We start from the raw sequence: 144,179 nt of genomic DNA, 5'->3' as shown, positions 1-144,179 counted from the left end.
AATGTTTTTAAGGATACAATATGGAATATACCGCTAGAGAAGGTCCCTTATGTAAAAATTTGGGAACTAACCTTGGAGATAAGTTGGTTTGAAAGTCTTATTCCTACCCTCATGAGAATGGGATGTATATTGTATGGCTTAGCTATCTCAATCAGACCCTGGTAGCATATCCTCCTAGTGAGAATGCATTGAAGGTGTGACCTAACATGTACTCTATGGCGTGATTGTTAGCGACTATACACAAGTGTGATATGTTATATTTTTACTGATGTCACATGTATGATAACATGTAGTTTGTGTCCATTACATAATGCATCTTAATGTTATGTGTTATTTAGTTATTACACTGTAAATGAATGAAATATGTTATATGTGGCGAAAATTAGTATTTCGACCTGTTAGGGTATGCTATGTTGTTTGCCTTTTAAATTATAAATAAAAAATAGATAAATGAATAGATAGTATAATTGTTCTCTTATCAATTATGCATTTCACCTATTCCCTATGTTCTCTATTATAAGAAAAAAAATTGATTTCACACATATTAAAGAAATTAGTTATATGCATTAAATTTTATTAATTTCATAAAATTATTCCTAAACTGACCTTATTATATGTGCAAAAACACGGTCATGCAATTGAAAAATTATGCATTAAAAGCGAGATATTTTAGGGAGAATATCATTAAATGAGGCAAAAGTTACTGAAATTTACTTATATTTAAAAACAAAAAAATGTATTTTTTTTTCTTATAATAGAGAACAAAGGGAGTGACTTTTAATTAATTTACACACGATAAATAATATGCATTTATTATGAAACAAAAATAAAAAAGAGAATAATAAGAAATATTAAAATCATTCTATAAAAAATAAATTTTAATTTTTTTTAGTTCTTATAGTCTCATTTAATTTATCTTTTAGTCTATATATTTTAAAATAGACTTTTTAATTTATATATTTACATTATTTTTAGAGTTAATCACCTATACACTGTCAGTGTAAAGTTTTTTTTACACTGACAACTAATTATATCTTTTAATAATACCATGTCAGTTGCTTATTTATAAAATAATTATAAAATAAACAACTTTAAAACATATCATTAGTTGCCAGTGTAAAAAACTTTACACTAGTAGTGTATAAATGATTAACTCTTATTTTTATTTCTCTTTAGTCCTTGTTAGTTTATTTCTAACACTATTAAGTATAAGTAAAATGAACTTATTAAATTTATATATCAAATGATATATTTAAATTTGTCGAACATAATATATAAGAAAAATCCACATTCCAAATTCAACCGGCTTGATTTTGACAAATCTTGGACGTCATTATGTACCAAAAACTTGGTTAGTAGACCTGCTGTCATTAATTATCCCCTGATTTATTTAGAACACTGTTTGTAGTGAGATAATTAATTAAAGCAGTGATGGCTAAATTTGAAATTATGATGGCCATTTACATGCCTTGAGGCCTATGATTTTAATAGAAATAGAAACACAGAATAGGATTGTTGTTGAATTTAATGTGAAAGGTTAAAAAGAAGTAGAATGCAATAAATTCCAGAGCTGTTAGATTTATAATGAAATTTGATGTCAAAATAGTAAGAATTAGTTGAGTAAGGAAAGTGTGTTATGGCACTTATAAAGTTGTACAGAATTCAAATTTCGGTGTTAAGTTCCACACTTCATCTTTTGAAGTCATACTTAATTGCAACTATTTTCAAATATATAATTTATTCATTTAATAATTTTATTAAAATTATAGAGGTTTCATATAACTTTTTTTATTATTTATTTCTCTTTTTTTCCTCTGGTTTGTTTTTCTTATCACTTTTTTCTCTTTAGCTCTCTCTCATCTTTTATTTTCTCACTCTTTTTTCTCTCTATCTCATCCTTGTATCATCTTTTCTCTCTCTCTCTCTTTCATGATGTTTTTTTTTTATTTTTTTTTCATCTCATTTCTCTTTTTATTCATCTCTCTCATTTATTTCTTTTTCTACTTATTCTTTTCTCTATTTTCCTCTTGTCCTTATTTTACTTATCACTATTTTTTGTTACATTTTTATCTATCAATATTGATATATAATTTATCAATATTTTTTAATTACTAATATCTAAAATTATTTTTAATTATTAAATATTATATATTAATTTTTTAAAAAATTATTAAAGTTTAACAAATGCTTATTTTTAATAAAATTTAATATTAAAATATCAAAAATTTAAACATATACTAAAAATATATTTTGACAATTCTACCAATTAATAAATATTATAAATTTAAATATATTGTTCAAATTTAATATTATAAATGCGAAAACATTAGAAGAAAATATGTAAAGAAATGTTATTTAAGAGAACATGAAACTAAAATCAATTGTTTATCAAAAGATTAAAAAAAATACTGATTTTATTTTCTTTATTTAAACCTTGTCATTTATGTAAATGTTTTTTTTTTAAATCTATATTGTCCTTTGAAATATAATAAAATACTTTTAAATCTTATAAATTCTTAAGATACAAATCCATTAAAATCCATGTTACAAAATGTTAGATTAAAAAAATATTTTTAAAAATCTTAAAAGTCAATAATTCCTACAAAATCTTTTAAAAATTCACAATATTTCTTTATACTAAATAAGTCTTATGAAATTTCAATTCATATACCTCTCCAAGGCATATTCCTGACATGTGATTCCTTATTAATACATAACTCAAAACATAGTGGTTGAGAGAAGGTATTAGAGTAGAAGCAGGAGGAACTAGGTTCGATTCTTATCATGTCTATGTAATTCGTATGAATTAAAAAGAGTTGGAAATTAGAGAGTGTAAATAAAGGTAATATGATATTTTACTACATCAAAACATTATTTTTACCATGGAAAAACTTGTTTCTCACCTCCCTATGAGAATGATTCCATTGAAACTTATGAGTACAATGTGAAGAATTAGAAACGCACAAATTTTGAGTTTCATATTTTATATTTTATTAGTATTTTAACATGTGAAATAGATGGATTAAATTTTTATTATATATAACTAAAATTTAAAATAAATTACATATATAAATAAATATTATGATTAAATATATAAATTATATTTAATATTTGAATATTAATACATAAATGTTTTAAAATATATAAATATTATTATTCAATTATGATAAAAATATTATATTATAACACAAAATTATTTTTACTTATTGATAATTTATTTTAAGAATATTAAAAATTTGAATTCATAAATAATTATGATAAACAAAAATTGAATTAGATATAAAGTTGAAAGAATTTTTAAAAATTCTCTTGTCGTAGAAAAAGTTTTAAAAATATTTTCATGCAAGATAATCGTTCATATTTTATATATAAAAGTTGATTATTGGTTTATACATAAGACTATTCACCGCTCATAGGCAGTGACTAATCTTCTCGTTATGTTGGAGGCACCTCAAAGGGTGGGATAGCTTGTCCCAAGATTTAACGCGGCTGCATATACAACGCAGGATTCAAACCCCTCACCTTGCTTAAGCGTGGATCAACCCCTACTGCTAAACCATACGCTTGACCTTGCTTAATATTTAATTCATAAATAATTTTGATAAATAAAAATAGAATTAGATAAGAAGTTAAATTTTTTTTACAAATCCTCTCAATAAGAAAAAAACTCTCACGCAACATAGTGATTTGTGTTTAATATATAAGAGTTGATTTATATTGCATCACAAGATTATTTTTGTTCATTAAAAAATATTTTAAAAATATTAAATTTGATTTCTAAATAATTATAATAAATAAAAATTAAATTAAATATGAAGTTAAAAAAGTTCCTAAAAATTCTTTCATCGAAGAAAAGTTTATAAATATATTTTTGTTTAAAATAATGATGATAAAAATTTATTTTAAACCTTTATTATCAAAATTTAAATGTTAACATGTAAAATAAAGATTTTGAATAAGTTTCAAAATGGATAGGGGTGCTCAAAATTTATTTAAACTTCTAAAGTTCCCAAATATATTAATAATTTATAAATGTTGAAAATTTCTTTTATGTGATATTGAGAGTCCTAAAATGAGAAAGATATTATTAAAAAGATTGTTCATCTCTCCTAGAAAATGTAATTTTTATTTAGAAAAGGAATAAAGTGTATATCCTTCTAACTCTTAAAATGAAGATATATTGTATTTTTCTTGAAGAATGAATATAATTTGACCGTTTCAATGTTCAGGAAAAAAACAAGTTACCCTCAAAATGGGAATGGGATATACACGACGTGTGTTAACAGCGGTCTCAATTACAAACATGGACAAATTTGTAACCGTGCACGATAAGTTTCAAGAGAAAATAAAAAATAACATTCCTTAATACATTTTTTAATCATAATATTAACATGAAGTTGATTAATTTTTATGAGAAAGTTGACTGTCAATTTTAATGATATTCTTTTTTTTTTTTCGATTACCTTTTTTTAATTCGTAAAATCTTATTTAAAAAAAACCAAATCTAATTATACTCAAAACAACTTCTCATAATAAAATACACTTTTATTAACGGATTCTTTATTATTAATTAATATTTGTTAAAATTTTAAAAAAAATGATCTCACTTTTTATTTAACAAAGATCATTAATAATTTTCTAATTTTAAATAAATTTAAACTAATTAAAGAGTGTAAAGTATCAGGGTTCGAACAACATTAGGTCTAAAACTAGCATGATTTGTTGAACCATCCCAATCACTTTCTTCAGCAAATCGTATCCTCGTTGTACTAACTAACATGAGTTTTCTATTATCATAATAAACCATTAGCACTGAGGTCAAAATCATATTTAATGACAAAGTTATTTTCCTATAAAAATCTCTTTCTCAATGCTGAATGTTGATATAAATTTCCCCCCAAAGCAGAGACAATTGGAAGTAGAATTATAGCAAAGTGAACATTTTCTCTTGTGAAAATGTGGATTGGCAACAAAATAATCATCCTTCTAACTCTGCTGTGTTTCTACGTAATTGGAATCAATTCACTACAAAATGAATACAATTTTGTTGTGAGTTCTGTTACATCTTAAATCATTTTCTTCCTGCATCATCATCTTGACAATTCTTGATTGATTTGTTTGTTAGTTTTTCTACCAACTTTTGTTGCATGAGATTGCATGCTGAGTAGTTCCTATTGAAGTACATGCAGTGTTACTGTTATCTATATTATATATTAGTTCATGGTTCACTTTTTATAGTATAGTAAATAGTTAATTTGATAACTGTTGTAGGTCAGAGAAGCTCGTTATACAAGACTCTGCAGCACAAAACCCATATTGACAGTGAATGGACAATTTCCAGGGCCAATTATTAGAGCCTACCATGGTGAAACGGTATATGTGAATGTTCACAATAAGGCAAAGTTCAACATCACCTTGCACTGGTATTGATTTCCTAACCATAAGTGCTTTGATGTTATTTGTAAGAAATAAAATAAGGGCCTCAATTTTGAGTAAAAATCGATATTTATTCCGAGTGATGATTTTAGTCCTTTATAAAACTCATATACTAAAGGGACAAAATTCATGACTTATAAAAATATCATAACCAAAATCATTGTTTTTAAAATATAGAGATTCAAATGCTGTAAAATTAAAATAAAAACACAGGATTTATCAATTTAAACCAAAATTGAAAAGAATAAAATTTACACATAATAACATAAGTTTTATATTCTTCTCTTCAATCAAAATTAGAGTTTCACGTAATATATATAATGAAGTATTTCACAAAACATTAACGTGCATTATTGAAATAGAACTTTAATTCTAATATCTCAGAAATTACATATATGTTTTGTTTGACATAAATACATTTTTCTCATAAAAAATGGGAAAGACATTAACTTTACAACATTGTACCTGAATAACTGATATGAGGAAAGGCATGGAGTGAAACAACCAAGGAATCCATGGTCAGATGGCCCTGAATTCATCACTCAGTGCCCCATAAAACCTGGAGGGAAGTTCAGGCAAAAGTTGATTTTTTCTATTGAGGAAGGGACCATTTGGTGGCATGCTCATAGTGATTGGGCAAGAGCCACTGTCCATGGACCTATCATTATTTATCCCCAACCGGGTACATCCTACCCTTTTCCCAAACCGGATGCAGAAGTACCTATTGTATTAGGTATGAAAATCCTTTATACTATTCCTTTACCCTTTTAAGTATTTACTTTTACTTATTTATTATTATTGGTGTACACAGGAGAATGGTGGAAGAGTGAAGTCAAGGATGTCTATGATGAATTTCTCAGAACTGGAGGAACCCCAAATAACTCTGATGCTATAACTATAAATGGTCAACCTGGTGACCGTTTTCCCTGCTCAAAATCAGGTAAATGTCAAGATTTTATTTTACATTCATCAACACTAGCATATCATGACATAGCATATCTAGGTGTCTTATTGTCTATACTCAAGGAAAGAAAAATTATGAGCAAATATACAATTTAGTCCTAACAAGGGGCAACCTGTATTAATTTAGTCCATGAAAGTTTGTGTTTATGCAACCTGGTGTCTCAATGTTACATCATAACAAACAAAAATGATTGGTGAACACCTAACCACGTATTTGACACTTGGTGAGAGAAAGATATAAAAAGAGAGAAAAGTATAAATATCACGTGATATGATGTAATAAGAAGAGATAAAGAAAAATGATAGATATTAACAGGTGTTTAGACTTTAGAATAGTGAGGTGTCCATTGATCGTTACTTCGTAACAAATTAGTCCTGCCTCAATGAAATTGACCAAATTTGAGGAACAAGTTCAATGAAATGGAGTAATTAGTCAAGTAGTTAACACGTTTAGGGATTAAGTTATATACTGAATTTCAAGGAGAAAATCAATACATATAACCACTTTCAAGAATGAAGCTATAAATTTACTCAATCTAATTATTTGTTTTTTATAGACACAAGTATTTTCATTCCTCAATCACTAACTCCACTTTTGAACTTCAGATACATTCAAGTTAAATGTACACCGCGGCAAGACTTATCTTCTGCGCATTGTCAATGCTGCACTCAATCTCAACCTCTTTCTCTCTGTTTCAAAGCACAATCTCACAGTTGTTGGTGCTGATAGCAGCTACAGCAAGCCAGTGACAAGAGATTACATATGCATATCTCCAGGACAAACTGTTGATGCATTGTTGCATGCCAACCAAGAGCCTAATGACTACTACATGGCTGCAAGGGCATATTCAAGTGCAGTTGGAGTTACCTTCAATAATGCCACAGCCACAGCTAGGATCCACTACAAAGAGAACCATACTCCAACTAAATCTCCTTCATTACCTTATCTCCCTCCCTATAATGACACACAAGCAGCATTTGACTACTATCGTAGCATCAAGGGCTTACCTGAAACATACCCTTATAAAGTCCCTACAAATATCACCACCCATTTGATGAACACCCTTTCAGTTAATACAGTTCCATGCTCTGAAGGCCAAACCTGTGCTGGACCAAATGGAACAAGTTTTGCTTCTAGTATGAACAACATAAGCTTTGAATCCCCCAACATTGACATCCTCCAAGCCTATTACTACCACATCACTGGGGTGTATGACAAGGGATTCCCTAGGTCTCCTCCATTGGTATTTAACTTTACTGCAGAGTATTTGCCTCTAGTACTTGAGATACCAAAGAAACGAACCAAGGTTGCAATTATTAAATATGGTTCAACAGTGGAAATTGTTTTCCAAGGGACAAACTTGGTCGCTGGGATAGACCACCCTATTCATCTTCATGGCACTAGTTTCTACGTTGTTGGATATGGGTTTGGGAATTTTGACAAACACAAGGACCCCATGACTTACAATCTCGTTAATCCTGCTCTTGCAAATACAGTACTAGTGCCTAAGAATGGTTGGGCCGCCATAAGGTACAGGGCTGCTAATCCAGGTATGTGTCATGAAAAAAGTTGCTCTTTTTAATTATTATTTTAGAATAAATGCATACTTTGATCCCTGAATTTAGAAGGTAGTTTCACATTAATTCCTAAAATGAAAAAAAATTATCAAATCACCTCTTAAAAGTTTAAATAAATCTTTAAATTTAATTATTTATTATCATTTTAGTTCTTAAATAAATAAATTAATATTATCATTCTAGTCACATATATTTTGAATTTTAAGTTAAATCACTTATAAGTTTGTACTTTCAAAAACTTATTTAATAGTTTCTTAATTTCAATAACTAATTTGATGGTCTCCCAAATTTAGGGATCAATTTAAATATTTACTCGCTATTTTCATTTTCATTTTCTATGTTCATATATATATATATATATAAAGAAGAATGTCATTGATACCATAGTTTTAAAAACCGGACCGGTCATCGAACCGGTTAAGGTACTGGGTCAGTGGGTCAAAGGTTGAACCGGTGGGTCACTAGTTGAACCGCATGACTCGATTTTTATTTATTTTTATTAAAAAAATATTCATATTAAATATATTTTATACTTATAAATTTTAATAAATTCATATCTTATTTTAAATTTCAATTTTTCTATCTTATTTAAAATTATTTTTATTTTTATTTTGTAAAAAAATACATAAAAAAATTACATGTTAAACGGTATATTAATACAAATTAAAAATATAAATAATATGTACATATATAATATACTTGCAATTAATATCACAAAATAATATATGTAATATTTACATAGATATTGCATTATTAAATATATAATTTAAAATTAATAATATACTATAAAAGTTATTTAAGTTGTATATATTGCAAACAAATATATTAGAACAAGTAGTCATTGTTATATTTAATAAGACTCCTTGCTTTTTCATTAAGAGATTCAATTTTCATTATTATTTTTGTGATTTATGGTCCCTTAAAAAAAGTTTTAAAAAAAAAAAGAAAAAAAAGTGGTTGAACCGGTTTGACCCACCGGTTCACCGGTTGAACCGGAAAATTGACCGGTTCAATCCGGTTTGAAACGGGTCGACTGCATAACCGATCCAACTTCATATTCGGACCGGCTGGACCACCGATTCCCGGTCCAACCGGTCCGACCGGCCGGGTCGGTCCGGGTTTTAAAACACTGATTGATACATTATAATACTTTCTTTATTATCGACCGAAATTTATTGAAATCAAGAGTGTGTGGGATTTCTCTTATTGCTATTTTCATTTTTTATTTCTATGCTTATATAGATAATTAATTAATGTTGCATGAATTCTGAACTCTATTTTAGGAGTGTGGTTTGTGCATTGCCATCTAGAACGTCACCTCTCTTGGGGCATGGAAACACTGTTTATTGTGACGAATGGAAAACGAAGTGATGAAAAATTACTACCTCCACCTCCAGATATGCCCCGTTGTTGAAGAATATTTTGTAGTTCCTTGCGGAGAATATGTTAATGTAATAAACATATATATTGCCACATGAAACTATTGGTAGCTATATAAATTAACCTAGTTAGGCATAATTAGTTTTACTTATAAGATGGTTGTTTTTATTTTTATTTTGTTTAGGTATAAAAAGTTGGTCGAATGGATAATGACATGTTGGAACGACTGAATGTTTTATCTCAGGCATTGGGGAGTGTAATTGAAAATTTAATAAAATAAATTTTTTTACCTATTTTCAGATTTTATTATAATTTCAATGCCTATTTTATTTTTATTTTTTAATTTTCAGTGGTTTATGTTTTTCTTTTTCATTAACATATCACCGATATCTATTTTGAGTACCCAATGCTCATTTAAGATTGAAAAATATTGTAGTACTCTCTATCCCACATGCTATAATACAATATAAAATTAAATAATCTCAATATAATAAATAAATTTAAAGTTTACACAAGTAGAGAGAATAATCTTTTAACATAAACTAGACTTAGTAGAAATAATAATTACAACAAAAATAAAAATTAAACTATTCAAAGTAAATAATAAGAATCAAATCCTAACTAGTTTTAACTAATTCTTTGGTGTCACGAGTTTTATCAAAGCAAAATTCAATGTTGAGGACTAAGTCTCATCACCGCATCCTCAATATCATACCGATGATTATTTGTAAAAACTACAAGAAGACAACACGAAAGAAAAGGGAGTGAGAAACATCACACTCTAGTTCACGGTGCAAGAATGCAAACCGATTAGCCAAACACAAACACATACAGTATAATATAGCATAGACAGTTACACATCATCATATTTAACTCATTCATAGCATAGTAAACAATTACAAATAAGATTATAATACATATGTAATGGACATGGACTACATGTTATCATGCATGTGGCCTTAGTAAATTACACTTGTGCATTGCCGCTAGCAATACACGTAGAGTAGTATATGAGTCCATGTTGGGTCACACCCTTTACGTACTCTCACCAAAAGGACATACTACCAGGGTTTGGTCAAAATAGTTAAGCCGCGCAAGATACATCCCATGCTCACGAGGGTAGGACTAAGACTTCTAAACCAAGATATCCTCAAGGTTGGTTCCCAAGCTTTTACACAAAGGACCTTCCTTGGTAGTGTATTCCATATCATACCCTTTAAAAAAAATTTATGCATATTGTGCATGTCAAACAAACTCTATACGTTACATTCACATGGTTTTACACCATAACACGTCACACATCTTATCACAACATATCATGGCTAAGTCTCGCTTAGGCATCTCATCATATGACCTTCACAAGATCCATATATATCATATGCATCAATGTCAAAGCACATCAATCAATTCATACATAGCTCATAGTATGTCATAACAATTACATACTCACACACTATAACTAGATATTAAGTAATACAATGATTATACAACATCATCCAATACACCTCAAGTAAGAATCATTATGAGATAGTTTAATTATATGTTAGCACCTTAACCATAGCCACTGAGATCAATGTCGCTAAGAATTTCTAAAAACTTTATCATTGTCACACATGAAGTCCTTAGATATCGCTATTATTATAACACCTTAAGTCATTAACAATTAACTTATATCATAACCTATTAACAATTATTTTCTATCATAATTCACCATTCCTAAACATTTATATAAGTACCTCAAACCATTCATAAGATCAAACACTTAAAGGGTAAAGTTATTCATCATTCTCATTACAAACTACATTTTCACAACTTAACTTTATAAGACATCGTGTGATCCAAATGTCATATCTATAGCTATATATGATATCAAGTTGATTTAAATTTTATTACAAAGCTAATATAATTATCTTTGAATTCTATGCTGACCTCAAGAGCTAAATATGTCATCTATTATTTTAAATAAATACAAAATCGCAATGTTTCAGCCTAAATTTGACACCTTGACCTTTCTCATTAATTTGATCATAACATGAGTTCTAGACCTCCTTTTTAGGTGATTCCAACGAAATTTGAAAGCTAACATCCAAGGATACAACTTGAAAAAAGATCACAAAACCTAATTTTGCCATTTAAGTCTATTAGAAAAGCTTACAATGTACGCAAGTTATATTTCATGCACAGAATATGAGGTTCATCTTTTAATTCACATAACTTAGTCATTCCTTAACATTTTATGTAATTCTTGAGTTTAAAATGTATGTATACTTTCTAATCCAATAATAAGAACTCAATTTCATTCATCACACATAGAGAAATTAGATAAATACTTAGGTATGTCCATACCAGAATATTTAGAATCTGACATAACTCACACCTAATTTTTTTTTTCTTTCTAAATCATATTCATAAAAACTCTCTATAGGTTATGTTAAACTTCTAAAAGACACAATTTATACATATAACTACAATCAACTATGCATTCCCTTAGGTTTCCCAAGAAACCCATAAAGATCTTAAATCATACAATTACAATCTCAAAACATGGAATCAATTATCCATTCAAGCAATTCATACAATTAATTACATACAAGAAGAATAAAAAGTGAAACAGACACAATTGGAGAAAACTCCTCAGACATGAGAATACAACAAACACAAGGTTGGGGCCTAATCCACTACCTAACATACAAACCCACACCTAGAATGAGGTTTCTCACTCTTTCCTTACTTAGATAAGCTCTAGATGATGGACGCATGCCTCCAGAGTAATTTCCTTCTTTCTCCTATTCTCTAAGCTCTTAAGTGTATACGTGAAAATAGAGGCAGAAAAAGGGTTTGATAAAAAAACTCATCTTTAAAGAAAAAACCTAACCTTCCTTTAACCCTCTAGTTAAAACATATTAACTATAGTTATCCCGAAGATCCATTTCCTTTTTAATAAAATATTATATTATTCTTTAATAAAATCATATAATATATTCTAAAATATATTTACATAATTAAAACAAATATTTAACAACTCTTATTAATAAATAAAAATATCAAAGTTATTAATAAAATATTTATATTATATTTTATGAAAAATGAGGTGTTACAACTTTCCCCTCCTTTTAGAAATTTCATCCCCGAAATTACCTAAAGAAAAGAAAAATGGATACACTTCCTACATCTAACTTTCTAACTCTCACATAGCACTTTCTTTAACATTTCTTCCCTAAGCATCCTTAAGCAAAGGAATTTTCTCACCTCTCAACTATTTCACCCTTTTATCCTTAGTTCTCAAAGGAACAGTTTCATAGGTGAGTTTATTCTTCAACTGAATGTTGTCAGACTCAACAACATGGGATGAATCATGAATGTATTTTCGAAGTTGGGAAACATGAAATACATCATGAAAATTATAAAGGAGTTGTTGGTCAAATAGCCTCGTATAACTTAAGAGGGGGGTGAATTAAGTTTTTCAAATTTTCCTCTTACAAAACTTTTCCGAATTACTTTCTTACAAATTCAATTCCTTAGATAAATTTATATGTAAAGAATGAGTGATGATGCAAACTACTCAATCACATTTAATAACAAGTAATTAAAAAGTGTAGGGAATGAAGAATTGCAAACTCAATTTATACTGGTTTGGCCAATCCTGCCTACATCCAGTCCTCAAGTCTCCCACTTGAGATTTCCACTATTCTTGTAACTCTTACAAGACTTGAATCCTCCAACACCTTGGAATTTCCTTTCCTTGTGTTGAGATTCAAAAACCAACAAGGAGAAAAACCCTTTCTCCTTTATAGATCAAATGATCAATTGAGTATAATGTAGTAACTCTCTTTGAAGAGTAGATTTTACACTTTGATGATCTTAAAGAACTCTTCAGAGATTTTTGAAAATGACTTTGGGCAAGTAGTTTTTTTTAATATATTTACATTTGAGTTCGTAACCTTCTTCTGAAAAATTATAGGTATTTATAGACAATAATTTCTTGGGTTGTGTCTTTTCATGAAGAGTTGTAACTCTTTATAATTTTTCAGAAAAGATACTCTAGTAATCAATTACAAGACTTGGTAATCGATTACAATGATTTATAAGTTCAAAATGTTTGAAACGTTGTATCATTTAAATTCAAATTTTGAAGTTTCATCTTCTGGTAATCGATTACAAGGTTTGGTAATCGATTACCAGAACACATTTTGTATTCAGAATATGAACTTTGAAGTTTCCTTTTGTTTTGGTAATGGATTACAAGGTCTGGTAATGGATTACTAGAACATATTTTTTCATTGTTTCAAAAAAATTTATGTAGAAAACTTCATATGAATAATTTCTTTCACAAATCTCTTTTAAGAAATGATTTGAATTATTCTTTAAAGCTTTTGTTAAGTCTTTCAAAAACATTTTTACTTACTTTAAAAAGATTTAAAACTTGCTTAAATTTAAAGAGATTAATTTGAGGTTTTTGAAAACTTATTCTTAAGGCCAAGCATACTTGCAATTCTAAAGGATTCTTTTACATTCTTAGCTAAGTTGACAAGACTTATCTATGTAACACTTGAGATCTTGTTCTTGCATCAACTTGCTTTAGCTCAACCTTGATTCTTCTTCAATGCTTTATAATCACTTTGGCATCATCAAAACATTTGTGCATATTTTCTTCCACAGAAACGAAGGCAAAACAGTTTGGTAAACAACATTACCAATCTTTTTAAGGATTTTGCAAGGACCAATGAATGATGGAGTAAGCTTACGAGATTTAAGTACTCTACCAATTCCAGTCTAAGGAGTTACCTTAAGAAATACATGGTCTCCTTCTTTAAACTCAAGGTTTTTCCTTGTCTTATCATGGTAGCTTTTCTGCCTACTTTGGGTTGCTTTCATTTGATCCTAGATTAGTCCCACCTTCTTAGTAGTTTGTTGAACTATCTCAAGTCCTAACATGAAATTCTCTCCCGGTACTACCCAACATGAGGGTGTTCTACATCTCCTACCATAGAGTGCCTCATAGGATTCCATCCCAATACTGGAATGGTGAGTATTATTATAGGAAAAATCTATCAAAGGTAGTTAACTATCTTGACTACCCGTATATTCTAAAACATATGCTTTTAACAAGTCTCCTAAATAATGTATGGTTCTCTTAGTCTGACCATCTATTTGAGGGTGATATGTTGAACTCAACCTAAGTTTGGTACTTAAAGCCTTACATAAGCTATCGCAAAATCTAGAGGTAAACCTCAAGTCTTTATCAGAAACTATACTAGCAGGAACCCTATGCAACCTCACAATATCACATACGTACAACTTGGTCAACCTCTCTAAAAGATATCTACTATTGATAGGGATAAAATAGGCAGACTTTGTTAGTCTATCCACTATAACCCAGATAGAATCTAAATTCTTTGCGGTTCTAGGTAACCCACCATAAAGTCTATAGAGATGCTATCTCACTTTCACACGTATATCTAAAGGTTGCAACTTTCCCAAAGGTTTTTGATGCTCCACCTTAGAATTTTGACAAACTAAATAGGCATAGACAAATTCTTCTATCTCTCTCTTTATCCTAGGCTACTAAAACATTTTCTTAAGGTCTTGGTACATCTTAGCGGCTCTTGGGTGGATACTAAGGCCACTCTTATGACCTTCCTCAAGGATCATCTTCTTAAGCTCTAACACACAAGGAACACACAACCTATCATTAAGCCTTAAACTCCATCCACACCAACTTTAAACTCACTCTTTTTCCCTTGGTTCAACTTCCTTACCAAACTTAACAAGAAAGGATCTACCTTCTAACTTTCTCTAATCTCATCTATTAGGCTATTGGTCACTCTCAAGATTCCCAATCCAATACGTCCAGGGGTCAACTCAAGGCTAAACTGAAGTCTCTAAACTCTTTTAACAAGCTTAGTTCTCTAACCATCAAGCCAAACACTTGGGGGGGGTTTTTCTACTCAAGGAATCAACCACTACATTGGCCTTACCAAGGTGATAGCTAAGCTCAAAGTCATAGTCCATAAGAAACTATAATCATCTCATTTGTCTTATGTTAAGTTTTTTTTTAGTCAAACAGATACTTAAGGATTTTATGGTCATTAAACACCTTAAGTCTAGATCCAAACAGGTAATGCCTCCATAAGTTTACAAACTACTACAACTAACTCTATGTCATGGGAAGGATAATTTTGTTCATGGATTTTCAACTACCTAGATGCATAAGTCATTACCTTCCTTTTCTATATAAGCACTCCTCCTAAACCAATCTTAGAGGCATTATAATACATTACAAACATTTCACTAGGGTCAAGTAATACTAAAACATGTGCACTAGTTAACCTCCTCTTAAGCTCCTGAAAGTTCTCCTCACACTTAGAGTCTCATACAAATGGTTGGTTCTTCCTACTCAACGTAGTCAAAGGTAAGGATAACTTAGAAAAATCTTCTATAAACCTCCTATAATACCCAACTAGTCCTAGGAAACTCCTAATCTCAAAAACTAACTTAGGTGTTTTCTACTCAAGTACAACTTCTACCTTAGAAGGGTCTAGAGTTGTTCCTCCCTCGAAAACCATATGTCCTAAGAAACTGACACTGTCTAGCCAAAATTCCCACTTAGACAACTTAGACAAAGTCTTTTATTAATGGAGGACCATCCACAGAGAGCTTTCACTTGAAGAGCATTGGACCTTTAACTAGGTCCATGGTTAGGAGGCTAGAGGAAGCTTCTATAAAGGAGGTGCTTGTTAGACCTATGCTCTATATGAGCATTGAGTATGATTCCTTTTATTAGTCTCGCAGTCACTATTGTACATACCTTATATAGTACCTTGTATATAGTATATACTTATATATAGGCACCTTTATCTTTCTTTGTAGGTCATACCCTTAGGATTTTAGGATATGTTGTTTGGAGACTTTTACTTTACCTGACCTTGTATTAAGGGTCATAAATTTTCATATTTTTGGTTTTAGTAGTGGGGTAGCAAATAACAAGTGTGTAGGTGAAGCTACTATTGGGCCCTTAGTAGGTCTAGGCCAAATTTTAAATATTAGGCTTGTTTCTCTCTATTTAATCCAAGGAATTGATTTAACTAGGTGTGACCATCATTTGGTGAACCTAACTAAACCAATTCCAAGATTTTTTTGGATTGGATTAGATGAAAGAAATCAAGTAAGGCCGCCTAACTCTTCCTTTGGCTGAATTTTTGGTAGCTTCTCCAACACACTTACCTCTTGGCTGGCCAAGGAGACAAGGTGACACTTGGCACCCTATGATTGAATCTTCTAGATCTAAGTTTCCCTTCCTTGTCTCTTAGGATACAAGGTGACACTTAGCACTCTATGATTGGCTAATCTGGATCTAAGTGCCCCTACCTTGTCTAGCTTGCACTACAAGCTTCTCCACCACTATATATAGGTTGTTTCTCTTGTAAAACTCAATTTTGATGCATTTATGAGATTTGGTTGAGTGATTCTCTCTGAATTCTCTCTCTCAAAAGTATAAATTCTCTCTTTGATTTGTTTCCAATTCTCTTATCTTCTTCCTAAGAGTGTGGTGAGAATTGAAGTAATTTATCTTCTACCTTGAAGTGACACAAATTGAAAAGTGTTCTTCACCTTCTAAGGTGAAACTAGAGGTCTCTACCTCCATTAGAGACCTTGAAGAAGCTTGAGGAGTGTCAAGAAGCCAAAGATTTAGGGAGGAACTTGAAGGGGAAGCCATATCAATCTGGTTGCTCCATAAGGTTTCCATCACTTATCCTTAAGAGTTTATAAAACTATCCTAAAATGCTTGATATACTCTTCCCTAGTGTTAGAATATACAAGGATTTCATCTATGAAGACCATTAGAGACCTACCAAGGTATGGATGAAAGGTCCTATTCATGTAATCCATGAATACTCCAGGTGTACGAGTCACGCCAAAAGGCATAACTAAATACTCATAGTGCCCATAGCGGGTCCTAAAAGAAATCTTTGGAATATCCTCAAAATTCATTCGAATCTGGTGGTAACTTGATTTCAAATCAATCTTGCTAAAGACACAAGCCCCAACTAGTTGGTCCATAAGGTCATCTATCCTAGGCAAATGATATTTATTCTTAATGGTAACCTCATTAAGTTGATGGTAGTTTACACACAATCTCATGCTCCCATCTTTTTTTCTTCACTAACAACATAGGTGTTCCCCAAGGTGACACAGTCGGCCTAATAAATTATTTTTCTTGAAGCTCTTCTATTTATTTCTTGAGTTTAGCTAACTCCTTAGGGGACATCCTATAGAGTGCTATAGAAATGGGTGTAGTACCCGATACTAAGCCTACGAATAATTCAGTCTTTCTCAGGTGATACGCTAGACATATCATTAGGGAAAAGCTAAGGAGACTCACTCACCAAGGAGATCTTACTAAGCTCATTGTCTCTCTCAAGTTTCAAACAAGATAGAATCATGTACATTTTATCATTTTGTTTTAACCAAGTTTTATCTTATTAGCACTTAAAAACTCTACACTTTTAATCTCACCAAAGGATATGGATTTTTTAAAGTAATTTAAAAGGACATGATTAAAAGATAACCTATACATTCCAAGAATGATATCTAGTTGACTAAAAGGCAAACAAATGAGGTCAACTAGAATTTCAACAAGAACTTGTAAAAGACATTATAAACAAGCAATAGGAATATAAACAAGACTACTAGTTGGAATTTCATGAAGATTATAAATTAGAAAAAGTCATGTAATTGAGTTTTGACAAACAAATGGACAAAACAAAGAAATAAGTTGCACAAAAATCAAGAGCATAACTAAAGGCTTGACATCACATGAAGAAAGTTCTCTAGCAATTTATAGTTAATTAGCATAAAGTGTCATCCACCACTACTCGCACCTATGCTAGCGACACGAGCAATATCACCCATAACCACTACTACTTAAATAAGTAAGAAGTATCAAAACAAATAAGCAATCACGAGAATCAAGAAAAATAATCATACTATAACACAACTAATCAAAAATTAGAGTACACACGAAAACACAGTTCAGACACATAACACAGATGTCTAGTTTGAATCAACCAGGCTCTGATACTACTAAATGTGACACCTTCTACCCTGTATACCATAATACAATATAAAACTGAATAACCTCAATATAATAAATAAACTCAAAGTTCACACAGGTAGAGAGAATCATATTTTAACATAAATTAGACTTAGTGAAAATAACAATTACAATGGAAATAAAAATTAAACTACTCAAAATAAATAGCAAGAATCAAATTCTCAGTAGTCCTAACTAATTCCTCGATGTCACGTGTTCTATCAATGCAAAATCTAATGATGAGGACTAAGCCTCATCACTACATCCTCAACATCATGCTTCTGATTACCTGTAAAAGCCACAAGAAGACAACACAAAAGAAAAAGGGAGTGAGAAACATCTCACTTTAGCTCACGGTGCAAGAATGCAAACTAATTAGCCAAACACGAACAACAAATACAACATGATATAACATACACATTTGCATATCATCATATTTAACTCATTCATACCATAGTAAGATACAATAGTTATGATTATAATGCATACGCAATGAACGTGAACTACATGTTATCATGCATGTGGTGCTAGTAAAAACATCACATATCATACTAGTGCATCACGACTAGCAATACACGTAGAGTAGTCTAGGATTACATGCTAGGTCACACCCTCTGCACACTCTCACTAGAAGAACATACTATTAGGTTCTGGTCGAGATAGCTAAATTGCGCAAGATGCATCCCATGCTCACGGGGGTAGGATTGAGACTTCCAAACCAAGCTACCCACAAGGTTGGTTCCCAAGCTTTTACACAAGGGACCTTCCTTGACAATGTATTCCATATCGTACACCTTAAAAACATTTTATGCATGTAGACACCAGATTTCGTCTGAGTCACCTCCCTAAGGAAGAAAGGCCACTGAGACTTGAAAAACAACCCTCAAGGGCCCGATAAAACATCGAAATGGACCAGGACAACACAAGGGAAGCTTAAAGAGGGTCAAACTCATTTAATGACGAATTTAACATAATAAAAATAATAATTAAGTTTTTATCCCTTTTACCTTGTTCGTAAATGTTCGTTTGTTTAATATGGCTTTAATATCTACATGTTTGTTTAAAATTTTCAAACTTGATTGAAATAAACTGAACACAAACCTTTGACACTACAAGTTCCCTCTATACCCAGGGGCAAGAGAGATGACCATAGGAAGTGGTTGATGTATGGTCGACCCAAGGAAAGGCCTTGGAGCCTGTAAGTCATTGTCTGAAATCACACTCAAGGTGATAACCGATTACAATAGCCTGAATACTTTGGACGGACCATGGAGTCTTCTAGTTGACAACAATAGAGATACGAGGTCCCTATAATGGGGGCACCTTGGAGGCCTTTTAAAGACCGGTGAGAACAGTTAGAACCACCTTATAGCACACACCTTTCTTTCAGGGACTTTAACCCTTGGGTTTTAATGTGACTGTTCGTGGGTATACGTTGTTTAAGCATATGTGTGTGTATTTGCTTGTTTACATTGTTTATTTTCAATAGGAGTGGATTGAAATTTTAAAACAAGCAAACAAATAATAATATAAATAATAAAATAATAAAAAATAATAAAGAAAGAAATGAATACCCCTTTGTGTATTCTTAGGTCATCATTCCATCAATATCATATGATTAGTTTTTACTTTTTTTATATAAAAAAAATGAATAAAAAAGAGCCTTATCTTACCATGCATCATCTTTCTTTAGATGACAAAAATATGATAAAATGTAGGCAGAAAAAAATGCCATACATTTTTAGGCTAGCTCATTACTCCACCATGCATTTATTTTCTTTAGGTTATGAAAGGATTAGGTAGCATCATGCATAGACAGTTAAGAAGGATGAATATCTTAAAATACATCATGCCTAAGATGGGCAATATCTGTGCTCTAAAGAAAGGCCTAAATCAATTTTGAAAAAATACTATGGTTGGGCCCTCATTTTGATTAAAAAAATATCTATTGAAACAAGCCTTCTTGGAACCTAATCTGCACTGCTTGCAAAAGCCCATTAGAATGAAAATGAAAAAAAAAAGTTCTAAGAAAAAGTGGGGGCAAATTATGAGCTCACCTAGAAAAATCTTAAACAAAAAATAAACAATACAGACTTAGACACTAATAAGGCATGTTTCGCATAGACATCGGCCACCTTAAGGTTTCTTTAGATTCTTTTGTGATATTGTCAAAATCTATTAAAAACATTAAGCATTCATTGATAAACAAATCAATAAGGTTAATATTTATCAGTTCTTAATTATCTTTGCATTCTGCGTTGCATTCATTTAGAACATATCCTTCCTTATAAATGAGTAAATAAGAATGAAAAGAGATTTAATTTATGCATATTAATCAATTGTAAATGATGAAACATAAGCCGCTGGTAATCAAGACTGCACTTTAGAGCGGGACATGCTTAAAGATTAAACTAGTTACAATCCAAGTGGATAAAGGGAAAAGAACACCAAAATGATTAATGATCGAGACGACGAGTCCTTCCCTATACGACCAAGATAAATTCGTGTCGTGGGTCCTCGAGATCCGAGCACCATCCAACATCACCGGGGTTGGAGGAATAACTAGGAGTGGCCAAGTCTACAGTTCTAGCGAATTGTAAGCTAATATCTCAAGAAAAGAAAAAAAAAGTTCAAAGAAGAAAGGAAAAAAACCTAAGGAGGAGGATGAATTTCTCAAATGTACAAGGCAGAGTGAATAAAGCTTTCTTACCAAGATAATTTCAAAATGAAAAAGAAGGCATTGCTTATTAAAGGCCTGTTAGGACGAAAACTCACAAAAGGCGTTCTAGGCAAAAATTAGGGTAAGAAAAATTGCCAAGACAAGGGTCTTATGCAAAAAAAAAAAAGGACTAAAGATCCCAATAGGATACATCCTATGCAAAAGTTAAGGATAAAAGAATAAGAAAAAAAAAAGGTAATGTCTACTCGAGCTAAAAATCGAAAGGCAACTCGAGTATTCCTTCTAAAAAGCAAGACTCCATGAAAATTTCGCTCCAAGCTTTGTTATCACTCATGCCTTCAGTTGTCTCCAAGGAAAAGGGCATCAAGTGTGAGATGTACCCTCCACGCTCCACCAGAAAGTCAAGTTCGTGGTGGATGATAAGTTGATAGTGTGTAAGCGGAGGAAGATCCACTCATCAACAAACCAGTCACCATTTCATACATGGATATGGCAAAGGAAATTTTTTTCAAGCGTTAGAGATTGCCCATGTTGAAAGAGCCTCGAACAAGAAAGCTTAGTAGCACAGAGGCTGCTCAAGAAGGGTTACCAGCTAGGACAAAAGGCTTGGTAAGGACGTTCAAGGGATAATTGAGCTACCCAATTTTGAGAGAATCCAAGGCAATAAGGTTTAGGATATGAGCCAGCTACACCCTCAAGGGAGAAAAAGTCAAGGAATCTCCCCCTACACGAGATATTCCGAAGCCCTGACATCTAAACAAGTGGAGGACTAGCTTTGGTGATTAGACAAACTAGACCTCTCTAATGGGCATTCTCCTTCTACTTCTCTATGTGTGAATCACGAACTCGAGGAATGTCCAGACCCTTGAGCTACGTTAAATGGGCACTCGTAAATAAAAATATTATTTTAATACCATACACTTTCTCTATTTTATTTATTTTCTCTCTCTAAAGCACTCTATCTAAGCCTTATTAAATAACCCATAATAAATAAGTTTATTCAAAATAGGGACAATACCAAGATGATAGCCTAATACGCGATGAAACTAGAGAACATAATAATGCAAGAAGGAACAATCAGACGGATATTAGACGTGACTTGCAATAATAAAATCAAATGTAAGGGACACCTCCCTTTCAAATAGTAACCATTTCACAAATGCTACAAAAAGTAAAAGCTCGATAGGAAACTAATAAAGGGGGTTACACAAAAATTAGGGTATGGTCCGCTAAGAAACCCACAGAAAAAGGTGACCTAGGCAAATGTTAGAATCAAAAGAAATGTCTGCTAGGAAGCCACTAAAAAGATAACCTAGGCAAAAGTTAAAACACGAAGGCAATAGTCTGAGCTAAAAACCTAAAGGCGACTCAGGAGGAAATAGAAAATAATTTCTTTATTGAGAATATGTTTATTTATCAATCTAAACACTAGCTTACCTTGGCCAACCCTGCTTCTAAAAAAACATTTTCAAAGACCTTTCTAAATGAGCCATTTGATAAATCAAAGTGTCTCCTTTCTTTCTTTTCTCTTGACCCCTATGGAATTAAAATGCTATCAAGAAATACACGGAGAATGCATAGTGAATACTCAAAGAGAGGAGACGAAGACATCCCTGAATAGAGTCTAATGAGCTAGTAAATCATATCCTGTAAAGACGAGGAACGACCAATCTATGCAAACCTCAGTATAAAGAGGAACACCCGACAAAAGATGAGTTCGGAACAGTTTAAGACTAGCAATCCATGTCAATAATTAATGCACATAGATTAATTTCTTGAAAGTAAAACTAATATGCACTTTAAGCTTAACATAGAAACATCATTGCATTACATGCATGTGGCACAAGTGGGCACATAAAGGTAAGAATTTCAATAATAAAAAAAACTCCAATCCATTCCTGCTTTACATTCTCTTTACATCTTTGCATTATTTGTTTGAGTTTGCTACGGATTACGGAGAGCTCTCGAGTCAAAGCACCCACGAACGTTGTAATACCTATTTATATAGTTCTTCAATTAATACTAAATATATATTTCTTATAAACTATTAACAAAATTATAACATTAATAATATTTTACATGAAGACAAAGAAAATTTTGTGAACTTATATACATGTAGTAGTTCATATTTATACCACACCATTCTACAATATTTACAATAACATACTTAATTACATACTATATATATTCTCTACTTTTACTATAATATTTACATATTAGGTTGATATAGGTTTGCTATTGGGTTAGCGTGATTGGCTAGAGGTAGATAAAAAGTAATCATTATTTGGCCATCTATAATAATAAGAGTTTGTTGGGTTGGTGAAAATATAAATGATGATACTCATATGCCCTGAAAGATAACAACATATGTAGTTGTGTCCATACCCTAACTTGTATCTGAAAAAAAAGACCGTGATAATAGAAGTGAAAGGGTGTGGTATGATTGACAGATTCATCTATTTTACATTATAATTAATTAAATTTTTAAACAAAGAAAAATAAGGAGTGAGAACAATTATCCAATAGATATCAATAATTAAAAAAAATGCATAGAAATATTTTTAACCAATATTAAGTGAATATATTAATCCTTCTTGATATAATAAAAAAAATTGAATTATGCTTGTAGTGATTAATCAAGATAAATGAGTATTATAATAACAAATAACAAAAAGTTATTTTACCTTAAGTTATTTACTCATTTAAATCTCCAAGGTCAAACCTCCAACTACAAATTAATTCAAACTTTCTTTCTTATGACCATAGAACAATATTTATCTTTATAATGTATGAATAAATAACAATAAGATGAGTTTAGGAAAAATTAAAACAAAACTAGATTATATTTAGAACTATTATAAAAATAATTAAACTAGATAAATTTTAATATTAAAAAAAATAATTTATAGGAATGGGATGTATTAAAGAATTTTAATCTAGTAAATAACAGTTATAAACATCATAAAATAATTAAATAACATAAACTAGCAACGCCTCATTAATTATTTAGAGTAAAAAATATCATAGATTAAGCAAGTAAATTATGTTAGGGACACCTCACTAAGTAAATACACATAAATATAACATATAAAATAAACAAATATAATAGTATAGAAAATTTAAAAGGATAAGTCTCCTCCCCCTTACCTTAGTAGAAAAATGAAGTGACTTGGAGGTATCCTAAGATTGTATATTTCTTTCCCTTTCTCTCTTTTCTTTGTTTTTCTCTCTTCCTTCTCAATGTTCTTTCTCTCTTTACTAAGTTCTCTCCTTCTTTCTTTTAAAATTTTTCTCTTGAATAATCCCCACCTTATGGCCTATTAATTTATAGCAAAATTTGTAATGATTACCTAGTTAGTTTCTAATGAAAATTTTCTTCCTATTTCTTTTTATCTCAACCCTCCTATTGCGTATGGATAAACTTTGTGCAAGTGAATGTTGATTTTTACACAAACCTTATTCGTGCATTGAATGCATGAGAATTTTTTATTAAAAAAACCTCTTTCTTTTAACCATTCATAATATATATTAAAAATTTTAATATAATTATTTATATTAAACATTTAAAATTTAACAATTCTAAATATTGATATTTCATAATAATTAAAATATTATTATGAAAAAAAAATTATAATGAAAATTGAATAGTAAATATTTCTATTTTAATCTACTGGAAATATAAAAATCTTAAGGAATCAAAAATAAAACATTATACTTAATTTGTATTTATTTATTTATTTTAAATATTGTAACTAAAAATTTAAATTATTATTTTAAGAATAAGATAATGATAAGAAAACTTATAATATTTGTATCAAAAGTTCAGAATATTACAAATGCCAGAAAGCTCGACCATCGAGCAAGGCTACCTTAGAATAAAAGGGTGTCAGATGCCTGGCCCAATAAGGGCATTCCTTGGAAGAGGTTCCATATGGGCACAAGAAAAATCATAGAAAGACACAACAACAACGAGATAGAACAGAACTTGCCAAGGAGGATTAAGTGAGCTCACAGTCAGCATAAGGCATGGAAAGGCAACCTAGCTGAAGGGTTAAGAGATCAAACGAAAAGCAAATGAATCTGAAGCGTTTACTTTCCCAAAAAGAGGTGTCATGATGACATAAGTCAAGCTTCGGACCTAGGAGGTTCTGTCTTCAGTTGAATTAATGATGATCGAGAGGATGCTAAGACCAGGGATGGATTACAAAAAGATGAAGCCAGGAGTGGCATAGGAAGAATACTCATCAAAGCCAAGAGTGGTTTCAAAATAATACTTACCAATAAAGCTTTGACAAGAACCATCATCGTGCAGAAGGGATCTCTTCACTACTAGCGACTGCAAAATAAAGCTAGAAATAAAACAAAAAATAGAAAAAGGCCAATAGCTCAAAAAAAGGCAAGCTTCGTACATCTTGAAAAGGCCAAAGCAATTAGGAAAAGACATAATAGCAAGAAAAAGTCTAAGCTCCAAACATGTTGAAAAAGTCAAAGTTAAGAAAATGAAAATCAACGGAAAAAAAAAAACTCAACCAAGTCGCATAATATCAGAGATCCAAATAAGGTGTAGAGTCGTTATACCACCCCTATCTAAAAAAAAGCCATTGTTTCCTTCCCGAGAGGAGCCAGTTGAGAGCCAAGTAAAGACCAATAGACATGTGAGCTACCGGATACCCGAGATCCAAACAAGGGGCAAAACTACTCATATAAAAAATCCTCAGTCAAGACAGACTAGTCACCAAGTAGCCAAAGACCCACAAAAGCAAAAATCTGGCTAAAGAGTAGCCTATCCGCCAACAATGCATATCAAGCCTGGAAAGGCTTCAACTCAAATAATACACAAACTCTAAAGAGTCCCCAGTAAAAGGGACCAAGCCTAGAGAGTTTTAGCAAAGGAATACTCATATGAAAAAATTGCACAATCCCTAGCAGATAACCATCTAGACAGAGGCAAAACAATCAAAGCTAGAGGCATTAAAATCATCCCCTCATCACATCAGTATGCATCATTTTCTTTTTGTCCACTAGCAATCTTGCCTAGTAGCAAGCCAATAGTAGAGCTTGTTAAGGTGTCCTCAACATCTTCTCCCAAATCCCTAACGAAAAAAAATAGTTTTGAGCATCCTACCAAGAGGATGATCCTCTGCCTACCAACACAAGGGCACTACCAACAACTTGTCGACACTCCAAGAGAGCTTAGATCAAGCTTGAAGAAACTTTATCAAACACTATTCGATGAGAATCCCCAACAACAAGGATCAAGCCTGAAGAGGCTTTAGCAAAATAATACTCACACGACAAGAATAACACAAGTTTCAGCAAAGACAACACAAGCCAAGGGAACCAAAAGATCATTAAGCACACCATCAACATGCACCATTTTCCATCACTTCCCAAGCAAAGAAATATAGGATCCCAAGTCACAATCCTCCCCAATCAAAGACAAACAAATTTACTCCTACAAACTTACTCAAATAGAGAAAGACAGGATTCCCAAGTCATGATCCCTTTAACAACCTTCCTACCCGCCATCTCAAGGGCATTCTTCATCAATTCACCATTAATCTAAAGAGGACACCACCAAACTCCTCAAATGGAGAAAAAGATAGGATCACAAGTTACGATCCTTTTATAAGGAAACACTCCTTCGCCCGCCAACACAAGGGTATGTCCAACAAATCACATACAAGAAATCAAGTTCAAGCAACAACCATCAATATGGAGAGGCACAACTAAAAATACTCAACCATCATTCTAGAGAGGTGCAGCTAAAAATACTCAACCATCAGTTTGGAGAGGTACAGTAAAAAATACTCAACCATTAGTTTGGAGAGATGCAACTAAAAATACTTAATCCACCAGTTTGGAGAGGTGTAATTGAAAATACTTGATCATCAGTCTGGAGAGGCACAAGAAAAAATACTCAACCATCAATCTGGAGAGGCACAACTAAAAATACTCAACTAACGGTCTAGAGATGCGTAAATAAAAATACCCACCCCATGGATGGTTGGATTCTCAAATAATGTTAGTCCAACCTGGAGAGACTAGGCTTAAAACATACTTACTCCGTAGTAGACTTAAAGAATTTTCAGCATAAACTCACCACACGATCCTATAGAGAAACAACAGAGGAGATGAAGTCGAAGGTTCAAACAAAGCACCTTGCTATCCTTGCTCACCACTAGAAAACACAGACTCAACGTCCTACTATCCAAGGGATCGACAAGGGTGCAAACAAACTTAGATGACTAAAGGGAACAAAATTGAGTGTCCACATGAAGATAGGGAGACAAAGGTCAAAGCCATAACATCTTTCCATCCTTACCTATCTCTAGAAAATGTAGTCTATACGCTCTACTATCCAAGGAACAAACAAGGATGCAAACAAATCCATTTGATAAACGAATCAACAGGGAGCATTCGCATCTTGATCGCCCTTACAAAGACAAGAAGAGAAAACTTGAACAAAATGTCTACGTCTTTACTTGCCTATGGAAAAAGCAACATCTTATTATCCAAAGGACAAGTAAAAAAGGGCAGTTGTAAACACCAAATTTCATCCAGGTCACCTCGCTAAAGACGAAAGGCCACTAGGACTTGAAGAGCAGCTATCAAGGGCCCGATAAAACATTGAAACGGACTACGATTATACTACGAGGCCTAGAATGCTAAAAGCTAGGGATTAAGGCGTGGAACGACTGTTCCCACACTTGGAACGATCGTTCCCAATTCAAAATTTGCATAGGAAACCATAGTTGGGAACAACCTTACCCAAACTTGGAACGATCGTTCCCAATAGAAATTTTTTACTATAACCCTAATTGGGAGTGACCTGTTCCCAAAGCCCAACTTAGTGCAATTTTAAGGGCCAGAACGACCATTCCAAGGTTAGGAACGGCCATTCCAGGCCTTTGGGAGCCTATATAAGTGTGCCCAAGGCTCAAACTCCAAAAACTACTCACATAGATGAGGATTTCTTGTTATTCATTCTCTCTCCCTTTTCCTTATATTCTAGAGCGACTGTGAGGTCTTTGTAGAGCGAAAGACTGCCAAAACATGCCCTTACATCACCATTTGAGATTTCTTCTATAAAGCTTGTTTTAGAGGTTTTTATTAATTTCTTCTCTCTCTTTATTTATTTAATCATTTTATTCATAACCCTATTAGCATGTGACAATTAGCAACCCTGTAGATAATAAGCATTTAAATGGCTAATAAAAAGGGCAAAAGTTTAATCGTTGTTCATTATTATGTTAAATTCACCATGGGGTACCAAGTTAGGAAACTATGGGGTGCTTAATACCTTTCCCACACGTAATCGACCCTGGAACCAAATTCTAACTATAAAGGCCATTATTAATTTACGAAAACCCTTTTCTTTTTTTGATGTTTTGAGTAAAATATCTGTTGCGACTCCTTAGAACCCTTTTTAAAAACCATCGGTGAAGGATTAGTCCGATTTAAGGGCATTCCTAAACTGATGAGATTTTCAAAACGAAGTCTAAATCATCTGTGGGCAAGATCAAAATTCTTTGGGTTTTGACAATGCATAAGATGCATGTCAATAGACTCTATGCATTACATTCACATGGTCTTATACCATAACATATCACACATCTTATCATATCATATCATGGCTAAGCCTCACTTAGACTTCTCATTAGATGACCCTCACAAGATTCATACACATCAAATGCATAAATGTCAAAGCACATCAATTAATTCATACATAACTCACAATATGTCATATCAATGGCATACTCACACACTATAACCAGATATTAAGTAATACAATGATTACACAACATCATTGAATACACCTAAAGTAAGAATCATTATGAGATAGTTTAATCATATGTTAAAACCTTAACCATAGCCATTGAGATCAATGTAACTAAGAATTTTTAACAATTTAATCACTATCACACATGAAGTCCTCAAATATCATTATCATTATAACACCTCAAGTCATTAACAATCAATTTACATCATAACCTATTAACAATTGCTTTCTACCATAATTCATCCTTCCTAAACATTGATATAAGTACCTCAAACTGTGACACCCATCTACCTCTAAGAGAGATTTCAATTAAATATATATATATATACACGTAGTTCGTAAATCTAAAATCATCCTCATTAAAAGTTATAAAGATAGTAACTAGATCATCTAAAGATTAAATAACAATTACAACTTAAATGTACTTGAACTAAAACCAAAACACTTAATATAATTTCCTAACTACTCCAAATCCCTGGTGTCACATTGACATCAGAGTTTTTTGCACACACCTAGACTTCTCCCTACTCCTCCCAAGACTAAGGATCTTTGTCTATAAAATATACAAAACATACCAACAAACAAACAAGGAGTGAGAACAATCTCACTCTATAAGGAATGGGTCGCAACCCTCAGTATCCCATCCTTTTACGACAAACAAATATAATAACAACTTTTAATACTTCTACTTCCACTATAACATCATCAATGCCATTAACAAAACACATACACATAAATGCAATGCAATGTGCACTTATGTCTAAATGCATGGGGTACCTGGCCATCATCATCGAGAATATACAATTGGTACCTAAGTCCCGAGTTAACCTTAGGCTACAACATAGAAGTGTTCCCACCAAAAAACCTATAGGTTCCCACCAAAACCACATAAACAAGTTCCCACCAGAACCACAGAATTAGGCAAATATGATGGCATGTCACAACCATGCAAATGCTTCTATATCAATACATCATGATCACCTTATAATCATCGTTTCTCTAACATCTATATTCATCCTCATTAATTGTCACCCATTTCGATAATATTTATCATTCATAGAGTATTTATATACATTCATCATCATACAATTCACCATTCATCAACATCTATATTTATCCACTTCGAATGTCATCCACCAAGATAAAAATCATCATTCATCAAGCATAAATGCATATATACATATGCATCACTACATAATCAATCATCATTTAAAACATCATAAAAGAGTCTCCTAACAATGTACGGCGGGCTTGGGAACCCACGTCTGACTTTAAGCCGAGATAGAGAGCATTTTGGCCAACTCACGCTCGGCTTAATTCAAGCCCAGCTTAAAAAAAAAACAAGCCTGACTTAAAAAAAGTTGTGCTCGGCTTTAAGGCGAGACAGAGAGCACATATCCATCTTGCGCCCGACTTAATAAAGTTGTGCCCAACTTTAAGCTGAGATAGAGATCACTTTGGGCACTTCACGCTCGGCATGGGTATTTCCACATCCGACACCAACACATCTAGACAAAGCCTTCATACATATGAAGGTACGCTCGACTTTTGGGCACTGGAGCCTGGGGTCGTGTGAGATCCAACACCCAAATACATCAACATTTGAGCAATAATATTGAATACACATCACCATAATCAATCATACAAGTTATAATCATCCAGAACTCATTTTACATCTAGAAAATTACTAACTTCAGCGTCTACAACTTTTATCCCTAAGATTAATCAATTATTTTCCTTAGGATTTAACCCCTTTCCTCAAAGCACTCAATTAATTACTTTAGAAACATCTAATCATCAAATAGACTTCATATTAGAAATCTACTCTAAATCACATCAAACATACATAAAAATTCATCAAACAAAATACTTATGGGATTGAGGTCAATCTCTCAACCTTTCATGCATACACCCAATTCCCATAGATGAGTGTTCTCACTCCCCCTTACCTAGAGTGATGCAAGGTATCATATCAACGCCTTTGGCTTATCTTTGATGATTCTTTGTCCTTGTTCTCCATATGCGTTCTCTTCAAAGCACACAGCGTCAAAGAACGTGAAAAAAAATGAATAATAACCCCCATGTCTCCCTTCTCTTATAATCTATAAATTTTATTTCTCTAAACCCTCTCTTATCTTAATTATTTCTAACACTCCCCTACCTAATTAAATCTATTAAAATGTATAAAATAAAAACTATTAATCACAAAATAAAATAAAATCATTATCATCTCCCTAATTAATTATTATTATTATTAGAAAAATCTCAGGGTGTTACACAAATTATTCATAAGATCAAACACTAAAAGGGTAAAGTTATTCATCATCCTCATTACAAACTACATTTCCACAACTTAACTTTCTAAGACCTTGTGTGATCCAAACGTCTTATCTAGAGCTATATATATGATATTAAATTAATCTTAATTTTATTAGAAATATAATACAATTATCTTCAACTTCTATGTTGACCTCAAGAGTTGAATATGCCATCTACTATTTTAAATAAATACAAAACCGCAATGTTTCAGCCTAAATTTGACACTTTGACCTTTGCTCACTAATTTGATCATAACATGAGTTCTACACCTCTTTTTTAGGTGATTCTAACAGAATTTAAAAGCTAACATCCAAGGCTACAACTTTCATGAAGATTACAAAACCTAATGCTTCCATTTAAGTCTACTCAAAAAGCTTATAATGTACACAAGTTATATTTCATGCACAAAATATGAGGTTCATTTTTTAACTCACATAACTTGATCATTCCTTAACATTTTTATGTGATTCTTGAGTCTAAACTATAGCTCTAAATGTATACTTTATAATCCAACAATAAGAACTCTATTTCATTAATCACACTGAGAAATCAGATAAATACCTAGATATATTTATACTAGAATTTTCAGAATCTGACACAACTCACACCTAATTTTTTTTTTCTAAATCCAATTGATAAAAACTCTCTATATGATATGTTACACTTCTAAAAAATACAATTTATACATATAACTACATACCTAATAATCTCTTCGTACAATCACCAATACATTCCCTTGGGGATTCCAAGAAACGTACAGAGATCTCAAATCATACAATTAATATCTCAAAACATGAAATCAATCATTCATTAAGGCAATTCATACAAGTAATTACATACAAGAAGAAAACAAAGTGAAACAAACACAATTGGGAAAAACTTCTCATACATAAGCATACAACAAACACAAGATTGAGGCCAATCCCACTACGCAGCATACAAACCAATACCTAGAGCAAAGTTTCTCACTCCCCCCTTACTTGGTTAAGCTCTAGATGATACGTGCATGGCTTCAGAGTGATTTCCTTGTTGCTCCTATTCTTCGAACTCTGAAGTGTGTACATGAAAATGGAAACGTAAAAAAAGGTTTGATCAGAAAGCTCATCTTTTTTTAAAAAAAAAAAAAAAAGAAGTCTAACCTCCCTTTAATCCTCTAGTTAAAACATACTAACTACAGTTATCTCGAAGATCCCTTCCTTTTTAATAAAATATTATTTTATTCTTTAATAAAATATCATATAATATATTCTAAAATATATTACATAATTAAAACAAATATTTAACCGTCATTATTAATAAAATAAAAATATTAAATTATAAATAAAATATTTATATTATATTTTATTAAAAAATGGGGTGTTAAAAATACTATATCTACCCATTTTAAGGTGAATTAGAAGAGAAAGATAAAAAGAAAGAAAAAAAAGGAAGGAAAAACAGTGATGAATGATGTGACAAAAAAGAAAAATATGAAGAAAATGAGATGAAAGAAAAGGAAACGGTATTATACTAATATTTAAAATGAATATCTTCTTTATTAATCATTTTTATCTTCATATTAATAAATTATTATATTTTTTTATTATTAAAAATAATTTAAAAGATTAATAATTTTTTTAATAACTATAATTCTTTTTTAATAACTACTCACTCTATTTTATCTTATAAAATAAATATTAAGAGACATGCGGTGTCTTTTTTTTTTTTCTCTAGTATTTATAATAAGAAAAAAGGTGAGATTTATAGAAGTTTTTACCTTCAAAATTTATAATAATTTATCATGTAAATTTTTATTACACAAATTAGGGAAATGAAATTCTATTTTTGATCGTAAAACAACAAAAAATAAACATAAGAAATTACATCGAAGTATTGTCCTTACAATAATCCTTTAAGAGTTTATTCTAATAGTTGGACAATTCATTTTTGTTTAAGAAAATAAGTTTCGTTCCTTTTTAATAGTTATTTAAGTTTGTTATATTTAGACCTAGAAATGTAATAATTTTTTTTATTTCTATAAAATTATATTGATATTTTTATTATATCATATTTCATTTTTACTTCATAATAAACATATATTTTCTGGTAATGTATAAACTAGTTTCAATTATATGATTAGTGAGAGTATAATTGAAAAAAAAAAATTTAATATTCTCTTTGACTTTAAAAATGATAAATAAATAAAACCAAATTTTGCTTTAAAACAGACAATTTTTAAAAAGATAGAAAGGAAGTAATAATTAAAAATAAGCTAAGAGTGATCCAATTTAAACTCACACAGATTTAGTGAGAAAAAAAAAACCTCATGAGTTTTAATCTCGATCATCATGCTAAAATACAATTGTCAACATTCACTTTTATCGTTCTTATATAAAAATAGCCCTCTCATGTACAAACACACATCTTGGTATCTATATATAGTGAAAGAACAATTTTTGTGAGAATGAAAGTATATATGGACACAAGCATGGTAAATGAACCATTTTTTACATTACTTTACTCAAATGTATTTTACTTATAGCATTTGAAAATAATATATCAAGTAAATAACTTGCATTACATAAATTGAAGAAGGGTCTTCTCGAAGAAAAAATAATTAAAGAAGGATGTATAAAAATGAGTCAGAGCCTACATGCTAACACATACAAAAACAAGAGAAACATAATAAATTATATTTATTTGTTATGAAAATGAATTAAATTTAATATCATATTTGACTTTTACAAATATAAAGAAACTACATTTATGCAGAAACTATTATATATTATTATTATTATTATATATTAAAGGTTTAGGGTAGTAGTATAATATTTAAGGTCATAATTTATGCGAAAAACTATTATAATTAGCTATTATGAATATAAATAAATAAATAAAAACTGATACAGATAAAAAAAAACACTAATTATTAATATTTAAAATACGTAACAAATTAATTTGACATTTAATAAGTCCAGGTTACTGGAGAAAAAGAGGTCAAAGTAGAGACCTACTCCTACCAGTGACAGACAGAAACAACAATTTAAGAGTGTAAAGCATGACTTTTATCTCTGTTTACCTCTATAATTATCAAGAAAAAAAGTCACTTCCTTTCAAATTAAAGAGAAAACTAAGAATATAAAGTGTATGCTATATACATAAAGAATTGAATAAATATGAAATTAAGAAACTTGCAACTACAAAGATTCTTGAATCTCAGTCAAATATCTCTCTGCCAACAGATCTTCTAAGCAACGGCACGTATACAAAAGCCAAGCATTGGTCACCCTCGGTTTGCCATATATGTTAAATATATGGTCCATACATATGCACAGGAACTATTAAGCAGTGGCTGCAGCATGTAAAAGAGATTCAAACAATAGCTATAAAGCTAATACAATCACAAAAAAGATAAAAACTGCTGATTAAATAAAAATAAGGACAAAACTTTATCCGGAACCAATAGGTATTGTGGTCACTGTTTTCCTATTAGAATTGGTGTTTTACATCCACATTATACATTAGCATTTAATGAATTATTTATTATACATATTATAAGATGAAACTTTAATTTTGATAGGCGAACAGTACTAAAAAAATACTTTATGCAAGTTTTATCTTTAAAAATAAAACATGAAATTGTTCTTAACAAAGAAATTTTATCCACAATCACAAACCTGTAAATGGACTGGAAGGAATCTGAAGGTAACAAAATCACAAACGGGCCAAAAGAGTGCACCACCTAACAATGTAGGAAGTAGATCTCGCTTCAACCTGGTAATGATTTCAGGTCCACTTTCACCTGATATCAGTATCAAAATCGTAATTCAGAATCACCAATAACTTTGTAAAAACTATATGCTTGTTCCCCAATATAGCAGATTTTAACAAGCACAATGCCAAAAAAATTGAGTGGAAATAAATAAAATAAGAGAAAATAGACTATGCACGAAAATTGTAAAGTAGTTTTCCCAACAATGTTTTTTAATTGATCGACTGTGTAAACTTGTTTTACACTCTCGGTGCAAAACCATTAAACTTGTAAAATAATAATGCTTATGTTAAATCTGTATAGGGTGAAATATGCAGGCAGAGTATATAAAACAGCCCAAGTTCCCTACACCCGAATCTGTAAGTAGCCAAAGAATATTAGAAAAAGGTATTGGGGTATAAATGAAGCCCATAAACAAATCATTTAGAGTTAAAAACTATCTAAATCAACTAACAATCCATTTCAGTTTAGTATCATATGAGCTTATAGAATTGAAGATTTAAGACAAGGTCAGTATTCAGAAGCTAAAGATCACCTTGAAGAGCACCATTATAGGTGAAGAAGACAGTATTGATCACAGGACCAAATATAACTTGCCCCATTAAGATTTTCTTCAACGTTGATGTCACATCTGTGTTGGGTAAAATTTTGGATAGATAATTAAACCAATTGTGCTGTGATGGCCCCAAAATTAGCAACCCATATGCTGCCATTCGGAATGTCCTCAGTATATTGTAGGAAGCAGAAAAAGAGGGCAATGTTATAATCTAACAAATGAGTAAATCAGAATGTTAGTGAAAAAGACCCAATAAAAGCCAAAAGTAGTAATAATAAAAATAATGAGAGCATTTTTACCCAATTCAGTAAACAGAGTATGCTCCTGGACCTTGATTCAAAATATACAAGTAGTTCGATATAATAAAAATTCATTAAAGAATATATCAAATAGAAAGTAATTCAGTCATCCTATGCCATACTCATACAATTTCACACAAACTGTTACAACATACCAGCTCAAAAATGAGTAATCATTACACCAAAAGCAAATTGAATTAGGAGAAGGGGAATGTAGAGTGTTGCTATCTTACTTAGTACTCAACTCATTCATTCACCAAGCAGACTTAAAAATACGATAGATAAAAGTGAACAAGTCTCGGTGTCAAATGTTTGAATAAGGCTTACGAAAACAAAGTTTAGTCTGAAATAACCTTTATAGAAGCTCAAGTTATGCAAACAATTTGAAGTTAGAATATCTTACAATCTAGAAAAAAAAAACCCTTTTCTAGATTTCAATCTATTCCAAATTTGTCTAAACATTTTGTTCGCAAATCATTCAAACAAGTGGCTTTATTTGTCTTAGTTGTGTTTCCTTACATCATTTCATTCCTTTTTTCCTCTGTTTCCTTTCTTAGTTGATTTGAATAAATTTTGTATTTTTAATTTCTTATTTTGCAAGTTCTGCAAACTAGGAAATTAAAAAATAGTCTTTAAATATAACTTTTCTTCGTGTAATTTATGACTTTTTTATTTTTAGTTTCTATAACTTTTTTATTACTATGAGTAAAAATGAGTAAATTTAAAAAATGAATATATAGACTACCCATCAACCACGTAAAACAGTTATATCCTTTCATTCAGCAAGGAACAAATGTACGACAAATTTATTAATTTATCTCAAAAGTCATGGTAACAATATTTTTCATTGATTGAAAGTGTAAAATTGTGAAGACCATTAAACCCTTAAAATTAACATATAACGATATTGTATACATCTTATAAGAATCGCAAAAGAAGGTTCATCACCTGGGAGGTGACGTCAGCAGCGGCGAAGATAATGGAGGAGGTGACGCTCTTGGTGGCGAGGGGGTGAGATTGGAGCATGCGCAGATACCAAGCCACGAAGCCGGACTTGCGAGAGGGAGAGGGAGAGGAAGAGGAAGAGGAGGAGAACGAAACGACGGGCATTGGCGGCGTCGGAGGACGGTGCGTTTTCGTCAGGCGGCGGAAGTGCGGCGGCGGCGGCCTCGCCATGAAGCGGTTGGGAATGCGACGCGAGATGGCGGCGGCGGTGGCGCTCATGGCGGCGGCGGCGCGCGGGATGCGACGAACGTGGATGGTCATGGCGTGGATGGCATTGGCAGCAGCATTTGGTTTGTAGAGAGCGTTGGTTTTGTTGGATTTGTTTGGAGATCCGAAGAGGATGGCAAATGCAGTTAGTCAAACACACCCTTAGTCATACTACGTGTACTTACGTGTTCTTTCCTTCATTTTGTTTCATTCAAATTTAAATATCCTTTTTCTTAATATCTTCAAAATTGTTTTGTTACAATCAATACAAATACTATATTTTAGTCACTAACATAGTCTTTCCAATTTTAGTATTAACTTAAAAAATGTTGCAAATAATTGATTGTACAAGCTTAGTAATATTTAATATTGCTTTTTATAATAACAAACAACAAGAACTATTATCAACTAGCACATGAATTAATTGATGAGGAGTGTTGTTTTAGTTTAATCAATAGTCTTGAATTCGAGTCATTAATATATTAAATACTTGAAAAAAGAATTTTATTGGTTGTCAGTGTAAAAAAACTTTATACCGACAATGTATAAGTGATTAACTCATAATTTTATCCTGTTTGAAGTATATTAAATATTCAAGAACTTTCCTTTCCATGATAATTTTATTTGGTTTGAATAGAATTGTCTTTCATAAAAGATATATGTGGTATAGATAAAACAATACATCGAGAACTATTACATTATCGAAAGGAACAATAAGAACTATCACATCAATAATGTATGTTATTTTGGTTATCAAAATAATAAATTAAAATAAATAATATTAAAAGTTTAAGTTATTATTTATTTAGTTTTATAATATTATTATATTATAATAAATGTTTATTTTTATTTTTTCACATATTTAAGTAATATATAATGTATAATATATTTATACAAATATAAAGCTCTTGAATCTTCTAGTTGTATTGTGATTGCCATTAATGCATGAGGTAGTGGATTTGAATCATTTAATCTATATTTATAGGACATGGAAACTTTGTATTCCAAATTGCAAGAGCTGGTGTGGAAAACAAAACATAAATCTATTATAAAAACCCCAATACCAACTTTTGGAATAAGATGTGTTGTAAGTTGTAACATGTAGAAGCATTTACTTAAAAGATAAAACAAACTCCTATCCATTAGAAAGCTCAAACACTACACCCTTTTTCCATCAAGCGGCTCTAAGCTCCAACTTAGAGAGTGTCCATCTGCTTATGAAAAATATCAAACATAAAGAAATTAATGAGACATAAGTATAGTATGAATGAGTGTTGTCTATAAAAACAAAATTTAATTAAAATATAATTTGGACTCATTAATCGTTCTTTATTCCAAAACAATATACATATGAGAGAGGATCAAGTTACTTTAAATTAATTTTAAAAGATTTACTCTTTATTTTTGTCCTTTATTTTCTTTTAATTTAATGACAATTATATGTTAAATTGAAGAAAATGAAGGATGAATGAGAAGTAACTCTTTTAGAGTTAGTCTTAGAGGAATGTAGTCCTTTTACTCTTTGTCTCCCTCTCTCTCTCTCTTTATATATATATGTGTGTGTGTGTGTTTGTCAAAGAGAGAGAGAGTTAGAATTCATTGATATTATAGTGTCAAATTAGAAAAATTACACATTCAATAATTTTTTTATAGAATGTAAATTCAATCGATCCGATCGTTATACTTGATGATATTACTAATTAGATCAAGTATACAAAATTGGATTCAATTATAAAATTATTTGGTAGTTCATCATATTAATTTATTTTAATGAATAAAGTGATATACAAAATACATGTAAATATATATTGGTAGATAACATATTTAGAAGAGTTTAAATCATTTTAAATTTTATATACATAAATATCATCAAATACAACATTTGGGATGATTGAATTACATTTTATAAAAATAATTTAAAGTATCATTTCATTAATTTGACACCATGGTGTCAATGGATCTTGATAGACACAAGGAGTGTATCAACATATCTTATTATGAGAGAGGGAGCTAGGAACACACTCTTTTGAACACACTATTTTTAATTAGTTAAAATTTATTCAAAAATATAAAAGTTGATGGATCTCATATCCTATTTAATGACCCTTTCTCCTGATTTTGTGACTTTCAATAAATTCTAACCAATAAAAGGAAATGTATCTAGAAGAGTGTGTTAGAGATCAGTGTGTTGATGACACTCCACACACACACACATATACATATATGAAAAGAGATTCACTTATTAAGTGTAGACTTACTTTACTTCATTCAATAACTCATATTTTACACCAAGTTTTAATGATCCAACTATTAAATTAAAAAAAATTAATATATAAATCATGTCTACAAATTTTTTAAAAATTTTGGAAATCATGTGTTTTTTTTTTACTTCATATATGCGTTTTATATGCTCAACCAATTCCCTCTACTCCATGCGAATTAAACTCCCATCACTCTCAAAAAACTCAAATTCCCAATATGAATCACCCATTCCTAAACAAGTGAGAGGAACCTCCTCCATCAACCAAAGCAACTCAATCATCTTAGAGAACACTTTCCTAGTACCAAGGGCTTCCACATCCACCCATGAAAACTTGGTATCATTAAGCCGCGGAAGAGACTTTAAGTCAAGTAGGTTAAGAGTCTGACTCAATCTTACAAAATTGACTTATAAGGTGAGCATTACTATGCACTTATATATATTATGGTCTTATTTCTAGTCGATGTGTTACGTTGAGAACTGAGCATCTCGAGTATAAAGTTTATAATACTAGACATTTGTGGGTGGCCCAATAACGAGCCAATAGTGGGTGGCTTGATAACCCCACTAATAAATCGCTAGGATATAAACTTTGATATGTTCTTATACCATCTTAAGAAAGTGGTTAAGAATTTTCAATCTTACAAATCAACTTTCTAAGGTGAAGATTATTCCCCACTTATATACACTATTGTGACCTTATTCTTAGTCGATATCAAATATCCAACATACCTTGGAGATCCCACATTGACTAGGAATAAGGCCATAATACTATATATAAATGGGGAGCCATCCTCACCTTACAAGCCATTTTTGTAAGGTTGAATTAGGCTTTTAACTCACTTTCTTAATATGTTATCAAAGCATATCATAGCCTATCCTAGCAAGTGTTGAAGGGTTTATTAAGCCACTCATTATCAGGCCATTATCAGACTATTCGCAAATGTCCAATCTTAAAACCTTCACATTTGAAATGTCCAGTCCTCGGCATGATGGGGGTGTGTTGGAGATCTCACATTAAATATGGATAAGACCATAATAGTGTATATAAGTGGGGAGCAATCTTCACTTACAAATTAATTTTGTAAGGATGAATTAAACTCTTAACCCACTTTCTTAAGACCTATTGGCCTCCATGAAATTTCTTCTTCTTTTTTTTTTTTTTTTCCATGGCTCCTAGTTCCTAAAAGAACAACTTAATATTAAAAAAGAAAAAATGTCACTACTAGTGTCACTACAACTCATAATGGGCATCTAAACCATGACAGGCAAGGAAGGTTGCATTGTCTCTAACATACTAGGCAAAGGATCTCTAATAAGGGCTCACCCAAAATTCCACCCTAATGGGCATTAGGGAGAAAATGCAAATTGATATGTGAGAAACCTCATGAAGCAAAAACAATGTTTTCCACCAAAGCCTTCCTTTTAGAGGTGAAGAATTGTCATCATTATGCACAACAACCTTACCTTGGCCTAACCAATATGATGTGAGCAACACCATGCCCATCTCAAGAAATCCCACACAACCAAAGCAAAGAGGAAAAAGTAAACTAATAATCAAGGAAAGGGAGAATGCTTGAGATAATTTACTAGAAAAATTGGAAGATGAGGCCCTAAGAAACTTTCAAATGCAAATCCATCATACATTTGTACGCAAGATTGAAAACTCGTTAATAGAAATTTGTCTTCTATAAGGAAATCAAGGGACAAACACATAAAACACTTCATTTCTTGCACACATATATACAAGCACGAGAAAACCCCTAATATCAAAATAGTTACTCACATGCCCAATGATGAACACATGACACCCTTTCATTAAAAATCCTCCAACTAAAAACCTAGAGGGTCACAACTAAAAGTTTGAAAAGGCAACGAATGAAAATAAAACATGTGGACCAATGTGATGGTCAAAATAACCATATAAGCCAACTCCTCTCAAATGCTCAAGCATATTGGCTTATGGGAAATTGTTCTTGAGTAATAATGTGCCCCTAATACAAAGATTTACCTATAATTGGTAAAGTCCATTGACCTCTTTTCATCGACTGCCTATTTAAACTCATCACAAGGACTATTGCCATTCAACAATACATTTCCACCATCACATCAAGTGATTGATTGCAGTCACAAAACTTTGCATATGATATGAGACATTAAACTTCAAAACTCCTAGCTCTTGTTGAAGGAGCAAACTCATCTTCACCTAAGGACCACAACCCAAAGGTGATTGTCGATAAATAAAGCTTTCTAACCAATTGAACCAAATACATAATCTAACTCACAAGTATCATTACTCTATCAAACTCTAACTTGATCATATTCATACAAATGCACACACCTCTCTTAGATTAAAGGATAATTCGAAATGGTTAAAAAAAATGTTTTAATGTTTAATAAATTCAGACATTTTTATAAAAGATATGTATGTATATGACAGTAATTTTAATTGTATTGACTTGACTAAGATCGATGACTTACTTCAGCATTGGAGTGACTTTTGTAAGTACATTCTTTTTCTCCCATTCAGACAGGTAGGACCGAAGACAGCTACCCTGACATAGGTAGATAAAATCGAAGGCATTTAATCCTTCAGATAAGTAGAGCTAAAGATAGTCACTTGACCGATGAAGGATTAAAGACTTGTTGAACAAAGACTAGGAGTATTGAAGAGTTAAAGAACGAAAATTAGCAGCTTTAGATTGAAGGATGAAATTACTCTTGTACCCTTGTGTAGGTGCGTTTTGGCGCCCACTATGGGCTTAAATTAAAGGTTCTTGTCTATGTTTTTTTTGCAGGAAGGAGAGCTTGGAAAAGAATGGTGGTTACAAGGAAAAACATAAGTGCTACACAACCTGAACAAATGTTTAGATTAGTTGCAATGGAGGATCAAATTGATCTTTCTGATGTTGTGAGAATACAAAGAGAAGAAATGATTGCCAATTAATCTTTATGTTCGAGAGCGTGATGCCTTAGAGCTATCAACTCTCAGAAAGATGAATGTTAAATTATGGGAATAAATAGAATATGGATACCTACTTATTAGAATAATAATGAATCCTTTACATATCATGTGTTGACAAGTCTCTCATGTGCAATTCTCGACAGCACCTGAGTAAGGCCCTCTTCGGTCGAGAACTATGACTATGACATACAAGCATTCATTTTGCTAGAGGATCATGGAGACTATGCTATTAAATAATTGTAGAAGTCTTTTTTAGAGAAGAATGACAAATCAGCTGACTCGAATGAGCATATAAATGCATACTTGACATTGGTAACATTACTTACATAGGATGATGCAACTTTGTGCCATATTTTTTTTATGTTTTTGAATCCTAGAAAACTCAACTTGTTTATTAAGCTACCACTAGGATCGATAAATCCTACCACAATTAACTACAATTTTATAATAATAAAAAATACATCCCCTACCAAGACATAATTTGTAACTTGTTATACTCTTGCCTAACAAGTAAAGATTTACCTCTATGGAAATGATTATTCATTCAGATTGACATGAAATTCCAACCACATTGCATTTCCAGAACCTATGTTTTATATTTGAAAAAGGTTGACCTTCTCACTTCCCTCATGTTACAATCCTTTTGTTGCTGAGCTCCCTTTCGTCTCGGTCCACAAAAACAAAATGTAAGACTAAAGCTAATAGTTCATCACGAAATTAAGAAAGGACTAGTTGAGTCAAGATCACTAACTAAAATGTATATAATACTAATAGAAAAATATAAATAGAATTTGAGGAGTTGGTAACCTTGTTCACTATTGAATTTGTCACTAGTAAATCTTATCAATTGACATCTCTAGCGTTGGAAAATTTAAGACAAGATAAGAAGGAATCCCTTCAAGCCTTCATGTGTTGGTTCAACAAATTTGTTATGGAAATCAAAAATCTAAACCCAATAGATGCAATGGGCAGATTGATTACAACTCTGAAATCGAAACCCTTTGTAAATAGTTTATGCAAAAACCAATTATGGTAGACAAATTTCATCCATCTTCTATGAGGAGCAAGTTTTTATCATTTTGGGATGATTGTTTTTGCACACTTGTAGCATGATCGTGCATTAATTTAGAGTTTAAACATGTTTCATTAAGCACTACCTCGTTGAGGTCATGCTTAGAAGTATGAGTGTGCTTCCTTATAACACGTGTGTGCTTCCTTATAACACATGCATGCTTCCTTGACACATAAGGCATGCTTATTGTAAAATTCCCAACAAAAAGAAAAGAAACAAAAGCACGATTTTGCTCCCTAATAGCACAGTCATGCGACATTCATAATCATTTGGAATTTGGATGAATCATGGTTGTGCAACAAGCCATGCAGTCTGTGCTTTATAGCACAAAACTTTTAATTTAAGAAGAGCAATAAGGGTGCATCTAAAGCACCCCCAAACCCTATACATATTTTTCTTTTCTTGCAACTCCTCTATTATATATACTACCACTCTCTCCTTCTTCACTCTATGTAAGGTAACTGCACAGTCACGTGCTAGTGTAAGATTTCATAGTTATTACTTTGTTGTTTGATTTCTTTTGTTGGATAAATAATTGTTTCACTATTATGCACTATTTTTTTGTGAGTGTATAGTGTCACCAATAGGAAAGCACGACCATGCTTATGGACAAGCATGGCCATGCTTATAAACACATGGTAAGCATGATTATGCATAATGAAACACAACCATGCATAACCTCCGATACTTAACCATATCTGTGCATCTTGAAGCACGACTGTGCGACCCATATATTATTGTTGTGCTTATTATAGCACGACTGTGTATACTTACAATCTTCTTTTATGCTAATAATTTACTCTTTGTTTGGCTTTTTTATGTTTCCTTGATGGTGAAAGGATGAAGAAGTGGATTGATTGTCTTCCGTAGCCTTCACCAAGCACAAGATCTTCTTCCTTGAAGTTAGAACCAATTGAATGAAGCAAGGGAGAACTCGGATTGATGACTTGAAACTTCTAAACTAGATATGGAAGCATCCTAGCAAAAGAAGCAAATGAAAGCTCACTTTCAAGAGTAGGAAATTGGTAGGTTTTCCTAGATCTAAAGTTTTGCTCTCGGTGACCTTTGAGAGAGAATGTGGCTGAATGATTTTCAGAAAATTCTCATTTGATTCAAAAGTGATCTTAGAAGGCAAGAAGGACTCATATATAGGTACGGAAGTGACCTTGGTTGGCACCAATCTGTGGCCACCTAAAATGGCGCCAAGTTTGAAATTCAAATTTGAATTTGAAATTCAAACTTTGGTTAGCCATGTGCTTCAACCGGTTCACTCTTCAATTACATGTAATTTAAAGGTAATTTAGGTTAAATTTGTGACTCACATGGCCAACCATCACTATGCTAATCCATGTGACTCAAATTCAAACTAAATGACTTTTAAATAACATGTAAATGAAACCTAATGCACCTAATATTGAACTCCTTATGTAATCCTACTCTAATGGCCTAAATACAATGGTCAATTCAAATACAATGGAAGGAAAAATTACAAGAATGAAAATGAGCTCAATATTGGGTATCAAAAGCCTAAAGGTCCATGAAGCCCAAAAACTAGGCCCAATAAGCTTAAAGCCCAAAAATCCTAATCTATGGTCCATAATACTGTCGCAACCCGAAAATTTCCGATCTTGCGACCTATGGTTTAGACATCCTTTTAAAGGTCTCATTAATTAAGGAATGCCCGGACACCAGACTAATCCTTAATCAATGGTTTTGAAAATAGGTTCATGGAGTCGCCACCAATATTTTACTCAAAACATTGGAAAAAAAAGGTTTTTAAAGATCCAATAATGGCCTTGATAACCAGAATTGGGTTCGGGGGTCGGTTACGTGTAGGGAAGGTATTAAGCACCCTTACAACGCCCTCAATCGGTACCCTATGATGAAGTTAATATGATAAAAATTAATAAATTAAATATTGAATCCCCTTTATTAATATTTATTTACATATTTAAAATATAAATTAAACGATTAACCCTAAAATATCTACATTATGAAGTTTGTTATAACAAAAAAAGGAGATAAAGATGAAAAATAAAAGAAAGAGAAAAAGATTGACTGAAATACCTCTTGAACGAGCTTTATTGAATCTTCAAATATGGAGAAGGTGCTTTGTGGCGACCTTTCACACTACAATATGCCACACAGATCTCAAGAAATACAATAGGAGGGAGAGAGAAGATAGAGATGCGACACAAATCTCAAGAAATACAATAGAAGGGAGAGAGATAGAGAATTTTCGTGCTCAAAGGAGTCTTATTCGAAATTTCTCTGGTCGCCCGGAGAACTGTGCCCAAGGCTTCAATTTATAGGGATCAACAGTGGGCCAGAACGACCTGTTTCAGTTTCAGAACGGCCCGTTCTGGCCCAATTATTATGTGTAAATTTCGTACCCTGAAACGGCCCGTTCTGAAAACGGAACGGCCCGTTCCAGAGTAGAAAATAACACGAATTTCACCTTTCCAGAACGGCCCGTTCCAAATTTGCCTTGTTTGGAATGGCCCGTTCTGGTATTGGAACGACCCGTTCCACACAAACCTCTTTAGGTGTTTTTAGTTATATTGGAACGACCCGTTCTGATATTGGAACGGCCCGTTCTGACTTTGGAACGGGCCGTTCCGATTTTGGAACAGCCCGTTCCGGACTACTAAAAACACCCTATTTGGCCTTTAGGCCTTCTGATGTCCTATTTTGTTATTTGCCCGCTTCGGAAGCTCCTTTCCTTCATAACGGAGGTCCATTTCTTTGTTTGTGTGCCCCCCCCGGACGAAATTGGGTGTCTACAAATACAAGACCAAAACAATAGGTATTCCTACACTACTAATATGCAATAAAGAGGTGGTCATTCATGTAAAGCCCAAGTGAAAAGCACCCTAGGCCCACCAAGCCCATTGGGTCCACTAAGCTCTGAAGCAGTCAAATCTTCAAATAATCTTCTAGCCATTACTCTAGTGGTTGGACCCTTAGTCCATGATCTTCCATCATTCCTTTTCCAGATATGGACAATTTAGGTGTTTTTGGCAAGGAACCTCACAATAGACCATGTACTGATGAGATCGAATCTTCATCATCAAGACAAGGTCCAAAAGCCTATACAAAGACACCCCTCTCCTTCCCACTTTTGCTGACTAGCACATGATGCTCTCCCACTTCCAATGGCATGCCACCTATTGTCTCCACATGAGTTACTTACAACATTACGGGGTCGCTCCTACTAGTTCAACATTACTTAATGACTATAAACTGATTAAATGTGACAACAATTAATGCATTCATATTTAAGAAATTGCACTAGCACTACAAAAAATTAATTAATTAATGACGGTTTTTTTTTAACAATTTTAATAAACAGTTAAAAAATATTGTAATTCTAGGTGTTATCCTAACTTTTACAAAATAATTAAATTTTTTGACGGTTTTAAACCGTGATAATGCTCAAATTTTGTCAATCTTTTATGTCACATGGACAACTTAATTATAGTATATTTTTACTTTTATTAAAAGAATTAAAGAACTTAAATTCAAAATAAAAAAATCCTAACTAGGATATACCCTCTACGAAAACTTCTTCCTCTGTGAAACCGGCTTTTTGACCAAAGTGGGGTCGTTGACCAAGTTATTTACGTAAATGAGGTTGTTTTGAATTTATTTACGCCTTTGGGGCTGTTTATAACGGTGTCGCTATAGCCCATAGCGACATCGGTGACACGTGGCATTTTTTTCACTTCAGGGAAGCCATGAAAGCCATATAGATAAAGTCGCTATAGCCCATAACGCCACTAAACGGCTTAAATAAAGTCGCTATAGCCCATAGCGCCACCAAACGGCTTAAAAAAAATAAATTCAAATGTAAAAAATAAATTAAGTTAATAATTTAAAAAAAAAAATAGTGGCGCTATGGCCTATAGCGACATTGTGTCGCTATAGGCCATAGCGCCACTTTTATAAATATTTAAATAGATAAAAAAGAAAAAAAATATGTATAAAATAAAGAAATTATAGAAATAATAAATTTATAAATATATATTTATATGAAATTGATAATATAAATTAAAATTTGGAAAAAGAAATTAAATTAATAATTTATTGGAATTAAGTAAATTTTTGTAAAATAATTTACTAGAATGTTGAGTATATAATAATTTTTAACAGATATATTTTATTTAAAAATTGTATATAGTGCATAATAAAAAATGAAAATTTTTTTTTTCTAGGGACAGAATGTATTTATATAAATGGAGATAATAAAAAATACAAAAAAAATGAGTTACAAAATATTTTTTAGAAAAAAAAACTAGTACAATAAATCTGGAGAAAAAAAAAACCCAATAACCCAAAAAAATGAAAAGTTTGAAAAAAAAAAAAGAAGGCTAGTGTCGCTGTGGGCCATAGCGACATAGTATCGCTATGACCCATAGCGACACTAGCCTTCTTTTTTTTTTTAAAAAAATTCATTTTTTTTCCTACTTAAAGTCGCTATGGGCTATAGCGACAAAAAGTTGCTATGGCCCATAGCGACCAGCCTTTTTTTTTTAGTTTTTTGTTTTTTTTACCTCAATTTTTTTTTTAAAATTTTTGTTTTTTTTTTGTTATTGGGTCATTTTTTCTCCAGATTTATTCTACTAGTTTTTTTTTTAAATTTATTTTGTAATTCATTTTTTTTGTGTTTTTCTACATTTTTCCCTTCACTTATTTTTTGCCCAGTTTTTTTAAAATTTACATATAAAAAAATTATTAATACACTTAAATAATAAATTTTCTTTAAACTACACAATTAATTATTTTTAATTAAATTTATTAACAAATTACTGAAACTATATTTTTAATTATATTAAACAAAATACTTAAAATATAAATTTAATTAAATTTGTTTATTTCTATACTTATTTAATTAAAAATATAAAAATTAAGTTTTTAAAATGAAATGTTAATATTTAAAAAATAAATAATTTTCCCCAGATTTTTAAAAATTAACATATTTATAAAATAATTTTCGTTTTTATTTTTTTACTTATTTTTTCCACAATTTTTTTAAAATTTAACATATTATAATATAATTTTATTTTAATTATTTCATTTCTGTACTTTTAAATATAAATATAAAAACGTAAAATTAAAAATAACTCACTTTTATAAATAATTAAATACATATTTTTAAAATTACGTTTTTAAACAATTTATTTTTATTTTTATAAATATATAATAAATATAACTCAGTTTATTATTTTATAAATATATAATAATTTAAAATAAAAAAATATATATAAAGAAAAGAAATTAGAGAAAAATATAAGTTTATAAATACAAAATAATATTTAACTGCTAATATAAAATAAAGAAATTTTTAAACAAAATAAGTTAATAATTAAAAAAAAAATTAATTAGTGGCGCTGTGGGCCACAGCGACACTAAGAGTCGCTGTAGGCTACAGCGCCTATTTTAAATTATTTAAAGTACAAAAATATATATACAAAAACAATATAAATTACAGAAAAATAAATTTTATAATTACAAATTAATATTTAAGTGCTAAATATAAATTAAACAAATTTCCAAACAAAATAAGTTAATAACTAAAAAAAAAAAAGTTAATTAGTGGCGCTGTGGGCCACAACGACTCTTTGTCGCTATAGGCCACAACACTACTTACATAAATAATTAAATCTATTTTTTAAAATTACGTTTTTAAATAAATATTTTTTATTTTTATAAATATATAATAAGTATACTCAGTTGATTATTTTAAGGTTACATTTAAATTATTTTAGTTTTTTTCGTTTTTTTTAAATGGTGTCGCTATGGGCTACACCATCTTTGTTGGCTCACAAATTGTGTTGGTCCAGCCCATAGCGACACTGTTGTGGCTCATTCCAGCCATCCCTACGCCAAAAAAAAAAAAGCCACGTGGCATGAGTGTCACTATAGGCCATAGCGACACCGTTGTAAACAGCCCCAAAGGCGTAAATAAATTCAAAACAGCCCCATTTACATAAATAACTTATGTGACACCCTTACTACCCCAAAACATATATCGAAATAGTGTAACAAAATTAAAGAAAATAAACTTTTGAAATTGGTAAAAGGGTTCACATAACAAAAATTCAATACACCACATTAATAGAAATATCAAACCTAAAATACAAGAGTTTCTAAAATTGTTTTCAAAATAATATTACAGAATTTTCATAAATATCTTAAACTAGAAATCCTCTGCCCCGATGTCACACTATCAGAGCATTTTCCCAAATAAAACTGCTGACATACTATATACCAATTGCAGCTGGATCCTCTCCACCTAAAAATATCCACAATTTATACGGTGAGAAAAGAAAAATTATCTATATGCAAAACACATACAAACACATCACAGTATAATTTATTATAACAACTTGTTTATTTCATATAAACGTATATAGATTTAATTATCAAATATTCAACCATTTCACAAACCATTATACATGTCACTTTCACAATCATAAAATCATTTTCATGTTCATCAATATCACAATTAACACTATGCCAAGACCTCGCCACATCTGACACAAGTGATACAGGTTAATTGCCTCCCTTACTCACACCATACCAGGGGTACGCTCGTCCCTGAAGCATCACCTACCCAAGGTTCGTATCATCCCTGATTTACGAGGAGTACGCTCGTCCCTGAAGTATCCACCACACAGGGTTCGTATCATCCTTAATCCTTTAGTGTGAGTAACAACAATCACATTACAATCAATACAATCTCTTGCAATTAACCCTATGTCAGGGCTGCCATAACTGACATAAGTGGTGGTGTTAACTGTTTTTCTCATCTCACACCATGCTAGGGTCACGCCTTCCCTGTAACACCACTTATACAGAGCCGTGCCATACTAGCCATCGATGTGAGACATCACAATCACAATCATATCACAACCATACAACATCTCATCAAATTTATAACACATGTATAATTCCATATAACAAATAAACTTAACAAAGTAAGATCTACATACCCCTCAAGCATATTATATCAATATTCTTCATTCTTACAAGTAATATAGCAATTAACTTTCCTTAACATAAAAGTTAATAGAATAACAGTGAAATTCCTAATTATTCCAAATTAGAAATTAATAGGAGGCTTGGCCGTCCATTCACATAAATTCCAAATTTTAAATCAATAGGAGGCTTGGCCGTCCATTCACATAAATCAAACGTTATTCTAAGAAATTCTACCCAATACCCTCATGTATTTTACATATAAATAACCCTCTTTTCCCCCGTACCTGATTAAATAGAAATTTGAGTAGAACTTCCTCTTCTTTTTTATTAACTAGGACCGAAACTAGAGCAGAACCTCCTCTCTTTCTAGATTCTTCTCTCTCTCTCTCTTTCTTCCTCCGGAATTTCCTTATCTCAAGTTATGAATTTCCTTCAGCCCCTAGCCTCTATTTATAGAAATTCTGGAATTACTATGCAGATTAAAATAATATTATATTTACTATGCACTATTCATTAAAATAATATTAATAGTAAAATACTGTGCATTCACGAGATTACTGTTCGTCCACAGATTTACTGTTCAAAAATACATATATTACTATTCAAAAATACGTATACGTGAATAGTAAAATACGTATACATAAATAGTAAAATACATATAAAAAAAATATGATAATCCTTTTAACAATCCCAATACATAAAAATAAAATTTTAGGATGTTACATTACTCCCCTCCTTTTAGAAATTTCGTCCCCGAAATTACCTGATGCAAATAAAAATGGATATGAAGCTTTCATCTTTTCCTCTAATTCCCAAGTAGCACTTTCAGGTATAGCTCCTCCCCAAATAACCTTTACCAAAGGAATTTCTTTACCCCTAAGTTGCTTTACCATTCGATCCTCGACTCTTATCGGGGTAGCTTCCACCGTCAAGTTCTCCTTAACCTTAATATGATCCGACTCAATCACATGCGAAGGATCGTGGATATATTTTCGAAGTTGAGAAATGTGAAAGACATCATGAAGATTTGACAAATTAGGAGGCAAAGCAATTTGGTAGGCAACATTGCCGACTCTTTTAAGAATTTGAAAAGGACCAATAAATCGAGGAGTAAGTTTTCTGGATTTTAATGCCCTGCCAACCCCAGTCCACGGAGTGACTTTCAAGAAGGATCAACAACCCTACTTTGGTCAAAAAGCCCTGTGAAACCTTGTGCTTCACATAATCGTTTCGTGAGCCAATTTGTGACGAAGCAAAACGATGGCGTTCTGTCGCACGGATCGGTGTCATTGATAAGGAGCAGGAAGGAGATGGAGGACACGATGAGCGTGGAGATAGGGTTTGTGGCGAAGGAGAGAGGGAAGTGCGACGTCTTCACGGTGTACGACGGCCACGACGGGGCTCAGGTGGCGGAGGCGTGTTGGGAGCGGTTGCACCGGCTGGTGGTGGAGGAGGTGGAGAGGAGTGGGGGTCATATGGAATTGGACTGGGAGGGAGTTATGCAAAGGGTGTTTTCGTAAAATGGACAGCTAGGTCGCAGGAAATGCGGCATTTAGGACGGTGGGTTCCATGGTGGTTGTCGTTGTCGTCACGACGGCAGAGATTGCCGTCACTAATTGCGGTGATTGCAGGGCTGTGATGGGAAGAGGAGGCGAGGCCGTCTACTGATCATAAGGTATATTTGCTTCCATTTTCTTAGTTATTTAATTTCTCAAATTTCTACTTTGACAGCTCGTTTTTAGAATTCGTAGTATTAGTTTCTATGCATAAATAGTTTATTGTAGAAACTAACCCCTTGAGGGGTTTGTACTTTGTATATAAATCTCCTTCTTTCTTTCTTTTTTTCTTTTTATATTTACACTAACTTTCTTAACTCTTAATTGTTTGAAGAAAAATATTACAAATTTGAGGTAAGGGAATACGGATGTTCATTATTTGTTTTTTTAACGTTTTGACTTGAAATTACAATGTTATTTGCCTTTTGAAAGTGTTATTTGTTTTTGATGTTCTAACCAACAACTCCTACTTTCTGGAGAGCTTCTCCTCGGAAAGGTATTGTGCTTTTCTATGAATTTGTGGTGATATAATACATTGTGTAATATCTTGATGTTCAAGTGAACTTTGGTGTTTTGTATAGCTAGTTTTCTTAGGTTAGAGGAGGGAATTTCACATTTGTTTTTGCTGATGTGGTTTTTTAGGAAAACATTGGGGTTTTTATGGAATAAAATGGGAAGCTTCTTCCCGAAGGTAGGATTTGTTGGTCAGAGGCTCCTTTGGAAGTTGTAATTCAGAAGCCGTATGCTATGGTTTTGCTACCTAGATTTGTGGAGGTAACTGACTGAAATAATCTCCTGGATATTTGTTGTTGTCAAGAGGTTGTGGATTGATTGATATGCTATGTTATTTTGCAGATTCGGTCTCTTCAAGCTCCTTATCCACTGATACAGACAGTTGTTCTTCAAAATGTTCGCCATCTTTCCCATAGCAATAATTCCGTGATACTTGCTTTGGATAATTTCATTCATGGCCTTTTTCCTGTGCCCCTTAGAGTCCAGGTAATACTAATTTTGTTGAATTATTTGCTGTCTTTTTTTTTTTTTTTGACTGTGGTCGCCTGTTTCTGGATTCTAATGCAAATGGCAGGGCAATTGAATCACATCACTTCTTTTTACACTATAATGTCTGTACTTAATTTTGTGTCGCATTGTTAAACTTACTTTGGAAGTTAAGGATTTTGATATTTCATTGCAGATAGTCCAATTAACGGCTTCTGACAACTTTGAAGAGACCTTGTCATTGTGCAAGCTTCTTCCACCTGATGATTCAAGTCTCCGTGCTACAAAGGAGGGGTCAATTCATATAAGGTTATATGCTATTTTGATATTCTTCCTTTTGAAAATACAAACTAGACATTATTGCCCCTATTAAGTTGAAATCCTTTGATTTTAAGTTCATCTTAATTTTGAGCTGTGAGCACTGTTTAGCTGGCAGTTAGAGCTTGTATTTATTCTAAAGTCTCACATATTTATTGCTGAATGGCTTGAAACTTGTAGGATTCGGGGTAGTTATGATTGAAATAAATCAGCACCCAAATTTGAGGTCTGGACTAATTGATGACTTGTAATTTGTATCAAGCATGATTATTCTAGGAAATACAATCCAGATGTAGAAAGAACACCATCTACATTTTATTCAGAAGTTAAGACCCTATTTGGATACAGATTAAAAAGATTTTGAGAATTTTTCTACTAATAATAAATAATATTTTTTTGGTAGCAAAATTCTTAAAAATCCTTCTAACTTGATCCAAATCATTAACACAAACTAAGTTGTGAAACCCCCATCAGCACATATAACTTGTCCAGTGATGTATGATGCAGCTGGAAGACAAAGAAAAACAACAAGTGATGATATCTCCTTAGGTTCTCCCATGCGACCAACAAGTGTTCGAGACACTACTCCATTGATAAAATCATCCCTTCCAGAAGAATTCTGTAAGAGCAATAAATATGAGTTCTTAAGCAATTGATGGTGGCATAATAGTATAATACTGATAATGCTAAATTATAAAATTCACGTACCCTTCAGCTTTGTATGACTAGTGATTTTCATTCAAGATTAAGGGAAATAATACAGATAAGTTTTGCAACTAGTAAATTAATCTTGATATATATGCATACTCATTATTGATATATAAAAGAAATATAAATCGACAAATGCATATATCTACCATGATAGATTCTAGAAGTTTAGTCATAACAGGCCCAGGTGCTGCAACATTTGCACGAATATTGTCCTTTGCCCATTCCAATGCTAAGTTTTTGGTGAGTTGATTCATGGCTCCTGAGTAAATTAAATAATATGTGTACCGGAGAGACCGTATCGGTCACGTGGGCCAACACGTGCCATTTCGTCAGACACCCATGCATAGCCACGAACAAGCATCACTGTCAACGTCGGCTCGGCATGAGGCCGAGAACCGACATCAGTCTGGTTAATGCAAATGGACCATCACCATTCATCGAGTCGGCTCGGTCAGGTACCGTGCCGACATAGAACATACCGGAAGTATACAGGCTGCCGTATACGGACTAGACGGTTCAGTCATTTGCCGTTCCGACTAGTATTGATTAGCCGGCTCGGCCTCTTGCCGAAGGGTTAAGCAAGTCATAACAAGTAATCACAATCAAGAAAGGTAAGTACATGATTAAAGCCTAAACGACCAATTAGTACCGTATTACCTAATTTGGTAAATATCTGAGAGGGCCCATCACGCTCAGGCCCATGTCAGATGCTATAAATAGGTCACACGTAACAAGGTATGTCACTGTTCATTCATTACCCTAGAAAATCGTGCCCACACTGACTTAAGCATCGGAGTATCTTTTGCAGATACCTCCCCCTCCGAAGAATCCACCTAAAGCTCTCGTTCGGTCCTCATATTCCCCTGAAGATTACGAGTGTACCCTCAGACAGGTACATTTTGGCGCCCACCGTGGGGCCGAACCGATAGCTCTCGAGAAAGACGTATTCAACAGTTTCGACGTCATGGTGAAGACAAGGAAGACTAACGCTGAACACCAGTCCGAGGAGGAGCATCAGTCCGGGGCCGAAACGGTAGAGGAGACAAACTTGACCGATGTGGTACGACAAATGAAAGAGGAAATGATTGCCATGAAACAGCAGCGAGAGAGAGATGCCGCCGAAATGGCTGCATTGAGAGAAGAGAATGCTGCCCTGAAAAACCAATACCGAGATCCCACATGGAAACCATCCGAGACGACCCATACTCAGGGGTCGTTTCATTCACACGGACACCACACCCCTGCCAACCACACCTCTATTGCCACCCCAGCCGCTCATGCTTCAGCTAGTAGGCCGATACTGCCGATGCCGGCCGGAGCACATCGGCATCCCTTCACATCAAATATCATGCAGACCGCGCTTCTTGATCATTGGAAGTCGTTGCCTCTCGACAAGTACGATGGGACCACTGATCCCGATGAACACGTAGATGTGTTCTTGACTCAAGTCACCTTAAGCACAACCGATGATGCCGCCCTTTGTCGAATTTTCCCAACATCGCTAAAAGGACGAGCTCTGAGTTGGTTCACTCGGCTTCCGGCCAACTCAATTGATTCGTTTAGTACATTGGCCTCCCAATTCACAATTCAGTTTGCTACCAGTAGGCCTCACCAACTGACCTCGTTGGCTCTGGTAAGCATTCGTCAGGAGAAAAAGGAATCCCTTCGGACATTCATGAGCCGATTCAACAAGGCGGCATTGGAAATCCGAGACCTAAACCCGGCCGTCGCCCTGCATCATCTGACTACCGCCTTGAAGCCAGGTCCCTTCGCCAACAGTATTTGCAAGAAGCCACCATCCGACATGGATGACCTTCGGCGACGAGCCGATAAGTATATGCAAATGGAGGAGCTAGCTGAGTTCCGCAACCAAGCTAGAGCAGAAGTCGCGGCAAAGCCTGAAAGGCCAGTCGAGAATAATTTCCGAGGTCGCCCGAAAGAATTGGTACCTCGGGAGAGACCCCCTCGTGGGCCGAGGTATTCCCAATACACACCACTTAACACCAACAGAGCAGCCATACTCGAACAAGCGCTGGCCTCGGACGTGTTGGCCGTTCCAAAACGAGCTTCTACCCCCCCCAGGGCCGACACAACAAAATCTTGCCGCTACCACCGCAATCGAGGGCATTCGACAGAAGAATGTGCGGCTTTAAAAGACAAGATCGAAGACCTAATCAAACAGGGCCAGCTACAGGGTTTCATCGACCGACCGCACACAACTCGGCACGCCGACCGGTCAAGACGGCACGACCCTGAGCAAAGGAGAATGGAACCACGTCAGTATAGAGAACGGAGCCGGTCCAGAGAAAGACGAGATGTCGAACCCTCGTCACAGCCTCGGCGAGTCATCAATACCATTGCAGGTGGATTTGCTGGTGGTGGCTCATCTTCCTCATCGCAACGGAGGCATCTACGGGCCGTTCGGCATGTTCACGCCGTTGAAACAGTCCGTCGGCAATTACCTACTATCACCTTTACCGAAGCCGATTTCAAAGGCATTGATCCGGAGCAAGATGACCCAATGGTAATCAGTGTAGAAATCCATAACTGCATTGTGCGTAAAACGTTGGTAGATCAGGGAAGCTCGGCAGATATCTTGTACTGGAACACGTTCAAACAGTTGGGTATTCCAGAATCCGAATTGGTCCCCTACAACGAGCCACTGGTGGGGTTCTCTGGTGAGCGAGTGAAGACAAAGGGGTATATCAAGCTGTCCACACGGTTCGGATTTGATGAAGCTGATCACCGCGATATCCCAGTCAAGTATGTAGTGGTGCACGCCAACACATCTTATAATATTCTGCTAGGACGACCGTCCTTGAATCGGCTCGGAGCCATTGTCTCCACTCCTCATCTGGCCATGAAGTTCCCGGCTGAGTCCGGACGAATCGTCACCATACACGCTGACCAAAAAACGGCGCGCGAATGTTATTTTAGTAGCTTAAGGTTGCCGAGAATGGAGGAGCCAACCGAACCGAGAAGGGTGCACTCGGTTTCGCAGCAGTCGGCCATCGACCTCGATCCACGAATCGATCAGGAGGAGAGGGTAGAGCCCATTGAAGACAAACAACCCTTCCAAGTAGGAACGGCACAATCCCAAGTTACTTACTTGGGAACCTATTTAACCGAAGGGGAGCGCCTAGCCATTCAGCGTGTGGTCCTCGAGAATAGAGACTTGTTCGCCTGGCACCCATCTGATATGCCTGGCATTGACCCCAATTTCCTGTGCCACAAGCTCTCCGTTAGCAAAGAGGCTAGGCCGATTGCTCAACGGCGCCGAAAAACGGGGGAAGAAAGAAAAACCGCCATCGAAGCAGAGGTGACCAAGTTGCTAGACGCTCAGTTTATCCGAGAGGTGCACTACACGACTTGGCTGGCTAACGTGGTCATGGTTAGAAAGTCAAATGGGAAATGGCGTATGTGCACCGATTATACCAATTTAAATAAAGCATGCCCAAAAGACGCCTACCCACTCCCGAACATCGATCGGCTCGTCGATGGGGCATCCGGCCACAAATTCTTGTCTTTTCTGGATGCTTACTCGGGATACAACCAGATCCGGATGCACCCCCAAGACGAAGAAAAAACGGCATTCATCACCGAAACAGCCAATTACTGTTACCCGGGTGATGCCGTTCGGATTAAAAAATGCCGGGGCCACATATCAGCGTTTGATGAATAAAATCTTCCACAACCAGATCGGCCGAAGCATGGAAGTATATGTTGATGATATGGTGGTAAAATCAAGTGATGAATCGGCACATACGCATGACTTGGCCGAAGTGTTTCACGCGCTTCGCCAACATCAGATGAGACTCAACCCCGACAAGTGCGTATTCGGGGTCTCAGGCGGCAAGTTCTTAGGGTTTATGTTGTCCAGTCGCGGCATTGAAGCAAATCCTGACAAGTGCCAAGCCATTCTAAGCATGAAAAGCCCAAGTACCCTGAAAGAAGTTCAGAAGTTGGCAGGCCGGCTCACTTCGCTCTCCCGCTTTCTTCCTTGCCTAGCTGAGATAGCTAGACCCATCCTCCTCCTGCTCAAGAAGACCGAGCGATTCCAGTGGACCCAGGAGTGTGAAACATCATTCCAACATTTCAAGCAGCGCCTTAGTACACCCCCGGTCCTTTCCAAACCAGTTGCCAACGTTGACATGATTATATACTTAGCGGTTTCCGACAGCTCAATTAGCGCTGCGCTAATACAAGAAAACCGAGAAGAGCAACAACTAGTGTATTTCATCAGTCGGACTTTGCAGGAGGCCGAACGACGATACCAGTTAATTGAAAAGGTAGCCTTAGGACTCATCTACACTGCTCGTCGACTGAGACAATACTTTCATAGCCACAAGATAATTGTTCGGACCGATTGTCCAGTGGCAAAAGTATTAAGAAAACCAGAGATTGCCGGCCGAATGATGGCATGGTCGGTCGAGTTGTCAGAGTTCGATTTGTCCTTTGAGCCGAGAGGTCCAATCAAGTCGCAGCACTTGGCTGATTTTGTTAACGAGCTTACCCCTTCGGGGTGTTTTGAAGACGAATCATGGACCTTGCATGTCGATGGGTCTTCTAACGCCCAAGGCAGCGGAGCAGGAGTGATACTGGCTAGTCCCTCAGGCGTCACAATTGAGCAGTCCCTCCGGTTCGGTTTTCGTGCCTCCAATAACCAAGCGGAATACGAGGCCCTACTAGCTGGGATGCGGTTGGCAACCGAGATGGATGTGAAGCGAGTCATATGCTGGACCGACTCAAAGATAGTGGCCGAGCAGGTCAATGATAATTTCCAAGTTAAAGATGCGAACTTATTACAATACTATCATCTATTCCAAAAATTGAAGGATGAATTCAGTGAGGTTCAGGTTCGCCATGTTTTGCGTAGCAATAATGAACGAGCGGATCAGTTAGCTCGGCTCGCCAGCAGCCGGAAGCCGGGACAGCTGCGCACCACTATTCATCTTGAAGTTCCCTCCCCAAGCGTAACAACCGAGTGCATGGCAATAGATGAATCACCCTCATGGACCACACCCATTCGGAACTATATCACTAACGGCGCAGTACCAGCCGACCCGATGGAAGCTAAGAAGTTGCGAACACAGGCGGCTCGGTACTCCATGATAGCCGAGGACCTCTACAGACGGGGGTTCTCCACCCCGCTGCTCAAATGCATAGAAAGTCACCAAGCAGATTACGTGATGAGGGAAGTCCATGAGGGTATTTGTGGCTCCCATTCCGGAGGACGAACCTTAGCAGCTAAAGTCTTGCGGGCCGGTTATTATTGGCCAACTCTGAAGGGGGACTGCGCCGACTTTGTCAAAAAATGTGTTCAGTGCCAAAAATACGGGAACCTCATCCATGCTTCAGCTGCTGAACTGCATAGCATCAGCTCTCCATGGCCGTTTACTTTATGGGGCATTGATGTACTCGGCCCATTTCCGGTGGCGAAGGGACAAGTTAAGTTTCTCCTCGTAGCTGTCGATTACTTCACAAAGTGGATTGAGGCCGAGCCGCTTGCCTGCATCTCCGCCGCTAATGTCCAGAAATTTGTCTGGAAGAACATAGTTACCCGTTTCGGCATCCCATATGCCATCATCTCGGATAACGGCTTACAATTCGCGGACAAAAAGTTCAACTCTTTCCTTGAAAACCTTGGCATCCGGCATAAGTTTACATCAGTTGAACACCCCCAGTCGAACGGCCAGGCCGAAGCAGCCAATAAGGTTATCCTCACCGAATTAAAGAAACGGCTCGGTTCGGCAAAAGGGGCATGGGCCGAAGAGTTGCCAGAGGTCCTTTGGGCGTATCGATGTACACCACAATCAACAACAAAAGAGACACCCTTTCGCCTGACTTACGGCGCAGACGCCATGATCCCGGTTGAAGTCGGAGAGCCATCATTCCGAAGACAGCACTTCCATGAGGAGTCCAACAATGCTTCGCTCCGAGCCGAGCTCGATGTCCTCGATGAAGCACGGGAAAAAGCACAGATTGTGGCCGAGGCATGTAAACAACGCATGACACGCCGTTTCAATTCAAGTGTTAAGCCGAGAACATTTCACGAAGGTAATCTTGTATGGAGAGCAACCGGGTCAGCCAGACGCAACTCTTCAGAAGGAAAGCTATCAGCTAACTGGGACGGCCCTTTCCGGATACGGCATGTCCTCAACAATGGAGCGTACAAGTTAGAAGAGTTGTCCGGCAAGGTCGTTCCTCGGACATGGAACTCTACGCACTTGAAGACTTACTATAGCTAGTTGCCTATTTTCACAAACTTGTAAGCGTTGTAAGGGTGCACTCTTTTCCTTGAACCGGTCTTTTTCCCTCTTAAAAAATAGTGAAAAGAGGTTTTGGCCGGCAAGGTTTTTAACGAGACATCCATTTATCAATAACAACACGATTCAATCACTCATGCTTTAATTAAATTATTCAAGTCTTCCCTCCCGAGACGTCTCTCGGCCAAGGATGTGGCTTTAATTAATTATTCAAGTCTTCCCTCCCGAGATGTCTCTCGGCCAAGGATGTGGCTTTAATTAAATTATTCAAGTCTTCCCTCCCGAGATGTCTCTCGGCCAAGGATGTGGCTTTAATTAAATTATTCAAGTCTTCCCTCCCGAGATGTCTCTCGGCCAAGGATGTGGCTTTAATTAATTATTCAAGTCTTCCCTCCCGAGATGTCTCTCGGCCAAGGATGTGGCTTTAATTAAATTATTCAAGTCTTCCCTCCCGAGATGTCTCTCGGCCAAGGATGTGGCTTTAATTAAATTATTCAAGTCTTCCTTCCCGAGATATCTCTCGACCAAGGAGACGGCTCATGCAAATTAAGTTGTTAATCACCACAAGAGTTCACGCCAGTTATAACATAAAGGACGGAGAAATTTCATTAAAAAAAGAAAGGTACATTATCAATAGGCGCTATCGGCCCCATAATACAAAAGAAACATTTAAGACGCTACTTCTGCCTCCCCCTGAACTGGACCATCCTCAGGTGCAGCCTCCTCGTTCAGAGTCTCCTCTTCGTTTGGCCCAACTGGCCGAACCGGAGCCTCCTCGTCGGCTTCCTGATCAGGTGGAATGGAGGTCATATCCACTAACTTCCCTTGGAAAAAATCTTTTGTCATGTCCAGGTGGAAGTCAGGGGGAAAGTCACCGAAGTAGCAAGCCTGCCGAGCAGCTTGAGCAAAACCGGCCTGATGCTGACTGAGAACCTTGGCGCGCGCCTTCTCCTGATAAGCACCAAAGGCAGCCTTTTCAGCATCCAGCTCCTTGCTCAGAGCTGTCACCTTATCAGTCTCGCCCTTCAGAGCAAGTTCGAGACGCTGTACCTTTAAGGCCAAGTCATCAGCGGTTCTTCCTCGGCGATCCATCTCGGACTGATACTTGCTACTAGCCGTCTGGGCGTCGGTCAAAGCAGCCAGTGTCTCTTGAAGAGACTTCTCCTGCTCAGCTAGCTGTTTGCGCAACTCATCCGCCTCACCGTTCGGCTGCATGACAATACTCTGTGCCATGGCCACAGCGCGCACTTGGAACTCACAAAAGAAGCTCCATTTCTGCGCCGAACTCATTCGGCTCAGCAGCCCCTGCCCTACCTCGGAGGTCAGGTCTTGACTCAGGAAATCCTGAGCGTTAACATTGCCAGCCAAGAAACTTGGTGCCGACAAGCTTTCGGGAACAGGGGGGCTAACCACTCGGCGCTGTTTTGCCCGGCGACTCTCCTCCTCGGCCCTAGAGTCAGGCCTTCTTTTTTCAGGATGGGGCCGGGTGGTCTTCTTCGGCCGAGACGTGGGTCCGACCCCACTACCTTGACCAGCTGGTTGATTCACGCGCGCGGCCGGCGCAGGCCTATTCGCGGTGTTCGACGCAAGTTGGTTCCGAAGCAAGTTGCGGATATCCAAATCGTCATGACCCGCCATTATACCTGCACATCATTAGTCAAAATCAATGATAACACTTGAATTCAAACAAGTAGGAAAAGTACTATACCGATCAATTCTTCGACCACATCGGCCGAATCAAACAATCGGACAAGAGGACGGCATGGTAAGGGCCGAGGCAACTTGTTTAACAAATCAAGACTTCCTCTCTCCTCTGGGGACATGCGTGACTTGGAAACCGTGTCATACTTGCGCGGCTTCCGGGTCCAGTAGAAGGGAAATAGTGGATTTCCCTCAGCGTCAAAGAAATACTTATTCCCTGGTTCCGGCCGAATCATCACCTTCATAAATCCCACTTTAAATTTTTTGTAGGAGGTGGTGAAAGGTTGTAGTAGACAATCACTGTGGCGAATCAAAGACAGCCACTTGGCCTTCCTCGTCGGCCGAGAAGTATAGAAGTGCAGAAATAGATGTGGAGTAGGAGAAAGACCGAGACCCAGACACAAATGCCTGAACCCTTGCATAGCGGCCCAGGTGTTCGGGTGAAGTTGACTCGGCGCCACATTCAAAAGCCGAAGTATACCCATAAAGTAATCGTCAAATGGGAGAGATATCTTCAAATCCCGGAACATATAATCATACACATAGAAAAAGGGGTATTTAGAAGTCCCCTGACTCAAATAAACAAAATCAGGATTGGACACCCCGTCGCCTCGGCATGGTTGAAAGAAGATGGCCGAAGGCTCCTCATCTTCAGGAAAGTCCAAAAACTTCACGGCCGATACAAAATCCACCAGAGATTTTTTACTTGTATACCGAGAGTATACACTACCAACCTCACCGTGCACCCACGAATATCCGGGAGTTGATATTGGAGGGAACACTCTTGATGATTCTCCACCCCGACTAGGTTGCTCATCGGAATCTACAGCCGATGCCGACTCATTCCCGCTTTGCGACCGACCGGACCCCGAAACCGACTCTGTGGAATCGTCCCTATTTGAAGCTGAAGCCGACGCTACCTCCTGGTGCGGCGTCGTCCTTAACCTAGATACCTCTTCGTCCCCAGAGGAGTCAACATGAACAATGTCCGGGTTAGACATTACGTACCTGATGATTGAACTTGACCAATTGCTGTTGAGTACTCAAAACGCTCTCAGATATCTTCGGCTCGGAGCAGCTAGTAAGTTTGCGTGTGGCAATCCTTCCTCCTACACACCTATTTATAGGCGTTCTTAATAGGCAACTGAAGAGACACCCCCTCGTGCCTACCGTTGGATCATTTAGATCCAACGGTCTAGGGCGCGCAACTCTTCATATCCCACCATAACTTCCCGCGTACGCCATCAAATACCCAACGGTTACAACTCTTCATATCCCACCATCAGTTGTAACCCTTAGCTTCTTCTTCACGACACCGACTGAAAAATTCTCTTTTTATTTCATTAACCTTTCGCGTCACTTCGTTCCTCAAAGGCTGGGGGGCTTGTGTACCGGAGAGACCGTATCGGTCACGTGGGCCAACACGTGCCATTTCGTCAGACACCCATGCATAGCCACGAACAAGCATCACTGTCAACGTCGGCTCGGCATGAGGCCGAGAACCGACATCAGTCTGGTTAATGCAAATGGACCATCACCATTCATCGAGTCGGCTCGGTCAGGTACCGTGCCGACATAGAACATACCGGAAGTATACAGGCTGCCGTATACGGACTAGACGGTTCAGTCATTTGCCGTTCCGACTAGTATTGATTAGCCGGCTCGGCCTCTTGCCGAAGGGTTAAGCAAGTCATAACAAGTAATCACAATCAAGAAAGGTAAGTACATGATTAAAGCCTAAACGACCAATTAGTACCGTATTACCTAATTTGGTAAATATCTGAGAGGGCCCATCACGCTCAGGCCCATGTCAGATGCTATAAATAGGTCACACGTAACAAGGTATGTCACTGTTCATTCATTACCCTAGAAAATCGTGCCCACACTGACTTAAGCATCGGAGTATCTTTTGCAGATACCTCCCCCTCCGAAGAATCCACCTAAAGCTCTCGTTCGGTCCTCATATTCCCCTGAAGATTACGAGTGTACCCTCAGACAGGTACAATATGTATTCAGATTTATTATCTCAAATGAACCAGGCTAGATTCATGTCAGAAATCACAATTATTGGAAATGAATAAAATGAAACACACACACACACACACACATATATATATATGTATATACACCTGTAGAGGCTGCATAAACAGAAAAAACTGGAAGAGCTCTTAACCCTGCAATGGAGGAAATAAATACTATGCTTCCGTAGCTAGATTCTGATGGCATCCTTACTTGCATGAACTTGAGATGATCAACAAAGAATAGGAAGCCTTCTCCAAGGATCAAGTTCTTCAAAGGTGGCACAAGGTTTTAGGGTGGATGATGATGGAATGGACAAAAATGGAGGTTGGGTAGAAGGTGTTTGAGGAAATGCTTGAAAAGGTTACTCTAGGGTTGGCTCACTTCATGATGATGAAGGCCACTTCTAGGGTTGTTTCTCTCAAGGTGGAGATGGGAGGGAGGTGGCCGAATTAGCCAAGAGGGACTAAGGAAAGATATAAAGGCACAAAAGACTCTCTTTATATTCAATATCCAAAGTATTTACAAGGTGTGGTGCCTAGGGTATTTATAGGAGTGAGAGGCATCTAGGGTTGCATTTAGGGTTGCATGGCCAAAATTCACAATGCCAAATGCACACCAAATGAAACCCAAATTAACCCTAGATGCAACTTGGTGGCCAATGATGGAATCTTTGGGTTTAGTTAGGCTAAATCTAGGTGCATGATAAGACCATGCAACCTTTGTCCTCCACTTGGGCCTAAGCCTTTCTAACACCAAAAATAGGTCCAATAGCCACAAAAATATGTCTAGGTTTTTGTTCTCACCCTATTCAAATACCTTAGCCCAAAAATAAAATCCTATGATCTAAAACACCCCATAATACAAGGGTAAATTGGGAAATACAAAAGAAAATAAATCCTATGACTAAAATATCCCAAAATACAAGGGTAAAATTGGAAATACAAGTAAAATAGATCCTATGTCTAAGATACCCCAAAATACAAGGGTAAAAATGGAAAATCAAAGACAAGGACAAAATAGGAATAAAAATAAATGCTATGCTAATAAAAACTTAGGAGCTAGGGTTCAAAAGTGGCCTCACTCCTCCTATGATTTTTCAACACTAACCCATTCCTTTTGCTTCCTTCAATACATCACCTCTTGGACTTCTTGGCCTTAGTGTTATTCCATCATTCCCTCCCTCTTGAAAATGATTTGCCCTCAAATCAAGAGGTTCCTCATGGTGGGCATCATGACCAACAAAAACATAAAAATAAGCATTAGAGGTAATAGTATATGATAGAAATGGAAAGTGTATCCTAAGAGGAGTTCTACTAAAAATGCTAAAAAGATTGTCTAAATTAAAAGTACTAGACTCTCTAATGCAAAAGATAGGATCCTCCTCATGGTGAAGTCTAGATGTATAACCAAAACCTAAAAAGGTAAAAAGACTAAAACTATAGCACACTAATGCATTAGTCCTAAAAACTAAAATATCTTGTTGGAGGTACCTAATGTAGTGACCTAGGTATGTACTAGAAAATAAAGAAAACTTAACTAAACAATTACCTAAAAAACTTTTTATTGCATTATTTATTGGATACATATGAGAAAAAGGTGTTAAGAGGAGTCTAGAAAACTCATATAATCTAAGTTTGTCTTGTAGGGAAGTAACCAAGTTAAGTTCAAATAAGTTTGAACTTCCCTCAAGATCAAAAATAGAAAATAGGACACCGTGAGATGTATCCAACAAATCATACAAATCAAAAGTTGGGTGCTTTATGAGGACAAGTAAAGTAGAAAGAGTCTTAAAGAAAGAAGGCTTATCTTCCTTGGGCACCACCAAGAAAGTAGCACAAGAAGTGAGACTAAGTGAAGTCCACTTCTTCTTCACTAAATCTTGAAGTTGAGATTCTTTTTCTTTAAAAAGGATTTGTTTTTGAATCTCCAATTCATGACTAGTGGCAACATGAGGGAAAAAGTAAAGGTCTTGATGAATGAAGAGAGTCTTTTTTAAATCATTTTCAATGGGAAAGTGACTCTCTTCAAGCATAAGCCCTTTAGAAGAAATATTATCCTCCTTACTCTTCTCTAAGAGTGTTGGTTGTTGTTTTTCATTTTCTAACCACTCTTGAACTTTTTCTATACTTTTCTTTATTTTTTCTTTCTTTTCTATTTTCTTTTCTTCTAAGTTCTACCTCTCTTGTTGTATTTTCTTCCTCATGCATACTCCTAGGGACTCTAACTTCTTTGCCTATTTGAGATCTAGTTGGAACAATCCTAGGTTTGGATCCACTAGTTTCTCTCTCCTCAACTAATTTTGCAAGTAATTGTTTTATTTCCTCCTTATTCCTTGCATTTTCTTTTTCCCTTTTTCTAATTTCTTCCTCTCTTTTTATGTGTTCCTCTTCTTTTTTTCTTATGTACTCTTTTAACTCTCTAATCTCATCTCTAACACTAGACCTAGTACTACAAGAATTATGATCATGTACACTAGAATGAGCACTCATCTTTGATTAAGAAAAGGTTTTCACAAATTTGTTTTCAAAAGGTTGGTAAAAAGGTTTTCACAAAGAATGAGTGATAAAAAGGTTTTCACAAAAAGGTTTTCAAGATGCAAGATTGGTATGAAAAAGCCGAAGTATACAAATTGAACTATCAAGGGAGTTGGACTACTAAGAATCACTTAAAAACCAAGTCTTTTCAAGTAAAAATTACTAAGCCTTTTCACACTTTTCTCACAAAACAATTTTTTTTGCACAAAAGTTAAGTGTGTGTGTTGTGCACGCCCCCCTAGTAGGCAAATGAAACCTTCTAAACGAAACAAATAAACAAAGTAAAGTCCTAGGCAAATATACTACCAAAGCTTTAAAGCATGCAAAGGAAAGCACTTAAAGCATATGCTAGTCGGTTTCCTAAGTGAAGGTTTTCAAATCACCTTCAAACTACACGAAACTACCACCAAAAAAATGAAGAGGTTTAAAATGGCCAATTATAACCCAAAATGAAAGAAAGAAAAGGCCAAATACAAAAAGGCCAAAAATAAAACAAGAAAGAAACAATTAAGAAAAAGAAATTGTTGAATCTCCAAGTCTTCAAATCTCCACCCCTTCATAATAAACACCCAAGGTTAGCCTTTCAATGGTGTTTGCACTCTTTGATTTGGTGTGATCCTCCAAAGTTCCTTGGACTCAAATTGGACAGCCCCTCCACTCAATCCACCAAGAAAGGATGTGGTGTTTAGAAGCTTTCCTCACCTAGGTCAAGAAGAAAATCAAAACCCAAGAGTACAAGAGGCTAAGGAATAAAAACTAAAAAAGTACAATTAAAAAGGCTAAACTCAAGTGGAGATTGTGCTAACAAACTTAAGAATAGAAGAAAGACTCAAAAACTAAAATTAAGGCACATTAAAGAAAGCTAAGCACACAAGAGAATAATTTCTAGAATGGCACTAGAATAGAATTTAGCAAGTAGGCTTAAAATGGAATGATGCACTTAATATGTTTGATTTAATGTTTCATACAGCCATACACTAGTTTTTTCAAAGGTCTAAGAATAACTCCATTGCTAAGGTAGGAAAAATTTTTGTCCCAAAGTCCACAAGTCTAGCAAGGTTCCCTTTTTCTTATTTTTGTTTCTTTTGTTCTTTTTTGTGCTTGCCCAAGTCTCATTTTTGATGTTCAAGGTCCATCCACTTTTCTCTTTTTTTTTTATACTATAATCCTTCCTTTGCTTGGGTTTTACACTTGTGTCTAACAAATAGTTTAGCAATAATTTTAAGAGTATTCTTTATAATATTTTGTGATGGCTTAATGAGACAACAACTTGAGTGAATTTTAAAACTTTTAGTGTGCAAATGTCCAGCAGTAAAATATGCACATAAAATTCACTCTCATGCTCAAAACATCAAACAATATATAGGCATACAAGTGCACTAGGAGATACTTCAAATTTGGCCAAAATTTCAAGGCATAGATGTGCAAAGAATGTAATCACACATGATATTTTAGGAATGTAGAACATGCTAGAACTAATTAGCATGCATGATTGACTTCTCTAAAGCACATATAAGTCACGGCCAATTCATCAAACATATGGCATGTATGTCATATTTTTCTCATTTCAATGGTTAAACATAAAAACTTGGAATTTTTTTTTCAAGGTAGTTCAAAGAGACAAACTCATGACAAAATCGGATGGATTAAAAAAATAAAAACATTAATGTATAACATGCAGCCCAAAATTTTCAACAACTCAAAAATTTAAAGAAAAAGGCAAGAACCTAAATAAGAAAGCCTAAAATGCCAAGATGATTCCCAAGGAATATATGGTATGAATCAACAATGAGAAGAGATTTATGAATCATCAAAATATGGCAACTATGATGATTCAATTAGGCACACTTAGAAGACATGTAAGGAAGACATGACATGACCGAAAATATCTAGAGACAAAGAAAGTGTTACCCTTGAAGAACCAAGGCTCTGATACCACATGATGACATCCTTACTTGCATGAACTTGAGATGATCAACAAAGAATAGGAAGCCTTCTCCAAGGATCAAGTTCTTCAAAGGTGGCACAAGGTTTTAGGGTGGATGATGATGGAATGGACAAAAATGAAGGTTGGGTAGAAGGTGTTTGAGGAAATGCATGAGAAGGTTACTCTAGGGTTGGCTCACTTCATGATGATGAAGGCCACTTCTAGGGTTGTTTTTCTCAAGGTGGAGATGGGAGGGAGGTGGCCGAATTAGCCAAGAGGGACTAAGGAAAGATATAAAGGCACAAAAGGCTCTCTTTATATTCAATATCCAAAGTATTTACAAGGTGTGGTGCCTAGGGTATTTATAGGAGTGAGAGGCATCTAGGGTTGCATTTAGGGTTGCATGGCCAAAATTCACAATGCCAAATGCACACCAAATGAAACCCAAATTAATCCTAGATGCAACTTGGTGGCCAATGATGGAATCTTTGGGTTTAGTTAGGCTACATCTAGGTGCATGATAAGACCATGCAACCTTTGCCCTCCACTTGGGCCTAAGCCTTTCTAACACCAAAAATAGGTCCAATAGTCACAAAATATGTCTAGGTTTTTGTTCTCACCCTAATCAAATACCTTAGCCCAAAAATAAAATCCTATGATCTAAAGCACCCCATAATACAAGGGTAAAATGAGAAATACAAAAGAAAATAAATCCTATGACTAAAATACCCCAAAATACAAGGGTAAAATTGGAAATACAAGTAAAATAGATCCTATGTCTAAGATACCCCAAAATACAAGGGTAAAAATGGAAAATCAAAGACAAGGACAAAATAGGAATAAAAATAAATGCTATGCTAATAAAAACTTAGGAGCTAAGGTTCAAAAGTGGCCTCACTCCTCCTATGGTTTTTCAACACTAACCCATTCCTTTTGCTTCCTTCAATACATCACCTCTTGGACTTCTTGGTCTTAGTGTTATTCCATCAGATTCTTTAAGAAGTGACTGTGCAAGTTGACTCAAATGATAAACAGACTCAAAATTGGATCCCATTCTGGTAGATACATCTTCTGCACTGTAATCTACTATTTCCTTTGTTATATTTGTTGTTGCATTGTTCACCTATAACAAAACCGCTAATCAATTCATGTATGAAGGTATCTAAAAAATCAAATCTGAAAATGAAGAATCACATATGAAGGTTATTAAAAATAGCTAGCTAGTATTAACTATGAGTAACAATAAATATATAGAGAGAGAGATAAATGGACACATGTAACGTGTCATGAGAAGAAAAAAAATGGTAGAATATTACGAGAATATTACAAGTCAAATGAAAACACAATTTTGTGGAGGTTTAAAACCGTCAAAAAAAAAGTTGGATTAGACAAAATTAAAATACATTTTGTGGCGGTTTTAAACCGCCAGAAAATGTAAAACAAGTTAAAGCATAAAATTGAAATGAGTTTTGTGGTGATTTTAAGCCGCCACAAAGTGATTGAATTTTCTAGCATCCAAAACCAACGCTTACAAAAAAACCCGCCACAAAATGTGTTTGGCGTCCATGGATCTTACGGTTATTAATGATGCTGGTAATGCAATTTGTGACGGCTTTTAACCTCTAGAAATTGTCAAAATAATCACCACAAATTACATTTTTTTGTAGTGTAGAGTTCATATCCACTTGCAAGGAGTGAGAGTAAGAACCTTTTGAAGATGGAGACCTCCTAGAGGATACTAACCCCTTCTCTTATAGCCATGGTATCATTTTTATGGGGGTAATGGAGCAAAAGATGACTCTGTAGACTTCAACATATTGTTGGAGTTTGAAATAGTAGAGACCATGATGAGTAAGAAGTATTAGGAGGTTTTACTTATATTGTCCCTTGAGGTTTCAGATGTTGTTTCATGGCACATTTTTACTAGAGAAGTTGGGTATAAACAAGTTGATCAAAGGACACTAAGCTTTAGAACCTAGCCTTGAAAGTTCTCCACCAATGGATAGTAAGATCCATCAACAACCACTTCTAGAGTGAGGGTATCATCACTACAAAAGACTTGATTCCATTATGGTGTCCATTGGAAGACAATGTAACACAAGCATACTATTTCTCAAGCACTATCTTTCACTGGGAAAGAATAGCTACCCAAGACCTAACCAGGTCATAGTGGTAGGATCTCTGAAACTTGTTATTGCCTATAATTTGGGATTTCTTGGATTGCTATCTGCCTAGGGATTTCCAATGGAAGCCACTAGAGAGTCAACATTGTAATGGATGAAGATTATTAGCAAGGATGACATAGGGCACCTCAAAGTGATCATTAATGAGCAACCTAACTACTAGGAGGAAGAAGGAAATGACCATGTTGATCATACACTAGAAGGCTAAGAAGACCAATTTCAAGAGATCTATCCTTAGCCACCAAAATCCACTCCAACAGTTCCACACCTACTCAAGGAGGGTTTTCAACAATTAGCCTCCCAAGGTACCGTAACGAGATTCCCTACATTGGATCTTCAACTTTCAAAACAACATCTTTCCTCTAGTCCTAAGCCAATCAACATGTTTTAATGCCCACAACATTCTTAGCATCAATACTTCAATATATATAATCTATATACATTACCTTAGGTTAATACATATAGAGATCAAATCATACAATTCTAGTATAACATATCAATGCCTATCAACTCATTCAAGACTAGCATATCAATGCTTAATACCTCAATCAAGTATAACATACCAATGCTTAACAACAATTTGACCATACAAATATCTACATATATTATGCCATATCAATATATATATATATATATATATATATATATATATATATATATATATAACTATCATCATCATACAACATACAACATGTAATAGACTTAATAATTTTATCCATGTTCACCAAACAACTCACTAAGCAACAAGCATTCATAATTTAATTTGTGCCCAACGTAACATACCTTGTGCCTGACATCATCAAGGCAAGGAGTCGTCTACCTTGTCCACGTCCAACGCCACTCCACCATGCTCCACATGACTTAGGTAGGAAACCCCTAGGACCTCACACCTAGTATGGCCAAACCCAAGCTTGACCCTATTTCAAGAAAAGAGTCTCTACCTAACTCACACCCAACATCACCACACTAGCGCTTGATGTCACCTCATTATCACTCAGCGTCATCTCACTAGCACTCAACATCGTCTAGGAAAAGAGCCTCTACCTTGATCATGTTTAGTACCAGCCAACTAGGGCCAAGCGTCACCATGTTAGAGACTTTCTAGTACTTTTATATCTGACACCATTCAAACCACATTTAGTGCCATCCTAACCCGAAACGAGTCTCTTTCCTCACACTCAATGCCATTGATCTTGCGTTTGACATGAACCGAGATAAAGACCTCTAATTAGAATCGTGCTCAACACCACGAAGGTTTGCCTAACGTGACTGCAATTTCTACATTTTGTAGATCATGAATTTGTCTCCCTTGCACTTGAAACTTAGAACAGTTAAGCAATGCACCAAACAACATGTAAACTTCATTCCTAACCCATATAATACCATAAGTTCAGCATGCACCAACAATTTGATTAAATCATCAAAATTCAACTCAAGTGCTCAAAACACAAAAAACCTACCCATTACATTCAATCTTTCGAAAATGTGACACATAATTACATTATTGGTGTAAATAAACTACATGCAACAAAATAATATAACAACAAAAACTCATAGCTTACCTTACCACACTCTAAGCAAGAGATGAAGGAATAAGGATAAGATGAACTTTCGAGCTTCAAGCATACAAGCTTCACACCAACCCACCAACTTGATCTTCAGCTAGAAGCCTCTGATCAAAACACACAAGCACCAACTAAAGATATATTGCTCTCTTGAGGAGTCTAGAAAGGAAAAAGAAGAATTAAGATCTTCAAATCTCCACTCTCTAGAATTCTCTCTCTCTAGGTTTTTTTTAGAATGAGGTTATATGGCCTGAATCTCAAAAGAAACCTTAAATACCTTCTCTCACTCAAGGTTAACTGAATGTTTGGTCAAAAAGCCTCAAAAACTCACCAAACTCTTAAGAGTTCCTTAATTCTCAAAGTCACTCAACACATCTTAAGAGCCCCATACACCAATATTTCTACTACAAAACAATTAACAAACTAACAGTGTTACAATATTTTTAGTCTCTTTATTATTTTTAGGATTTAGTTTAGTCCTATTATTTTTAAAAGGTGCAATTTCATCCTTTAATTTTCAAAAAATGTTTCATGTTGCCCTTCCGTTCAAATTAACACTAATAATGTTAATGTAATTAGGTGAAAGGACAACATTGAATATTTTTTTAAAAAATTAGAGGATCAAATTGAACATTTTAAAAATAATGGGATCAAATTGATAAATTGAACATTTAATAACATAATTCATGAGAAAAAAGTTGAGAAAATATTTTGTAAAAACACAAAAATTTGGGAAGAAAGAGTTAAATAAATGATGAATAATAATTAGTGACTTAATTAGTGGATCAATATTCAATGTACATTACTACCATTTATATTTTCATTATATATTATTTCATTCTTGGTATAATTGTTCAACTACTGTATGCACTTATAAATAGAATAATCTTCTCTTAGAAATAATACATTCATCAAATTCTTTTCTCTATCTCATATTGTTTTATTTGTTCTCTCTGTTATTATTTTTCTTTATGTTATTAGTACGATAGTTTTTCCTTCATTGGTATTGCAACATACAAGACAAAGTTGTGAAGAGATTTATCAAAAAAGTCATATTTTTAAAATCATATTTCAATATTAGATATTTTATTTCTAATCACATTTTATCTCTAATCATATTTTATCTCTAATCATATTCTTCACATTATTTATTTCATATAATATTTGTATTGTTCATATGGTTGTGAAATTTATTTAAATACAATCAGTTTTAAAGACAAACTCATGAAAATAAATTATTAGATTATTTTTGCAATGGTCTAGAAGACATTTTCAAATAAAGAAAATTTAAGAATATTTTCCATCAAAAGTGGGTAAATGGTGCAACAATCAAAATAAAAGAATTTTTTTCTCACTAGCCCTTCAAATGTCACGTCCCATTAATGAAACGTCTCATGTAATTAATTTTATTAAAATTTGTGGTCTATTTAATGTTGTACACATCAAATGACTCAACGATAATGATTATCGCCGCGTTTCTTCACATTTCCCAACATTAGAACCGTTGGATCCTTAAAGATATCTTTTTGTCTTTATAACTCTTTGGGATCACAACTCTTTATCATTTTAACCTTTCTCACTCTTACATCGTTCAAAGCTTGGGGGGCTTATGTACCAATTTGACTTGTGAGACTGAGGTTATGATATGACCGAGTCTGATTAATAGGTCAATTTTTTAGAGTAAAGACAGAGGACGCCGAGATGATCTCGAAATAGGAATATCGGATTGAATTTTATGATATCGGGTATTGACCTCGACACATTGAGGACATTGGATGTATACCTCATCATGAGGATGACCAACTTAACCGCTACTAATTATCCAAAAGGAACGACTATGACGGTTACATGGAAGGGGATTGGACGATAACGGAACAAGATAGGTAATTATATAGGAAAAAATGATATACACAAGATAACTAACTTGATCGTTGGAGTCCTTTTTGCAGGTACATCGAAGATGTTGAGGAGAACGAAGAACAACTTTGGAGACCAAGATCAAAGAGATGAACAAGGGAGCCGACTTGATCCTGGTAAGAACATAAGTTATTTGTCAGCTCAATTTTTGAGAGCGAAGACAGAGGATGCCGAGATGATCTCGAAATAGGAATATCAGATTAAATTTACGATATTGGGCATTGACCTCGATACATTAGGGACATTGCTCGTCATGAGGATAACTTAATTGCTACTAATTCTCCAAAAGAAACGACTATGACGGTTACATGGAATGGGATTGGACGATAACGGAACAAGACAGGTAATTATATAGGAAAAAATGATATACACAAGATAACTAACTTGACCGTTAGAGTCCTTTTTGCAGGTACATCGAAGATGTTGAGGAGAACGAAGACCAACTTCGGAGACCAAGATCAAAAAGATGAACAAGGGAGCCAACTTGATCCTGGTAAGAACATAAGTTATTTGTCAGATCCTTATAATGGTGAATAATAAACATGATATTTATTTACAGGTGGTGGTACAACCATTTCATAGTGATCTATAAAACAAATCATAGTAGCCACTTCATCTAATTATGTAGAAATTTTACCATTGCATGAGACAAATTGTGAATGTGTTTCGCTAAGATTTGTGATTCAACATGTATAGAAAACTTGTGGTTTATCTTTCGAAAAAATGACTTCAACAATTATATATGAAGATAATGATGCATATATTGCACAATTGAAAGAATGATACATAAAGAGAGATAAAATAAAACATATTCAACCAAAATTTTTGTTTACTCACAATCTTCAAAAGAATGGTGATATAAATATTCAACAAGTTAATTCACTCATGTGATAACCTAATAGATCTTTTTATAAAGTCACTTCCAAGAAAAGATTTTAAGTAGTTGATACACAAGATTGAACTTTATTGTCTTAAAGATACTTGTATGCATGAAATGGAGAAATAAATATTTAAAAAAGATGTACTCTTTTTGTTTCACTAGGTTTTTATCCCACAAAATTTTTTCTAGAAAGGTTTTAACAAGATATTCTAAATATTGAACATTCAATGGAAAGCGTTATGAATGACAATTAGTAGTTTAATCAGTAGATGTCAATATTCAATATATATTATTATCATTTATATTTTTTTTATATATTATTTCCTTTTTTTGTGTAATTATTAAGCTATCATGTATATTTATAAATAGATCAATCCTTTCTTAGGAATATTATATCAGTCAAATTCTTTTTTCCTCATATTATTTATTTGTTTTCACTATTTATTATCTTTCTTTTTGTAGCTATAAATCATGAAATAATTGAGACAACCCGGACATTTCAAAAAATTTTATAGAAATTAAGTTTAATTTATTTATGATATAAACATATTTTTAATATATAATATAAATTTTTAGATGATAATTTATTTTAAAATATATTTTGACTTAAATATGTTTTTAGTTTTTCAAATTTACGATAAATTTATTTTTGATTCCTCAAATTTAAAATTATTATATTTAGTCTCTGTAATTTCAAAAAATCTTATTTTAATTAATAGAATATAAATCTTCCGATATTTCCTATTTTGATTTTTTTTAAACAATGTATACAATATTTTGATTATTTTTAATCAACGTATACAATAAATAGAAAATACAAAAAGTAAACATATATGTTGCAAATATTATTTTATCAAAAAATATTTTTTTTAATATATTACATTATATATGTGAACATTAATATAATATATATATATATACTATAATTAAACTTTTTTTAAAAATTAATTCATTTTTAAGGAGTATTCCTTATCACATGAAAATTGATTTCCTTCGAAAATTTGATGGACATTAAATAAATGAATATCTCATCTGAATTTATATTTTATACATAGACAATTTAAACATATACATTTATCTTATTAAAGGCAAAAATATACTTTTTGTCCTTTATATTATTTATTAGATTCAATTTAGTCTCTTTAATTAATTGAATCAATTTAGTTCCACATCTTTAAAATGTATCTTAATGTTTGATTTTCAGTCTCCTTCGTTTAAATATTTAACGGATATGACATGTGTCATGCCCCATGGCTGGATATCATGACAAGTGGCACGATGACATGACACTTGGCATGACAGTATGACACGTGTCATGACAACATGACATGCGACATGACACGTGTCAAATCTGTTAAGTATTTAAACGAATGAAACGAAATATCAAACATTCAGATACATTTTAAAGATGAGAGACTAAATTAATTCAATTAATTAAAGTAGGACTAAATTGACACTAATAAATAATATAAGGGACGAAAAATATATTTTCTTTTATTAAAATATAACTTATTTTTAAAATATATTATTTTTTGTATAAAAAAAATATGCATGTATCAGCCCCACTAAATATAACGACCCGCCGTGGTCCCTACACTTAGTGGAATCGCACTAAAAATAGTGAACTAAGATAAATAATAAAATTGGATAACTTATAAATACAAAAAAAACATGAAAAATATATACGAATCATTAAGTTTTTAAGTATTAGGTATTTATACAGTTATCCAAAACTACTATCTCCTACTATCGGTCAAGCACACCAAGGTGGTAACTCTAACACGAGGATCAAAACTTCCCGTCTTGCAGCGATCACCTCAACTCTAAGATAGCCTTGACCTGCTCTCATACCAAGTATGATCATCGCAGTTCCACTACATGGAAACAAAAGGGTAAGCTAGAGTTCAAAACCAATCATACAAGTACAGAATAAAATCTATACTACACATCATCCAACTATCAGTCATGTTCATAGAGTCACACCATACTCTATCCAATATTACTCATGCATCCATTAATCATCAAGCAAGACACCACACACTTCATCATATTAACAATCATGCAATAAATGCATAATAATCATCATCACAAACGACCATACAGTTCAACATAAAAACCCATCTCATTCATACAATTTAGAAATAACTTTAATACAACAACAACAACAACAACAATATACAACTTAATATTTAATGCGCCGTCACGCATGTACAACTGGGAGATCTCCAACAACTGAGGTTGAGCAGTCTAGGTGGCATAAACCTTACCGAATCCAATGTTTGACCTATCTCAACCAGGTTAGGTATAGTACAACGTTAGGAACACCGAAGAGAACCAGGTATAGACAACAATAGACGATTTCTCAGGTGTGCCACTTAGACTCGGAGGTCCAGTACTACTGTCAGGACAGAAGGGTTTGGGTATAAGCCTACCACGGCCTTGGCTAGCTTCACCAATCCACATGTGGAGTTAGCCCACCCACTATCCTCCAAGTACCACGCACCCTCCAGTACCTAGTCAAAGACTACATCTCTAACTAGATACCTTACTCAAATTGGTCATTCAACCATGACATGGATTGACTATTTCCATGTCGCCCACACGGTACTAAGAGATTCAACTTTAAAACAACTTTCAACTTATCACCTTAGTACTATGTATCTCAACATCTGGCCGTTTGTAATCAGTATAGCTCGGCTTGGCCCTTATATTGTGGTCGCTTTGTACACGTGTACCTCGACCTTGCCCACACACGGGATCAACTAAGTCCTAGAGGAGAACAATACAACGTCCACTCCAAGGGACAACTTCCCAAGGAGGGTTTTTCAACAAATTGGGCTCTCAGAGCACCACAACTATCTCAATTCACACAATGGGATGAGCAACTTCGAAAACATCTCCCCTAGTCCTAGTGATCAACAACTCATCATCACAACTTAATAAGCGTAACAACTTAAACAACATACAACTTTTCAATAATAGACATCTTATCAATTTTACAACAATATACATCTTAACGACAATAGACAACTTACAACATGCAAACAACTTAATTAAACAACTATAGTAATTACAATATCAACTTAATGCAACTTAACAACTTTATAAACAACTTCAACAATATACAACATATTTAAAATTCATCTTATATAAACAACATAAAAACAACTTAGTTTTTACAACGTATAACATATTATCAACACACAGCATATTAACAACTTAAGTTAGCAACTACTCAATCCACACCTAACAACTTAATCAATCTACACTCTAACTTCCCTCACCTGAAGATTGGCTCAAAATAGCCAATAACTGAGAAGAAGTAGAATTCCCTTCCGAAGCTCAACCCAAAACTTCAATCCTCCTTAAGCAAGCTTCCTAAACTGAATTTCAATAAAAGACAGAAGGCATTAGTGACCTAGAGGAGAAAAGGAATCATACAAAGAAATTTGGGAGAGAAAGGAGCTCACAGATCCAGAGTCCTTCTCTCTAAAACTTCTCTCTAAAAACTCATTCTCCTTAACTGTCCCCAACCCCTATTTATAGAAGTTCCGGAATGGCCAGAACGGCCTGTACCGAAACCGGAACGGCCCGTTCTGCACTCCCTCAACACGTATAAAAACCACATGCAGAACAGCCCGTTCTGAAATCAAAACGGCCCGTTCTGGTATTCATCCAGAACGACCAATTCTCCATCCAGAACGGCCCGTATTCCTTCCGGAACGGCCCGTTCTCCCTCTAGAAGAACGACCTGTTCTCAGCTACGTTTTATAGATCAATTCAGTAGCTTGGAACAGCCCGTTCCAGATTGGGAACGGCCCGTTCTGGGCTACTAAATCACCTATTTTTTTTTTTAAAAAACCATGTTACACTAAACTCCATCTAAATCCTTCGTTCTAGGTGACAACAGGATGTTTCATAGAAAAGAAATTTTTTCATGCACAAAGAATTATCATTCCTATGGAAATATAAATCCTAATATTATGATACATGATGTTAATTAATTATAAGAGTCCTATTTATGGCTCAATTTGTCAATTTTAATTTTTAATGTTTTCTCAATAACAGGGAGAGAAAAATAAGCAGTTGGAGAAGGATATTAGTTGAAATGAATTATTGTTATCTCATCTTGATCCTCATTCAAAATAATGTGAACTAAAAGTTCAAAAGATAATTCATTTACAAAAGTTTAACCAAATGAATGGTTAAATAATTTATATATATATATCAATTGTTAATGCTCCAACAAATTGATGTTCTTGTTGGACAATATTGTAAAAAGTCTCAAATTCGCATGAAGCGCAATAAACTTATTAGTTCCAAATATAAGAAATTAGAAAAGGAGCTAAAAACCAAGATAGTCAAATCAAGAATATAAAAAGTCCAAACTATTTCCTTGACATAATTAATAAGTTCCAAAAGGGCGTAGGTACCTGAAATTTGTGAAAACAAAGAGATTTCAAATTATGACATGAATGTAAATATGATGAAACCAAAATGAAATTGATATTGATGATATATTTACATATAATATAGCGCTAAAGATGATAAATAATAATGAGGATCAAGAACCACAACTTATTAAATATTGTTGAAAAATAAATGATTGGCAAAATAATAGAAAAACTCAATTGAGGCAAAATTAAACTTGTTCGTCAAAGCAAAAGGTTTTTGGACCTATAGTTTAGTTGAATCATTTTGGACCTATAGTCTATACACTTGAAGATGTAAAATCATTTACATATGTAATATTTTTATGCAAAAGCAAAATGAGGATGATGAAATTGTGAGATACAAAACAAGACTAGTTGTCCAAGGATTTGCACAAAGACTCGATATTGATTTTAAAAAAATATGTTCACCTGTAGTGAATGCAAGTACTTTTCAATACTTAATTAGTTTGGTTATACATGAAAAACTTAATTTACATTTAATGAATGTAGTTATAACATATTTGTAAGCCTTTCTTAACGTTGACATTTATATGAAACTCTCTAAATGATTTAATTTGCCCTATGATGCAATTTCTAGAGAAGATTACTTGATCAAGTTGAATTAATCCTTATATGGAACAATGGTCAAATTTGTCCATGTAGATTTATAAAAAGATATGAAAATGGACTTGTCATAATTTTAGTTTATGTAGATGACATAAACATTATTGGAACTCCTGAAGAACTTTCAAAAGTAATATATTGCCTAAAGAAAGAATTTAAAATGAAAGATTTAGGAAGGACAAAGTTTTGATTGCAAATTGAATATTTAGAAAATAGAATTTTTGTGCATGAAGAAGCTTACATAACAAAGATGCTTAAAAGGTTTTATATGGATAAATCACATCCATTGTGCACTATGGTTGTACGATCTTTAAATGTTAACAAAGATCCATTTATACCCCCAAGAAAAGGATGAAGAAATACTTGGTTTTGAAGTACCATATCTCAATGTTATAGGGGCACTAATGTATCTTGCTAATTATACACAACTTGATATAACATTTTTTGTTTATTTGTTAGTGTAATTTATCAATGTTAAATGTAAACTTTACTGACAATACTAATTTCAATTGAGGTTTTTTCTTAACTTTATCAATATGATATATTTTATTTCCTTCATTAGTAATGTTGGAAATACTGATGGAGATTGGCATAGTGATGTCGAGGTGGCGAAGGAAGTTATCCAATAAAACTGTCAACCTTAACATTCACAATGGTTATGGAAGAAAAGTAACGGGTCTCGGCCTGGGTAAGAGATATATAAAATGATTTTTGGTAATAGAAAAGGACTAACTTGATCGTCAGAGTCTTTTTTGTTGGTACATCCAAGACATTTAGAGTGCGAGGAACCATCTTGCAGATTAAGAAGACGACTAATGAAAATCGACTTAATCCTGGTAAGAATAGTTAGTAAGATTTAGTTCTTCACCTACACGAAGACATCAGAATGGAGTTAAACAAAACCTTTATTACCTTAGAGGTACAATGGATATGAGGTTATTCTATTAAAATGTTTCAAAACCAGAACTAAATGGTTATGCAGATGCAAGTTATTTGTCAGTTCCTTATAATAGTAAATCACAAACGTGATATTTATTTACAAGTTGTGGTACAACCATTTCATAGAGATCTGTAAAACAAACCATAGTAGCCATTTCATCTAATTATGTAAAAATTTTACCATTACATAAGGCAAATCGTGAATGTGTTTGGCTAAAATTTGTGATTCAACATGTATAGAAAACTTGTAGTTTATCTTTCAAAAAAATGACATCAACAATAATATATGAAGATAATGATGCGTATATTGCACAATTGAAAGAATGATATATAAAGAGAGATAGAACAAAACATATTTAACCAAAAAATTTGTTTACTCACAATCTTCAAAAGAATGGTGATATAAATATTCAAGAAGTTCGCTTATGTGATAACCTAATAGATCTTTTTATAAAGCCACTTCCAAGAAAAGATTTTAAGTAGTTAATACACAAGATTGGACTTTATCGTCTTAAAGACAATTATATACATGAAAGGGAGAAATAAATATTTAAGAATGATATGCTCTTTTTGTTTCACTAGGTTTTTATCTCACAAAATTTTTCTAATAAAGTTTTAACGAGACACATTCTAAATATTAAACATTTAATGAAGGATGTTATGAATGATAATTAGTGGTTTGATCAATGGATGTTAATATTCAATATATAGTAATATCATTTATATTTTCGTCATGTTTTATTTCTTTTTTTGTGTAATTATTCAGCTATCATATATATTTCTAAACAGGTCAATCCTGTTATGTAGTTAGGTAATATCATTTATATTTTCGTCATGTTTTATTTCTTTTTTTGTGTAATTATTCAGCTATCATATATATTTCTAAACAGGTCAATCCTGTTATGTAGTTAGTTGACTTACAATATTAGGTGGAAATTAGTTGTTAACTGGTTGAACAGGTTACAATAGAATTTGTAAAACTAACTCTTTAAATAGTTAGTTGTGGTTGAAAACAGGATATATGAATCATTCTGTAATTTCCCTCTTACATTCTCAATGCAATAAGACTCGAAGTTCTTTGTCTCGATTAGAATTTCCTGGGTTCTCGAGGTCTTCGAACTCCTTGAAGTTCCTGGATTCTCTGTACTGTCTGTTTCTATAGCTTTCATATCAACTGGTATCAGGAGTCTTGTTCTTGGGGCGCACTTCTTGAAGTCATGGCAGAATCAACCAGATCTCAAGCAACTTTGCGTGAAATGGAAGAAAGGTTGGAAACTTGCATTTCGGAGAAACTGGAAGCGAATATGGTGGAACTCGCAGGTGCAATGCAAAAGACATTACAAGATTCATTGAAAGGGACGTTAACTGAATTGCTACACAAAAATCATCATAATTCTAGTGTGGGTAATCATCTTTCTAGTTCGAGTAATCATCGTGCTCCTTATGCTTGTGGTACTAGGATGGCTAGAATTGATTTTCCTAAATTCAATGGTGAAAATGTAAATCAATGGATTTATCAATGTGAGATGTATTTTGCAATTGACCTAACCCCTGAAGAATTCAAAGTGCGATTAACTGTAGTGCATTTTGAAGGCAAGGCAATGAAATGGCATCATGCCTTTGCAAAGTCCCAAAAAAATGATAATTGGCCAAATTGGACTAAATACATGAAGCTATTAAGAATTAGATTTGGGAATTTGTGTGAGGATCCTATGGTGGAACTGATGAATTTGAGACAGCGTTCTACTGTTACTGCTTATCATGAAGAATTTGATGCCATCATTAATCAGTTGGAATTATCTGAAGAATATGTACTTAGTTGTTTCTTGGGAGGGTTAAGACATGATATCCAAATGTTAGTGCGGATGTTTCAACCAACTACCGTGATGAAGGCTTTTACCTTGGCAAAGCTATATGAATCTACCAACTAAGGGGGAAATTCAGTGAAATCAATTCTGTCTAAGAGCTCTACCAAACCCTTAATTGCTACAAAACCTGTCACTTTTTCAAAGAATCAGGTGGATTCATCCAAATGGAAGTTGAGGAGAAATCTAACACCTGCATATATGAATGAGAGGAGGAAAAAGGGACTTTGTTATTTCTGTGATGAACCTTTTACGTATGAACATAGCCTGACACACAAGAAACTTCAGCTACACATGGTGGAGATTGATAAAGAGGAGGATGATGAGACATTGCAATTTGAGACAATGGTGAAGGAGATTGATTTTGGGGATCCATATATTTCTGTAAATGCTTTGACTGGGGTGCAAGGGTTTAGAACTATGAGAGTCACAGGAAGCTACAAAAAGAAACCCTTACATATTTTGATTGACAGTGGTAGTACACATAATTTCTTAGATGTTGATATAGCTAAGAAATTAGGGTGTAGGATTCAAGTTATGAAGCCTTTACAAATAATTGTTGCAGATGGTAATAAAATGAAGATTGAAGCAATTGTGAAAGAATTCAGCTGGTTTTTACAACATAATAAATTCCAAGCTGATATGATGTTAATTCCTTTGGGTTGTTGTGATATGGTGCTTGGAATTGAATGGTTGGTGACATTAGGAGACATTGTTTGGAACTTTGACAAATTAAAGATGGAATTTGTGGTAGATGGTAAGCGACATGTGTTAAGAGGATCTTCTCAGAATGGGATCAAAATTATTAAGAACCAACTAATGGAAAAAACTCTCATGAATGGAGTACATCTCTCTATGATACAAGTTTATCCGGATGAAGGACCTTTTCTACAGAGTTTAACTACTCATGCTCAACAGACAACCACTCCTACAGCAATTTCTGCCTTATTAGCTAAGTTTGAGGATGTATTCGAGGAGCCTACTCAGTTACCTCCTATGAGGGAAGGATTTAATCACAAAATTCCATTGTTACAGGGTGTAAATCCAGTCAATAAGAGACCTTATAGATATGTTGGCAATCAAAAAGACATTATTGACAAACTGGTACAAGACATGCTAAATTATGGTTTTATTCAGAGTAGCTGCAGCCATTATGCAAGTCCTGTTGTGCCGGTTGGAAAAAAAGATGGGTCATGGCAGCTTTGTGTGGATTATAGAGAGTTGAATAAAGGAACAGTGAAGGACAGGTTTCCTATTCCCTTGGTAAAGGACCTCATGGATGAATTAAATGGTGTTATGTTCTTCTCTAAAATTGATCTAAGGTCAGGTTATCATCAAGTCAAAATAGATCCAACAGATGTTCATAAAACTGCATTCAAGACTCATAGTGGCCATTATGAGTATGTAGTTATGCCATTTGGACTTACAAATGCACCAGCAACCTTCCAAAGCCTAATGAATGCAATTTTCAGTAAGTTTCTTAGAAAATTCGTATTGGTTTTTTTTTTATGATATCTTAGTTTATAGCACCAATGAAGTTGAACATTTACAGCATTTAGAGAAGGTGTTGTCTGTTATGAGGGAGAATAATTTTTTGGCCAAGAAATCAAAATGCTATTTCGGGGTGGACAAGGTGGAATACTTAGGCCATTTTTTGTCTAGTGAAGAGTTTCAATTGACCCGGTAAAAGTACAAGCAGTTAGGGATTGGCCATTACCTCAAAACGTGAAACAGTTGAGAGGTTTTCTGGGGTTAACCGGGTATTATAGAAGATTTGTGAGATGGTATGGGACTATAGCACGACCCCTCATCGACATGCTAAAGAAGGATAATTTTGTTTGGACTGACAAGGCAAAAGAGTCTTTTCAACAGTTAAAGACAAGATTGATGAATGCACCTGTTTTAGCTCTCCTAGATTTCAACAAAACATTCATGGTTGAGGTGGATGCTTCAGGGTATGGCATTAGTGTTGTGTTAATGCAAGATCATCATCCTTTAGCCTTTATCAGTAGGATCCTAAGTAAACAACAACAATCTTTATCGACCTATGAGAAAGAATTGATGGCAGTAGTATTTGTTGTACAAAAATTGAGGCATTACTTGCTTAATAGACATTTTGTGATAAAAACTGATCATAGAAGCCTCAAATATATATTAGACCAAAGATTATCCATGGCATTCCAACAAAAATGGCTAGTTAAACTCATGGAGTTCGTTTTCTCTATAGAATTTAGAGAAGGAAAGGAGAATGTAGCTACTGACGCATTATCGAGAATAGAACATATTGATTGCGAAGCACTAACTGTCACAAGCTTACAATCTGATTTGTTAGCTAGAATTTTACAATCTTATCAATCAGATCCTGATGTACAGAAATTGATTTCTCAATTACAAGCTGATGCTAATAGTCACAAACATCATTCATGGAATGGTTCTGAGTTGAGAAGGAAAGGAAGGTTGGTAGTTGGAAGGGATATTCAATTAAGACGAGATCTGTTACAGTGGATGCATTCTACTGCAACAGGTGGGCATTCAAGAAGACATGCGACTCTACAAAGGATAAAAGCTATAGTTTTTTGGAAGGGAATGACAAAAGATGTACATGAATTTGTGAAAAAATGTAACATTTGTCAACAAAATAAATATGAAACCACTGCTTGTCCAGGGTTATTACAGCCATTACCAATCCCTGGACATGTATGGCAGCATATTTCCATGGATTTCATTGAAGGTTTACCTCTATCTAAGGGAAAACAATGCATTTTTGTGGTGGCCGATCGGTTGAGTAAAGCTGCCCACTTCATGACCCTTACTCATCCATATACCGCTTGCACTGTAGCTCAGGCTTTCATGGATACAGTTTTCAGATTAGATGGATTTCCCGAGTCAATTGTCAGTGATAGGGATCCTATCTTTCTCAGTAAATTTTGGCAAGAGTTAATGGCTTGTCAAGGGATTCAGTTAAAGCTTTCAAGTGCTTACCATCCATAAACAGATGGACAAACAGAAGTTGTCAACAGATGTTTGGAAACTTATCTGAGGTGTATGTGTTCAAATACTCCACAGCTCTAGCCTAAGTGGATACCATTGGCTGAATGGTGGTATAACACCACTTTTCATACAGCAATCAATGCTACACCCTACGAAATTGTCTATGGACAACCACCTCCTGCTTCATTACCCTATTTGCCAGGAGAATCTAATGTGGAACTGTTGGATAGAAGTCTTACTAAGAGGTTGAAGGTTTTAAAATTTCATTTGAAAAGAGCTCAAAATAAAATGCAACAAATGGCCAATAAACATAGGATTGATAGACAATTCCAATAATTGAAAAGGTGGGGCTAGTAGCTTACAAACTACAACTGCCAAATACATCACAGATTCATAACGTATTTCATGTATCTCAGTTGAAGAAACATATTGGGGATGTTGTCATTTCAACAGTGTTTCCAAGCCATATTACTAATGCAACCAATGCAAGGGAGCCTGAGACAATTATGGACAGAACTTTCATCAAGAAAAGGGGACAAGCAGTGACAAAAGTTTTAGTAAAATGGAAGAATCAGTGTGCGGAGGATGCTACTTGGGAGTTCTATTATGATTTACTTAGAAAATTTCCTCAATTTTTCAATTCTTGAGGACAAGAATTCTTTTAAGGGAGGGAAATTGTTATGTAGTTAGTTGACTTACAATATTAGGTGAAAATTAGTTGTTAACTAATTGAACAAGTTACAACAGAATTTGTAAAATTAACTCTAAATAGTTAGTTGTGGTTGAAAACAGGATACATGAATCATTATATAATTTTCCTCTTAGATTCTCAATGCAATAAGACTCGAAGTTCTTTCACTCGATTAGAATTTTCTGGGTTCTCAAGGTCTTCGAACTCCTTAAAGTTCCTGGATTCTCTATACTGTCTGTTTCTATAGCTTTCATATCAAATCCTTTCTTAGAAATATTATATCAATCAAATTCCTTTTTGTCTCTCCTATTATTTATTTGTTTTCACTATTATAATCTTTCTTTTTATATCTATAAATCATGAAATAATTGAGACAACCCGACATTTCGTGGTCACTAGTGGTATGCGAGTTCAAACAAAAAAAATAACAAGTAGTTCTCACCGAATTAAAAAGAATCTATGGATTTCCACCCGCTCCTTTGACCGTAATGTCGGTGCTGATCTCACTCGAATAAACAAATCTATGATGACGTAATTGCAAACGCTACTTTGAGTAACTTTAAAGATAATCTCAATAAATTGTGGATCTACGTGATATTAAATTCAATTTTTTTAGTTATAAAAAAATCTGATCAAAAGAAAAAAAATTAGAGTCGACTAATCTAGATTTTAATAAAAATTTATTATCAATAAAATCTGAAAATATTTTATACTAATAAAATATAACCATTATAATGGAAGGTTGGAGTAAGAAAAACGCGTAGTTGATTTATTAAACCTTTTCACCTTTTGGATGTGTTCTAACCTGGTCGAGATATGGCACTCGACCGAGGACATATAATGTCGAGATGTCATTTGATGATATGCTCGACGACAAACATATCGGTACAACACATTAGTTGAGAGGTTTGGTAAAAAAAGATAAGACCAGTTATACAACGTCCATAACGCGTAAATAGCAACAAATATTTTACTCATAGATAAAACAAAGTTCAATCCGGTAGGTATAATATAAATATTAAGAGATACATCAAGAAAATTTAATTATCAGAGTTTTTTTTTACAAGTATTTCCCCAACCAAAGAAAAGAAGAGGATATCACATCATCGGAAAACGAAATCAGAAAAGGAGAAATCTTGCCTGGGGACATCTGCATTCAAGTCATTTTCGACATTAAGACATTCAGAAATTTTAGAGAATAGGGATAATATTATTGATATATTTATAGTATTAAAAATTTTATATATAATTTTTAAGAGTATAATTATATATCATAATTATTTTTTACAAGTTTTTATATCTATGATTATAGTTAAAGATGAAAATAAACTAGGTTAAATTATATTATATTATAATTTAACAGGTTTGAACTTAACTTTCTTTAAAAATATATATTCTAAGTATGACTTATTTATCTATCATAAATATTTTTTAAATATTTGATTAGAACTATAATCTTAAAGACCTACTTTATAATAATTTAATATTAATAAAAATATAAAAAAAAATATGTTAAATTTTATAAAAATTAAGTTTAATTTATTTATGATATAAACATATTTTTAATATCTAATATAAATTTTTAGATGATAATTTATTTTAAAATTTATTTTTTACTTAAATATATTTTTAATTCTTTAAATTTATGATAAATTTATTTTTAGTACCTCAAATTTAAAATTATTATTTTTAGTATCTGTAATTTCAAAAAATTTATTACATAAATCTTTCGATATTTCTTATTTTGATTTTTTTAATCAATGTCATACAATCTTACTATTTTGATTTTTTTAATCAACGTATACAATAAATAGAAAATACAAAAAGTAAATATGTATGCCGCAAATCTTATTTAATCAAAAATTAATTTTTTTTTAATATATTACATATATATGAATATATATATATATATATATATATATATATTATAGTTAAACTTTTAAAAAAAAATTAATTCGTTTTTAAGGAATTTTCCTTATCACGTATAAGAATTAATTTCCTTTAAAAATATTAAATAAATGAATATCTCTTCTGAATTTATATTTTTTACATACAACAATTTAAATATATACATTTATTTTATTAAAATATTATTTTTTAGATAAAAAAAATATACATGTATCAGCCCCACTAAACTCCATCTAAATCCGTCGTTCCAGGTGACAACAGGATGTTTCATAGAAAATAAATTTTTTCATGCACAAAGAATTATTATTCCTATGAAATTATAAATCCTAATATTATGAAAAATGATGTTAATTATGTTAGAAAAATAAATTTAATAGAACACAAAAAATATATTTAGATTTATCAATAAAACCAGTATCAACAAAACACAAAGAGCAAATTAAATAATAGGTTTAGAGTAGCCTGAGTTGAAGCACGCAGAGCGCTATCCTTAGAGAAAAAAACGCCTCCACTGCACTGGTAATTTAGAATCTTATAGTGCGCTCCTCTTCCAAGATACGTCAACCTGTTACGAATGCAGCGAAAGATCCTCGAACCAAAAATACCGTTCCAAAATTATAATTTTGTAATAGAAATAATATTGAGGGAGAGAGATAAAAAAACTTGCTGTGTGTGTTTCTATTTTTTTTCATTACTTTTCTCACGTATTAAAATATATATATAGGCACACTATTAGGCACCTTTTTCAACTTCAACAGTACGTGCACCAACTTTTAAGAATTTGTTTTGCGAGCATTTTGATAACAAATGGATGTACTGTGCACGTGTAACTAATCGGAGAAAAGCCGTGAGGCTTGGTGAAAGGGGCACAATTTGAAAACTGTTTTTTGGTTTTGAAACGTTATAAAAAAATATTAATTAAATTAAATATTTAACTTAAATTTTAAATTATAAAATAATTTCTTAACATATTAATTATAAATTTATGGATCACAAAATATTTTTTATCTATAAAGTTGGTGCACCTTAAAAAAACCAAACACCGATGCAGTGTTGGGAAGGAGAAGAAAACACAAACCCAGGGATCCAAGGAATGGATAAGGGAAGGAAAAACTATGTTGCTCACTGTCTTGTCCTACCATATCCTGCACAAGGACACATCAATCCTATGCTTCAGTTCTCCAAGCGTTTGGTGCAGAGAGGAGTGAAGGTGACACTGATAACAGTTGTGTCCAATTGGAAGACAATGAGCAACAAAAACATCACTTCCATAGAAGTTGAGAGCATCTCAGATGGCTATGATGATGGAGGGCTTGCAGCAGCAGAGAGCCTTGAGGCTTACATAGACACATTTTGGAGGGTTGGATCAGAAACTCTTGCTGAGCTTGTTCACAAGCTTGCAGGGTCAAGCCACCCTCCAGATTGTGTTATCTATGATGCTTTCATGCCTTGGGCTCTTGATGTTGCAAAGAAATTTGGACTACTTGGTGCTACTTTCTTCACTCAGTCTTGCTCAACAAACAACATATACTTGCATGCTTATAAGAAACTGCTGGAGTTGCCTCTCTCACAGACAGAATATTTGTTGCCAGGGATGCCAAAGTTTGCAGCTGAGGATTTTCCATCTTTCTTGAACAAATATGGGTCATACCCTGGCTTCTTTGGTGTAGTTGTGAACCAATTTGCTAATATTTATAAAGCAGATTGGGTTCTTGCAAACACATTTTATGAACTGGAGCAAGGGGTAAGTGAGTTGACAAGCTGAAAATTCTGTTCAATCATTTGATTTGTTCTCATGACACAACTTAGATGCAATTCTGCATGTGCTTTTGGTGATGTTTTCCAATTAGAATCGAAAGTAGCTGCTTCAGCTTTAGCTACTTAAATTTTCGATATCCTTTTTTATTTCTCATCAAACAAATGACATCTTCCGGAAATCCTAGCTATTCTTAGCATCACATTGGGTAGTCTCATTGCTATTATCCAAACAAGCATGAAATTGAAATAATTGTTGGAGATTCAAATGGTGGATAAGTTTTGCAGTAACCCGCAACACAAAAAATACTTATAGAACTGCATCTAAGTTTTCTTCCTATTTTTATTAATTGGAATAAATTAGAATGTTACACAGTAGTGAAGGTTAGTGACTTTGACTAGCTGAAAATTCTGTTCATTAATTTGACTTGTTCTTAGGACAAAACTTAGATGTAGTTCCCCATGTGCTTTTGATGTTATTATTCAATCAAAATTGAAGTTTTACAGTAACCCTAAACACCACAAATACTTATAGAACTGCATCTAAGTTTTATCCCTATTCTTATTAATTGGAATAAATTAGAATATTGACAGAAGTGAAGGTTAGTGACTCTGACTAGCTGAAAATTATGTTCATTAATTTGACTTGTTCTTAGGACAAAACTTAGATGTAGTTCCGCGTGTGCTTTTGATGTTATTATCCAATCAAAATTGAAGTTTTACATAAACCCTAAACACCAAAAATACTCATAGAACTGAATCTAAGTTTTATCCCTATTCTTATTAATTGGAATAAATTATAATATTAGACAATAGTGAAGGTTAGTGACTTTGACTAGCTGAAAATTCTGTTCATTAATTTGACTTGTTCTTAAGACAAAACTGATATGTAGTTCTGCATGTGCTTTTGATGTTATTATCCGATCAAAATTGAAATTTTACAGTAGCCTTAAACACCAAAAATACTTACAAAATTGCATCTAAGTTTTGTTCTGGTTCTTATTAATTGGAGTGAGTTAGTATTAGACAGTAATAGTGATTTTGTTGGTAATATTGATGATTCAAATTTGAAATGAAATTCATTTTAGGCTGTGGATTGGCTGGTGAAGATTTGGCCATTAAAGACAATAGGACCATGCTTGCCATCTATGTATTTGGACAAAAGACTGCAAGATGACAAGGACTATGGTGTTAACATGTATAACCCAAACTCAGAAGCATGCATCAAGTGGCTTGATGATAAACCAAAAGGGTCAGTTGTGTATGTCTCTTTTGGGAGCATGGCAGAGCTTAGTGAGGAGCAAACTGAGGAACTAGCTTGGGGTTTGAGAGATGGTGGAAATTATTTCATATGGGTGATTAGAGATTCTGAGCAGGGTAAGCTTCCAAAGGACTTTGTTGGCACATCAGAGAAGGGTTTAATAGTCGCATGGTGTCCTCAACTACAAGTCTTGATACATGAGGCTTTGGGGTGTTTTCTCACACACTGTGGTTGGAACTCTACATTGGAAGCTTTGAGCTTAGGAGTTCCACTAATTGCAATGCCACTGTGGACAGACCAGATCACAAATGCAAAGCTTGTAAGGGATGTGTGGAAAATTGGAGTCAAAGCTGTTGCTGATGAGAAAGAGATAGTTAGAAGAGAAACAATCACACATTGCATAAAGGAAATATTGGAGACTGAAAAGGGAAATGAAATAAAGAAAAACTCCATCAAATGGAAGAATTTGGCCAAGAATTATGTTGACGAGGGAGGAAATTCTGATAAAAGTACAACAGAATTTGTAACTGAACTGGCTCATCGCTGTGCTGCATCAAAATGATGGCGGAGAATGCTCTGATAATATATAAAAGTTGTGTGCCGCTGCCAAATTTCGCTATGCTAATTCTGCTAAGAATAGTTATTGTTGGCATCTTTATGTAGTAACGAGAAAACAAGGTTGCCAACTTAAATTAGTGTGTTCGAATTCCGGTTAAAAACTTACAAAATTAGTGTGTTCGATTTCCGGTATGTCTTTTAGAACATCGTTTGTTCTAGCATATATTTCTGTAGTAAATTATGCATGTTGATTTGCTCAATCATAATAAGAGTTTATTTTTTTCTTGTGCTCTATCTCATTGAAACAAAAAATGGACCAATAGTCCAATACTTTGCAACATATTTAATTAAATCATCTTACATATCAGCAAAAGGCTGCCAATAAATCGGTACCTACAAGTTAAAGGATCACCAAATGCACGGCACTAGGTATATGCATTAGGGGTATAAGTAATTCCAATGTCATTTGATAGAGAAGCAAAAAATCACACTTTGGTAAATACAGTTGACTTCACTCAATTGTTTCACTGGACAAACAAACATTTCCACAAAAGCTTGAGTTCACTTTAAATGAGTTTAGAGTAAAACATCATGATCTGTTTCTCTGGTATGTATTCCAACCTCACTCACTTATGGATTTGAAACCTATCTTTTATTTTTGCATAAAGTTGAGATTTTTAACCCACCAATCTACCTTGATTTGTCAAAAAATGTTTGGAGTAGATTCACTTGTCAACCCATTTTTATTTTTATAACTTTTCTTATATTGTATTACTTTACTTTATAGTAGGGTATCACTTAAGTTTTAAATAAAATAATATTATAAATTTTGATCCTTTTGAAATTATGTTTGGTATTATAGTGTATATATGGATTTAATGAACGCAGTGTAAAATAGTTAACCAATAAAAAATTACTATTGATATAACTTTTTACACAATTATTATAAAATTAATAAATTATCATACAATATGATAGCCGTGTAAAACTCTTAGACACACAAACATTATATATAAAGTAAATAAGAAAAGAATTTTGTAATTATTAAATGAGTTGACTCATCAACTTGTTGATAAACTAGACAAGTTAAAAGTTTCATATAATTTAACCACCTTTTTAACATATCATATCATAGTGAAATGAATTGACCAATTAAAAGTTTCATATAATTTAACCACCTTTTCAACATATCATATCATGGTGAAATGAATTGACCCATTTTATTATCGTTAAGAATATCTTTAATACAAATAAAGAAAAATTATGCGAGATATTCCTCTCTTATATCTTACCTCACATAGCTACCATCGATTTATTTAATCATTAATAACAAGTAACAAGAAATATTGGTTGGTCTTGCATCATGTAATAATTTTTCCACCTATCAGACGCAATGTAACTTTCAGCCAAAGAATCTCATATATCTCGAATGATTAATTCTAACTCTCAACTAAAAATTGCATTGGTTTATAAATAAAGAAAATTAATGAAATATAACTCATGAAGGGTGTGAATGCATCAAAAATAGTAAGTCTTGAAAAGTTGAAACACTTTTACAGGCATGGTGTGAGGGAACCAAGAGACCCTTGGTCAGATGGACCTGAGAACATAACACAATGCCCAATTCCACCTGGAACAAGTTTCACCCAGAAGGTGGCCTTTACATTGGAAGAAGGAACTCTTTGGTGGCATGCACACAGCAGTTGGACTCGTGCCACTGTCCATGGTGCCATTCTCATTTTACCTGCCAATGGAACTTCATATCCTTTCCCTGAACCTTATGGACAAGAAATTCTTATCATTGGTTGGTAATTGTGTAATGAAAATTCCATTTAAATTTCCTATATATGTTCAATCACACACAACCTCTTGTGCTTTTGGTGTTCTTTTAGGAGAGTGGTATAAGGGAGATGTGATGCAGATCATCAATTCAGCCCTGGCAAATGGTGGCGAGCCCAATGCATCAGATGCTTACACCATCAATGGCCAACCTGGTGACTTGTATAATTGCTCAAGAGGTACATTAATGGTTAATGTCTTGAACATGGTTTTAAATTGCGGTTGCGGTCGCGGTTGCAGTTACTGTGGTTGCGGGTATTGCGGGTATTGCGATGCGGATTGCGTCTGTTGTGGTGTGAGATTATTAATTATTTTCACTAAATATAAAAAATTTATAATTATCAATATATATTTTATTTTTAAGGATTTATACATTTTAATTCCTTTTTTTTTAAAATATTCTATTATTTTAATGAATAATTTAATTTATTTTAAAATTATAGTATCAATTTATCGTATTGCGGATGTATTGCGGTACATTGCAGATGTGTTGCGGACGCAACACCGTTACGTTGCGAAAAAATGTGTGATTTTCAGTATCATCGCAATTGCGGTCCGATGCCGTTGCGGATAAGGCCGCAACAACAATATTGCGGCCGCAACACGTGTTGCGGTCCGCAATTTAAAACCATGGTCTTGAACATATTGAAGGGTTATGTCTTTGTACTTGTTTTTTGGGATATATTTATTAAAGCGGTGTATGATATTTTTGTTAGTGTATTTGTTTGATATATATATATATCAATTATCAAGAGGATGATTATATTTTATTATTTTATTAGAGATATTTTGTAAACTTATTTTTACAAGATATTATTCATTTTGAATTTATATCCTTTGACTTTATTTTTTGGTTATTACTTAAAAGACTTCTTACTAATAGAGTATGTATGTATTTTATAATTTTTTTTTATTTTTCTTCATATTTTAATCATGTGAAACTTTATTTGTATTGTAATATATATATATATATATATATATATATATATATATATATATATATATATATAGGAGGGTTCAAACGACACCGGTGTAACTTTTACTAAGTGTTACACCGCTCAATAACTTTATATTTAATGTGAATTTTGTAAATCCAACCGTTAGATGGAAAGTTCATATCTCTTAGATCATATATGTCAAATTTTGTTAAAATTGAACAACAACTTGAAAGTAATCAAAATGTTCATATTTTAGTATATTTTGAAATGTATATATTACGTCAATTTTGTTTTATGAGAATGAAGTATCAAATCATCTTAGATTAATATAAAATTTGATATATATGATCTAAGAGATATGAACTTTCAATCTAATGGTTGGATTTACAAAATTCACATTTAATATAAAGTTATTGAGCGGTGTAACACTTAGTTAAAGTTACACCGGTGTCGTTTGAACCCTCCTCATATATATATATATATATATATATATATATATATATATATATATATATATATATATATATATATATATATATATACACACCACAAAAGCTTAGCTATTAACTAAAGATATATGAATGATTTTTTTTATTTTTTTTTTCAGATTAAGTATCGATATAGTCTTAATAATTTCATAAATTTTACTTTTTAGTATTTATATTTAAAAATAATTTATTTTCATTTATATATATTTATACACACATAATTTTTTAATCCTATTATCTATTTATGATATAAATTAAAAAGTAAAGTTTATAAAATTATAAAAATTAAAAAAAACAAAAATAATATGCTTAGAAACTAAAATAAAATGTTTTTGACTAAATCAACTATAAAAAGTAAAGTTCTTGACAGTATATGGACTGAATGAGTATTTTTAAAGTTTTTGTTTTTTTTTTATTATAACCCTAATACTTCCCCTTTACACAAGTGCCCTTTGGTTTTGAAACACAGAATGCACAAGCCGGCATGAAAAACTAAAAAAGGCTATATTGGAAACACTACATTGTACAGTTTTTTGTCACGTAAAAAATATAGAAGGAAACCAGGAAGAAGAATAGAGAAAATTGTTAAAAGGGTCTCTAAGTAAATAATATTTATGAGGATTTGATATTTAACCATGGCCTAATGGCATCCTATGATCCATATATAGTTAACCTTACCTATATAATGAGATAAGAAAGTGTTATTGTTGTATTTCTAACAATTAATGGTGGTTGTCCTTAAAAAAAAATTGTACCGGAGAGACCGTATCGGTCACGTGGGCCAACACGTGCCATTTCGTCAGACACCCATGCATAGCCACGAACAAGCATCACTGTCAACGTCGGCTCGGCATGAGGCCGAGAACCGACATCAGTCTGGTTAATGCAAATGGACCATCACCATTCATCGAGTCGGCTCGGTCAGGTACCGTGCCGACATAGAACATACCGGAAGTATACAGGCTGCCGTATACGGACTAGACGGTTCAGTCATTTGCCGTTCCGACTAGTATTGATTAGCCGGCTCGGCCTCTTGCCGAAGGGTTAAGCAAGTCATAACAAGTAATCACAATCAAGAAAGGTAAGTACATGATTAAAGCCTAAACGACCAATTAGTACCGTATTACCTAATTTGGTAAATATCTGAGAGGGCCCATCACGCTCAGGCCCATGTCAGATGCTATAAATAGGTCACACGTAACAAGGTATGTCACTGTTCATTCATTACCCTAGAAAATCGTGCCCACACTGACTTAAGCATCGGAGTATCTTTTGCAGATACCTCCCCCTCCGAAGAATCCACCTAAAGCTCTCGTTCGGTCCTCATATTCCCCTGAAGATTACGAGTGTACCCTCAGACAGGTACATTTTGGCGCCCACCGTGGGGCCGAACCGATAGCTCTCGAGAAAGACGTATTCAACAGTTTCGACGTCATGGTGAAGACAAGGAAGACTAACGCTGAACACCAGTCCGAGGAGGAGCATCAGTCCGGGGCCGAAACGGTAGAGGAGACAAACTTGACCGATGTGGTACGACAAATGAAAGAGGAAATGATTGCCATGAAACAGCAGCGAGAGAGAGATGCCGCCGAAATGGCTGCATTGAGAGAAGAGAATGCTGCCCTGAAAAACCAATACCGAGATCCCACATGGAAACCATCCGAGACGACCCATACTCAGGGGTCGTTTCATTCACACGGACACCACACCCCTGCCAACCACACCTCTATTGCCACCCCAGCCGCTCATGCTTCAGCTAGTAGGCCGATACTGCCGATGCCGGCCGGAGCACATCGGCATCCCTTCACATCAAATATCATGCAGACCGCGCTTCTTGATCATTGGAAGTCGTTGCCTCTCGACAAGTACGATGGGACCACTGATCCCGATGAACACGTAGATGTGTTCTTGACTCAAGTCACCTTAAGCACAACCGATGATGCCGCCCTTTGTCGAATTTTCCCAACATCGCTAAAAGGACGAGCTCTGAGTTGGTTCACTCGGCTTCCGGCCAACTCAATTGATTCGTTTAGTACATTGGCCTCCCAATTCACAATTCAGTTTGCTACCAGTAGGCCTCACCAACTGACCTCGTTGGCTCTGGTAAGCATTCGTCAGGAGAAAAAGGAATCCCTTCGGACATTCATGAGCCGATTCAACAAGGCGGCATTGGAAATCCGAGACCTAAACCCGGCCGTCGCCCTGCATCATCTGACTACCGCCTTGAAGCCAGGTCCCTTCGCCAACAGTATTTGCAAGAAGCCACCATCCGACATGGATGACCTTCGGCGACGAGCCGATAAGTATATGCAAATGGAGGAGCTAGCTGAGTTCCGCAACCAAGCTAGAGCAGAAGTCGCGGCAAAGCCTGAAAGGCCAGTCGAGAATAATTTCCGAGGTCGCCCGAAAGAATTGGTACCTCGGGAGAGACCCCCTCGTGGGCCGAGGTATTCCCAATACACACCACTTAACACCAACAGAGCAGCCATACTCGAACAAGCGCTGGCCTCGGACGTGTTGGCCGTTCCAAAACGAGCTTCTACCCCCCCCAGGGCCGACACAACAAAATCTTGCCGCTACCACCGCAATCGAGGGCATTCGACAGAAGAATGTGCGGCTTTAAAAGACAAGATCGAAGACCTAATCAAACAGGGCCAGCTACAGGGTTTCATCGACCGACCGCACACAACTCGGCACGCCGACCGGTCAAGACGGCACGACCCTGAGCAAAGGAGAATGGAACCACGTCAGTATAGAGAACGGAGCCGGTCCAGAGAAAGACGAGATGTCGAACCCTCGTCACAGCCTCGGCGAGTCATCAATACCATTGCAGGTGGATTTGCTGGTGGTGGCTCATCTTCCTCATCGCAACGGAGGCATCTACGGGCCGTTCGGCATGTTCACGCCGTTGAAACAGTCCGTCGGCAATTACCTACTATCACCTTTACCGAAGCCGATTTCAAAGGCATTGATCCGGAGCAAGATGACCCAATGGTAATCAGTGTAGAAATCCATAACTGCATTGTGCGTAAAACGTTGGTAGATCAGGGAAGCTCGGCAGATATCTTGTACTGGAACACGTTCAAACAGTTGGGTATTCCAGAATCCGAATTGGTCCCCTACAACGAGCCACTGGTGGGGTTCTCTGGTGAGCGAGTGAAGACAAAGGGGTATATCAAGCTGTCCACACGGTTCGGATTTGATGAAGCTGATCACCGCGATATCCCAGTCAAGTATGTAGTGGTGCACGCCAACACATCTTATAATATTCTGCTAGGACGACCGTCCTTGAATCGGCTCGGAGCCATTGTCTCCACTCCTCATCTGGCCATGAAGTTCCCGGCTGAGTCCGGACGAATCGTCACCATACACGCTGACCAAAAAACGGCGCGCGAATGTTATTTTAGTAGCTTAAGGTTGCCGAGAATGGAGGAGCCAACCGAACCGAGAAGGGTGCACTCGGTTTCGCAGCAGTCGGCCATCGACCTCGATCCACGAATCGATCAGGAGGAGAGGGTAGAGCCCATTGAAGACAAACAACCCTTCCAAGTAGGAACGGCACAATCCCAAGTTACTTACTTGGGAACCTATTTAACCGAAGGGGAGCGCCTAGCCATTCAGCGTGTGGTCCTCGAGAATAGAGACTTGTTCGCCTGGCACCCATCTGATATGCCTGGCATTGACCCCAATTTCCTGTGCCACAAGCTCTCCGTTAGCAAAGAGGCTAGGCCGATTGCTCAACGGCGCCGAAAAACGGGGGAAGAAAGAAAAACCGCCATCGAAGCAGAGGTGACCAAGTTGCTAGACGCTCAGTTTATCCGAGAGGTGCACTACACGACTTGGCTGGCTAACGTGGTCATGGTTAGAAAGTCAAATGGGAAATGGCGTATGTGCACCGATTATACCAATTTAAATAAAGCATGCCCAAAAGACGCCTACCCACTCCCGAACATCGATCGGCTCGTCGATGGGGCATCCGGCCACAAATTCTTGTCTTTTCTGGATGCTTACTCGGGATACAACCAGATCCGGATGCACCCCCAAGACGAAGAAAAAACGGCATTCATCACCGAAACAGCCAATTACTGTTACCGGGTGATGCCGTTCGGATTAAAAAATGCCGGGGCCACATATCAGCGTTTGATGAATAAAATCTTCCACAACCAGATCGGCCGAAGCATGGAAGTATATGTTGATGATATGGTGGTAAAATCAAGTGATGAATCGGCACATACGCATGACTTGGCCGAAGTGTTTCACGCGCTTCGCCAACATCAGATGAGACTCAACCCCGACAAGTGCGTATTCGGGGTCTCAGGCGGCAAGTTCTTAGGGTTTATGTTGTCCAGTCGCGGCATTGAAGCAAATCCTGACAAGTGCCAAGCCATTCTAAGCATGAAAAGCCCAAGTACCCTGAAAGAAGTTCAGAAGTTGGCAGGCCGGCTCACTTCGCTCTCCCGCTTTCTTCCTTGCCTAGCTGAGATAGCTAGACCCATCCTCCTCCTGCTCAAGAAGACCGAGCGATTCAAGTGGACCCAGGAGTGTGAAACATCATTCCAACATTTCAAGCAGCGCCTTAGTACACCCCCGGTCCTTTCCAAACCAGTTGCCAACGTTGACATGATTATATACTTAGCGGTTTCCGACAGCTCAATTAGCGCTGCGCTAATACAAGAAAACCGAGAAGAGCAACAACTAGTGTATTTCATCAGTCGGACTTTGCAGGAGGCCGAACGACGATACCAGTTAATTGAAAAGGTAGCCTTAGGACTCATCTACACTGCTCGTCGACTGAGACAATACTTTCATAGCCACAAGATAATTGTTCGGACCGATTGTCCAGTGGCAAAAGTATTAAGAAAACCAGAGATTGCCGGCCGAATGATGGCATGGTCGGTCGAGTTGTCAGAGTTCGATTTGTCCTTTGAGCCGAGAGGTCCAATCAAGTCGCAGCACTTGGCTGATTTTGTTAACGAGCTTACCCCTTCGGGGTGTTTTGAAGACGAATCATGGACCTTGCATGTCGATGGGTCTTCTAACGCCCAAGGCAGCGGAGCAGGAGTGATACTGGCTAGTCCCTCAGGCGTCACAATTGAGCAGTCCCTCCGGTTCGGTTTTCGTGCCTCCAATAACCAAGCGGAATACGAGGCCCTACTAGCTGGGATGCGGTTGGCAACCGAGATGGATGTGAAGCGATTCATATGCTGGACCGACTCAAAGATAGTGGCCGAGCAGGTCAATGATAATTTCCAAGTTAAAGATGCGAACTTATTACAATACTATCATCTATTCCAAAAATTGAAGGATGAATTCAGTGAGGTTCAGGTTCGCCATGTTTTGCGTAGCAATAATGAACGAGCGGATCAGTTAGCTCGGCTCGCCAGCAGCCGGAAGCCGGGACAGCTGCGCACCACTATTCATCTTGAAGTTCCCTCCCCAAGCGTAACAACCGAGTGCATGGCAATAGATGAATCACCCTCATGGACCACACCCATTCGGAACTATATCACTAACGGCGCAGTACCAGCCGACCCGATGGAAGCTAAGAAGTTGCGAACACAGGCGGCTCGGTACTCCATGATAGCCGAGGACCTCTACAGACGGGGGTTCTCCACCCCGCTGCTCAAATGCATAGAAAGTCACCAAGCAGATTACGTGATGAGGGAAGTCCATGAGGGTATTTGTGGCTCCCATTCCGGAGGACGAACCTTAGCAGCTAAAGTCTTGCGGGCCGGTTATTATTGGCCAACTCTGAAGGGGGACTGCGCCGACTTTGTCAAAAAATGTGTTCAGTGCCAAAAATACGGGAACCTCATCCATGCTTCAGCTGCTGAACTGCATAGCATCAGCTCTCCATGGCCGTTTACTTTATGGGGCATTGATGTACTCGGCCCATTTCCGGTGGCGAAGGGACAAGTTAAGTTTCTCCTCGTAGCTGTCGATTACTTCACAAAGTGGATTGAGGCCGAGCCGCTTGCCTGCATCTCCGCCGCTAATGTCCAGAAATTTGTCTGGAAGAACATAGTTACCCGTTTCGGCATCCCATATGCCATCATCTCGGATAACGGCTTACAATTCGCGGACAAAAAGTTCAACTCTTTCCTTGAAAACCTTGGCATCCGGCATAAGTTTACATCAGTTGAACACCCCCAGTCGAACGGCCAGGCCGAAGCAGCCAATAAGGTTATCCTCACCGAATTAAAGAAACGGCTCGGTTCGGCAAAAGGGGCATGGGCCGAAGAGTTGCCAGAGGTCCTTTGGGCGTATCGATGTACACCACAATCAACAACAAAAGAGACACCCTTTCGCCTGACTTACGGCGCAGACGCCATGATCCCGGTTGAAGTCGGAGAGCCATCATTCCGAAGACAGCACTTCCATGAGGAGTCCAACAATGCTTCGCTCCGAGCCGAGCTCGATGTCCTCGATGAAGCACGGGAAAAAGCACAGATTGTGGCCGAGGCATGTAAACAACGCATGACACGCCGTTTCAATTCAAGTGTTAAGCCGAGAACATTTCACGAAGGTAATCTTGTATGGAGAGCAACCGGGTCAGCCAGACGCAACTCTTCAGAAGGAAAGCTATCAGCTAACTGGGACGGCCCTTTCCGGATACGGCATGTCCTCAACAATGGAGCGTACAAGTTAGAAGAGTTGTCCGGCAAGGTCGTTCCTCGGACATGGAACTCTACGCACTTGAAGACTTACTATAGCTAGTTGCCTATTTTCACAAACTTGTAAGCGTTGTAAGGGTGCACTCTTTTCCTTGAACCGGTCTTTTTCCCTCTTAAAAAATAGTGAAAAGAGGTTTTGGCCGGCAAGGTTTTTAACGAGACATCCATTTATCAATAACAACACGATTCAATCACTCATGCTTTAATTAAATTATTCAAGTCTTCCCTCCCGAGACGTCTCTCGGCCAAGGATGTGGCTTTAATTAATTATTCAAGTCTTCCCTCCCGAGATGTCTCTCGGCCAAGGATGTGGCTTTAATTAAATTATTCAAGTCTTCCCTCCCGAGATGTCTCTCGGCCAAGGATGTGGCTTTAATTAAATTATTCAAGTCTTCCCTCCCGAGATGTCTCTCGGCCAAGGATGTGGCTTTAATTAATTATTCAAGTCTTCCCTCCCGAGATGTCTCTCGGCCAAGGATGTGGCTTTAATTAAATTATTCAAGTCTTCCCTCCCGAGATGTCTCTCGGCCAAGGATGTGGCTTTAATTAAATTATTCAAGTCTTCCTTCCCGAGATATCTCTCGACCAAGGAGACGGCTCATGCAAATTAAGTTGTTAATCACCACAAGAGTTCACGCCAGTTATAACATAAAGGACGGAGAAATTTCATTAAAAAAAGAAAGGTACATTATCAATAGGCGCTATCGGCCCCATAATACAAAAGAAACATTTAAGACGCTACTTCTGCCTCCCCCTGAACTGGACCATCCTCAGGTGCAGCCTCCTCGTTCAGAGTCTCCTCTTCGTTTGGCCCAACTGGCCGAACCGGAGCCTCCTCGTCGGCTTCCTGATCAGGTGGAATGGAGGTCATATCCACTAACTTCCCTTGGAAAAAATCTTTTGTCATGTCCAGGTGGAAGTCAGGGGGAAAGTCACCGAAGTAGCAAGCCTGCCGAGCAGCTTGAGCAAAACCGGCCTGATGCTGACTGAGAACCTTGGCGCGCGCCTTCTCCTGATAAGCACCAAAGGCAGCCTTTTCAGCATCCAGCTCCTTGCTCAGAGCTGTCACCTTATCAGTCTCGCCCTTCAGAGCAAGTTCGAGACGCTGTACCTTTAAGGCCAAGTCATCAGCGGTTCTTCCTCGGCGATCCATCTCGGACTGATACTTGCTACTAGCCGTCTGGGCGTCGGTCAAAGCAGCCAGTGTCTCTTGAAGAGACTTCTCCTGCTCAGCTAGCTGTTTGCGCAACTCATCCGCCTCACCGTTCGGCTGCATGACAATACTCTGTGCCATGGCCACAGCGCGCACTTGGAACTCACAAAAGAAGCTCCATTTCTGCGCCGAACTCATTCGGCTCAGCAGCCCCTGCCCTACCTCGGAGGTCAGGTCTTGACTCAGGAAATCCTGAGCGTTAACATTGCCAGCCAAGAAACTTGGTGCCGACAAGCTTTCGGGAACAGGGGGGCTAACCACTCGGCGCTGTTTTGCCCGGCGACTCTCCTCCTCGGCCCTAGAGTCAGGCCTTCTTTTTTCAGGATGGGGCCGGGTGGTCTTCTTCGGCCGAGACGTGGGTCCGACCCCACTACCTTGACCAGCTGGTTGATTCACGCGCGCGGCCGGCGCAGGCCTATTCGCGGTGTTCGACGCAAGTTGGTTCCGAAGCAAGTTGCGGATATCCAAATCGTCATGACCCGCCATTATACCTGCACATCATTAGTCAAAATCAATGATAACACTTGAATTCAAACAAGTAGGAAAAGTACTATACCGATCAATTCTTCGACCACATCGGCCGAATCAAACAATCGGACAAGAGGACGGCATGGTAAGGGCCGAGGCAACTTGTTTAACAAATCAAGACTTCCTCTCTCCTCTGGGGACATGCGTGACTTGGAAACCGTGTCATACTTGCGCGGCTTCCGGGTCCAGTAGAAGGGAAATAGTGGATTTCCCTCAGCGTCAAAGAAATACTTATTCCCTGGTTCCGGCCGAATCATCACCTTCATAAATCCCACTTTAAATTTTTTGTAGGAGGTGGTGAAAGGTTGTAGTAGACAATCACTGTGGCGAATCAAAGACAGCCACTTGGCCTTCCTCGTCGGCCGAGAAGTATAGAAGTGCAGAAATAGATGTGGAGTAGGAGAAAGACCGAGACCCAGACACAAATGCCTGAACCCTTGCATAGCGGCCCAGGTGTTCGGGTGAAGTTGACTCGGCGCCACATTCAAAAGCCGAAGTATACCCATAAAGTAATCGTCAAATGGGAGAGATATCTTCAAATCCCGGAACATATAATCATACACATAGAAAAAGGGGTATTTAGAAGTCCCCTGACTCAAATAAACAAAATCAGGATTGGACACCCCGTCGCCTCGGCATGGTTGAAAGAAGATGGCCGAAGGCTCCTCATCTTCAGGAAAGTCCAAAAACTTCACGGCCGATACAAAATCCACCAGAGATTTTTTACTTGTATACCGAGAGTATACACTACCAACCTCACCGTGCACCCACGAATATCCGGGAGTTGATATTGGAGGGAACACTCTTGATGATTCTCCACCCCGACTAGGTTGCTCATCGGAATCTACAGCCGATGCCGACTCATTCCCGCTTTGCGACCGACCGGACCCCGAAACCGACTCTGTGGAATCGTCCCTATTTGAAGCTGAAGCCGACGCTACCTCCTGGTGCGGCGTCGTCCTTAACCTAGATACCTCTTCGTCCCCAGAGGAGTCAACATGAACAATGTCCGGGTTAGACATTACGTACCTGATGATTGAACTTGACCAATTGCTGTTGAGTACTCAAAACGCTCTCAGATATCTTCGGCTCGGAGCAGCTAGTAAGTTTGCGTGTGGCAATCCTTCCTCCTACACACTTATTTATAGGCGTTCTTAATAGGCAACTGAAGAGACACCCCCTCGTGCCTACCGTTGGATCATTTAGATCCAACGGTCTAGGGCGCGCAACTCTTCATATCCCACCATAACTTCCCGCGTACGCCATCAAATACCCAACGGTTACAACTCTTCATATCCCACCATCAGTTGTAACCCTTAGCTTCTTCTTCACGACACCGACTGAAAAATTCTCTTTTTATTTCATTAACCTTTCGCGTCACTTCGTTCCTCAAAGGCTGGGGGGCTTGTGTACCGGAGAGACCGTATCGGTCACGTGGGCCAACACGTGCCATTTCGTCAGACACCCATGCATAGCCACGAACAAGCATCACTGTCAACGTCGGCTCGGCATGAGGCCGAGAACCGACATCAGTCTGGTTAATGCAAATGGACCATCACCATTCATCGAGTCGGCTCGGTCAGGTACCGTGCCGACATAGAACATACCGGAAGTATACAGGCTGCCGTATACGGACTAGACGGTTCAGTCATTTGCCGTTCCGACTAGTATTGATTAGCCGGCTCGGCCTCTTGCCGAAGGGTTAAGCAAGTCATAACAAGTAATCACAATCAAGAAAGGTAAGTACATGATTAAAGCCTAAACGACCAATTAGTACCGTATTACCTAATTTGGTAAATATCTGAGAGGGCCCATCACGCTCAGGCCCATGTCAGATGCTATAAATAGGTCACACGTAACAAGGTATGTCACTGTTCATTCATTACCCTAGAAAATCGTGCCCACACTGACTTAAGCATCGGAGTATCTTTTGCAGATACCTCCCCCTCCGAAGAATCCACCTAAAGCTCTCGTTCGGTCCTCATATTCCCCTGAAGATTACGAGTGTACCCTCAGACAGGTACATTTTGGCGCCCACCGTGGGGCCGAACCGATAGCTCTCGAGAAAGACGTATTCAACAGTTTCGACGTCATGGTGAAGACAAGGAAGACTAACGCTGAACACCAGTCCGAGGAGGAGCATCAGTCCGGGGCCGAAACGGTAGAGGAGACAAACTTGACCGATGTGGTACGACAAATGAAAGAGGAAATGATTGCCATGAAACAGCAGCGAGAGAGAGATGCCGCCGAAATGGCTGCATTGAGAGAAGAGAATGCTGCCCTGAAAAACCAATACCGAGATCCCACATGGAAACCATCCGAGACGACCCATACTCAGGGGTCGTTTCATTCACACGGACACCACACCCCTGCCAACCACACCTCTATTGCCACCCCAGCCGCTCATGCTTCAGCTAGTAGGCCGATACTGCCGATGCCGGCCGGAGCACATCGGCATCCCTTCACATCAAATATCATGCAGACCGCGCTTCTTGATCATTGGAAGTCGTTGCCTCTCGACAAGTACGATGGGACCACTGATCCCGATGAACACGTAGATGTGTTCTTGACTCAAGTCACCTTAAGCACAACCGATGATGCCGCCCTTTGTCGAATTTTCCCAACATCGCTAAAAGGACGAGCTCTGAGTTGGTTCACTCGGCTTCCGGCCAACTCAATTGATTCGTTTAGTACATTGGCCTCCCAATTCACAATTCAGTTTGCTACCAGTAGGCCTCACCAACTGACCTCGTTGGCTCTGGTAAGCATTCGTCAGGAGAAAAAGGAATCCCTTCGGACATTCATGAGCCGATTCAACAAGGCGGCATTGGAAATCCGAGACCTAAACCCGGCCGTCGCCCTGCATCATCTGACTACCGCCTTGAAGCCAGGTCCCTTCGCCAACAGTATTTGCAAGAAGCCACCATCCGACATGGATGACCTTCGGCGACGAGCCGATAAGTATATGCAAATGGAGGAGCTAGCTGAGTTCCGCAACCAAGCTAGAGCAGAAGTCGCGGCAAAGCCTGAAAGGCCAGTCGAGAATAATTTCCGAGGTCGCCCGAAAGAATTGGTACCTCGGGAGAGACCCCCTCGTGGGCCGAGGTATTCCCAATACACACCACTTAACACCAACAGAGCAGCCATACTCGAACAAGCGCTGGCCTCGGACGTGTTGGCCGTTCCAAAACGAGCTTCTACCCCCCCCAGGGCCGACACAACAAAATCTTGCCGCTACCACCGCAATCGAGGGCATTCGACAGAAGAATGTGCGGCTTTAAAAGACAAGATCGAAGACCTAATCAAACAGGGCCAGCTACAGGGTTTCATCGACCGACCGCACACAACTCGGCACGCCGACCGGTCAAGACGGCACGACCCTGAGCAAAGGAGAATGGAACCACGTCAGTATAGAGAACGGAGCCGGTCCAGAGAAAGACGAGATGTCGAACCCTCGTCACAGCCTCGGCGAGTCATCAATACCATTGCAGGTGGATTTGCTGGTGGTGGCTCATCTTCCTCATCGCAACGGAGGCATCTACGGGCCGTTCGGCATGTTCACGCCGTTGAAACAGTCCGTCGGCAATTACCTACTATCACCTTTACCGAAGCCGATTTCAAAGGCATTGATCCGGAGCAAGATGACCCAATGGTAATCAGTGTAGAAATCCATAACTGCATTGTGCGTAAAACGTTGGTAGATCAGGGAAGCTCGGCAGATATCTTGTACTGGAACACGTTCAAACAGTTGGGTATTCCAGAATCCGAATTGGTCCCCTACAACGAGCCACTGGTGGGGTTCTCTGGTGAGCGAGTGAAGACAAAGGGGTATATCAAGCTGTCCACACGGTTCGGATTTGATGAAGCTGATCACCGCGATATCCCAGTCAAGTATGTAGTGGTGCACGCCAACACATCTTATAATATTCTGCTAGGACGACCGTCCTTGAATCGGCTCGGAGCCATTGTCTCCACTCCTCATCTGGCCATGAAGTTCCCGGCTGAGTCCGGACGAATCGTCACCATACACGCTGACCAAAAAACGGCGCGCGAATGTTATTTTAGTAGCTTAAGGTTGCCGAGAATGGAGGAGCCAACCGAACCGAGAAGGGTGCACTCGGTTTCGCAGCAGTCGGCCATCGACCTCGATCCACGAATCGATCAGGAGGAGAGGGTAGAGCCCATTGAAGACAAACAACCCTTCCAAGTAGGAACGGCACAATCCCAAGTTACTTACTTGGGAACCTATTTAACCGAAGGGGAGCGCCTAGCCATTCAGCGTGTGGTCCTCGAGAATAGAGACTTGTTCGCCTGGCACCCATCTGATATGCCTGGCATTGACCCCAATTTCCTGTGCCACAAGCTCTCCGTTAGCAAAGAGGCTAGGCCGATTGCTCAACGGCGCCGAAAAACGGGGGAAGAAAGAAAAACCGCCATCGAAGCAGAGGTGACCAAGTTGCTAGACGCTCAGTTTATCCGAGAGGTGCACTACACGACTTGGCTGGCTAACGTGGTCATGGTTAGAAAGTCAAATGGGAAATGGCGTATGTGCACCGATTATACCAATTTAAATAAAGCATGCCCAAAAGACGCCTACCCACTCCCGAACATCGATCGGCTCGTCGATGGGGCATCCGGCCACAAATTCTTGTCTTTTCTGGATGCTTACTCGGGATACAACCAGATCCGGATGCACCCCCAAGACGAAGAAAAAACGGCATTCATCACCGAAACAGCCAATTACTGTTACCGGGTGATGCCGTTCGGATTAAAAAATGCCGGGGCCACATATCAGCGTTTGATGAATAAAATCTTCCACAACCAGATCGGCCGAAGCATGGAAGTATATGTTGATGATATGGTGGTAAAATCAAGTGATGAATCGGCACATACGCATGACTTGGCCGAAGTGTTTCACGCGCTTCGCCAACATCAGATGAGACTCAACCCCGACAAGTGCGTATTCGGGGTCTCAGGCGGCAAGTTCTTAGGGTTTATGTTGTCCAGTCGCGGCATTGAAGCAAATCCTGACAAGTGCCAAGCTATTCTAAGCATGAAAAGCCCAAGTACCCTGAAAGAAGTTCAGAAGTTGGCAGGCCGGCTCACTTCGCTCTCCCGCTTTCTTCCTTGCCTAGCTGAGATAGCTAGACCCATCCTCCTCCTGCTCAAGAAGACCGAGCGATTCCAGTGGACCCAGGAGTGTGAAACATCATTCCAACATTTCAAGCAGCGCCTTAGTACACCCCCGGTCCTTTCCAAACCAGTTGCCAACGTTGACATGATTATATACTTAGCGGTTTCCGACAGCTCAATTAGCGCTGCGCTAATACAAGAAAACCGAGAAGAGCAACAACTAGTGTATTTCATCAGTCGGACTTTGCAGGAGGCCGAACGACGATACCAGTTAATTGAAAAGGTAGCCTTAGGACTCATCTACACTGCTCGTCGACTGAGACAATACTTTCATAGCCACAAGATAATTGTTCGGACCGATTGTCCAGTGGCAAAAGTATTAAGAAAACCAGAGATTGCCGGCCGAATGATGGCATGGTCGGTCGAGTTGTCAGAGTTCGATTTGTCCTTTGAGCCGAGAGGTCCAATCAAGTCGCAGCACTTGGCTGATTTTGTTAACGAGCTTACCCCTTCGGGGTGTTTTGAAGACGAATCATGGACCTTGCATGTCGATGGGTCTTCTAACGCCCAAGGCAGCGGAGCAGGAGTGATACTGGCTAGTCCCTCAGGCGTCACAATTGAGCAGTCCCTCCGGTTCGGTTTTCGTGCCTCCAATAACCAAGCGGAATACGAGGCCCTACTAGCTGGGATGCGGTTGGCAACCGAGATGGATGTGAAGCGAGTCATATGCTGGACCGACTCAAAGATAGTGGCCGAGCAGGTCAATGATAATTTCCAAGTTAAAGATGCGAACTTATTACAATACCATCATCTATTCCAAAAATTGAAGGATGAATTCAGTGAGGTTCAGGTTCGCCATGTTTTGCGTAGCAATAATGAACGAGCGGATCAGTTAGCTCGGCTCGCCAGCAGCCGGAAGCCGGGACAGCTGCGCACCACTATTCATCTTGAAGTTCCCTCCCCAAGCGTAACAACCGAGTGCATGGCAATAGATGAATCACCCTCATGGACCACACCCATTCGGAACTATATCACTAACGGCGCAGTACCAGCCGACCCGATGGAAGCTAAGAAGTTGCGAACACAGGCGGCTCGGTACTCCATGATAGCCGAGGACCTCTACAGACGGGGGTTCTCCACCCCGCTGCTCAAATGCATAGAAAGTCACCAAGCAGATTACGTGATGAGGGAAGTCCATGAGGGTATTTGTGGCTCCCATTCCGGAGGACGAACCTTAGCAGCTAAAGTCTTGCGGGCCGGTTATTATTGGCCAACTCTGAAGGGGGACTGCGCCGACTTTGTCAAAAAATGTGTTCAGTGCCAAAAATACGGGAACCTCATCCATGCTTCAGCTGCTGAACTGCATAGCATCAGCTCTCCATGGCCGTTTACTTTATGGGGCATTGATGTACTCGGCCCATTTCCGGTGGCGAAGGGACAAGTTAAGTTTCTCCTCGTAGCTGTCGATTACTTCACAAAGTGGATTGAGGCCGAGCCGCTTGCCTGCATCTCCGCCGCTAATGTCCAGAAATTTGTCTGGAAGAACATAGTTACCCGTTTCGGCATCCCATATGCCATCATCTCGGATAACGGCTTACAATTCGCGGACAAAAAGTTCAACTCTTTCCTTGAAAACCTTGGCATCCGGCATAAGTTTACATCAGTTGAACACCCCCAGTCGAACGGCCAGGCCGAAGCAGCCAATAAGGTTATCCTCACCGAATTAAAGAAACGGCTCGGTTCGGCAAAAGGGGCATGGGCCGAAGAGTTGCCAGAGGTCCTTTGGGCGTATCGATGTACACCACAATCAACAACAAAAGAGACACCCTTTCGCCTGACTTACGGCGCAGACGCCATGATCCCGGTTGAAGTCGGAGAGCCATCATTCCGAAGACAGCACTTCCATGAGGAGTCCAACAATGCTTCGCTCCGAGCCGAGCTCGATGTCCTCGATGAAGCACGGGAAAAAGCACAGATTGTGGCCGAGGCATGTAAACAACGCATGACACGCCGTTTCAATTCAAGTGTTAAGCCGAGAACATTTCACGAAGGTAATCTTGTATGGAGAGCAACCGGGTCAGCCAGACGCAACTCTTCAGAAGGAAAGCTATCAGCTAACTGGGACGGCCCTTTCCGGATACGGCATGTCCTCAACAATGGAGCGTACAAGTTAGAAGAGTTGTCCGGCAAGGTCGTTCCTCGGACATGGAACTCTACGCACTTGAAGACTTACTATAGCTAGTTGCCTATTTTCACAAACTTGTAAGCGTTGTAAGGGTGCACTCTTTTCCTTGAACCGGTCTTTTTCCCTCTTAAAAAATAGTGAAAAGAGGTTTTGGCCGGCAAGGTTTTTAACGAGACATCCATTTATCAATAACAACACGATTCAATCACTCATGCTTTAATTAAATTATTCAAGTCTTCCCTCCCGAGACGTCTCTCGGCCAAGGATGTGGCTTTAATTAATTATTCAAGTCTTCCCTCCCGAGATGTCTCTCGGCCAAGGATGTGGCTTTAATTAAATTATTCAAGTCTTCCCTCCCGAGATGTCTCTCGGCCAAGGATGTGGCTTTAATTAAATTATTCAAGTCTTCCCTCCCGAGATGTCTCTCGGCCAAGGATGTGGCTTTAATTAATTATTCAAGTCTTCCCTCCCGAGATGTCTCTCGGCCAAGGATGTGGCTTTAATTAAATTATTCAAGTCTTCCCTCCCGAGATGTCTCTCGGCCAAGGATGTGGCTTTAATTAAATTATTCAAGTCTTCCTTCCCGAGATATCTCTCGACCAAGGAGACGGCTCATGCAAATTAAGTTGTTAATCACCACAAGAGTTCACGCCAGTTATAACATAAAGGACGGAGAAATTTCATTAAAAAAAGAAAGGTACATTATCAATAGGCGCTATCGGCCCCATAATACAAAAGAAACATTTAAGACGCTACTTCTGCCTCCCCCTGAACTGGACCATCCTCAGGTGCAGCCTCCTCGTTCAGAGTCTCCTCTTCGTTTGGCCCAACTGGCCGAACCGGAGCCTCCTCGTCGGCTTCCTGATCAGGTGGAATGGAGGTCATATCCACTAACTTCCCTTGGAAAAAATCTTTTGTCATGTCCAGGTGGAAGTCAGGGGGAAAGTCACCGAAGTAGCAAGCCTGCCGAGCAGCTTGAGCAAAACCGGCCTGATGCTGACTGAGAACCTTGGCGCGCGCCTTCTCCTGATAAGCACCAAAGGCAGCCTTTTCAGCATCCAGCTCCTTGCTCAGAGCTGTCACCTTATCAGTCTCGCCCTTCAGAGCAAGTTCGAGACGCTGTACCTTTAAGGCCAAGTCATCAGCGGTTCTTCCTCGGCGATCCATCTCGGACTGATACTTGCTACTAGCCGTCTGGGCGTCGGTCAAAGCAGCCAGTGTCTCTTGAAGAGACTTCTCCTGCTCAGCTAGCTGTTTGCGCAACTCATCCGCCTCACCGTTCGGCTGCATGACAATACTCTGTGCCATGGCCACAGCGCGCACTTGGAACTCACAAAAGAAGCTCCATTTCTGCGCCGAACTCATTCGGCTCAGCAGCCCCTGCCCTACCTCGGAGGTCAGGTCTTGACTCAGGAAATCCTGAGCGTTAACATTGCCAGCCAAGAAACTTGGTGCCGACAAGCTTTCGGGAACAGGGGGGCTAACCACTCGGCGCTGTTTTGCCCGGCGACTCTCCTCCTCGGCCCTAGAGTCAGGCCTTCTTTTTTCAGGATGGGGCCGGGTGGTCTTCTTCGGCCGAGACGTGGGTCCGACCCCACTACCTTGACCAGCTGGTTGATTCACGCGCGCGGCCGGCGCAGGCCTATTCGCGGTGTTCGACGCAAGTTGGTTCCGAAGCAAGTTGCGGATATCCAAATCGTCATGACCCGCCATTATACCTGCACATCATTAGTCAAAATCAATGATAACACTTGAATTCAAACAAGTAGGAAAAGTACTATACCGATCAATTCTTCGACCACATCGGCCGAATCAAACAATCGGACAAGAGGACGGCATGGTAAGGGCCGAGGCAACTTGTTTAACAAATCAAGACTTCCTCTCTCCTCTGGGGACATGCGTGACTTGGAAACCGTGTCATACTTGCGCGGCTTCCGGGTCCAGTAGAAGGGAAATAGTGGATTTCCCTCAGCGTCAAAGAAATACTTATTCCCTGGTTCCGGCCGAATCATCACCTTCATAAATCCCACTTTAAATTTTTTGTAGGAGGTGGTGAAAGGTTGTAGTAGACAATCACTGTGGCGAATCAAAGACAGCCACTTGGCCTTCCTCGTCGGCCGAGAAGTATAGAAGTGCAGAAATAGATGTGGAGTAGGAGAAAGACCGAGACCCAGACACAAATGCCTGAACCCTTGCATAGCGGCCCAGGTGTTCGGGTGAAGTTGACTCGGCGCCACATTCAAAAGCCGAAGTATACCCATAAAGTAATCGTCAAATGGGAGAGATATCTTCAAATCCCGGAACATATAATCATACACATAGAAAAAGGGGTATTTAGAAGTCCCCTGACTCAAATAAACAAAATCAGGATTGGACACCCCGTCGCCTCGGCATGGTTGAAAGAAGATGGCCGAAGGCTCCTCATCTTCAGGAAAGTCCAAAAACTTCACGGCCGATACAAAATCCACCAGAGATTTTTTACTTGTATACCGAGAGTATACACTACCAACCTCACCGTGCACCCACGAATATCCGGGAGTTGATATTGGAGGGAACACTCTTGATGATTCTCCACCCCGACTAGGTTGCTCATCGGAATCTACAGCCGATGCCGACTCATTCCCGCTTTGCGACCGACCGGACCCCGAAACCGACTCTGTGGAATCGTCCCTATTTGAAGCTGAAGCCGACGCTACCTCCTGGTGCGGCGTCGTCCTTAACCTAGATACCTCTTCGTCCCCAGAGGAGTCAACATGAACAATGTCCGGGTTAGACATTACGTACCTGATGATTGAACTTGACCAATTGCTGTTGAGTACTCAAAACGCTCTCAGATATCTTCGGCTCGGAGCAGCTAGTAAGTTTGCGTGTGGCAATCCTTCCTCCTACACACCTATTTATAGGCGTTCTTAATAGGCAACTGAAGAGACACCCCCTCGTGCCTACCGTTGGATCATTTAGATCCAACGGTCTAGGGCGCGCAACTCTTCATATCCCACCATAACTTCCCGCGTACGCCATCAAATACCCAACGATTACAACTCTTCATATCCCACCATCAGTTGTAACCCTTAGCTTCTTCTTCACGACACCGACTGAAAAATTCTCTTTTTATTTCATTAACCTTTCGCGTCACTTCGTTCCTCAAAGGCTGGGGGGCTTGTGTACCGGAGAGACCGTATCGGTCACGTGGGCCAACACGTGCCATTTCGTCAGACACCCATGCATAGCCACGAACAAGCATCACTGTCAACGTCGGCTCGGCATGAGGCCGAGAACCGACATCAGTCTGGTTAATGCAAATGGACCATCACCATTCATCGAGTCGGCTCGGTCAGGTACCGTGCCGACATAGAACATACCGGAAGTATACAGGCTGCCGTATACGGACTAGACGGTTCAGTCATTTGCCGTTCCGACTAGTATTGATTAGCCGGCTCGGCCTCTTGCCGAAGGGTTAAGCAAGTCATAACAAGTAATCACAATCAAGAAAGGTAAGTACATGATTAAAGCCTAAACGACCAATTAGTACCGTATTACCTAATTTGGTAAATATCTGAGAGGGCCCATCACGCTCAGGCCCATGTCAGATGCTATAAATAGGTCACACGTAACAAGGTATGTCACTGTTCATTCATTACCCTAGAAAATCGTGCCCACACTGACTTAAGCATCGGAGTATCTTTTGCAGATACCTCCCCCTCCGAAGAATCCACCTAAAGCTCTCGTTCGGTCCTCATATTCCCCTGAAGATTACGAGTGTACCCTCAGACAGGTACACTTTGTCTTCATTAAGAACAAGGTGGCATGTATTCAGGAGGTGGAACCATACTAGTTTGCAAGGTACCTCCATCTCTCACAATGAGAACAGTATCCATACCCCAACTAGTGTGCCTCTCAAGATGACAATGCATGTACCATACTCCTGTAAGCAAACTTAATGAGTGATATTTGATCAAATTATTGTTTGAAAGTAAATAACAATTCCACTATATATGTGCGTGCGCATGTGAAAATATTTACCTGGATTGTTTGCAACAAATCTTATGGCAAGCCATCCACTCTTGGGAAGACCAATGGTATTAACTTCTGGTGGATCAATCAAATTGTAGGATTCTGGGTCGGTTACATTGTTGAAATTTCCTGTCCCCACTCCCACCACAAAGAAGCTAAAACCATGAAGGTGCATGGCATGATTCTCAGCAGTAAGAACAATAGTTCCTTGCCATACAAGTTCAACAACCTCATTATAGTCAAACATTAGCACCCTGGTTCCTGTGCTTGGGATTAGAGTATTGCTTCCCGTATCTCCTGTGAAGTTGAAAAAGAAAGGTGGTTGATCCGGGAAGTTCTCACTGAAAACTCCTGAAATCTTCCTGCATGTACATGCAAAGATCAATTACATACGTGTTCAACGTTTACATGCCCTAAAGGAAATTGTGGGATTCTAAATGAAAGTAGGAAGAATGCTAGTGACATTCTCTCTAACATATTCTTTATTATTAATTAAAATTTATTAAAAATCACAAACTTCATGAGTACCACATTTTATTTAATGAGTTTTTCTTCTGATTTAGTAGTAAGATCCACTAAAATATGAAAATTTCAACCAATTACAGACAATATTAGTTAAAAAGTGTTAGACACGCTAACATTTCTCATGAAAGTATATACCAGTAGTATGCTTGAAGTATATCAATCTGTGGGATCTGAAAACTTATGTTGTTTAAGCTTGAAGCCAGTCTTGTTCCATTAGGTCCTAAACAACTTGCATTTAGATTTTGACAAGGTAATTCATTCATGGATACTGTCATATAAATTTTTCTAGTCACATTTGTTGGCACATTAGCAGGGTGATCATGGCTTGCTAAACCCCTCAAACTCTTGGTAAAATCAAATACTGTTCCAGAATCATTCACTGCAGGAAGCATAGGCATGGGAATGGATGATGGTGTGTAATTCCCACTATATTGCAGAATAGCTGTTGTGGTGGAATTGTCATACATAGCAATGCCATCATAGAAAGGAGTAGCAGCAATGTAGTAGAGACTCTTTGGCTGGTTTGCTGTGACCAACACATCCATTGCTTGTCCTGGGGTTATCATTATGAAATTGGTGTTTAAGGGCTTTGTGTAGGAAGCATCAATGCCTACAACTGTGAGGTTGTGATTGGCAACCCCAAAGAAAAGTTCTTCGTTCATTGCTGCATTAATTATGCGGAAAAGATATGTCTTTCCATAGTCAACTAAAAAGCGATATGTCGTTTCTGCATAACAAAGCAATGTTAATGATCAAAGTCGTGAAACATATATAATACCAAAGACAATAATTACTTAGAACAACTTAATCTTATAAAAAATATATATATATTTCTCTAAGAAAAGACCTAACAATCTAACTGTTAATTAACTATCATTATTTTTGTACCTGTCTGAGGGTACACTCGTAATCTTCAGGGGAATATGAGGACCGAACGAGAGCTTTAGGTGGATTCTTCGGAGGGGGAGGTATCTGCAAAAGATACTCCGATGCTTAAGTCAGTGTGGGCACGATTTTCTAGGGTAATGAATGAACAGTGACATACCTTGTTACGTGTGACCTATTTATAGCATCTGACATGGGCCTGAGCGTGATGGGCCCTCTCAGATATTTACCAAATTAGGTAATACGGTACTAATTGGTCGTTTAGGCTTTAATCATGTACTTACCTTTCTTGATTGTGATTACTTGTTATGACTTGCTTAACCCTTCGGCAAGAGGCCGAGCCGGCTAATCAATACTAGTCGGAACGGCAAATGACTGAACCGTCTAGTCCGTATACAGCAGCCTGTATACTTCCGGTATGTTCTATGTCGGCACGGTACCTGACCGAGCCGACTCGATGAATGGTGATGGTCCATTTGCATTAACCAGACTGATGTCGGTTCTCGGCCTCATGCCGAGCCGACGTTGACAGTGATGCTTGTTCGTGGCTATGCATGGGTGTCTGACGAAATGGCACGTGTTGGCCCACGTGACCGATACGGTCTCTCCGGTACACAAGCCCCCCAGCCTTTGAGGAACGAAGTGACGCGAAAGGTTAATGAAATAAAAAGAGAATTTTTCAGTCGGTGTCGTGAAGAAGAAGCTAAGGGTTACAACTGATGGTGGGATATGAAGAGTTGTAACCGTTGGGTATTTGATGGCGTACGCGGGAAGTTATGGTGGGATATGAAGAGTTGCGCGCCCTAGACCGTTGGATCTAAATGATCCAACGGTAGGCACGAGGGGGTGTCTCTTCAGTTGCCTATTAAGAACGCCTATAAATAGGTGTGTAGGAGGAAGGATTGCCACACGCAAACTTACTAGCTGCTCCGAGCCGAAGATATCTGAGAGCGTTTTGAGTACTCAACAGCAATTGGTCAAGTTCAATCATCAGGTACGTAATGTCTAACCCGGACATTGTTCATGTTGACTCCTCTGGGGACGAAGAGGTATCTAGGTTAAGGACGACGCCGCACCAGGAGGTAGCGTCGGCTTCAGCTTCAAATAGGGACGATTCCACAGAGTCGGTTTCGGGGTCCGGTCGGTCGCAAAGCGGGAATGAGTCGGCATCGGCTGTAGATTCCGATGAGCAACCTAGTCGGGGTGGAGAATCATCAAGAGTGTTCCCTCCAATATCAACTCCCGGATATTCGTGGGTGCACGGTGAGGTTGGTAGTGTATACTCTCGGTATACAAGTAAAAAATCTCTGGTGGATTTTGTATCGGCCGTGAAGTTTTTGGACTTTCCTGAAGATGAGGAGCCTTCGGCCATCTTCTTTCAACCATGCCGAGGCGACGGGGTGTCCAATCCTGATTTTGTTTATTTGAGTCAGGGGACTTCTAAATACCCCTTTTTCTATGTGTATGATTATATGTTCCGGGATTTGAAGATATCTCTCCCATTTGACGATTACTTTATGGGTATACTTCGGCTTTTGAATGTGGCGCCGAGTCAACTTCACCCGAACACCTGGGCCGCTATGCAAGGGTTCAGGCATTTGTGTCTGGGTCTCGGTCTTTCTCCTACTCCACATCTATTTCTGCACTTCTATACTTCTCGGCCGACGAGGAAGGCCAAGTGGCTGTCTTTGATTCGCCACAGTGATTGTCTACTACAACCTTTCACCACCTCCTACAAAAAATTTAAAGTGGGATTTATGAAGGTGATGATTCGGCCGGAACCAGGGAATAAGTATTTCTTTGACGCTGAGGGAAATCCACTATTTCCCTTCTACTGGACCCGGAAGCCGCGCAAGTATGACACGGTTTCCAAGTCACGCATGTCCCCAGAGGAGAGAGGAAGTCTTGATTTGTTAAACAAGTTGCCTCGGCCCTTACCATGCCGTCCTCTTGTCCGATTGTTTGATTCGGCCGATGTGGTCGAAGAATTGATCGGTATAGTACTTTTCCTACTTGTTTGAATTCAAGTGTTATCATTGATTTTGACTAATGATGTGCAGGTATAATGGCGGGTCATGACGATTTGGATATCCGCAACTTGCTTCGGAACCAACTTGCGTCGAACACCGCGAATAGGCCTGCGCCGGCCGCGCGCGTGAATCAACCAGCTGGTCAAGGTAGTGGGGTCGGACCCACGTCTCGGCCGAAGAAGACCACCCGGCCCCATCCTGAAAAAAGAAGGCCTGACTCTAGGGCCGAGGAGGAGAGTCGCCGGGCAAAACAGCGCCGAGTGGTTAGCCCCCCTGTTCCCGAAAGCTTGTCGGCACCAAGTTTCTTGGCTGGCAATGTTAACGCTCAGGATTTCCTGAGTCAAGACCTGACCTCCGAGGTAGGGCAGGGGCTGCTGAGCCGAATGAGTTCGGCGCAGAAATGGAGCTTCTTTTGTGAGTTCCAAGTGCGCGCTGTGGCCATGGCACAGAGTATTGTCATGCAGCCGAACGGTGAGGCGGATGAGTTGCGCAAACAGCTAGCTGAGCAGGAGAAGTCTCTTCAAGAGACACTGGCTGCTTTGACCGACGCCCAGACGGCTAGTAGCAAGTATCAGTCCGAGATGGATCGCCGAGGAAGAACCGCTGATGACTTGGCCTTAAAGGTACAGCGTCTCGAACTTGCTCTGAAGGGCGAGACTGATAAGGTGACAGCTCTGAGCAAGGAGCTGGATGCTGAAAAGGCTGCCTTTGGTGCTTATCAGGAGAAGGCGCGCGCCAAGGTTCTCAGTCAGCATCAGGTCGGTTTTGCTCAAGCTGCTCGGCAGGCTTGCTACTTCGGTGACTTTCCCCCTGACTTCCACCTGGACATGACAAAAGATTTTTTCCAAGGGAAGTTAGTGGATATGACCTCCATTCCACCTGATCAGGAAGCCGACGAGGAGGCTCCGGTTCGGCCAGTTGGGCCAAACGAAGAGGAGACTCTGAACGAGGAGGCTGCACCTGAGGATGGTCCAGTTCAGGGGGAGGCAGAAGTAGCGTCTTAAATGTTTCTTTTGTATTATGGGGCCGATAGCGCCTATTGATAATGTACCTTTCTTTTTTTAATGAAATTTCTCCGTCCTTTATGTTATAACTGGCGTGAACTCTTGTGGTGATTAACAACTTAATTTGCATGAGCCGTCTCCTTGGTCGAGAGATATCTCGGGAAGGAAGACTTGAATAATTTAATTAAAGCCACATCCTTGGCCGAGAGACATCTCGGGAGGGAAGACTTGAATAATTTAATTAAAGCCACATCCTTGGCCGAGAGACATCTCGGGAGGGAAGACTTGAATAATTAATTAAAGCCACATCCTTGGCCGAGAGACATCTCGGGAGGGAAGACTTGAATAATTTAATTAAAGCCACATCCTTGGCCGAGAGACATCTCGGGAGGGAAGACTTGAATAATTTAATTAAAGCCACATCCTTGGCCGAGAGACATCTCGGGAGGGAAGACTTGAATAATTAATTAAAGCCACATCCTTGGCCGAGAGACGTCTCGGGAGGGAAGACTTGAATAATTTAATTAAAGCATGAGTGATTGAATCGTGTTGTTATTGATAAATGGATGTCTCGTTAAAAACCTTGCCGGCCAAAACCTCTTTTCACTATTTTTTAAGAGGGAAAAAGACCGGTTCAAGGAAAAGAGTGCACCCTTACAACGCTTACAAGTTTGTGAAAATAGGCAACTAGCTATAGTAAGTCTTCAAGTGCGTAGAGTTCCATGTCCGAGGAACGACCTTGCCGGACAACTCTTCTAACTTGTACGCTCCATTGTTGAGGACATGCCGTATCCGGAAAGGGCCGTCCCAGTTAGCTGATAGCTTTCCTTCTGAAGAGTTGCGTCTGGCTGACCCGGTTGCTCTCCATACAAGATTACCTTCGTGAAATGTTCTCGGCTTAACACTTGAATTGAAACGGCGTGTCATGCGTTGTTTACATGCCTCGGCCACAATCTGTGCTTTTTCCCGTGCTTCATCGAGGACATCGAGCTCGGCTCGGAGCGAAGCATTGTTGGACTCCTCATGGAAGTGCTGTCTTCGGAATGATGGCTCTCCGACTTCAACCGGGATCATGGCGTCTGCGCCGTAAGTCAGGCGAAAGGGTGTCTCTTTTGTTGTTGATTGTGGTGTACATCGATACGCCCAAAGGACCTCTGGCAACTCTTCGGCCCATGCCCCTTTTGCCGAACCGAGCCGTTTCTTTAATTCGGTGAGGATAACCTTATTGGCTGCTTCGGCCTGGCCGTTCGACTGGGGGTGTTCAACTGATGTAAACTTATGCCGGATGCCAAGGTTTTCAAGGAAAGAGTTGAACTTTTTGTCCGCGAATTGTAAGCCGTTATCCGAGATGATGGCATATGGGATGCCGAAACGGGTAACTATGTTCTTCCAGACAAATTTCTGGACATTAGCGGCGGAGATGCAGGCAAGCGGCTCGGCCTCAATCCACTTTGTGAAGTAATCGACAGCTACGAGGAGAAACTTAACTTGTCCCTTCGCCACCGGAAATGGGCCGAGTACATCAATGCCCCATAAAGTAAACGGCCATGGAGAGCTGATGCTATGCAGTTCAGCAGCTGAAGCATGGATGAGGTTCCCGTATTTTTGGCACTGAACACATTTTTTGACAAAGTCGGCGCAGTCCCCCTTCAGAGTTGGCCAATAATAACCGGCCCGCAAGACTTTAGCTGCTAAGGTTCGTCCTCCGGAATGGGAGCCACAAATACCCTCATGGACTTCCCTCATCACGTAATCTGCTTGGTGACTTTCTATGCATTTGAGCAGCGGGGTGGAGAACCCCCGTCTGTAGAGGTCCTCGGCTATCATGGAGTACCGAGCCGCCTGTGTTCGCAACTTCTTAGCTTCCATCGGGTCGGCTGGTACTGCGCCGTTAGTGATATAGTTCCGAATGGGTGTGGTCCATGAGGGTGATTCATCTATTGCCATGCACTCGGTTGTTACGCTTGGGGAGGGAACTTCAAGATGAATAGTGGTGCGCAGCTGTCCCGGCTTCCGGCTGCTGGCGAGCCGAGCTAACTGATCCGCTCGTTCATTATTGCTACGCAAAACATGGCGAACCTGAACCTCACTGAATTCATCCTTCAATTTTTGGAATAGATGATAGTATTGTAATAAGTTCGCATCTTTAACTTGGAAATTATCATTGACCTGCTCGGCCACTATCTTTGAGTCGGTCCAGCATATGACTCGCTTCACATCCATCTCGGTTGCCAACCGCATCCCAGCTAGTAGGGCCTCGTATTCCGCTTGGTTATTGGAGGCACGAAAACCGAACCGGAGGGACTGCTCAATTGTGACGCCTGAGGGACTAGCCAGTATCACTCCTGCTCCGCTGCCTTGGGCGTTAGAAGACCCATCGACATGCAAGGTCCATGATTCGTCTTCAAAACACCCCGAAGGGGTAAGCTCGTTAACAAAATCAGCCAAGTGCTGCGACTTGATTGGACCTCTCGGCTCAAAGGACAAATCGAACTCTGACAACTCGACCGACCATGCCATCATTCGGCCGGCAATCTCTGGTTTTCTTAATACTTTTGCCACTGGACAATCGGTCCGAACAATTATCTTGTGGCTATGAAAGTATTGTCTCAGTCGACGAGCAGTGTAGATGAGTCCTAAGGCTACCTTTTCAATTAACTGGTATCGTCGTTCGGCCTCCTGCAAAGTCTGACTGATGAAATACACTAGTTGTTGCTCTTCTCGGTTTTCTTGTATTAGCGCAGCGCTAATTGAGCTGTCGGAAACCGCTAAGTATATAATCATGTCAACGTTGGCAACTGGTTTGGAAAGGACCGGGGGTGTACTAAGGCGCTGCTTGAAATGTTGGAATGATGTTTCACACTCCTGGGTCCACTGGAATCGCTCGGTCTTCTTGAGCAGGAGGAGGATGGGTCTAGCTATCTCAGCTAGGCAAGGAAGAAAGCGGGAGAGCGAAGTGAGCCGGCCTGCCAACTTCTGAACTTCTTTCAGGGTACTTGGGCTTTTCATGCTTAGAATGGCTTGGCACTTGTCAGGATTTGCTTCAATGCCGCGACTGGACAACATAAACCCTAAGAACTTGCCGCCTGAGACCCCGAATACGCACTTGTCGGGGTTGAGTCTCATCTGATGTTGGCGAAGCGCGTGAAACACTTCGGCCAAGTCATGCGTATGTGCCGATTCATCACTTGATTTTACCACCATATCATCAACATATACTTCCATGCTTCGGCCGATCTGGTTGTGGAAGATTTTATTCATCAAACGCTGATATGTGGCCCCGGCATTTTTTAATCCGAACGGCATCACCCGGTAACAGTAATTGGCTGTTTCGGTGATGAATGCCGTTTTTTCTTCGTCTTGGGGGTGCATCCGGATCTGGTTGTATCCCGAGTAAGCATCCAGAAAAGACAAGAATTTGTGGCCGGATGCCCCATCGACGAGCCGATCGATGTTCGGGAGTGGGTAGGCGTCTTTTGGGCATGCTTTATTTAAATTGGTATAATCGGTGCACATACGCCATTTCCCATTTGACTTTCTAACCATGACCACGTTAGCCAGCCAAGTCGTGTAGTGCACCTCTCGGATAAACTGAGCGTCTAGCAACTTGGTCACCTCTGCTTCGATGGCGGTTTTTCTTTCTTCCCCCGTTTTTCGGCGCCGTTGAGCAATCGGCCTAGCCTCTTTGCTAACGGAGAGCTTGTGGCACAGGAAATTGGGGTCAATGCCAGGCATATCAGATGGGTGCCAGGCGAACAAGTCTCTATTCTCGAGGACCACACGCTGAATGGCTAGGCGCTCCCCTTCGGTTAAATAGGTTCCCAAGTAAGTAACTTGGGATTGTGCCGTTCCTACTTGGAAGGGTTGTTTGTCTTCAATGGGCTCTACCCTCTCCTCCTGATCGATTCGTGGATCGAGGTCGATGGCCGACTGCTGCGAAACCGAGTGCACCCTTCTCGGTTCGGTTGGCTCCTCCATTCTCGGCAACCTTAAGCTACTAAAATAACATTCGCGCGCCGTTTTTTGGTCAGCGTGTATGGTGACGATTCGTCCGGACTCAGCCGGGAACTTCATGGCCAGATGAGGAGTGGAGACAATGGCTCCGAGCCGATTCAAGGACGGTCGTCCTAGCAGAATATTATAAGATGTGTTGGCGTGCACCACTACATACTTGACTGGGATATCGCGGTGATCAGCTTCATCAAATCCGAACCGTGTGGACAGCTTGATATACCCCTTTGTCTTCACTCGCTCACCAGAGAACCCCACCAGTGGCTCGTTGTAGGGGACCAATTCGGATTCTGGAATACCCAACTGTTTGAACGTGTTCCAGTACAAGATATCTGCCGAGCTTCCCTGATCTACCAACGTTTTACGCACAATGCAGTTATGGATTTCTACACTGATTACCATTGGGTCATCTTGCTCCGGATCAATGCCTTTGAAATCGGCTTCGGTAAAGGTGATAGTAGGTAATTGCCGACGGACTGTTTCAACGGCGTGAACATGCCGAACGGCCCGTAGATGCCTCCGTTGCGATGAGGAAGATGAGCCACCACCAGCAAATCCACCTGCAATGGTATTGATGACTCGCCGAGGCTGTGACGAGGGTTCGACATCTCGTCTTTCTCTGGACCGGCTCCGTTCTCTATACTGACGTGGTTCCATTCTCCTTTGCTCAGGGTCGTGCCGTCTTGACCGGTCGGCGTGCCGAGTTGTGTGCGGTCGGTCGATGAAACCCTGTAGCTGGCCCTGTTTGATTAGGTCTTCGATCTTGTCTTTTAAAGCCGCACATTCTTCTGTCGAATGCCCTCGATTGCGGTGGTAGCGGCAAGATTTTGTTGTGTCGGCCCTGGGGGGGGTAGAAGCTCGTTTTGGAACGGCCAACACGTCCGAGGCCAGCGCTTGTTCGAGTATGGCTGCTCTGTTGGTGTTAAGTGGTGTGTATTGGGAATACCTCGGCCCACGAGGGGGTCTCTCCCGAGGTACCAATTCTTTCGGGCGACCTCGGAAATTATTCTCGACTGGCCTTTCAGGCTTTGCCGCGACTTCTGCTCTAGCTTGGTTGCGGAACTCAGCTAGCTCCTCCATTTGCATATACTTATCGGCTCGTCGCCGAAGGTCATCCATGTCGGATGGTGGCTTCTTGCAAATACTGTTGGCGAAGGGACCTGGCTTCAAGGCGGTAGTCAGATGATGCAGGGCGACGGCCGGGTTTAGGTCTCGGATTTCCAATGCCGCCTTGTTGAATCGGCTCATGAATGTCCGAAGGGATTCCTTTTTCTCCTGACGAATGCTTACCAGAGCCAACGAGGTCAGTTGGTGAGGCCTACTGGTAGCAAACTGAATTGTGAATTGGGAGGCCAATGTACTAAACGAATCAATTGAGTTGGCCGGAAGCCGAGTGAACCAACTCAGAGCTCGTCCTTTTAGCGATGTTGGGAAAATTCGACAAAGGGCGGCATCATCGGTTGTGCTTAAGGTGACTTGAGTCAAGAACACATCTACGTGTTCATCGGGATCAGTGGTCCCATCGTACTTGTCGAGAGGCAACGACTTCCAATGATCAAGAAGCGCGGTCTGCATGATATTTGATGTGAAGGGATGCCGATGTGCTCCGGCCGGCATCGGCAGTATCGGCCTACTAGCTGAAGCATGAGCGGCTGGGGTGGCAATAGAGGTGTGGTTGGCAGGGGTGTGGTGTCCGTGTGAATGAAACGACCCCTGAGTATGGGTCGTCTCGGATGGTTTCCATGTGGGATCTCGGTATTGGTTTTTCAGGGCAGCATTCTCTTCTCTCAATGCAGCCATTTCGGCGGCATCTCTCTCTCGCTGCTGTTTCATGGCAATCATTTCCTCTTTCATTTGTCGTACCACATCGGTCAAGTTTGTCTCCTCTACCGTTTCGGCCCCGGACTGATGCTCCTCCTCGGACTGGTGTTCAGCGTTAGTCTTCCTTGTCTTCACCATGACGTCGAAACTGTTGAATACGTCTTTCTCGAGAGCTATCGGTTCGGCCCCACGGTGGGCGCCAAAATGTACCTGTCTGAGGGTACACTCGTAATCTTCAGGGGAATATGAGGACCGAACGAGAGCTTTAGGTGGATTCTTCGGAGGGGGAGGTATCTGCAAAAGATACTCCGATGCTTAAGTCAGTGTGGGCACGATTTTCTAGGGTAATGAATGAACAGTGACATACCTTGTTACGTGTGACCTATTTATAGCATCTGACATGGGCCTGAGCGTGATGGGCCCTCTCAGATATTTACCAAATTAGGTAATACGGTACTAATTGGTCGTTTAGGCTTTAATCATGTACTTACCTTTCTTGATTGTGATTACTTGTTATGACTTGCTTAACCCTTCGGCAAGAGGCCGAGCCGGCTAATCAATACTAGTCGGAACGGCAAATGACTGAACCGTCTAGTCCGTATACGGCAGCCTGTATACTTCCGGTATGTTCTATGTCGGCACGGTACCTGACCGAGCCGACTCGATGAATGGTGATGGTCCATTTGCATTAACCAGACTGATGTCGGTTCTCGGCCTCATGCCGAGCCGACGTTGACAGTGATGCTTGTTCGTGGCTATGCATGGGTGTCTGACGAAATGGCACGTGTTGGCCCACGTGACCGATACGGTCTCTCCGGTACAATTTTTTTTTAAGGACAACCACCATTAATTGTTAGAAATACAACAATAACACTTTCTTATCTCATTATATAGGTAAGGTTAACTATATATGGATCATAGGATGCCATTAGGCCATGGTTAAATATCAAATCCTCATAAATATTATTTACTTAGAGACCCTTTTAACAATTTTCTCTATTCTTCTTCCTGGTTTCCTTCTATATTTTTTACGTGACAAAAAACTGTACAATGTAGTGTTTCCAATATAGCCTTTTTTAGTTTTTCATGCCGGCTTGTGCATTCTGTGTTTCAAAACCAAAGGGCACTTGTGTAAAGGGGAAGTATTAGGGTTATAATAAAAAAAAAACAAAAACTTTAAAAATACTCATTCAGTCCATATACTGTCAAGAACTTTACTTTTTATAGTTGATTTAGTCAAAAACATTTTATTTTAGTTTCTAAGCATATTATTTTTGTTTTTTTTAATTTTTATAATTTTATAAACTTTACTTTTTAATTTATATCATAAATAGATAATAGGATTAAAAAATTATGTGTGTATAAATATATATAAATGAAAATAAATTATTTTTAAATATAAATACTAAAAAGTAAAATTTATGAAATTATTAAGACTATATCGATACTTAATCTGAAAAAAAAAATAAAAAAAATCATTCATATATCTTTAGTTAATAGCTAAGCTTTTGTGGTGTGTATATATATATATATATATATATATATATATATATATATATATATATATATATATATATATATATATATATATATATATATATATATATATATATATATATATATATATATATATATATATATATATATATATATATATATATATATATATATATATATGAGGAGGGTTCAAACGACACCGGTGTAACTTTAACTAAGTGTTACACCGCTCAATAACTTTATATTAAATGTGAATTTTGTAAATCCAACCATTAGATTGAAAGTTCATATCTCTTAGATCATATATATCAAATTTTATATTAATCTAAGATGATTTGATACTTCATTCTCATAAAACAAAATTGACGTAATATATACATTTCAAAATATACTAAAATATGAACATTTTGATTACTTTCAAGTTGTTGTTCAATTTTAACAAAATTTGACATATATGATCTAAGAGATATGAACTTTCCATCTAACGGTTGGATTTACAAAATTCACATTAAATATAAAGTTATTGAGCGGTGTAACACTTAGTAAAAGTTACACCGGTGTCGTTTGAACCCTCCTATATATATATATATATATATATATATATATATATATATATATATATATATTACAATACAAATAAAGTTTCACATGATTAAAATATGAAGAAAAATAAAAAAAATTATAAAATACATACATACTCTATTAGTAAGAAGTCTTTTAAGTAATAACCAAAAAATAAAGTCAAAGGATATAAATTCAAAATGAATAATATCTTGTAAAAATAAGTTTACAAAATATCTCTAATAAAATAATAAAATATAATCATCCTCTTGATAATTGATATATATATATATCAAACAAATACACTAACAAAAATATCATACACCGCTTTAATAAATATATCCCAAAAAACAAGTACAAAGACATAACCCTTCAATATGTTCAAGACCATGGTTTTAAATTGCGGACCGCAACACGTGTTGCGGCCGCAATATTGTTGTTGCGGCCTTATCCGCAACGGCATCGGACCGCAATTGCGATGATACTGAAAATCACACATTTTTTCGCAACGTAACGGTGTTGCGTCCGCAACACATCTGCAATGTACCGCAATACATCCGCAATACGATAAATTGATACTATAATTTTAAAATAAATTAAATTATTCATTAAAATAATAGAATATTTTAAAAAAAAAGGAATTAAAATGTATAAATCCTTAAAAATAAAATATATATTGATAATTATAAATTTTTTATATTTAGTGAAAATAATTAATAATCTCACACCACAACAGACGCAATCCGCATCGCAATACCCGCAATACCCGCAACCACAGTAACTGCAACCGCGACCGCAACCGCAATTTAAAACCATGTTCAAGACATTAACCATTAATGTACCTCTTGAGCAATTATACAAGTCACCAGGTTGGCCATTGATGGTGTAAGCATCTGATGCATTGGGCTCGCCACCATTTGCCAGGGCTGAATTGATGATCTGCATCACATCTCCCTTATACCACTCTCCTAAAAGAACACCAAAAGCACAAGAGGTTGTGTGTGATTGAACATATATAGGAAATTTAAATGGAATTTTCATTACACAATTACCAACCAATGATAAGAATTTCTTGTCCATAAGGTTCAGGGAAAGGATATGAAGTTCCATTGGCAGGTAAAATGAGAATGGCACCATGGACAGTGGCACGAGTCCAACTGCTGTGTGCATGCCACCAAAGAGTTCCTTCTTCCAATGTAAAGGCCACCTTCTGGGTGAAACTTGTTCCAGGTGGAATTGGGCATTGTGTTATGTTCTCAGGTCCATCTGACCAAGGGTCTCTTGGTTCCCTCACACCATGCCTGTAAAAGTGTTTCAACTTTTCAAGACTTACTATTTTTGATGCATTCACACCCTTCATGAGTTATATTTCATTAATTTTCTTTATTTATAAACCAATGCAATTTTTAGTTGAGAGTTAGAATTAATCATTCGAGATATATGAGATTCTTTGGCTGAAAGTTACATTGCGTCTGATAGGTGGAAAAATTATTACATGATGCAAGACCAACCAATATTTCTTGTTACTTGTTATTAATGATTAAATAAATCGATGGTAGCTATGTGAGGTAAGATATAAGAGAGGAATATCTCGCATAATTTTTCTTTATTTGTATTAAAGATATTCTTAACGATAATAAAATGGGTCAATTCATTTCACCATGATATGATATGTTGAAAAGGTGGTTAAATTATATGAAACTTTTAATTGGTCAATTCATTTCACTATGATATGATATGTTAAAAAGGTGGTTAAATTATATGAAACTTTTAACTTGTCTAGTTTATCAACAAGTTGATGAGTCAACTCATTTAATAATTACAAAATTCTTTTCTTATTTACTTTATATATAATGTTTGTGTGTCTAAGAGTTTTACACGGCTATCATATTGTATGATAATTTATTAATTTTATAATAATTGTGTAAAAAGTTATATCAATAGTAATTTTTTATTGGTTAACTATTTTACACTGCGTTCATTAAATCCATATATACACTATAATACCAAACATAATTTCAAAAGGATCAAAATTTATAATATTATTTTATTTAAAACTTAAGTGATACCCTACTATAAAGTAAAGTAATACAATATAAGAAAAGTTATAAAAATAAAAATGGGTTGACAAGTGAATCTACTCCAAACATTTTTTGACAAATCAAGGTAGATTGGTGGGTTAAAAATCTCAACTTTATGCAAAAATAAAAGATAGGTTTGACAAGTTGGCCCATTAGACTCAATCCATTGACTTTGGCACATACACAAATAGAGGGAGGAAGCCAAATGATAGAAAAGAGAGACAGAGAGGGAGAAGTAACCAGTGAATAGTGACCCCATATCTTCCTTGATTGTGGACAGTAACGAAAGCTGTATCTCCTTTCTGAACACGAATGGTTGGCCCTGGAAAACTATCATTTACAGTCAGTATGCTTTTCGTGCTGCACAACTTTGTGAAATTCTTTTCCTTCAGCTGCATGCAACAATCACCCACAATGAAAAATATCATACTCAATTATCATTCATTTCTTCTTCTAAAGCCACTTTAGTAATGGGGAGAGGGGTAACAACAACTTTAATTAGTTATCATTGTAATTAGTATAGAAATGACAATAATGTTATGTGATGTATTAATTATATAAGAAAAGTAAGACAATGTCTTATGGGTTACAAATAAATATTATCTCCTTCCTTTATGATGGCAAGGATAATATTATATCACTAGAACTCGATGTGATGAAAATTTTGAAGGCATACAACGAAATCATAATAATGAACGTTGGCCTGGCTCTTGCAGACAACCAGAAACCCCAAAATGACTAGTAGAACTCTATGATTCTCTAAGATCATGTTATTGGCTGCAAGTAGAAGATGATAACTTGATAAGTGCTGTTTTACTTGTTTGGTATTCATGTGGCCTAATTGAAGTTTTTATATAGGGTAAGTTCATGAACATTAGTGGTTCTGATGATCTTTCACTATGTATAGTACACAATTAAATATACATATTGTTTAGGTGCCTCTACTCTCATTTGAAAATGATGTCAGTTTTTTTTTATAAATAGCACCTAAAGTAGGGTGATTCTTCAATTAGACATACACGAAGCTAAAACATGAATGTTACGTTTGTCTAAAGTTGGGTGATTATTAATGTTACCACCTCATCGAAATCATCGAGTTCAGACTCAATTGGAATTAATCAGTTTTTGAAATTTGGGTATGATGATAGTAGATCACTACTAAAATTTTATTTTATTACATGCAACTTTTCATGTGAATTTTGTATTAAAATTCGCAGCAAACATTATTTTTATAGATTTTTTTTGCGAAATTTTATAATACCTTCGTGGATAATATGTTTTTGCGAATTTTAAAATTTGCAAGAAATTTTCCTGCAAAATTTCTTGCGAAAAAAATTCGTAGGAAAGTTTCTTGCAAAAAAGATTCGCAAGAAACTTTCCTGCGAATTTTTTCGCAAGAAATTTTGCAAGAATATTTTTTACGAAAAAATTAAATAAATTACTACAAATCATCCGAAGCATTTGTTTCCACACCTCCAACATGTAATACATAATCTTTTAAACTTTAAGATTGTAGATTATAAGTTTAACACTCAAGCATACAAATCAACTTTTAAGATAAGTATTGCCCCCAACTTATATACTCTTTAATTATTTTATTTTCAATCGAGGTGAGACTTGAAATTTTTTTAAAATATTAATTAGATCATGTCTTTAAAAAAATTATTGATTCATTATATTGAACAAAAAAAATTATATTATTATAAATTATTTTAACTCTTAAAATATTTAACATTCTAAAAAAATTAGTCTTTTATTAAATAATTTTATTTTTAAAACTATCATTAAATTAAAACTCATCATCATCAATTTATACATTTAATTAAAATAAATATTTAATTTAATATTTTAAATTAAAATTAATTTTATGAAATATTTATAAATAATTTAGTAATATAATATTTTATTAAGTAAATACTTTTAATTAAAATTTTATAAATTATCATTAAATTAAAACACATTATCATTAATTTATCATATTTATAAAATTTTATATATTTAATTTAATTAAATTAAAATTAAAATTAAAATTAATTATAATGATATATTTATAAATAATTTAGTAAAATAACATTTTTTAATTAAAATATTTTAATTATTAAACTTATAAATTTAAAAAAAAATTGATTTTTCTTGAGGATTAAAATTGGCAGGAAAATCTGCAGGAAATGTTACCTGCGAAATTTTTCTACCACTTAGTAAACATTACTTGCCAATTTATTTTTACAAGAAAATCTGCTAGAAATAAAATAAAATTCTTACAATATTTTTTGCAAATTTTTACCATGAAAAAAAAATTCTATGATCATTAAAATTGTAGTAAAAATTACAAAAATTTCTTGTAGATTATTTTTCATAAAAAATTTATAAGAAATATCTATAAATTATTTTCACAAATAAATTTGTAAAAACAATTGTGAAATTATTATTACAAGAAAATTCACAAAAAGTTTCTGCGAATATTTTGTAGGAAAATTCGCAGAAAAATGACACTTTTTTAATAGTGAATATTTCATTTCCTACATTAGGTTAACTAATTACTTTATTGTCTCTCCTATTCATGTTCTTGATAAAAAAAATAAAAAAAAATTCTTGCTACAACAATAATTACTAATGTTTGTCCACATGATATGCGTAAAAAAAAATGATAAGTCACAACTGGGTAAGTTACAAATAAGAATGGAAATTGGTTAGATGTTAGATAAGGATTATGACTTGGTCTAATTAAAGTTTAAGTTTAAAATGAGTTATTTAATAAAAATGTTATATTTTTAAAATATTTGATTTGAAAAATCTGTTAATTAGGTTTAAAAGGTCATTCTATTTAATTATATAATATAATAAAAATAATATACATATTACATTATTACGAATATAATTAAATAAATAAATTTGTAATATAAAAAAATATTATCCATATTTTTATCATTTCAATTATACTTAAACGTTATATAATATTTGTTTGTATGAAATTAAAAAATATAAAATAAAAACTCTTTTAGTCGCATATTTGCATGCTCTTTTCCTTTATTTTCATATTTGACTATTTAAAATATTTTAAATGAGATATATGAGACATTCAGAAAGTATTTCTTTTGGATAAGACTCCCTGATCGTACATAAGTATGTATGTATGAGTTATCCATTTTACGTTAATTCTTTTATTTTTTTAAATTTAAATTTCAATAATAATGGAGTAAATCATTTTTTTATTACTCAAATTAAAAAAAAACACATATATTTTAAAATAGATTTGTTGACTTATTTAAACTAAAATTTATTAATTAACTAATTAATGTAAAATATTTTTAAACCAACTAATAGGTCAAATCAAACTTTTAAAAAGATTAGACTAAATCTATAAATATAAATATATATATATATATATATATATATATATATATATATATATATACTAGACTTGTGCCTGTGCGTTGCACGGAAAATAAATTATTATAGTAATAAATTTTATTTTAATAATTAATATATATAAAATTGTGAAAATTAATTGAACTCAACGCAGCATGAAGAAAAATATTTGAATATACGAATAAAATGACAATGATAAACAATTGAAAACATGATAATATGAAGTATTAGGAAAACTAAATTATATTGTGTCTCAGCTTCAAAAACATCAACATCTACAATATGAGTTAATGCATTAACCTGAAGAAGAAAAAAATCTTATAATTAACTTATAAGAGTTGTAATATTAAAATGCTATAAAGATGTAGCAATTCAAATAGAAATGAAACAAAATTAAATTTTTACCTTATACAGTAATTATGTAATGACTCATGAACACATCATCATGGAAAATAAACTTGGTGAAATGCCTGAAAAATAGGTAAAATTAGAACTAAAGTAGACATGTTTTCCTTTTATAATGTTATTCTAAAAAAAATGCAAGTTACCTATGTCAGAGTTTGAAAGACTTCTTTATAAACTACATTAGTAATAGATGTTGAACCATTTACCTCATCAGCACAAATAAGAATTTTCAGACCATTGCGAGATGTGACTCGAGATATTGCGACATATAATTGGCCATGTGAGTAAACAGGTTGTGGAAGATAGATGGCAACATGCTTCAATAATTGTCCTTGACTTTTATTTATTGTCATGACAAAGAAGATATTTATTAGAATTTGAAAGGAATTCTCTTATATGATAGAATTAAGGACAATCGAGGAATAAAAACCTTTTGTCCAATATTGCTTCCTGATATCACTTTTTCCTCCAAAACATATTTACCCAACTGAGTTATGATAAGTCTAGTTCTATTACACAACTCGGAAGATTGGTCTATATTTCTCAACAACATTATCAGAACACCAACTTTCAAATTCACCTCATGATTTGGAAGTCTGGAAGCAATGATAATATCAAGGAATTCAGGGATATAAACATCATTAGGTGTACCTAATTGCCCTTCAGTAGAACATGTAACACAAAGAGAATCTAGGGTTTGCTAGATTGTAACCTTTTGCACTCTCTTAGAATACCACATCATTGCTCCACATTCTTGGCACTCGCAAGTAGGATAACCAAAATATGAAAAAAAAACCTCTTCATCCACCAAAATCATCTCCAAGGAATTTGTTTGCAATGGATTCTTAAACTCTGGCAGCCTCCACAATCTTATTATATGAACTCTTATCTTCCAATCAATTTTCTCTGCTGCAATGTCCTTTAGTAATGTAAACCTCTGAGTCATGTCCTCTAAAAAGAAAATGAAAGTAAAAAGGAAAAAACTTTTAATAATATATTCACTATACATCAATATTGAAACAACCAAGCTTTAATATTAAAACTTCATACAGGCTTACCTAAAAATGGTTTTCCTATTATTGATAGAGAAAGTGTGACTCCTCATATTAGAAGTACAAAAGTACCCAAATTAGAAAGTGGACAATGTATATATGGAGAGAGTATTTTTAGAAATAGAGAGTATGATGGAATAGGATAATCAAAATGAAGTTTTGAAAAGAAAAATCCTTAAAAATTAGAAGATAATTGAGATCAATTGGCATTGAAAAACTACAACCAATACATAGATATCTGATATGAAATAAGGCTGAGGAATAATATTGCTAGCTGTCGGATATGAGTTGGTTATGTGTGTCCCATTTTTAAGGAAATTGTTAGATTCAATTTTGGGAGTTAGATATAAAGAGCTACTAAACAATTAGAGAGACATTTTTTGTTGTATCTAGATCTCCTTTCTTGTAAACTCTCAAATACACAATAAACTCTTCGAAACCTTTTCTCTTATAATGTTCCCTGTTTCATCTCTGTTCTTCGAATTATATTTGAATTCCTAGAACTAAGAAATATTATAACAATTGGTATCATCCAGGACGATTCATTTGGACTAATCTTCCATGGCAGACTCAACTCGTCATGCAAAAACCATGAGGGAGTTGGAAGAACGGTTGTCAGGGAAGTTGGGGGATCATTTGGTGGAACTTGCGGGTTCGATACAACGAACTTTGACCGATTCTATGAAAGAAACGTTGCAAGAAATGATGGGTAATATGGGAAATATATCAGGATCATCATGTATTCAGGGACACAATCGTGGGTCTTCTTATTCTTGTGGAAATAGGCTTGCTAGGATTGATTTTCCCAGGTTTAATGGTGAGAATGTGAACCAATGGCTCTATCAATGTGACAATTTTTTTCTTATTGATAATACACCTCATGACTTTCGCGTTAAACTTGTTGTTGTTCATATGGAGGGTCGGGCTTTACAGTGGCACATGACTATTGATAAAACTACTAATTGTTCTAATTTGCCTTGGCTTAAGTACAAGAAACTGGTTCTTGAAAGGTTTGGTGATGTTTGTGATGATCCAATGGCGGAATTAATGCAATTGAGGCAGAAAAAGTCAGTCATCGAATATTATGAGGAGTTTGATGCTATTATTACTCGCTTGAATTTGTCTAAGGAGTATTTGCTTAGTTGTTTTTTGGGAGGGCTTAAGAAGGATATTCAAATGATGGTAAGGATGTTTCAACCAACTACAGTAAGTAAGGCTTTTTCGTTAGCAAGATTGTATGAGGCTGCTAATACTTCAGGTTTTGTGATTAATGAGATCAATAAACAACAGAAAGGTGTATTGGGCCATAGACCATTGAGTGTTGATAATTATGGCAAGGTCAGGGAAGACTTTGACCCCTGCGTACATGAATGAAAGGAGGGCCAAGGGTCTTTGCTATTTTTGTGATGAACCTTACTCACCTGAACATAGTTTGACTCACAAGAAGTTGCAAGTGCATGTTTTGGAGATTGATAATGAGGATGACCAGTGGGATACAGTGGATAATGTAAATGAAGGACCTGCAGTAGAGGAACCACAAATATCAGTTAATGCATTGACAAGAGTTGCTAGTTTTCGTACCATGAGGATTACGGGGTATTATTAGAAAAAACCTTTGCACATCCTTATCGATAGTGGCAGCACACACAATTTCTTGGATATTCAAGTGGCTAATAAGAAGTATGGGTGCAAGATTGAAGAAAGGGAGCCTTTAAGTGTTGCGGTAGCAAATGTGTCCAAGCTTACAATTTCTTTTATGGTGAAAGGTTTCACTTGGTCAATTCAGCAAACTACATTTACTTCGGACATGTTATTGATTCCTTTAGGTTTCTGTGATTTGGTTTTAGGGATTGAATGGTTAGTCACGTTAGGCGATATTACTTGGAATTTTTCTAAGTTGACAATGGACTTCAAGGTCCATGATAAGAGGCATGTGTTGAGAGGCTCTCCTTCTACGGGTGTTAAGACTGCTAAGAAACAACAACTCAACAAGGCCTTGGGTGATGGTGTTCATGTTTCCATGCTACAACTTTGTGAGGAGGAGGGAGGATTATTACAGTTTTGTAACTACTCATGTTGCTCAACCATCATTATCGGAGGAAATGGACCAACTGTTAAAAGAGTTTGATGACATATTTGAAGATGCCTTTGCAGAGAAGGAGCCTGAAGAAATTTTGGATAGGATGACAATTAAAAGGAAGGGAGCAAAGTGACAAAAGTTCTTGTTAAATGGAAGCACCAACTTCCAGAGGATGCCACTTGGAAATTTTACTATGACTTGAAGAAGAAGTACCCTTTATTCCATCCTTGAGGACAAGGATGTTGACAAGAAGGGGGAATTGATATGAAATAAGGTTGAGGAATAATATTGCTAGCTGTTGCATATGAGTTAGTTACGTGTGTCCCATTTTTAAGGAAATTGTTAGATTCAGTTTTGGGAGTTAGATATAAAGAGCCAGTAAACAATTAGAGAGGCACTTTTTGTTGTATCTAGATCTCCTTTCTTGTAAAATCTCAAATACATAATAAATTCTTCGGAACCTTTTCTCTTATAAGGTTCCCTGTTTCATCTCTGTTCTTCGAATTATATCTGAATTCCTAGAACTATGAAATATTATAACAATATCCATAATTACTTATCTGAGTGGAATACAAAGTGCACAAGCAATTTGATGGGAAACGTATGAAGCAGGGAGAAAGAGGAAGGGTTTATGGTATTATATGACTGGGTTCAGATCTCGTACAATGTTTCTCTATTAATAAGAATTATCAATTGACATTGAAAAGCTGTAATCAATGCATAAGAAATAAAATATCTATAATTACATTACAGCATAAGAAATAAATATCCATAATTACTTCTTTGAGTGGAAGACAAAATGGAAGCAATTTGATGGAAACGTATAAAGCAAAGAGGAAGAAGAGGAGTTTTTCTTCCGTTCAGAAGTACTAAAGGTTTAGAATTTATTAAATTAAAAAAATATAATTCAGAATAATTATGATAAGATAAAGTTAAATAAATACCCTTATTTTGAGGGGGGAAAGAGAGTCACAGACTTTCTTTCTTTTATTATAATAAAGATATAATAAAATAGATTAGATTTAAACTTTAATTTTATAAAAATAAGTTAAATCTCTATTTAAAGTCTAATCTGATCTAAATTATTCTCATTCTTAGTTACAAAGTGAATCTATGTTGTAAACTTAATATATTTCAATTACTTATAAATTATTTGCGTAGCATGCCAATGTTGCAACAACATGCCTTACGTGAAATTTACTCCTTGGTGAGCTTCATTAACTCTTTTATAAAGTTATATAGCACTTTAGAGGATAGGCATTCAACGTCATGCATGCATCGCTCTCAGAGGGATAAGAGAATATTTTAATTGTTGTTCATTATTTCAGCAAACGAAGAGAAGGTACTCCTCTAAAAGACGTTAGTATAGTATAGATTTCAATAATTTATTAATTTTAATACAAGTTTACGAAAGCTGAGATTATTACCACTAATCAAGCCAAAGCATATTCTTTACTAATAAAAAGGTGGCTGATGAGTGATTATGAGTGCTTTCGAGGAATAAAAATGATCATGTTCATGCTTCATTGTACCCAGACAAATGATAAATTTGAGGCAGCTAATAAGGTTACATAATAACTTGATGAAACAGAAGAGGTTATTGTAATGAACAAACTTCTAATTTAGTTATTTGAGTTTATATATTATTAATGCAATCAATTATTGTTTTTCTCATCAAGGAAGGATATTGATATAGAATTAATAAAATCACATGTCTTTCAAAAAGGGAAAATGTAATCACTTAATATTTTGAAACAAATATACAAATAATGATATTATACGCTATAAAAAGGGTACACTTCAGCGTCAAAGTGTTTTAATTTGCATGCATCACTCCATCTCATGAAAAAATTGGCCGATCGGAAACAAAAAGTAACTCGGAACAAAAATACACTAATGGTGTGCTTGGATGGAAAATTTATATAGGGTAATTCATTTATTTGAAAATTTTTAAATTCTTTAAGGTGAAATACTTTGTTTGTATGAAGAATTTATAAAAGATTTGAAATCCAAGCATTTATGAAGTTCCTTAAAATAGTAGAATTTCAAATTCTCCCAAAAATTGGAGAATTTGAAATTTCTCATATTTATTTTTTTTATTTTACCTATATATTTTATCTTATCTCTTCATTCTTTTAATTATTGGATATTCAAAAATATTTTTAAAATTATTAAATATTATCTAATATTAATTTTTTAAAATTATTTAATATTTAAAAATGGATTAATATTTATTTTTATAAAATTTAATTTAAAAATCTCAACATATAAATATATTTTTAAAATTTAAAATTATCATATAATTTACTATGGTGGAATCAAATTATCATATTCAACCTAACAAATTAAAATTTAAAAAATTTGAATTAACTCATCCAAACAAAATATTTTAAGAATGATAGAAATTGAAATCAAAGTAATTCAAATAACAAAAATTTAAAATTCCTTGAATTTGTAAAATTCCTCATCCAAACACACTATAAAGAAATACATTTGTATTCATTCAGAAAATATTTCTCCATCTTATTATTCATTATCATTTTCATTAACTCAATGTGTGTGTTCTCCTAATTTATATGATCCTAATTATTAAATTAGAATATGATTATCGCACATGCAATTATGCAAACATATTTTCTCTTTATATTGTTTCTGTGGAGAATGTGTAAGACTAATAATTATTAAAATCAAAATTTAAGTTTTTATGAAAATTATCATCTGTATAGAATTTATTATGCTAATAACTAGAAAATATAAAAATATAAAAAAAATAAAAAATAAAAAAAACATACATAAGCTCATGATGATACGTAAGCAGCGTGATTTAATATTTTGAAACAAATTTACAAATAATGATAATATAAACTATAAAAAGGATACACTTCAATGTCAAAGTTTTTTAATTTGCATGTATCACTCCATCTCATGAAAAAATTTGTCGCTCAAAAACAAAAAGTAACTCAAAGAGGTTAACTTTTTGGGAACATAACAAGTAAAAATAAATAAAACTATATTAGGTGAGCCAACCCCTGAGTCAACTCGACTACACGAGTTTGCTCGTGGTGAACTGGATGTTGAGCTTAGGAGAGCTTGAATCTTCAAGGAGTTTTGATGATCACAACAAGTATACAACAACAACTTGGAGCACAAAAACAAAGGCAAAGAAGAGTCAAGAAAATGCTATGAAATGGAGCTATGTAATAAAGCTTAGGAAATAAATTGTTTTTAATGTGTTTTTATATTTTGTGTGCTTAGTATGCTTTGTGCATAATCAAATTTTATCTAAACCAAGTAGAGAGTATATGATGATGAGTTAAAAAAATTGGAAAGTTATTTTGAGTCTTAAAATGAAGTTTTAAGAACTAACTCAAAATAATCGATTATTGTTGAATATAATCGATTATTCCAGCTAATAGGCTAAGTGGAATGCCTTGCTGTAATAATCGATTATTCGTCAAAATAATCGATTATCCCAGGAACAACTCTCTGGAATAATCGATTATCCAGCTAAATAATCGATTATATTGTTCTTGGTTGGTTTCAAGAAAACCTAAAGAACAAAATAATTGATTATTCTTTAAAATAATCAATTATCTGTGTCTGAAACTTTTATAAATAGTTTGAACTTTGAGAAACTTCAGACAAAAGTTAGAACTGATAATCAATTTGTGAAAAACGTTTTTGTGAGTCTTTGTGACATCTTGGAGAGTTTTCTTTGTGAAATCCAAGAGTGAAAACCTTTGTGAAAAGCTTTGGTAGAAGATCATCATCATCATATTCTTGAAAGGGGAAGATAAAGATTTGTTCAAGAATTCCAGGTGAATTCGTTCCTTTTATTCTTTGTGAATCTTTGTGGAAAATCTTGAGAAAGGTTTCTCAAGTGGTAAGGTTTCTTGTAGTGGGTTCTACAAGGGGTGCTTTCTTGGGGTCAAGAAAGTGGTTATCTTTTAGTGTTGAAGTATGTGCATGTGTGTGTGCTTGTAAACCTTCTTGCTTAAAGATAGTGGAACAAATCTTAATCAGGTGTTGATTAAGGACTGGATGTAGGTCACATGTGGAGTGGCTGAACCAGTATAAAAGACTTGTGCAATCTTCTTCTACCTTATCTTTTACATTGTGTAATTTCTTGGTTGAACTTTAAAGAAGATAAAACTTGATTACCAAGTGTATGTGAATCTTGATGGTTTAAATCTGTAATTGAACATTATTTTTTGATCCTCATTATGTTGTAATCAAGTGAGCATATTGCATGCATATTTTCATAACAAGTCTTTTGAAGAGCTTCATTTGGAAATTCTGTCATAGAAAAGTTTTGATTGAAATTAAGATCCAAAATACTCTGATAAATTTTTAAAGGGTCATTGAATCCAATTCACCCCCCCTCTTGGATTGTGCCATTCTTTTCTAACAATTTGTATCTAGAGCAAGGTTCTTGAGAGTTATTCAAGATTTCAAAAATGGCCAACAACAACTTACCCTATGGTGAGGGTGTGTCTATTCATAGACCTCCTTTTTTCAATGGTGAAAACTATGTCTATTGGAAAATTAGGATGAGAATTTTCATTGAAGCTATTGATATTGCTGTATGGGATGCTATAGAAAATGGACCCTATATTCCTATGAAAAAAGATGATGATGGTGAGCTTAAGGAAAAACATTGGAGTGAGTGGAGTGATGAGGAAAAGAAAAGAGCCCAACATGATAAGAGAGCCAAAAACATTATAACATCTGCATTGTCTATTGATGAGTTTTTTAGAATTTCACAATGCATATCTGCTAAAGAAATGTGGGATACTTTGCAAGTCACTCATGAAGGAACAAGTGATGTGAAGAGATCAAGAAAGCATACTCTCATAAGAGAATATGAGCTGTTTAGAATGCAAAATGGTGAATCTATTTCTGATTTTCAAAAGAGATTCACACACTTGATAAATCACCTTGTTGACCTTGGCAGGAAATTTGAGAAGGAAGAGCTGAATTTAAAAGTGCTGCAATGCTTGGACAGATCATGGCAAGCAAAGGTGACAGCCATTGAAGAATCAAAGGATTTGACCTCCTTGACATTAGCTACTCTCTTTGGGAAGTTGAGGGAGCATGAGCAAAAGCTGCACATATTTGATGAACATGAGCAGCAAGATAAGAAAGGCAAAGGAGTGTCATTGAAAGCCCTGAAATCTGCCAAAGGTAAAGAGGTGTGTGAAGAAACAAGCTCCGATGATTCCGAAAACGAGAACTTCAATCTGCTGGTAAAGAAGTTCAGAAAGTTCATGAGAAGAAAGAAGAATTCCCCCTACAAATTCAATAAAAAGACAAACAAGAAAGAGGAAGCAAGCACATCCTCCTTCAATTGCTTTGAATGTGGTAAACCGGGACACATGAAAGCTGAGTGTCCAAATCTCTTGAAGAAGCAACAAGAGGAGAAGAAATTTAAGAAAAATGGAAAAGGGAAGAGAGCCTACATTGCTTGGGAAGATAATGACTCAAGCACATCAAGTGATAAATCTGAATGTGAGGAGAACAACTTGTGCTTGATGGCTGGAAATGACCATGACACAATTGTAAGTGACTCTGACCTTGAATCCAATCCGGATTATGATCAGCTCCAAGAAGCTTTTATACAAATTCATGAAGAAGCTGTCAAATTAGGTGCCTTAAATTCAAAGTTGAAAAACAAGCTGAAATGGTATGAGAATGCTTTAATTAAAGCTGAACAAGAGCTTGAAGATTTGAAGCATGAGCATGAAAATCTTCAAACTATGTTTAACTTTAGTGAAGCTCACTCCTCAAAGGATGTTTGTGAACATTGCAAAATTTTTGAAAAAGAAAATGCTGATTTGAGATCAACTCTTGCAAGGTTCACTAATGGAAATAAAAACTTGAACATTCTTTTGGGAAAACAAAGAAACACTTTTGATAGGAGTGGACTTGGTTTTAACCAAAGTATGAGCATGCTATTTAAGTCAAAGAAAGAAGCTTTTGTGAAAAATCAAAATTTTAGAAAATTCAAAAGCAACTTTTCTAGACAAACAACTTGTTTTTATTGCTGCAAAAGAGGCCATACAATCAGGAATTGCTATTCTAGGAAATATGGAGTTCCAAATGGAGAAATGATTTGGGTTGAGAAGAGTCAAAGGCTGAGAACTAACCTACAAGGACCCTCCACATGGGTACCTAAATTTTTCCTCTGATTTTTTGTTGTAGGAATGCTTGAGGGCCAAAAATTTACTTTGGTATCTTGATAGTGGCTGCTCAAGGCATATGACTGGAGATCCTTCAAAATTCACAAATCTGAAATTGAAGAATGAAGGGTATGTTACCTATGGTGACAATAATAAGGGAAAAATTCTTGGCCATGGTAATGTTGGTAATCCCTCCTCTCAAACATTGATTGAAAATGTTTTTCTTGTTGATGGCTTGAAACATAATTTGCTGAGTATTAGTCAATTGAGTGATAAAGGCTTTAAAATTGAATTTGATGATACATGTTGCTTGATATGTGATAAAAAGAGTAAAGAAATCAGATTCATTGGTAAAAGAATTGACAATATATATATGCTTGACTTAGAACACTCTATAACAATGTCAAACACTAAGTGTCTAATAACTCAAGAAGAAAACATATGGCTTTGGCATAGGAGAGCTGCACATATTAATATGGACCATTTGAATAAATTGAGTAGGAAAGAATTAGTGGTTGGTCTACCTAAACTCAAGTTTGGAAAAGACAAACTATGTGATGCTTGTCAAAAGGGCAAGCAAGTAAAGGCTAGCTTTAAAAGCAAAAATCAGATTTCCACATCTAGACCTTTGCAATTAATTTACATGGATTTGTTTGGTCCTTCAAGAACCATGAGCTTAGGCGGAAACTACTATGGCTTAGTAATTGTTGATGACTATTCTAGATACACATGGGTTATGTTTCTTGCAAATAAAAATGATGCTTTTAATGCCTTTAGAAAATTTGCCAAACTTGTTCAAAATGAGAAGTGCTCAAACATCACCTCTATAAGAAGTGACCATGGAGGTGAGTTTCAAAACATGATGATTCAAAAATTCTGTGAGGAACATGGTATAAACCATAATTTCTCAGCACCACCTCAACAAAATGGGGTTGTTGAGAGAAAGAATAGGTCCTTAGAAGAACTTGCTAGAACAATGTTGAATGAAACAAACTTGCCAAAATATTTTTGGGCTGATGCTATTAACACTGCTTGTCATGTGTTAAACAAAGTTCTGATTCGGCCTATATTAAAGAAAACACCCTATGAAATTTACAAAGGTAAGAAGCCTAACATTTCATACTTCAGAGTGTTTGGGTGTAAGTGATATGTACTGAACAATGGGAAAGAGCAACTTGGAAAGTTTGATGCAAAGGCTGATGAAGCAATATTTCTAGGATACTCTACAAATAGTAAGGCTTATAGAATTTATAATAAGAGAACTCTAGTTGTAGAAGAATCTGTCCATGTGGTATTTGATGAGTCAAATAAGCAAGAGACTAGGCAAACTGAAATTGAAGATTTAAATGAGTTGCTTGATCAATTCCTATTGGAGAATGAACCTAATGAAGTGCCTAAGGAGAGTGAATCACATGAGAAAGCAAAGGAAACATGTGAACAATTGCCCAAGGAATGGAGGACTTCTAGAGACTTATCAATGGATAACATAATTGGAAATATTGGTAAGGGAGTGTCAACTAGGAGTGCTATTAAAAATATTTGCAACACTATGGCATTTGTGTCACAAGTTGAACCTAAGAGTATTGTTGAAGCACTTAAAGATGAACATTGGTTGATGGCAATGCAAGAGGAACTAAATCAGTTTGAAAGAAATGAAGTGTGGGATTTAGTGCCATTACCAAAAGATCATCCAATTATTGGAACTAAGTGGGTTTTCAGAAATAAGCTTGA

The 144,179-nt window shown here is 36.5% G+C and overlaps 5 protein-coding genes, 1 long non-coding RNA gene, 1 other non-coding gene and 1 pseudogene across 7 annotated transcripts; 4 read left to right on the top strand and 4 right to left on the bottom strand.

Annotated features, from left to right (window-relative positions):
* Positions 1 to 4,576: 4,576 nt before the first annotated feature.
* LOC109805627 (laccase-15) lies at positions 4,577 to 9,650 on the top strand. The gene is made up of 6 exons (XM_020367792.3): positions 4,577 to 5,049; positions 5,272 to 5,423; positions 5,925 to 6,169; positions 6,248 to 6,376; positions 7,006 to 7,950; positions 9,261 to 9,650. Exons 1-6 carry the CDS (start codon positions 4,957 to 4,959, stop codon positions 9,389 to 9,391), a joined length of 1,695 nt encoding a protein of 564 aa, XP_020223381.1. The 5' UTR covers positions 4,577 to 4,956; the 3' UTR covers positions 9,392 to 9,650.
* Positions 9,651 to 18,531: 8,881 nt separating this feature from the next.
* On the bottom strand, positions 18,532 to 26,097 carry LOC145958913 (uncharacterized). The gene is made up of 2 exons (XR_014434475.1): positions 25,001 to 26,097; positions 18,532 to 18,740 (listed from the first exon to the last, which is right to left on the bottom strand). It is a non-coding gene; the product is annotated as an uncharacterized LOC145958913 (long non-coding RNA).
* An 8,023-nt stretch (positions 26,098 to 34,120) lies between these two features.
* Positions 34,121 to 37,218, bottom strand: LOC109805629 (uncharacterized). Its single transcript, XM_020367794.3, has 4 exons — positions 36,788 to 37,218; positions 35,520 to 35,751; positions 34,890 to 35,014; positions 34,121 to 34,564 (listed from the first exon to the last, which is right to left on the bottom strand). The coding sequence occupies exons 1-4, from the start codon at positions 37,103 to 37,105 to the stop codon at positions 34,496 to 34,498; spliced, it is 744 nt and encodes a 247-aa protein (XP_020223383.1). The 5' UTR covers positions 37,106 to 37,218; the 3' UTR covers positions 34,121 to 34,495.
* A 28,394-nt stretch (positions 37,219 to 65,612) lies between these two features.
* Positions 65,613 to 86,596, top strand: LOC109805631 (uncharacterized). The gene is made up of 3 exons (XM_020367798.3): positions 65,613 to 74,147; positions 74,441 to 74,524; positions 80,531 to 86,596. Exons 1-3 carry the CDS (start codon positions 74,075 to 74,077, stop codon positions 80,674 to 80,676), a joined length of 303 nt encoding a protein of 100 aa, XP_020223387.1. The 5' UTR covers positions 65,613 to 74,074; the 3' UTR covers positions 80,677 to 86,596.
* A 2,788-nt stretch (positions 86,597 to 89,384) lies between these two features.
* Positions 89,385 to 92,230, top strand: LOC109805628 (UDP-glycosyltransferase 74G1). Its single transcript, XM_020367793.3, has 2 exons — positions 89,385 to 90,106; positions 91,206 to 92,230. Exons 1-2 carry the CDS (start codon positions 89,408 to 89,410, stop codon positions 91,938 to 91,940), a joined length of 1,434 nt encoding a protein of 477 aa, XP_020223382.1. The 5' UTR covers positions 89,385 to 89,407; the 3' UTR covers positions 91,941 to 92,230.
* Positions 92,231 to 93,284: 1,054 nt separating this feature from the next.
* Positions 93,285 to 94,143, top strand: LOC109806227 (uncharacterized). The gene is made up of 2 exons (XR_003804754.2): positions 93,285 to 93,740; positions 93,829 to 94,143. It is a non-coding gene; the product is annotated as an uncharacterized LOC109806227 (transcript).
* A 20,158-nt stretch (positions 94,144 to 114,301) lies between these two features.
* LOC109794589 (laccase-14) lies at positions 114,302 to 130,184 on the bottom strand. The gene is made up of 7 exons (XM_083076559.1): positions 130,040 to 130,184; positions 129,604 to 129,755; positions 128,339 to 128,583; positions 128,125 to 128,250; positions 115,609 to 116,200; positions 114,958 to 115,310; positions 114,302 to 114,859 (listed from the first exon to the last, which is right to left on the bottom strand). The coding sequence occupies exons 1-7, from the start codon at positions 130,130 to 130,132 to the stop codon at positions 114,726 to 114,728; spliced, it is 1,695 nt and encodes a 564-aa protein (XP_082932685.1). The 5' UTR covers positions 130,133 to 130,184; the 3' UTR covers positions 114,302 to 114,725.
* A 3,036-nt stretch (positions 130,185 to 133,220) lies between these two features.
* LOC145952796 (uncharacterized) lies at positions 133,221 to 134,083 on the bottom strand (annotated as a pseudogene).
* Between the last annotated feature and the right edge of the window lie 10,096 nt (positions 134,084 to 144,179).

The sequence above is a fragment of the Cajanus cajan genome, chromosome 1, assembly GCF_000230855.2.
Source record: "Cajanus cajan strain Asha chromosome 1, NIPB_CcT2T_4, whole genome shotgun sequence".
Taxonomy (NCBI): domain Eukaryota; kingdom Viridiplantae; phylum Streptophyta; class Magnoliopsida; order Fabales; family Fabaceae; genus Cajanus; species Cajanus cajan.
This window is presented reverse-complemented; position numbering and strand designations above follow the sequence as displayed.

Bases quoted from the DNA above. Each gene is read 5' to 3' on its own strand.
- LOC109805627 (XM_020367792.3), top strand. From the start codon at position 4,957: ATGTGGATTGGCAACAAAATAATCATCCTTCTAACTCTGCTGTGTTTC. The intron at 6,170-6,247 runs GTATGAAAATCC...TGGTGTACACAG, and splicing joins AGAAGTACCTATTGTATTAG to GAGAATGGTGGAAGAGTGAA. The intron at 7,951-9,260 runs GTATGTGTCATG...ACTCTATTTTAG, and splicing joins GTACAGGGCTGCTAATCCAG to GAGTGTGGTTTGTGCATTGC.
- LOC109805629 (XM_020367794.3), bottom strand. From the start codon at position 37,105: ATGACCATCCACGTTCGTCGCATCCCGCGCGCCGCCGCCGCCATGAGC. The intron at 35,015-35,519 runs GTGATCTTTAGC...TACTGATATCAG, and splicing joins CTATAATGGTGCTCTTCAAG to GTGAAAGTGGACCTGAAATC. The intron at 34,565-34,889 runs GTTTGTGATTGT...TACATGCTGCAG, and splicing joins TCCTTCCAGTCCATTTACAG to CCACTGCTTAATAGTTCCTG.
- LOC109805631 (XM_020367798.3), top strand. From the start codon at position 74,075: ATGTTGAGGAGAACGAAGAACAACTTTGGAGACCAAGATCAAAGAGAT. The intron at 74,148-74,440 runs GTAAGAACATAA...TCCTTTTTGCAG, and splicing joins AGGGAGCCGACTTGATCCTG to GTACATCGAAGATGTTGAGG. The intron at 74,525-80,530 runs GTAAGAACATAA...TTCCTTCATTAG, and splicing joins AGGGAGCCAACTTGATCCTG to TAATGTTGGAAATACTGATG.
- LOC109805628 (XM_020367793.3), top strand. From the start codon at position 89,408: ATGCAGTGTTGGGAAGGAGAAGAAAACACAAACCCAGGGATCCAAGGA. The intron at 90,107-91,205 runs GTAAGTGAGTTG...AATTCATTTTAG, and splicing joins TTTATGAACTGGAGCAAGGG to GCTGTGGATTGGCTGGTGAA.
- LOC109794589 (XM_083076559.1), bottom strand. From the start codon at position 130,132: ATGATCTTAGAGAATCATAGAGTTCTACTAGTCATTTTGGGGTTTCTG. The intron at 129,756-130,039 runs GTATGCCTTCAA...TGTTGCATGCAG, and splicing joins TTCATTATTATGATTTCGTT to CTGAAGGAAAAGAATTTCAC. The intron at 114,860-114,957 runs GTAAATATTTTC...GTTTGCTTACAG, and splicing joins ATTTGTTGCAAACAATCCAG to GAGTATGGTACATGCATTGT.